Source organism: Adiantum capillus-veneris, chromosome 3 (genome assembly GCF_014529385.1).
Source record: "Adiantum capillus-veneris isolate H3 chromosome 3, ASM1452938v2, whole genome shotgun sequence".
NCBI classification, from domain to species: Eukaryota; Viridiplantae; Streptophyta; class Polypodiopsida; order Polypodiales; family Pteridaceae; genus Adiantum; species Adiantum capillus-veneris.
In genome coordinates, this window is record NC_140933.1 from 135,115,554 (window position 1) to 135,259,732 (window position 144,179).

The window sequence follows — 144,179 nt, forward strand, 5'->3', positions numbered from 1 at the left end:
AGTAAAGTTTGCATGGCAAGGAAAAAGGCTATATATGTAAGGTATTTTTTACAAGCAAAGTAGCGTGCAATTTCTGTTCTCTTGTTCTGCTGTCGAAGCTCTCTCTCTCTCTTTCTCGTTTTCTGTTGCACGTGCATCTCGCCATGAACCCTCTCCGGAATCACCCACCTTAGCTTTCCCTAACACAATCCATAGAGTATTGTAGACCTTAGCTCCTGAAGCCGATTTTATGTTGAAACTCTAGCTCCACCCAATCCCTAGAATAGCTCCACTTTTAATAGTGCAACTTGATGCACAAACTCATGAGTTGTAGAGTCCAACCCAAGGACACAAATTACATGTGTTTGCAAGGCACGTACGTGAGACGCTGGTTGTCCCTTTTTTGGAAATTCTGAGAACTACAGCGAGGAAAGTCTGCAATGTTCACAGCATACATCACCCCCTTTTGAATAGAGCCAAGAGTGCTAACATGAAAAACATGCGACACATTAGGCACCAATATAACCTCTGTCACTAGCCATGCTTGCATGCTTCGGCCCAATGCTATCCTCTCATTGAAGTCCTTGGTTGATTTTGACCTCCATCTAGCATGCTTTCCATCTCTAAATTTAGCACAAAACTAGGTTGTGGTCCATATTGCCTAGTAGGGTGGTTGTTTGACTATGTTGTCGCTTATCGCCTTGCAGTACAAATCCATTTCTCTACAACATCTCAACCTCCCATGAAGGTCGGCAGGTTCCCTTTTCCACAACCCACATGCCCTGGGCTGGCCTAGTGGGTCCAATAATCATCTCATCAATGTTCTAGGCATGAGTGTTACTCTCATTGCAAAACCATATGAACCCCTCCACAATTTCTCCTAGTTTGGCACCCACACCTAGATATTTTCTCCTTCGCCAAAAGCAAGGTGAAAGATGATATCTCTTTCTCATGCATCTTTTTTTTCGCTCCACCGAAGTAGACGATATGAATTGCAATCCAATTTACCTGCCTCATTTACCATAAATTGTCAAAATTGAGGCATATCATGGCCTTGATCAATAACCACCTTATTAAGCTTTTTCCAAAATTCTATCTTGGTGTGCTTGTTTTCCACAGTAGACTCACATATTGCCAATGTTAGCAGCTCTCTTACATATGGATCATAAACATGTGCCGACATAGTAGGCCAACCCTCTACAGGATGCACATGATCAAAGTGCACCAACATATCTTGCCAATTCCCTCCCAGGTGCATACGGTTCACTAAATCAACACTACTCCTTGACCCATTGTAGACATCTTAAATATATGAGGTTGTTGTCCAAGTGCAAGCTATCATAGAAATAGAGAACTATTAAGAAATGGATATTTTGATTTTGCTTTTGAAGTCAAGATAAACTATAAACCAACATATGTAATTCCTTTTGCTTGTTTACCTAACTCCAAGGTCCTTTGCACACTATGCACATGTTAGCAACTCTCTTACATATGGATCATAAACATGTGTCGACATAGTAGGCCAACCCTCTACACAATGCACATGATCAAAGTGCACCAACATATCTTGCCAATTCCCTCCCGGCTGCATACGGTTCACTAAATCGACACCACTCCCTGACCCCATTGTAGACATCTTAAATATATGAGGTTGTTGTCCAAGTCCAAGTTGTCCTGGAAATAGAACACTATCAAGAAATGGATATCTTTATTTTGCTTTTAAAGTTAAGATAAACTCTAAACCAATAGATGTTATTCCTTTTTCTCGTTTAGCTGACTCCAAGGTCCTTTGCACATGATGCACATGTTAGCAGCTCTCTTACATATGGATCATATACATGTGCCAACATAGTAGGCTGACCCTCTACACGATTCACATGATCAAAGTGCACCAACATATCTTGCCAATTCCCTCTCAAGCGCATACGGTTCACTAGATCAACACCACTCCCTGACCCCATTGTAGACATCTTAAATATATGAGGTTGTTGTCCAAGTCTAAGGTGTCGTCAAAATAGAACACTATTAAGAAATGGATATCTTGATTTTTCTTTTAAAGTCAAGATAAACTCTAAACCAATAGATGTAATTCCTTTTGCTCGTTTAGCTGACTCCAAGGTCCTTTGCACACGTTGTTTATCTGACAAGGGGGTTACAAAATCAAGAAAACTAGAGAACTCTCCATCAGTCATAGGTGAGTCATTTGTAGCAGCTTGAGATACAAGCTTATCCATTATGAGTTCTTCTATAGTTTTTCTCTCAAGCTATTTTTGGCAGTTATGAGATTATCAAAGGTAGCTCTATGCATCAGAGCATTAGATATTGACTTGTTTCTACCTTTGCTTTTTCCCTCTGCAGCAAGATGTTTATGAAAACCTGGATGCAATACACATCTAGGAACACTGGACTTTTCATAAGGAATACAATAATATATAACTGTTGGACAAGTGTTAATGCACTCAAGTATTTGACGATAGTGAAAGCATGCAAGCCTTCCATTATCTACATCCAAATGGGCTTTACTTGGAGCACGTGCTAGTTTTCCTCGCCAATGGGACTCATTAAATCCTTTCCTTCCTTGGTAGTATGGACATTGCACATTAGCACATCTCAAAAGCCCTCCACATTGGCTAAAATAAACAGTTCCCATAAATAAATCATTCCTACATGTTACATACTTTGCCCAAACATGTCCATCAAATCTTTGCTCCATCCCATACATAGCAAAGTTATCTTTTTGAGGAGGAAGTTCATACTCAACATATAGATCATAGAAGGTAGGAATTTCCAAACCCTAATCACATTCTGAACACATGAGAGTGCAATATATAGATTTATTTGCAAGGGAAGAGAACAAATAACTTCAAGTACACTTTTGGTGCATATTGTGCTATCTTCAACTATGATTGGAGATTCTTTTAATCCAACACATGTTGGTGAGGATTGTTCATTCCAATGGGTAAAAAAACTCATTTATATCATTGCATATAGGTTCAAGTTCCACTTGCTCACCAAGCAATGTCAGTGGACACAAAATAAGTTATCATTTTCCAACTGAAAATATTATTTCAAAAATTCTACAGTGATATTTTGATACTGATTATCAAACATTAGCAGAAGTTTCTGCTTGCACTCAGGATAAAAAATAGTGATATGACGACACATTGTACAAGTTGCACCACAATTGGCTAGGAGCAAAATAGAGATTACTTTTTGCAGAGGAGACAATCTCTCGGGAAAAGAAACTAATGGTGCTTTTTTATCTCAACCATGCTCTTCCAATGCCAAGTATGAAAATGACGAAACTTAGGGCATAAACGGTTTCGAGTCCCAAAAACTACATTTTTGTCATTTATTTATCTTTATCAACCTCCTCAACCTTTCTTGAACTCTGTAATTTCTAATATATGCAATATTCTTTACATATTTTAATTAATTTCATGTTTCCTATCCCATCTAGCAATTTCTATCATGGGAAAAGACCACTAACAAAGATATTATGTACTTTGTGACCCTTTCAACTAAGTTTAAGACTATTCAACTCTGAGTTGTTTTCCAATGCTTGTGAGGAGGATGCAGGTGCATGTGTAACAGTGGCGATGGGATCTGCAAAAAATGCAATGGCTCCCAAGAGATGTCTATCGAGAAGCTAAGCGGACCCCACGATATATTTTTCATTGTCATCAATGTAAATAGATCAGGGGCATTGCCCTAGAATATACCGCGTATGTGCGTGATGTTTTGAGCTACATATAGCTAACAAGTTAGAGGAGATGATGCTTGGCCCTTAACATGGGTTCATGGCCTTACCAAGCACCGTGTCATCTCGGAAGGTTTTATAGCACAAAACGATCACTTTGTTAAGTAGTAAAATCATTATTCATCTTCAACTAGGACAATGAACCAAGTAGTGATGCATCAGGGCAAAAGAAGATCGTGCAACAAATGTCCACTCTGTGTAGACATGAAGCAAGCTTAACTTCAATTGGGACATTACCATAAGTACTACCATATTGGCATCGAAGGGGAACCTGTAGTGAATGCGATGCTTAGTATGTTGTACATATGAATTCTGTATGTTTAATTGTGACATTTTCTCTCGATAATCTTTTTAGGCAGTGGCCAATGGATTTATCCAAAGCCCTCAAAGTTTGAATTCTCATGCTTAAGAGCGATGTCCAAGTGCAGAAACCTGATGCAATAGTAGGCTTTAGTCTTCCTATAGGATATACAAATCATGTTATGGCTAAGTTTGAATAAATGTTATCATACTCTTTTGGCTATACAATAATTGATTGTATCAGTATCAAAGGCCTATCCATCCTATTATCATCGTATTGCAAGGCCTGCCAGGACACGGCCCTAACCTATTCTGCATCGTCGTGGGACATTTAAGGTCAATGTCCAGGCTGGTTTAGGAATGAGCCATAAGATTGGCATGATTGGACCTCTAGGAGACATTGACACGATCATTATTGGGTCAATTGTGTATTCTTATTTTCAATTTTTATTATTTCCATTGAATCAATTATTTCTCTTGTGGTTTGAATGTAGCCCATCTTCATCTAGAGGAGGTCCTAGAAGACATGGTAGGAGTGCATCCACTCTAAGACCATTTTGTAGTGATCAAGTTAGCTTAGTTGCAGGAAGAGAGTAGCTAGATGATAGCGATAGTCTTGACATTGGTTTGGGATCTTTGCATGATGTAGACCAAGAGATTATTATATTTGAAGTAGCTATGCAGATAGTACCATTTAGAATGAGACCTAAATCACGTCAAAATGTACCAAGCGAAGATGATAGCATGTTGCACATGGGCACAGGAGAAGACATCCTTAGTGAAACAAGGCTTTTTAATTGCTTTGAATGTCGTGGTGTTCCACATTGTAGGTTTATACGACACGCTAGAGTACGTGGTTTGGGGTCAGATGTCAGTGGTTTGAAGTTTGCATTTTCTAGAGAAGGATATATCAAAGAGAAGGGTGCATCTATTGTGCCATTGTCTACATGTCAAAAGGTATAAACTTTGATCACAGATCATGGGTTTGTGTGGATAGCAAGGATAGCATGTATCCACCCACTATGCATCAACAATCACAATGGGAGCTAGATCACTATACTTGGTGGATGGACATGGATCAGAACTATGTTCTTGTTTGTGTGAGAGAGAGATACACAGTGCACAAAGGACATCAGATTTCTCCACAGCTCTTGACACATCAAACGGGGATGCGTAGAGGGAGATTGAACGTGATAGTAGACTTGACCATACATGTGAGTGCCTCGTCAATGATTTTTCTTTTGAATATAAATGCAACATGATCTTCCTTAAATTATATACATTTATCTTTAACATTTGGTTGCATTTTTTAAATAGCTTCGCTCCCCAGAGATAAAGGGAAGCAACACGAGACAAGTGTTGCACCTAACATAACAGGTGTGGGCATGAAGTAATAGATTAACCAATCTCAGTGTTGTTTCTATATTGTCTATGGTTTACTATTCTTATGATGGTTTCAATAATTTATATGTTGTTTATATATAGTCTATTGTGTGAGCATGTAGTGTATGATTTACTACTCTTACCCAAGGTTTACAAATCTCGGTGTTGTCATCCATTTGGTTATTGTGAGCATTTCATGACAGCTTCACTGACCAAAGATAAAGGGAAGCAACACGAGATTGACAGGGAGCCTGACATGACAAGTATGTCAAGAAAAAATATGGTTCCCTAAACTCACAAAGAGCTACTAATCTCATTGTGCTTTTTGTAAAGACCATGCTATAAACCTATAATTAACTTATTTCATCGTTGTTTCCAATGAATAGATGCTATTGGAATAGAGAGCTTGCATCGTTCAGTATGATTTGTTTTCCCTAGAGAGCAATCTTTTTTGTGGGCACCAAGAGATCATAGATGCTGAGGAATGGTAGGCTCGTTCCGTGGGTTGCCAATTTTGTCTTTATGGATTTAGCTTTTGGAGGTGTTCTACATTCTACACCCTCATAGCCTCCATGGGATGCTTGCATTAGGAGCACGTGAGAACAACCATCCATTTGACACATAGCATATTGGCAGATTCTAGATGGCTCCTTGTTTTGGGATCTACTGCAGGTATAAAGATCATTTATCCTATACCAATTGAATTTGTTCTTGTTTGGTTTTTTTTTTTTCAAAATTTGATTTCTATATTGTAGTTATACTCTTCATTGGATTGAGAGGAGGAGTAGAGCATCTAATTTGGTTTTTCATTCTCAAGTTATTGTTATTCATCATTCACCTTACAGTTTGTGGATGTTGGTGGAGATCATCAACAAGTTGACTTTTTTTTAATGTCTTGTGTGTAGAATAATTAAACTATGTTCTTTTATATGTTTATCATGTTTCTTTGTAGTGGGATAGTTTGATGCTATTCTTCATTCATAGGCGTGGTGTACCACCGCCACTCTACCTTGTTGAGAGCATGCCCTTTTTTGTGCCCTTGATTTATCGCTATATTATTTGGATATGGCTACAAATAATTTCTTCTCGTACTCTCTCTCTCTCTCTCTCTCTCTCTCTCTCTCTCTCTCTCTCTCTCTCTCTCTCTCTCTCTCTCTCGTGCGTAAAATAAATGCCTTCATCAATGATGATTGTGATTCATTGAAATTCATGCCACTCTTGGCTTGCATCAGGGCAACAAACAATTCCTTCTCTCTCTCTCTCTCTCTCTCTCTCTCTCTCTCTCTCTCTCTCTCTCTCTCTCTCTCTCTCTCTCTCTCTCTCTCTCTCTCCTTGTTTTGCCTAAATTTTTCTCGGTTTTTGTGTTCGCTCGATAAAGTTTGCTTGTTGCTTGGTAAGACTCTTACTCCTCATAGAGAGTAGTTTTCTACCTATGATGTTGTCACACATAGATGCATACATTTGGGCAATAACTCGGCAATAATTTTTCTTGTGATACTATTGGTAAAGGTGACATATATTTCAAGCTTGAAAATGGTTCTCCAGTTGTGCTCAAGAATGTGAGACACATGCCTACTCTCACCAAGAGCTTGATTTTTGGTAGCAGTGAAATGATTGTGGCTATCATACATGCCTTGGCAATGCCACTTGGAAGATTCAAAAGGATCTTTGGTGTTGTCTAGAGGAGATAACTAAGGTACCCTTTACCCTTTATATGTCTACAATCCAAGATAAGCAATACAAATCTAATAGTTCTTCTTGCAGTAGCCCCTTTGTTTTGACGAGATTTACAACTTTGTAGTAGGAAGATTTTGCAAATTCCTCACTGTTCTTTCACTTTTTTTCGCAAACCACTGTTTTTCTCAAACCGACTATATGTAGAAAATCTCAACAAAAGATTCATACATTTTGTTTCTTGCATTGGTCAATTGTAATGCACTTTTGGAATCACCACACATACTCAAAGTTGGGCACACAAATTGAACTTGAGGATGCAAATAAATCTTGTCAGAGCTCAAGGATTGAGGTTTAACAAATCACAGTCATGTCCATCCTATCCATCAAGTGAATATCTACATATGTGAAATAACAAATCATAGTCTATATCCCTAAGATTTTTCAAAGTAAGTAAAGCAATAACAGTCCTCCTTGGTAGATAAATACTTGTCCTCACTTGTTTAAAAAAGAAATAAATATATGTATATCAAAATATGTGTGGTAAGAAGGTGGATCCCAACACAATGAAAGTTGAATCAATTGAAGTAATAAGTAGGAATTTCCCATTGCACATCTTAATATCCTAAAAAGAGCACACAAGAAGGCAGGTGGAATCAACATAATAAAAACTATTAACAAAATAAAAAGATGTCTTTCATAGTGGGCTCCCTTAACAAAGATACTCAAGAGCATGATAACAATGTGAAATTATTCACTTGCACAATGTTCAAAGGGAAAAACTCAGACAAATGTTTCTCACATGATGCACTATGTAGATGTTAAAAGGTGAACCTGAGGTATATATACCACAAACTATTATTAAGCGTAGGGTGAGCCTTAACATCTAAATAGACTGTAAAAAGGCAAACCTCTTGTTAATTTGTAGAATTTTGATATGCACCCATGATATGAAGATGAGAGCAAAAAACCCCTCTAGCATCCATTTAGCACTTTCAAATCCATAATTTAAATAAGTAAATACTTATATGCAACATGCCATTATGGATGAAATTGTCTTGATGGTCTATGATAGCTTCAAGAACAAGGATTTTAGTGTCTTCACTTAGAAGCGGTGGCTCATCAATGGTAGGAATTGCAAGGAAAGGACTTTGAAAATATTGAAGAAGAATAATTGGAAATGTGTTGTGCTAATCGAAAGAATTAGCATTAATTTGTTGAATAACTTCAAAAGGTTCTTAATATCTTGGTGCTAACTTGACTACTAGGTTGGTCTCTACACTCTTAAAACATCTCTTTTCCATATGTAGCATTAAAAAATTGCCCTCTTTTAATTCCATGGGTTGTCTCTTTTTGTTGGTTTGCTTAACATAAGACTTGTGATTTGTGAATTTCTTGTTTTGATTCTTTTAAAACTTGGATTCCATTGTGTAGGCATGTCAAATATATGAGCTCTTGTGATTTCTGTACTATCGTATTTGAGTCATCATTGTTCGAGTGGAGAAGCACTCAATATAAAAAGGCACAGGGAACTCAGAATGAAGTACAACAATAATATGCTCCTTCTCTATCTTGTCTTGAATCTTTCAAGGTTGAAGAAAGGTGTGCCAAAAGATCTGGTTGCACACCTCATGTATGCGAAAAACCAAATGTTTCCCATCCCTATCCATGTACACATATTTTATATGATCTATATAATAATCATACCCCTTTAGCTGACCTCTAGTATAGCACTAAGGTATATGTGCCAGTGTCTTTGCAAGGGTATTTTGTGGTATCTATTGTGGCAATAGGTGTACACATCTTTGATGTGATCTATATAATAAACATACCCCTCTAACTGACCTCTAGTATAGCACTATAATATCTGTGCAAGGGTCTTTTGTGGTATCTATTGTGGCAATAGGTGTGGCATTGATGATTGAGGGCATTGATATAGGCCGTCTATGACTACATAGTGGGGATGTGCAATTGGTGGTGCAATCACCATAACCTCCATTGCTACCATTGCTAAAGTGATTGAATCACAACTCCTTATGCATGCATTGACTGGATATCAACAACTCCGAGCATTATGATTAAGTGTTTTGCAAAGGAGATGGTATCCTTGACTTTAGGTATGCTCAGGAGAGAGAGATTCAAACCATCGATTAAACTCTGCTAGTGTGCAAGGTGTCCCCATCTGTGTGTATGTAAGGAGAAAAAGTGCAAGATAGGAACATTCAAATTGTCTGAGAATTCTGCATGGACAACAAGTTAACCTTGAGTGAACATTACATGGCATAATAAGCATGAAAACACAACCATTTTTAGTCAATTTAATATTGATTGGAATCACAACCATTAACATGTACAATGGTGCTTGAACAATTTTATAAGATGCTTTCATTTTGACATGTCTAGTTACAATGGGAGCAAATTTGTTGAGATATAATGATTGGGTTTTAAGAAGCCTCCGTTTTGTCTTGACACCACTTTGCATCAATTCATACATCTATGATAATATTTCCACCTAGAGGGACATCCACACCCTCATCCAGATTTAGAAGGTCATTCATCTTAAATCCAACGGGCAGACAAAAGCTAGACCACCCCTTCATAAGCTCTCAATTTCCTCGTTAAGTCCCCATCCCTTATATGTATTTTAGTGCCAATAATGACCTAAAACATGCAAACAGCTCTCATGTGCAACAACATTGGCAGTACCATAGAGCATGCATGCCATATGTACTATAGGCAAGCAAAGAAGAGAATGAGGCATTTTATAGAAACCATTGTGCACTTAACTTGCAATCCACAACCTATTAATATTAAATCCCTCCTCTTTGTGTGTGAGAATAGTCTACCTCTAGAATTCCTAACAATTGATGTTTGTCGTCCTCTTAATATGAGAGAGAGAGAGAGAGAGAGAGGGGGGGGGGGGGGGGGGGGGGGGGGATGGATGGAAACAACTTGCATAAAGATTAAAGAATATCTAGTAGACTTACGATACACAATAAGAGACATAAAAAATATGTGATAGTTTAGGGCCGGGTGCCCCACAATGTTATTGATCATGTGGCTCGCCATATTTCTTCTAGGGGGCAAATGGAATGTCATCATGAGAGAGAGAGAGAGAGAGAGAGAGAGAGAGAGAGAGGGGGGGGGGGGGGGGGGGGGGGGGGGGGGGGGGGGGCTTTTGACAAATATGTTGTAGATTGTCAAAACGACCAACGCAGAAGAGTGTTCACAAGCTTGTAGCCAAGAGGGTTGTTGAAGAATTGAGATTTCATGAAGAGGTTGGTTACGTAGTTAAGTTTGAGGACAATAGAGCTTGGAATAAATGGAGAGAGAGAGAGAGAGAGAGAGAGAGAGAGAGAGAGAGAGAGAGAGAGAGAGAGAGAGAGAGAGAGAGAGAGAGAGAGAGAGAGAGAGAGAGAGAGAGAGAGTGAGAGAAGGGGGGGACTTGGAATAAGGTGTAGATTGTCAAAACAACCAACCCATAAGAGTGGCCAAGCTTGTAGCCAAGAGGGTTGTTGAAGAGTTTGGTTGCGAATTTCATGACGAGGTTGGTTTTGTAGTTAATTTTGAGGACAACAGCGCTTGGAATAAGTTTCGGATTGTAGGAAGGACCAACCTAGAAGAGTAGCCACAAGCTTGTAGCCAAGAGGGTTATAGAAGAATTTGGTTGCAGATTTTGTGCATTTGGACTCAACACAGGGTTTGTGGTTTGGGAAACATCTGATATCATCTTTGAACAAAAGCTTAGAAAGCCTTAACATAGCAAGTTAAACCCTAAGTTGGAAGCTACACAACATGCAATAGTCAATCCTCAAGCAGGTTATGTGTAGGAAATCAAATAGTAATGAGGTATAGGTTGAAGTGCTAGCAACAAGCTCAGGTTCTACCAAACAAAAAAATACAAATGATCTCCTGACTTCATTTGCAATTCAAATACCATAAAAAGGACACTTTTTTATTGTAATTTATTGTGATTTATGTTATTGTTTAAACAATATTCTCCTTCTCATTATGTTAAGTTCATATACCATGTCATTTATACATTTTTTAATTCTTGCAATGTGTGTCAGAGGAAGCATCTATATTCACAATAGAATACATTTATAATTGACAAGTATGTCTCTACTTCGACAAAATTGCAAGGTTTGTGTTTTGCATCCAAACCTCCATGCCTTTGTGTTTGCTTAGACAACACGGTAGGACACGACTTTCGTTCCTTATAATTTCTGGAGACCACACTGCTGACTCTCCACCATACTTATGTACGGCACTTTTGCACGATGTGCACTACATATTTAGAATTTTCACTATGTGCCTCATTGTAAGAAGAAATATTTTAATATTCACATTACTTTAGGTAACTTTGCACAAACATTGTCCTCAGCCTTGGACAATCGGACAACACCCATATACAGTAACCAGGTTGGTAGTGCACTTCAATTTTTATAGTTTGTTGATGCTTCTTTATTTTTAGAGTTTGTCAATGCTTAGTTTAGTTCGGTTTAATTGTATGTTTTCCTCACTAGTACATGCTCAATCTTGATCATTATATGTATATTTAAAAGAGCCACACACTTCTTTTCTCACAGTTCGGTAGTCCAACTTATGTATTGCAATACTCAATGCACTACACATGTTTACTTTATTCCTAGGTGGTTGACCTCAAGGTGTACGAGACTACATAAAAAAGCTAGGGAAGGAGCTACAACCATATTGAAACTAGATCACCATCCATACATTAGGTCATGGTTTGAAACTACTGCCCTATATAGAGATTGGACCACACAATGTGACATTCTTGCCCACAATCTAGAAATATGTTTTTCTTGTGCAGCGACATACTTCACACACGAAGATAAACAAAATTACCAGACAAATGAAATAGAAACTTATGTTGGCCTCACTTTAGTGTTATTGCTCTGCGCTTTTGAACGTGCACACGTCAAATGTTCATGGACGCCCTACACTTCTTGTAAAAAAAATAATTCCCATGCAACATATGTTGTTGTCCATGCCCCTGATTGCATACAATGACTTCTCTCTACACGACATCTTCATACACAATTGCTCGACATTATTGAATACTCAACTAGTGTGGCAAAATTGTGCATGCTATAGCACAAGGATTAATAGAGATGGAGGTCTTGGTAGATAAACCACTAACATCTTGGTTGACTAGTGCTCCTCTACACTTTGCAGCTCATGAACTTTCCACCTCAACCATTTTAGATGTCCTTGTTTTCAATATATTGCAAAGATGTAAATGCATGGCCAAAGAATGAACAAAAGAATAGGGTTGTGCTTTCTATCTGAAGATGTTAAAGGCAAAATGATTCGAGTTCATAGTGAAGTGCAACCCTTTGGCCTCTAGGATCAAGTACAAAACGAGAAAAATTTCTTAATTTTGCAAGCATTGGTTGATCCATCAAGGCAACACACATACACCACATCCAATACACGTGAGTTCGACTCCATAGAGCTATTCAAAGAAGATATGCTTCTCAACTGTGTTGCATCCTTCATGTACAATGGCTTACCAAGTCGAAACTCAGCCTTCAAAGGCATCACAATAGAATCTATTGTTTTTCCTTTTTTATTTTTATTTGAAATTCAACGACTACATCAGAATGAGGATCCATGCCCTGCTCTATTTGTATACATTACACGAGCCATATCTCTTGATAATGTACCAATTAAATCAGGCAATTTTAATTGCAAACAACACAAAAACTACCGTTTTGCAACAAGATATTCACAAGCATTAGAGAGCACACAAGAGTGCAAACGAGGAGAAAAATAGTTCGCTTCAACCTTCCATTAATAATAACTCGCATGTCATTTTGGCACATACGTTCTTTGAAGGACTTGATCGGCCTGGTTGATGCACAAGGTTTATCAAACATATTCTTTACATTCATGGTAGATGAAGTCGCCGCCACCAAGTGGACCGAGGTCCACATAATTGAGAATATAGCTCATACATTCAACTCTGACTTTCTTGGAAAGATTGCACAGTTTGAATGCATGTTGGTCTTTCGCAATCGATTAAGACATTCATGAATCACCACATCTTGTAGGGAAGTGAAATTTTAGGCGACGTTCATCACCACCTTGTGTGGTATGAGATCCAAAATACAAGATCCCTCCATGCGCATGTCATTCTATGGGTGGATGAAGATGACATCTAGAAAGCAACATCATAGATTTTTACTCATATCCTTGTCGCAATTGTCAACAATACACATGCGCAGACACTTTGTGAACTTGTATTCAAGAAGCAAATGCATGTGTGTCATGGTGCATGTTGCACACACAACAACAATGGCAAGTGCAAGTACAAATTTCCATATGATGTCCAACCAACAAACCCTCATCCAGTTGATCTAGACTACCATTCCTTGAACTAGATGTACGATTGGCCAAGTTATAAAGATCAAAATGTTGTTCCATACCACACAACCATTCTCCTCATTTGGCGGGATCATATGAATATCAAGCATGTCACAAACTCATCAATATCAAATAACAAATACACAATGAAATTTGAAACGATTGGAATATTAAACATATCTGTAGAAGCAATAGCGAAATTGGGCCTCAAAGGACTCGACAAGATTAAACTACAAGTGATAACTATTGCACTTCTAACAAAGCCAATTTTTGCATAGAAGCTGCTTTGAACTGCTTGCAAATTTCAATTATAACTTAAAGCAAAATTGTTTTCTACATATATTTATCACCTTTGGAGCTCAAAGAACATATCTTTTAGAAATCATACAATGTTATGATACACCGTGTCTATTTATGGTGTGTTGGACCAACCGTCCTTGATAACTTAACATTCTCCAAGTACCACAAAAATCACGATGTACAAAAATGCTCATCATTGAGTATGTAATCCACAAACTTTATGGACAATTATGCCAATGCAATCGAGAATCATAAAAGGCTCATCAAGTTTACAAAATACCACACAAGCGGCCTTCTTCTTGCATCATCCTATGCTTCCGAAGAGAATCCAAACTACCATCCCTTGATAACACAATGGGCTCTTAAGTCATGAAGTGTCAGACAAGAAATTTGTTATAAAGCAAAAAGGACTTGGCAATGTACATTACAGAGTATGTGCAAAAAAATATGCTAGGCATGGAGCATGTTGACCAACTTATCAATATGATTGTTCAAAAAATTGCATTAAGTAGTGAATATAAAGCAATCATCTCCTCAATAGACAATGACTCAACCACAAATCACCACTACCTGAAGTCATTTGCTATACTAAAGGATCTCACTACTATCAACAATTCAGCTCACAATGGAACAATTGAACATATAGTGGCTTGCACATTGTAATGGGGATACCAAGGAGTGGAAAAATACATTTAATAAGGTATTTGACATAATATGTCAAACGAGACAAGAATTTCATACTTACTGAATCGATCAGAACGACAAAAACAAGCCTTAGCAGCATATCATCCACATTTCTTTACCAGTTCAAGATACTAACCAAGAATCATTAGTATCCCATTCCCATTACGGGACTTATGAGAATACAAAGATAATTGTAATGAAAATGAAATATATATATTATGGTAGGTGACAAGCAGAGGGCTGAATATGCAAAAGGATACCAAGGTTATTGATATTGTATTATTAAAGAGCTCTTTATGAGTTGTGGTCACTTTATGTCCTGGTAAACAGTTTATTATCACTTTGAACATTCAAGAAATCTATAAGCCAATACGTGCAAGAGGAAAATGCTCTCTTGCACGGGGGGGAGATTGCACCCCGTGCTTTGTGTCCCTCATGTCTTCTTTCACCTCTCCTCTCTTTGTATCTGTGTAGCACTCCACTCTAGGAGGTGCATTTGCACATTCTCTCATGCTCTATCTCTCTCGGATTAGTCTCGCTTTGGATCATGTGTGTATAGGTATGAAGATCTATTGATTTATTGCTTGTAGAATGTTGTTTTATGCATTTTGCAGGCACAGCCTGCTTTTGTTTGTAGTAGTGATATTAAGGAATAGGCTACGCTCGAATGATCACATATTTTGAAGATCAACAGTTAAGTATTTTTTTCTTATGTTCGTGGATGTCATTAAATTGATTCAACTGGTAGAAATTTGTGCTAATTGCACAAGATCAGAGAGGCGTTAAAATTTGATTAGAGACCTTTTTTTTTTCTTTCTCTCATCATAGTGAGATAATTATCGTTATCATATTAATCACACAAGATAAACATCCAATGTTTGTTATAAGGATATTTATGGCATTTTTTTGGGATTAAGCTAATTAAGTGGAAATAATTGATGAAGAACATAAGATAGTATGTAAACTTAATTAGAGAGTGTAATAAGTCAATAGAACCTCCTTCGTAAAGGCTTGGCTATGCCTTGTGTTGCAAGAAGAAGAGAAGTATTAAGACCATAGGAGAGCAAATCGAGAGGGGAGTAGAGGAAGGAGAAGGCATAGAGAAGTTTAAATATCATAGGAATTGAGTTTGGAAGGAAGTAGAACAAGGAGAAGAAGGGTGAAATTCCTAGAAACTAAGAGATCTCATGGATCTATTTGACTAATCTTGAACTCCAAAACTTGTTACTCAATGGTGAGTCAAAATAACCAATCCCAAGAGGCCCTCAAGATTACTCCTCTTGTGAAAATGACGGAGGGAAAGTCTAGGGTCTGCAAAAGAGATGGAGCATGATGCTAAGTTGAAAAAAAAGGGGAGTTTCAATGCCATCGGAGTAGTGGACGCTTAATGCCAGTAGAAACGACCCTAAGAGATCTTTGTGGTAAGAGAAGAAAGTGTTTTTTTTTGTTATGTTCACCTCTAGCAGTGCAAACCAACTCCAAGAGATCAAGGGCTCGATGGAGCTGGTAGCAAACATGCATTTACATTGAATCAACCATCAAAATATTCAATTCTATCCGGACAATCTGAAACCTGTCATTAAGCTACGAATGGTATGTATTTCCAACACACATCATTGATTTTTCCTTTACTCTGAATGCCAAGGTCTGGTCCGAATCCAACTTGGGGCTATGACCACATGCAAAATATGATCATCTAGGTTTTTAGCTATCAAATGGAACCCTCTTTTAGTCTCCTAACTAAGTATGATGACTCCCGATTATTAGAATCTAAATAAAGGTAGGCAAGCAGTTCTCTATTGAAAATAAGTAAATTTCTCTCTGTAATGCCAAGGGCAAACCCAGGGGGGTCACAAACCTACAAGGGCCGACTGCTAGGTGTGGATAGGGGATTCTAAATCTGACGGCCAAGGGCCTATATAAAGGGTGGTAGGGCAAAGAATCCTCATGGAAATTCCATGGGCTTTACACTGGTATTAGAGCTCATAGTCTTTTTTGGGAAAATAGGTGCGTAGTCCTTCTGCTTGATGCATGAAATGCATGGGCATGCAAAGCCGTGGAGGATAGAGTCGAAGAGGAGGTCGAAGCAAGCCGTGTGCAGCAACTCCAAGGTGGGGAAGAAGGAGGGAGTCGACTGCAACAGGACCGAGGGAGATTAGGCTCGTTTGGATCACATGGCTAAGTAGAGCATTTTTCGTTTCATCACTGCGCTCTCTCTCAACTTGTGACGTCGACTACAATGTCCCCTTCGCCATTGAGCACTGTCACCATTGCTCTTCTGTATTTTTTGCTCTCAATTTCTCACTTGAAGGCCAAGGTGAGCATCTAGTTAGCTCAAGGTCAAAGTTTTATTTTTACTTAAGAGGGTTTTCCCGCCTCTTGCATTCCTTCGTGTTCGATAATTGTAGCGAGGGTGGTCATCAACAACCGGGAAAAGCTCTTTGAAGTCTTCAGCTCTAACAAGGCATTGAATTTATTGTATTCCTTGAAGCCTGGTAGGAACACAATGAATTTGACCAGTGTTCATAGCAAGTTTGGCAAATCGTCCAGGTAATTTTTTACAAAGGCTACAATTTTGTTATGGCATCAACACAATTTACAAGTCGCCTCCAACAAGTATAGCTATTAGCCATGAGAGTTTCTTTGCTAGTGTAAAGCCCAAGGAACTGCCAAACTCTACTTGATCGAAAGCAATGTTTGCTTGTCAAGTAATTCTTCAAGATTAGAAAAGTGCACAATTAAGTTTAACTTGGCTACCACCTTGTTTGAATCATCGTTATGCCTTTCCTATGGATAAGGCGTTCATTAGGGTGGTCCCAAGCAATTAAAGCAGAGTTTCAGGCAATTTGTCCTCTGAAACTCTCTTTCAGATAACCTGTACTTTTTTGGAATTCCAGGAAAACATACTGCCTTTGATAACGGGCTTGTCATTGGGAATTACCCCTTGGATACGATCATTCACAAAGTCGAACACTAGGTCCAACTCTTTCAGCTCTTCCTCCATCTAGAGAATAGGCTTCAGCATACATAAAATAAAGTTTGCAAATTTCAAGCATACCTTAGGTGGCTAATTGATATGCATTACAATTGGAAATTAAACAATCATGCATGCCACAAATTCATCCAGATTAATGGAGGTTGCCAAGTTGAATGACAACCTTGCTGTACTAACAATCAAACCCTGCCCAACAAGCATAGACACACCCCTTGGGCGGTAAGCAATGCTCAAACTTGCATTCAAATTCACGATAAGGTGAATTCACCAACAAAAGCAAAATGCAAATGATTGCATCATCAAAGTGAAATTGAAACTATAACTTGAAAATGAGTACCTGGTAGCTTGTCGGATGCACAAATACCTTCTATGTAGGGGAAAATAAGTTCCTAAAGTAACTTTAAGGGCCTCTACCCTCCTTTAGAGTTCCACCCATGGAATTTGAGTTCAAGGGCGCTTGGCCTGCCTCGTAGTGGTCCCTAAAGCAAGCCATGACACAATACCCATTACAACCCTTGCTGGGAGAGTTTGCTCGCATTACATGACCTTATTCGCTTGAATGGCCTACAAAAGAGCTCAAACAATTGCCTTATAGGCCATTAGAAACATAAAGCAAACAAAACTCATAACCCTTAAAAAAATCGCATGATAGCTGGCCATGTTGGACACAAGCACGTGTGTCTTTCTTGAATGGCAAAGAAACTCTCACGGCTCATACCCGTACTTGTTGGAGACGACGAGTAGATAATGTTGATGCCGAAACAAAACAGGCCGATAGAGAGTGTAGTGATGAAACAAAAAATGCTCTGCTCAACCATGCGATCCAAATGAGCATAATCTCCATGATTCTATTGCGATTGACTCCCTCCTTCTTCCCCACCTTGGAGTCCCTGCACATGGCCCGCTTTGATCTCCTCTTTGACTCTATCCTCCATGGCTTTGCATGCCCATGCAATTCATGCATCAAGGAGAAGGATCACACCCAAGGGGTGCGTGCGCTTGTCGGGCATGGTTTGATTGCTATTACTGCAAGGAAGTTATTTGAATCGATAACCTCCATTAATCTGCATGAATTTGCGAGCATGCATGATTGTTAAATTTTCAATTGTACATGCATATCAATTAGCCACCTAAGGTATGCTTGAAATTTGCAAACTTTATCTTATGTATATTGAAGCCTATTCTCTAGACGGAGGAAGAGCTGAAAGAGTTGGACCTAGTGTTCAACTTTCTGATTGATCGTATCCAAGGGGTAATTCCTAGTGACAAGCCAGTCATCAAAGGCAATATGTTTTCTTGGATGGAATTCCAAAAAAGTATAGGTTATTTGAAAGAGAGTTTCACATGGCAAATTTCCTGAAACTCTGCTTCAATTGCTTGGGACCACACCAGTGAAAGCCTTATCCATAGTAAAGGCATAACGGTGATTCAAACAAGGTGCTTGCCAAGTGAAACTTAATTGTGCACTTTTTCAATCTTGAAGAATTACTTTACCATGTCAACTTGACAAGAAAATGTTGCTTCGGTCAAGTAGAGTTTGGCAGTTTGATAACTTTGATAGCTAAGCTTCATGAGCTATCTCTTTTAATATTGGGAAATCTCATGATTCCCAATAAGCTGCATGATTCGGCAAGTCCATTCCTCTATGCCAGATCGACAGTGTTAATTCTCTTTTGCTTTTAGATTTGTGTGTCAACAAGAGAACTTGTTAACTATGAGCACTCAGGTTGCATTTTGTCTCACTTTTCAATGGGTATGTGAAGCAAGGCTTCACGTCATGGCATTATGATTTTCAGCTTCCACAGTTTGGAATATGCTATTAGCATACAAACTTGGGAAATCTTGGCAGCATGTCTACCTATTTTTTATTCAAGGTCGATATGAACCAATCCCCGAGGGCATACAAGGTACATCTGACAACTCTAATTTTCTCAGCATACATGGCTACAAGCAACATTCCAACAAAGACGAGTGCTCTCATATAGGCGACAAGGTTAGCCAATTTTAAGTTCCTCTTGTTTTTTATGTCTCGTCTCAAAATCAGACATGAACTTTTGCTTGTGCAAAGCCAATGTTTACAGTTATATCCACCCACAAGCACGTCTGATACTTGAAGGATGTTCTCTTTTTGGGCATCCTTAACTTAGACATATTCCACGTGTGGAGAATATAAGTCTTTGGGACTTACACTAGCGCTCGTTATTTTAATTATGTGTGGCAAAAGAGTCCCTAGGTGTTGGTCAAATCCGTTCACTAGACCATTTTGAGCACATTGTTAAGGTTACAAAGTTTGTGGCCAGAAATTGTCGGATACTTAGTAAGATTTGTTAAGGTTACAAGTATTATTAAACAACTTTAATAGATGGTTGTTTATACACATATAAAAGCTCCATTCTATTACCGAACTAATTTATTTGGTACCTAGATATGATGGATTTTCAACTCTGTTAGCATGTTTTCACGTGGAAATTATTTACCTCTTTCCCCGTACGCCATGAGCATAACATTAGCCATAAGCATTGGCAAGTACGGTCATGGATATGCATGTTCGGATCTGTTTTTTGTGAATGCATGCACACTAGGTTTTGTGGGGCCATAGTGTTCAGCAAAGGCTCATTTGGAGCGGCATGCACATTCATGACATTAGTAGCGTCTACAACCTCTCACACACTATGTGCAATATCTCTATGAGATTAATTGTAGATCTATCAATCACCAATAGAGGTCGTGGCTCGGTTTGGGTGCCTGTATACCAGTTCACTAAAGTTAACCAAAATGGTTTTTCTAAACACTATTGATTAATCATCAACACTGTTGCAAATAATTGTGATCCCTATTTACTAATCATTTTGGCGGACTGTTGTAAACAATGGGAAAACACATCTCAATATTGCCAGTCACCCACAGAGAATAGGCAGTTACAAGTGTTAATCTTGTGCTAAAGTGTATGCTAAGTGCGTACGTTAGCACCAAGTACTTCTATTGGAAAAATTATTTCTCTACTTGGAGTTTGCTTACCATGAGGCAAAGCATGTTGTGAGGCTAAGTTTAGACTCTTCATGTTTACATCAGGCTCTCAACCTCAATCAACAGTTACAATGGGGTTGTTTATTTATGCACATTGATAACAAGTCAAGGACTTATACTTTGCTGATGAGTTGCATTAGCCACTTACTTTCATGGAAAGTGAAAAGAGATACTTTTAGGGGTACATCTTTGTTGTGATAACTCCTTTAGCTCAGGTGAGTTCTAAATGGAGTCTACATGCTATGGTGGATATGGGTCGGTTACACAAGATGGTTGCAAAGGGACAACAATGTGGAAAATCAAGATGCTCTACTTGATTTCATTGAACCTCCTACTGTACCGTGCTCCGGTCAAAAGGACAGATGGATCCATGAAGGATGCCATTGCCAAAAACATTAGCGTTTTTTAATGATGTTATCACCATTTTTGTTTTCGCGGACGAAAACAATTCTCGAAGGGTGAGTAATGTAATGCCAAGGGAAAACCCGGGGGGGGTTCAGGGACCCAGGCCAAGGGCCGCCGACTGCTATGTGTGGACAGGGGATTCTAAATTTGACGGCCAAGGACCTATATAAAGGGTGGTAGGGCGGAGAATCTCATGGCAGTTCCTTGGGCTTTAAACTCCTTACTCTTTCCATGGGCCATTAGTCTAGTGATGTGTGGTTATAATTATTATATGTGATGTAATGTAATGGGATTTTCACATTGATATATTTGTGATTATCTTTAGCACTACAACATAAGGTATTGAAGTCGTTATCGTGTTTTGCTTCACGTCGCCTCGTTCTTTTGCTTGTGTATGACATCTCTACTATTATTTGTAATACTTATGAAGGACTAATAGTTGCTAAGGGGTACTTACTTCTATGCCAAAATTTGATATCAAAACCTTTGTATCCCAAGTCCTACTTTTAGCATAAACGAATAGATGGCCATTAATTATCATATGTTTGTTTCTCCTTAGCTAAGTTAACCTTTGTAGATTAGCTTTGTGCTTTGATTACCAATCTTACAACTCTTTACCAAGTATAATCTTATGTATCTGCAAAGTCATATTTAGAGATAGATTTTTGACAATTTTCAAAATTGACTACCGACATTAGTTTTTCAATTGGAGTTATTGATTGATCTTAGGTGATTGCTTTGACACAAGACCGATATCCAATGACTGTGCGAGTTTTGCAAACCATTTTGCAAATTTATATAGCAACTTTATTATCGACTTGCTTGTACTCAAATTTGCCTACTTTCATTATCTTTTACTAACAAACAACCCAAACTTTTCACCAAGTTTGTCATTGTAGACTTTCAAAGTGTTACTATAATTATGTAGTTAGATTCTAGGCTACATCTAACAAAAAATAAATCATCTTAAGTGCTTTGTTTTTTAAATATATATTCACAGGTTAAGGTAAACACATGACTTGTAGTAACTTGGAATAATCACAACAACTCGTTTTTTTTTTACTACTCAAAATTGCTTAAACAATGCATATTCCAAGAGAGTTAAACACGAGGAACTATACCAAGCCTCAAGGTATGATTTTTGCTATATATTCATGTAGTGATTGTTCTATTTCTCATCTTTTTTTTTTGACTTTCATTTTTTAATTACTGCACTAGTAGCAATGTTCCCTCTATGTATACTTTACTTATTAGATGATGGTTTATTTTTGTTTTCTTAGAAAATATTCTTATGCCTCCCAACACTCTTATATGACCTACTTACTAAATCGTCTACTGGCATGGATTGAAACACCAAAACCTCTAGATTTGCTACTTTGCTGATCATTCTAAGTATGTACATCTTACTAGCTCATTTTTAGTTTGATCACCAACAAGCAGGATAATTTGTGATAAGCTTCAACATTACCACTATAAGTCCTCTTTTACTATCAGTTTTTCGTTTACAAAGTCATTAAAAAAATTGAGGTGATACGAAACTAGCAACATTCTATAAGATTTTAGGATAGCTTCTTTGTTTGTTATATAGTCAAATATCCAGACTAACATGTAACTTATAGTCTTAAGTCCCTTCATCATGCTAAATCTCTTGCACAAGACCATGCCAAACTCCTAAATGCATCTACTACTTGTATTGGAAGAGAAGAATAGAGGTGCACATACTATACTTACATGGCTTGCTTATCAATTTGACCACTAGCTATTTCCTTAGAGAACATCCAGGTATGTAATTTCTTGATGCCTATTGATAATGTACATCTAACAAGAGCATATAGATTATCTACGTCATGTCAACTCTTATACGATAATCCTTGAGTTTAATATAAAAGTGCTACTTTCTTTACTTTCGTGTAAGTTACTCTCTTTGCAGATATACCTAAGAGGCTACACTCAAGCGATTTTGCAACAAGGTAGAATACCCCCATGAGAGTTTTAGAAGACATGGATCTTTTAATTACTTGAATTATTTTATGAGCTATGAAATCAACCAATTATAACATCGTGGCTTATGCTTTGCACTGAATGGATTTTTTTACCGAGGTGATCTATCATTAAGCTATACAACTACGCACATGAGCTAAGGTACCTTGGTATAATGGACTAAGTACTTTGCTACTCAAACATACTCCAATTTGGCATCAAATAGGTAGTAAATGTTATGTTCTTTATGCCTTGCTTAGTCCATTGGTCAGGAACACACAAATTCACCGATCTAGGCAGTGTGTAAAAGCTCATCTTGGTGTATATTTTTTGATTTAATAACCAAATAACAATGCAGTACCACCGATTAAGGTAGTAATAGTATATATTTGCCAATTTAGGCAGCACACCAACAAACACCAGACTCACTAGTTTAAACCGTATCAGTGTAGATTTATCGGTTTAGGTAGCACAAGTGTAGATTGGCCGATTTAGGAAGCACATCTCATTGGTGTCAATTTGCCGATTTAGACAACATCGATTACAAAATCGTGTTGTAGTGGCTGGCCACCACTGCCCCAAATGCAATTTTGTTACCTGGGTATATGATTGAAGTGATTTAGATTGATATAGAGTTGGATTTGGATTGGTTTATGATCATATGTTAATAATGTTTATTCAATTAAAATTGCAATTAATGAAATTTGATTATTAAACGATGATTGTGACCAACGATATCCTGATACTCTAATCAGGATATGACATATATTGCATATTCTCGTGGTATGGGACACTTGATGATAGGCATAAGCGAATTTGTTTGTTTAAGTTGATAATTTTTTCTTTTGATGCATGATATTTTTAACACCACGTAATTTTAATTAACCATTGTTTTGACATCTATGATTTACGAATTCTTCATTTAGCAAATGAGGGCAATTGCTTTCATAACAGAGAGGTATGTAATGAAAAATAAAATAAAATAAAATATAAATAAATAAATAAATAAATATATTGCAAGTGATAGGTGGAAAATGAGGGCAAAAGGCTACCAAATTTATGATACTGTATAATTAAAGAGCTCATTATTAGATGTGGTCACTTTATGTTGAGGTGGACAGTTTGTAACCACTTTGAGCATGTTCAAGAAATCTATAAGTAAATACGTGCAAGAGGAAAATGCTCACTCTTGCACGTGGGGAGATTGCACCCAATGCTGTGTGTCCTTCTTCTCTTTGTTCACCTCTCCTCTCTATGCCTATGCAACAGTCCGCTCTAGGAGGTGCACTTGCACATACACTCATGCTCTATCTCCTTGTTTATCTCTCTCGGATTAGTCTCGCTCTAGATCATGTGTGTATATGCATTGCCAATTATGCAGATCTATTGATTTATTGCTTGTAGAATATTGTTTTATGTATTTTGCACGCATGCCCGCTTACGTTTGTAGCAATAAATGCGCCTTTCTGCTTGGTGACCTTGCCCAATTACCCCAGTTTGTAATCATGCACAAGAATTGTGTTACACATGCCTTATCTAAAGCTCTGTCCATTGGCTACACACAACTTTCTATAGTATGCCATGCTTTGTAAGACATGTCACAAAACCTTGAGTTGTTTAATTTCTCGATCATCGTTTGTAAAAGGAAATCAGCCTCACATGAGATCGTCGTACCTTGGGGACATGTATTATAGATGAAGCGCATTATACATGACTACAAACAATTGCACTACAATAACTTATACTCATAGATCATATGTCCAACACTACAACACCCTCTCCTTAAATAAGTTGTATAGTCAAAGTTGATTTGGAAAGATTTAACTTATGCTCTTTTGCTCATAAGGTCGTAGCCTAGTTGGTCTGAGTGTTTGCATGGGTGAGTAAAGACCTAGTTTGATTCCCTACTAAGGAGAGACTTTGGCCGTTCATGTACTATATCATGTGCATTAAGTGAGGTTCACACTGCGTGGAACTTCTTGTTCTACACATGTGCGTTGCAGATGTGGAAAAATCCCATTGGCACTACAAACGATGGATCACGTTTGGACCTATCAGAAGAACGTGCTTCCCACCCACCCCCCTGATCGAAATATCAGTTGGTCCAAAAGTTTTTCAACATGGAACGTGACTGTGCATTGAGCACCAACCCCGCAACGTCACAACCAATGCTCTATCCAGGAACTCACTCCATATTTGTTGCTACAACGTTTGTAGCTTTTCTTATTAATTCCTAATACCAACAATGTGAATGAGATTCCATGGAAAAGGGAATGTAAGATTTTGCTAGGTTGTGCAGTTTGAATGCACCCTCAGTGCAATACTTTGCTATGAGCATGAATGATTGAGCAAGGATATCTCTTTTCAATATAGGTATGGGAAAGGAGTAATAATCATCTCAAGACTCGCCCATTTCGAGATAAAGGAGAAGTGTGCAACCTCATAGATCCCAAACATGAGCCTGCACAAGAAGTTTTGGACAAATTCTCACAATATTTCACACATTGTGATCCCCGGCCCCCAATCGTACCTAGCTAGGTATGCGGTGCCCCTCGAGCAGAAGCTCATGATGTTATGCATTGTATGGAAAACACTCAGAAAGACTCCATTTTCCTACATGAGAAAATTTCTAAATCTTGTGTCAATGTGTTCCCAATGTTGAAAACGCGGAGCATCGGATGCATTTGACAGGTCTTTCCAAAGTTGTTTTCGCCCTCTTGAAATGGGCTTAAAACGGCCAAAACGGCTGTCAAAAGTCGATTCCAAACTGGTTCAGCATTCGCATCTGGAAACTTGGAAAGAGAGAGCCGATCGCCCGCTCTTCTCCCTGGCGCTTGCCGCTGCTCAATCGAGAGAGCCCATCCGCTGATGAGTTCTCATCTGTCCGCCCAATTGCGACCGGCAGCAGCCCCTTGCTGGTGATGATGGTGGGCGACTCCAGGTTCAAGCCGAGGCTGCTGCTTGTGGTGGCGGCAGCCCTCTGGGTTGGCATCGTCGGCCTCCTTGGCCTTCACAATTCCTTTCCCACAGGCTGCATCATGACCTACATGTACCCCACCTACATCCCCCTCCCCCCTACTCCCAACACATCAGCCTCCAAATATGGGCTTTTCTTGTACCATGAAGGTTGGAAGAAGATTGACTACCACCTTAAGCTCCTTCAGCTCTCTGGCGTCCCTGTGCTCTTCATTCCAGGCAATGGTGGCAGCTTCAAACAGGCAGGTCTTTGCGTTTTGTATGTATGGATAAATCAGTAGTGCTGATGGATATGTTTTTGGTTGATTTGTCATTTTGATTGCTCTTGGATCCTTTTATTTACTTCCATTTACTAGCATACTCCTGCTCTGCAACAATGGAAATTTTTATGTTGTCCAAGGATGGTATCCTATCTCTTAATTATATCAAAACGTTCAGAGTGCCATCACAAACGAGTGACGTTCTTCAGCTTTCTAAAAACTCGATGACTTTGGTTGCTAGTGCAGATCTACTCTATATAGACCTTGTTTCTACCGTGCAGGTTAGAGCACACTTGAAGATTGCCAACAAACGCAAGTGATTATAAGAAAGTATGAGTCATTGCAAATGAGACACTTTCAATTCTTCATATCTTTAACAAAGTGGTGGAGAGTCAAAGTCGTAGCCACCCTGATCTCATAATCTCAGCTGAAGGGTGATATTCAGTTTCATTTCATGTCTGCATTTGTATCACAAGGAGCACTCCCATCTTTGCGGCATGTAAACTCTCTTGGGCATTCAGTAAAGAAATCCTGCCAAGGGTGCTTGACTTGAGGGTCAACACTCTTTGAAGAGGAACTCTCTCAGTTTCGTCTCGTCTACAAAGCTTTTTCTTCCTGTTCAGTTTCAAATACAAGATTGAATCATCGGACCGGCGTGTGGTTAGGATGGTGTTAAGAGCGTAGCTGTTTGCTTTTCTAGCCGAGCAAAAAAGTTCTACTTGTAGGTGAAGCTATGGAGCGAGGAATATGCAAGGTTTCTTGTCAATGAGTTACAGGTTCTGCTTTTGAAGCATCCTTGAGGCAACTTACTCCATATGTAGAATTTCAACAGTTTTTGAACTATATATGCTTCCCAAGGTATGCAACCACCTAATCTTCTTGTTGATAGTTAGAGAGCTTTGAGACATCATCCGAGGAATTCGGCAACTATTCCTTTGGCAGATGGCCGTGGGGCCTCTACTTGCTCCATTGATGCCCCCGTTGCTGCCACCCCTTCCACCAGTGCAATAGCAATCGTAATTGTGTGTACCTCGGGTCTATCCATGGGACATGTCGGATCTATGCTGGACCACCCTTGGTCATTTGTATGAGCAGCTTGTTATCAGCATGGAGAGCCTCTCCCAGCTCTCTCTCTCTCTCTCTCTCATTCTCAGATGTCATGTCTTTTTCTACTCAGTGATCTCTCTTCTCCACAGGTGCCTTGTTCTTGTATGTGGACTTAGAAGAAGCGTGCTGTTTTTCGTTGGTTTTTCTCTAGTTTGGGGCAGATTTGGGTTTGTGGAAGCCTTGGATCCTCGTGTACGACTTCCCCGTCCTTTGCCCTTGATAACCTCGACCCCTCTTCACAGAGGGGAACCCAATGGATGCTACAGGATGTGTAGCATTATTGGATTGCTTTGGTTATCTTTGATGGAGTCATGTTGCGGTGCCTTCTCACAATGGGAGCAAGCATGGGTTGTTCGAGAGGGGGAGCTATTCATTTCCAGCTCCTTCAGAGAGAAGTATTTGGACAACAGTAGGATCTTTTTCAATACTTTTGGAGCAGGTTTTTATCGCTGTGTTTTCTTCGAGGAGATGGATTGGCAGATTTGGTGTGCCTTTTGCAAATGCACGTCTTTTTTTGAATTGTCTACGGAGCTACCTATCCAATGGGTAGCAGGTTGATCATTCAGTTGCACTTTTGTGCGAGATTGTGGATTATGGATCACAGAGGGGGATCTTTCTCCTTCTTGAAGCAGAGGATGTTCTTTGATTTTCTCTTTCATCCAAGGATGGCAGTTACAATTCCGACTTCACTCTTGTTCATATGGTATGCAACAGATCAGGTGCATGTTCCAGTGCATGCATTGAAGTTGTCTTTGACAGGCAAAGGGGTTGTCACAAACTGCTACATGTCAAGCCACTGAAGACCCTAGCCAACCTGTAGATCCTGACAGAAGGGCTAAACCCTAGGAGAAGCAGAAGAAGAAGTCCTCACCAACTTACAGGTTCTTGGCAAGTGGCCCTATTATTAAAATGGGTTAGGATAAGAAACCCTAACCCCCAACCAACTTACAGAACTTTGGTCGAGGGGCCCAACTTAAAAGAGAGCAGGTCACACACACCCGCACTCAAATTGCGTAAAAGGTTGATGACGTGGAAACTGAACAGAATCCCGTTTTTTGTCCGTTTTTTGTGCTGGCTGCTGTCGACTTGGTAGCATTGTACAAACAGCCCTTGGGGCATGTACTTTTGGAGTGGAAGCTTTTAAAATTGCTGCTTTTCATGTAAACTGATTTTGGTAGACCAAGGGCCTTTATATATGTGCCAAGGGCTCATTGTCTGGTATCTTTATAGAGGAAGAGTAGAGTGAATCCCTCTGTGTTGTAACCTCTTGGAGCAATATAAAGAAATCAAAAGGGGTGCCACAATTTGTGGCTAGTGCAGCTGGGGGTGGAACTACGCCACTCCGTGTCTTGTGTGAAGTCTCTCTCTCAGCTTAGTTGTTTTGAAGTGCCTAAAAGTCTGTTCAGTCTTTTCTTTTCAGTTGGCACATGGTGCCGCCCCGTTACAGTGGTATCAGAGGTTCAATCGTTCGCATTCTGAAAGCATACTGGTCCTCCCAAGAGCAGACAAAGCAAGTGTGTCACAAGACAGGCACCACGTGCCAATAGAAAAGATCAGACTGAAACAGACTTTTAGCACTTCAATAACAACTGAATTAAGAGAGAGACGACACGCGACACAGAGTGGCGGAATTCCATCCCAGAGAGTATTGGCCCCAAACCTTGGTGCCCCTTTCGGTATTTCTTTATATTGCATCAACACAGTACAAGCCGGTACTCGAGACTCTGCACCTTCTCAGGAAGCATGCCAGAGAATGAGCCCTAGCCTCATATTTAAAGGCCCTTGGCCTAAAAAGCAATTATAGTGAAGAGCCTTCAAACTTAAAAGCATCTGGTCTAAAAGCAAAGCCAAAAAGCTGCCAGCGTAAATCACGGAAATCTGTACAGCTTGCCACGTCATCAGCCAGCACAATTTTCGAAAATCTCCCTATTGCCCTTAGGGTTAGGGTTTTTGCAGTTTTAGGGTTAGGGTTTCTAGAATTAGGGTTTGCAAGCTTTAGGGTTAGGGTTTCTAGAATTAGTGTTTCAATAGTTAGGGTTTTTGGCAGAAATTAGGGTTAGGGTTTTTGCTCTCGAATAGCCACGTCATCACTTTGTGACAATTTAGGCCCCTCGGCCACATTTGTAAGTTGGCTCCATTCCTTAGGCTTTGACACGTCAGCAGTTTGTTACAAAGTGTCACGAGAATATGACAACCAACCACTATATATATTTGTTGGTTTCTTTCCCTTGATTTTAATTTAAGTTTGTTACAAAGTGTCACGAGAATATGACAACCAACCACTATATATATTTGCTGGTTTCTTTCCCTTGATTTTTAATTTAATTTTTGGGACCCTCTTGTTAAAATCACAAATGCTCAGACATTGCATGGCCAGTGTGAAACGATCGACGACCGAGAGTTTCACGCATAGTTACCCGGAACAGGAAATCGGAACGCGGAACGGGGAATGGCAACCGGTATGAATGCCATTCCTTGTTACGAATACTCACGTCTGAAGCACGGAACGGGGATTTGGAACGGGAAGTTGGATTGGAAACAAGGAACGGAGACTTGAAAATTGCCATTCCTTGTAGCTATGGTTTCACGTGCAACTGGGAAGGGCAAGTCCCCACGAGATGGTTGGGCCAATCGGCACTAAAATCCGAGCAGTAAAAGGGTGTCCAGGCTCAGTTCAAAGTCATTTAGGCCCCTTGCTACACGTTATAAGTCGGTGGGTACTAGGAAATCAACTCAAAAGAGGCAAACTGGGCACATGGCAGTAGGAGAGCAACCTGCAAGCCTTTGCAAGAGTACATCGATCAATCAACTTAATGTAGATCTTTTCATAAAGTCATTCGGCAAAATAGTCAGCGTGTCTGTACCCCTAATATTTCATGGAGAAATTAGTGACTTCATTCCATCTCGGTAATTTGTGACTAAGGAGTGGAGTGGCTCCCGTCTTGGGCAGCATGCACTGCGCTAGGTTCAACCTGCTGATTCGACGTGCACTTAGATGCTAAAGCAAAAGCCTCAAGGTATAGCTCTAGTAATTGAGGAGAAGCTATTAAGTCCTTTTCCTCCATCCACTTTGCATCAAGAGGCGAATAGTTCGTGCTTTTGACCAAAAATCAATGGACCAGCTTACCCTTCACTTTCCTTTCCTTGTGCCCTAGGACTTGGTGGTCGTTGCTCTCGCTCCTTGTCCAATGACACATTTTTTTGAGTCTTTGGAACTCTGTGAATTATTATCAGTCGTTTCTGGATATTCTTTGTTTGGATACTTAGCCAGAATGTGCCCAACCTCTCCACAACCATAGCATTTACCCTCTTTAAAGTAGTCGACACACTGCTCTATTGTCAATCTCGGCCTTGTCGATTTCTTCTTGTGCTTCTTGCCCTTCATCTCCTTAGAAGAATCTTTTTCAGATGACTGGGACACTGGCGCGTTTGTTGCATAAAGTCAACTTAATCAAGGAGCTTGAGTGCATGGAGAAAGCGTTTGTATTATTTTCCATGAGCTTTTGAATGCTCTTGGACTTCTGTTTCAAACAGTATTGCTGGATCTCTTAAGATAATCCGCAACAATACCGTTCCATGTGCTCCAGAAAAGAGTTTTGGAAAGAACAAACTGCTATGTTAACCATACTCGAGAAAACAATTTCTTGAATTTCACCCACTTGGTCGGTGCTTTGCTATCTAGAGAAGAAGAGTCGATCACCATGTTTGAGCATTATCTTTTAGAAAAGATGCCATCTTGTGTACTTCAGAGGCTTTCAAGAAGTTGCCTCCAGAGAAAAGATGCCACCTTTCGTACTTTAGAGGCTTTCGAGAAGTTGCCTACAGAGAAAGCGGTGTCAAAGTGTTGTGTGAAAGAAAGAGCTCGATGGGAATCCTTGAAGTTTGAAAAGGTGTCAAACCTTACCGCTTGACCCCCATCCTCGAACTGTTTAGCCTTGTTCTTCTTCTTTTCCTGGTTTTCGTACCGAGTGGCTTGTAACACGTGATTCTTTTTCTGACCATAAATTGTATCAAAGGTGTGGGTATCACTGTATGGAACTGTCAAAGGTGGAAGAGGTTTCCTTCTTTGAGCTGCTTGCTTTTTGTGCTTTCTAGACTTTTTCTTTGATCAACTTTTTATGTTCCTTCTTCGCTTCTTCCGTCTCTTTCATCCTCAGTGGAACTAGAGGAAGAACTATCGGAACTATCAAAAGACAAAGAACTGGGATCGTCCTCAAAGCGAACATGCTTCTTTGATATGATAGCCTCCTCGAAAGAAGATTTCCCACCCAAATAGTTGGCATGATCTTCTGACTCGTTCCCCTTCCGAGAGTGCTTTTAGCTTTCATCAACAGGTCGATTTTCTGTTCAAGAGCTTCATTGAATTTTCTCGCGAGTATAGTTTCTGCTTTTTTGCATTCAGCTTTGCCTTGGTCTTCATTGTCGGCTTGATCGGAGTGTGGGCCGCCTTTTGCCATGTGCCCTAGACCTCATCAAGCGGATAATTCTTCAACTATTTCACGTAGTTCGGGTCTTTTGAGTATTTGATCAGGTGCTTGGCACAGGTGTCAAGCTGAAGCTGGCGCTTGTACTCGGCTCTGTCAAGATCCCCTACCGAAAACATGCCATTGTCCTCTCCCAATTCCTCGGAAGGAGGCTTGCTCTCGTTGGAATCTTTGTTGGTTCTCTCTATTTCTCCATTGGGAGTGGAGTGCTCTTCATTTCCCGCATGTTTGCTTTCCTCTGATGCGACTCTCCAGGTTCGGAACCGAACCGAACCATCACCGTGATGCAGAAGGGCAACCCAATCGTCCTCAAAGTTTAGTTGTCCGAACAAAACCTTGAATGATCTATCTAGTTGTTTTTATAGTTAGATACTTTTGAACTTTGTTTGAGAAAGTATTGTTTGAAACTTTGTTTGAAATTTGTTCGAAATGGATGGTATTTTTTTTAAACCTGTCTTGGTGACGATTTGAATTGTCTGACTCTGGTTTTAATACTAGTTTCAATGATTGGTGATTTTTTACTCCCGGTTGGAGTAGTGAGAAATTATGTTTGAGAATGCTTGTTCATATTGATGGCCCAGACCCTTGCGGTTATTTGCGGGGGGAGTATTGAATGATTGAAAAGTGTTGTTTTTACTCATGGCCCGAACCTAGATGGTTATTTACGGGGGGGGTATTAAGAAGTCTGAGCAGTCTTCACTCAGCACCTCCAAACGACACAGGCTGTGGTCTGGGGGGCGTTTGGTTGTAAAAGGCCTCTATATCTCATGGCTCGGACCTTTTTAGGTTATTTGCGGGAGGAGTGATGAGGGAGTCGTTGAACAGCTCATGGCCCGGACCGGGATGGTTATTTGTGAGGGGAGTGTTCATTGGTGACTTTATGTTTCTCTGTCTTATAACATGCATATGTGAGCATTTGTGTTGCATTGTGATGTGCCATCTGCTGAATGTTCTTGATTGGATGAGATTGCCTGGGTATGTAATTTTAGTGCATCAAAACACCCGTGGAAGATCAGTGTGGTGTGGGTGTGATGGCTAATTTTACTACGCCGGAATATCAAGAGTTCCGATCTGTACGAGAGGAGAAGCCAACTCCTTGATCAAAAGAGCCGAAAGGAGATGCCAACTCCTTAACCCCAAAAAAAAAGAGCAAATTGATTGTCCCTCGGAAATTTTTGAGCTAACTTGAGTTGTTTTGCAGATATGCTGGAATTGCGGACGATTACTTTCTTTGAAGGCGGGATATCACAAATTGCTGACGTGTCAAAGCTCTGAAGAATGGAGCCAACTTGCAGATCTCGGCCGAGGGGCCTAAACCCTAAGAAGAACAAGTAACAGAAGAAGAAGTCCTACCAACTTATGGGGACCCCGTCCGTCGATGGGGCCCTAGTGACATAAAGGAATTAAAATAAAGCAGGACCCACACACACACTTGCGCAAAAACAGATGACGTGGCAGTTGTACGGACGGTCCGCGTTTTGCGCTGACTGCTGATGTGGGAGTTGTACGGAATTCCGTGATCTACGATGGCAGCTTTTTGGCATTGCTTTTGGACCAGAAGCTTTTGAGTTTGGAGGCTTTTCATGTATACTGCTTTTCGTATGAGACCATGGGCTCATTCTCTGTCATGCTTCTAGGAGAAGGTGCGGAGTCTTGAGTATCGGCTTGACTGAGTTGATGCAATATAAAGAAATACCGAAAGGGGCGCCAAGGTTTGGGGCCAATACTCTCTGGGGTGGAATTCCGCCACTCTAGGTCGCGTGTGTTCAGTCTGTTCTTTTCTATTAGCACGTGGTGCCTGTATTGTGACAAAGTCCATCCCTATGCTTTCCCATGGCCTATCAGGGATCGACAATGGCTGCAACAATCCCGGTTGCTTTTTCTTGTCAAATTTGACTTTTTGGCGAACTAAGCATGATCTTACAAATGTGTCAACATCTTGACGCAAAGCTGGCCAATAGAAAAATGCCTCAACCCCTTTCACTGTCGCATCAATTCCACGATGCCCAGCATATTGTGGAGCATGATTTTCCATCAAAACTTTTGGCCGTAACTGTGCTGATCATAGATCCTCGCAAAATCTGAATCTTCAACATATCGTGTCTTCATTTCATCTAGTTCACAATGGTACAGAATTGACACTCTTGAAATTTGGGGCTTTTGGGACAACCCCGTATCCACCTCGTTCTTTTTCCCTTACACATGCACAATCTGAAAATGGAACATTGAGAGATGTTTGCCCATCGCACGTGTTTCTCAGACAACTTCATTTGTGTGAGAAAATATCGCAAGGTTTGATGGTTTGTTTGGACAACAAAATCAGCCCCTAGCAGATAGTGTTTCCAACTAGTGAGAGCATAAATTACTGCCAACAATTCTTTCTCATTAACTTGCAAGTTTCTTTCGGTCTTCAAAAGTATTCTGCTCTCATATGCGACTACTCGGCCATTCTGCATTAGAACTGCACCAAGGCTGTGGCCGTATGCATCACACTGAACCACAAAAGGTTTCGTAACATCTGGCAAAATGATTACCGGATTTGAAGTCAGCTTTTCTTTCAAGTGTTTGAAGGCAAAAATTCTCTTGGCTGTCCACTTGAAAGTAACTCCTTTCCCTTGCAGTGCATAGAGCGGAGAAGCAATCTCAACAAAATTTCGAATGAACCTCCTGTAGTAGGAACATAAGCCTAGAAAGCTTCGAATGTCATGTACGGACTTCAAGTCTGGCCATGACCTAATTGCTTCAACTTTGGCGGGATCCATGCGTACCCATCCTTGGAAACAATGTGCCCAAGGAAGTGAATCTCTTCCAAAAAGAATTCACTCTTCTTCTCATTAATGAGTAGCCTGTTCTTGCGCAACTCATTGAAAACTGCGGTCAAGTGATCCCTATGCTCCTCTTTAGACTTTGAGTAGACAATCATGTCATCAATAATTTCTATGTGGTCTAAAAATTCTGTCCATCATTCTATTAAACGTGGCATGTGCATTTGTGAGACCAAATGGCATGACAAGAAACTCATAGAGACCAAATGTTGTCCTGAACGCAGTCTTATGGACATCTTCTGGCCTAATGCGTATCTGGTGGTACCCACTCTTCAGGTCTATCCTTGTAAACAATGATGCTCCCTCAAGCCGATCAAGAATGTCAATGCCCAAGTATGGGGAACCTATTCTTGATGGTATTTTTATTCAAGGCCCGATACGATAGTCAATGCACATGCGCCATGAACCATCCTTCTTTTCCACTAGGAGTGTAGGCGAACAAAAAGGGGATTTACCGGGCTGAATCAGCCCCTTCTCTAAAAGCTCGTCGACTTGACTCATAATCTCTTTCTGTTGGGCTGCACTAACCCTGTACGATGGTCTATTCGGTGGACTAGAACCTGGCACAAGATCTATGGTATGATGTTTAGTCTCTCAGGAGGTAACTCCCTTGGCAAAGAGTCCAAAAAACAATCACTGAAACCACTCAAAAACGTCGACTTGTCTTTATCTAAGGTAGACAAAGTAGATACAACTTCAGGTACTTCTTTTGCAAAGATCAAGTACGCAGAAAGATGATTCTTTATTACAAATGAAATAGCAGAAGTAGAAACTGAACCCGGCCTGTTCAATCCGAAAAGGGCGGTAAACCTCAGACTAAAACCTTATTTGCTTTCACCCATTTAATTTGTCTCCCACTTTACCTGTAGTTTCAAGACACAACAAAGGGGAAAGGGATACAGGCTGCTAGACTGCACCTGTATGAGAAGACCGACACCAGATTGGCCCCTAACTTAGGCGCCCCTTTCGGTATTTCTTTATTGTTTAAAAGAGGGAATAAACGCTGTGGTTCCCTACAAGCTGCCCCGCACAAGCTTGGCTGAATTTCAACTGTTCCGGCCCGATTTCGGCAAGATAACTGTACTAGGACCCTTCACAGTCAGTATTCCAACGCATCGAATGACTTTCCCAACGCATACGGGCACTTTGCAAAACCTGGCGAGAATCTGCAGCACGCTGAATTCTCTGTTTTCAGCCCCGAAAATGCGCCAGATCACCTGTACAGCGGTCCCCTCGCGTCCTCGAATCTCTTGGGGGTATTAGGGTCCGTTTAGGGCCAAAACCCTAAACCTGCAAAAATACACAGCAGGCTGTAATTTACTGTTTCGGGCTCCGTTTCGCGTGCCGGTTGCATCCCTAGCAAGCCCTCGAGCTCTCGCACCTGTAGGGCTACTTGCCCTTTGAATCGGACGAGATTTCTGACGTGAAACCTCTCCGAATTCACCTGTACCTGCGGGGGATTAGCCGCTAGCTAATCCAGTACCTGTGCAAGAGGCTCTTGCCTCGGCAATCGCGCATGAACCCACACAACTGTACATTGGTCAATTGAAAAGCCCGCTAGAGGGGCATAACATACTGCCATAGAGGAGAGAGAGGGCAGTGCGTAGCGTGCAGGGCATCACTCCTGGCACCGCAGTGTACATAAGAGGGAAAGGAAGCACTCCATAGCTCTTAACCTGTGTGATAGAAGCTGCAAATGAGCCCTCCTCTCTTCAAATTCAGGGCCACTTCTTCCTTGAGGAGGCAAGTGCACAGAAATGTGCCACTTTGCGCATTTACAAGCATTTTCCCGTTTCGGGTTCGCCGCTTAAAAATCTCCCGACCGGTTGCCGAGTTGACTTCACGGCAGAGTAATAAAATGTTCCCCTTGTCATTCTGGAGGTAATGACGCGAACACATTTTCAGGTCCCAAAATAGCAGTTCCCTAAATTTTAGGAGATGCTGCCATTGTATCTTTCTAGGTCATCCGACCCTCTTTGTACACTGCAGCCACACCAAGAACTGAATGTAGCCTCTGTAGCAAAGGATTCCACTTTGGCTAGTCAATAACCCCACTTTGGCTAACCATAGTCCTTGTCCAACCTCAGTGCTCTCTTGCCCTCATGCATGGACTCCCTCTGAACAGTTCCACACTAGCTATGCAATGCAGGGCAGTTAGATTTCCTGAGGGGTGTTTCCAAAAAGTGAAAATGAATAAATAATAAGAAAGAAATCAACAAAAAGGATAGATAGTAGTCACACGCTGGTGACATACCCCCCTCTTGAAATCTCAAACGTCCTCGTTTGCATCTATGTCGTACATGCTCACAGTCAACACTGGTGTATTCAACACCTGTCGACACATGTACGACACATACATGCTGATTGTCAACCCTGGTGTATTCAACACCTCGTCGACACATGAATTGCTTGCGTGTGAACCCTGTCCCAATGACATAGTGGTAGCTTCGCACTTTGCCATTGCTTTAAGTCACTAACTTTCCAATGACAAAATGGTAGCTACACATTTTGCCACTGTCTTATAGTACAAGTTGGGCCCAGTAACACTTTCGAGCATACCCAAACCGACAATTTAAGAACGGAGTTACACATGTACCCTTTAATAGAAGCAATTACTGTATCCTTGACAAACTGACAAGAAATACTCACTTCTATAGCACTAACCAAACTTTTGGACATTCCATAAAAGCAATTGCCAAACTGACAATCTGTACAGCTCTAACATTCATGTAACATGTACTTGATTTGAGCTCACTTTAAATACCATGTACATCATTTGTTTCAGAAGCCATTGTCACACTGACAATCCGTGTAGCTTTGAAACTCAAGGGGTCAAGGTAGGTTGCAAATCGAAGGCTTCAAGGTAAAGTGATAACATTGTTGGTGACTCTTCAAATTCACCTTCTTCCATCCACTTAGCATCCATTGGTGGATAGTTTCTGAACTTTACCAAGTAACGCCTAGCAACCTTGCCTTTCACTTTTTTTTCTTTATGTGCCAAAATCTGTTCCGGGACGAAGATCTCGTCAAGTTCCTCGACTTCTGGCTGATCTTCAGCTGGCATATCCTCTGGCACATCACCCACATAGGGTTTGAGAAGACTCACATGAAAGTTTGAATCTTTCAACTCGCATTGTGAATCTTTCAACTATCAGGCAATTTCAGCCTATATGCAAACATCACTGATTATGTCGCACACTTGAAAAGGCGCATAGTAACGCATGCTGAGCTTTGGAAACAGTCTTTCCTTGCCCTTCATCTTCTTTAACCTTGCCTTTTCAAAGCGTAGAAGCACCCAATCACCAAGTGAAAATACCACTTCACGATGGTGATGATCAATTGCTTTCTTTTGCTTTGTCGGAGTCTTTTCTAAGGCCACTTTGACCTTCTTGTACATTTCATCCATGTCCTAAACATACTTGTCTGCTTCAAATATCTTGTCTTTTGTATGCAATATGGGAGGAACTTTTTTGCCACCTTCAACTATCTCAAAAGGTGCCTTGCCAGTTGATGAATGCAGTGTATTATTGTATGCATACTCCACCAATGGCAAATACTGCTCCCACTTTTCTTTATGCTCTGACACATAGCACTTCAGCAGATCTAGGACAATAGAATTTGCCTCTTCTGACTGCCCATCTGTTTGAGGATGAAATGACGAAGAGAATTTGAGCGTTGTGCACATATTCTCAAACAAGCCTCTCCAGAACAAACTTGTCATGCGTGGATCATGGTCGCTACCAATCGACTGTGGCATGCCATGATACTTGAAAATATTGCTCATAAACAAGTGTGCCATCTGGTCTGGCGTTATCTTCTTCCTGACAGGAATAAAATGAGTCTGCTTGCTGAATCTGCAAATGATGGTCCAAATACCATCGTTTCCTGTCTGCGTTCTCGGAAGATCAAAGATAAAATCCATAGCAATACTTTCCCATGGTTTATCTGGAATAGGTAGTGGTTGCAATAACCCTGGCGCCTTTTGCCTGTCAAACTTAACCTTCTGGCAAATTAGGCATTCTCGCACAAAGGCATCCACATCTCTTCTCAATGTAGGCCAATAAAAGAATGTCTCAACCGCTTTAACTGTAGCATCGATACCACGATGCCCTGCATACGGTGGGACATGACTCTCTTCCATAATTTTGCGTTGCAATGGCTTTGTGACACACAATCTGCCATGCATCATCATGAACCCATCTTTGCGAAGATAGTGTTCATGACGTTGTCCATCCATTAACTGCTCGAAGACCCTTGCAAAATCTTCATCATTTGCATACTGTCCCCTCATATCATCAAGTTCATGATGATAAGGAATTGACACAGCTGAAATTTGTGGCTTCCTTGACAAGGCATCAGCCACAACGTTCTTCTTGCCTTCCACATGCACAATCCGAAAGTGGAACATAGACAAGATATTTGCCCATCGCATATGCTTCTCAGATAACTTTGCCCGTGTCAAGAAGTATCGCAAGGTCTGATGGTCTGTTTGGACAACAAAGTCTGCACCTAGTAGGTAGTGTTTCCAACTTAAGAGCGCATGAATAACGGTCTGCAGTTCTTTTTCATAGACTTGCATAGTCTTTTCTGGCCCTTGCAAGATTCTACTCTCATAGGCTACTACCCTGCCATCTTGCATTAGCACTGCACCAATGCTACTACCGCAGGCGTCGCACTGGACCACAAATGACTTCTTAAGATCTGGCAACACAATGACTGGATCTGAAGTCATCTTTTCCTTTAAGAGATTAAAAGCTGAAATCTCTTTCTGTGTCCATATAAAGGTGACTGCCTTCTTTTGAAGAGCATGTAAAGGTGAAGCAATCTCAGCGAAATTTCGGATAAACCTTCTGTAATAGGAGCATAGTCCCAAGAAGCTTCGGACATCGTGCACCGTCTTCAAATCTGGCCATGACTTGATCGCTTCAACTTTAGCAGGATCCATTCTGACACCATCCTTTGAGACAATGTGTCCCAGAAAGTGAATCTCTTCCAGAAAAAATTCACTTTTCTTTGCATTGATGAGCAACCTATGACTGCGTAGCTCTTTGAACACAATGGCCAAGTGATGCCTATGCTCCTCTTCATTCTTTGAGTAGACTATCATGTCATCAAAGAATGTACCAACAAACTGCTGGTGTGGACGAAAAATTCTGTCCATCATCCTATTGAACATAGCAGAAGCATTTGTGAGACCAAAGGGCATCACTAAAAATTCGTAAAGGCCAAACGTTGTTCTAAAAGCAGTCTTGTGCACATCCTCTGATCTAATGCGGATCTGATGGTACCCACTCTTTACATCTATCCTGCTAAACATAGCTGTTCCTTCTAATTTGTCCAGAATATCATCAATTCTAGGTATAGGGAACCTATTCTTGATGGTATTCTTGTTCAGTGCACGGTAGTCGATGCACATACGCCATGAGCCATCCTTTTTTTGCACCAACAACACTGGAGAACAGAATGGGGATGAACTGGGCTGAATCAGCCCCTTTTCTAACAGCTCCTGTACTTGGCTCATTATCTCTTTCTGCTGAGCCGCACTAACCCTGTACGGAGGCTTATTTGGTGGGCTACTGCCTGGCACCAAATCTATCGCATGGTCCTCGGGTCTCTCTGGCGGTAATTGAGACGGTAATGAATCGGAAAAACAGTCACTATACTATTGTAAAAACATTGACCTTTCTTTATCTAGCACATATAAATTTGATTCATCACAATCTGACACTTCACGTGCAAAAACCAAGTACGCAGAAAGCTTCTTTTTCATTACAGAAGTAATAGCAGAAGCTGATACAGTGGCAATAGACTCCCCTTTAAGCTTTACATCCAAAATGTGAGTCTTTCCCTGCTCTGTACAGTGATCTTTTTGTTGTAGGCATCCATGATTCCCTGTACACAAAATAACCAAGGAATACCTAACAACACATCACATCCGTCCAGTGGCATGATGTAAAATTCTTCAGCATCTACATAGGATTGGATATGTAGGCACAACTTTCCGATGATGGGTGTCACGGCCTCTGCTGTATACCCCATCTCTTCAGGTCTGATTCCCAACTTTGAAGCCAATTATGGCCAGGACATGCCAAACCTGCCTCTGCTGTATACCCCATCTCTTCAGGTCTGATTCCCAACTTTGAAGCCAATTCTGGGGAAATGAAATTGGCTTTATCAAAGAGAATAAGCACTGTTTGATCCCTGACCTTTCCCCATGCTCTGCAAAGCTCACTTGCATCTGAATTTGGCTTGTCGCCCACCATATCTGGCACTAGACTAGCCATGGGCTTCTTTCCTTTCCTGTCCTCCTTGTCTTCAGAATAAGCTGGCCTTTTCTTTGTAGGACAATTGTAAGCAATGTGGCCAGGCTGCTCACAGATAAAGCATTTGTTCTCTGACCTCAGGACCTTCTTTCCCTCTTCCGACTTGCGAGGAAAACGTCTTTTCCATTTCTTTGCTGGTCCCTTTTCTGATTCAGCCGTAGCTTTGCCTTTCCCTGCGTTGGCTGGCTCCTGAGTCCCTTTTGGAACCTCATTGGGAACGTGCTTCGCTGAATTTTTCTTGGCTGATCCTTCCTTGACGCCAGTCTTAAATTCACAATCTTCTCCCTTGAGCAAACCATTGCCAGTGTTTGCTACCTCGATGAGCTGCGTCAAAGTAGTGACTTTGGTCTTCGTGCAGTACTTTCTCAATCCTTTAGGTAGGCCACAACATTATTTTTCATTCTGTTCTGTCAATGGCACAAAGTCATCAGATAACCATGCTGTTGCAAAAATTTGCTTGAAGTAAATCCATGTGGACGGAGCTTGCCCTTGGAGCAATAAAGTTGTCCACCATTGTTCCGCATTCCCTGTCAAGAAAGTGGCTGCCTTGCAGACCTTTGAAGCCTCTGTAAAGTTCCCCCTTGCATAGGCCTTGTTAAACTGCTAGAGGAATGAGAGAGCCTTCTTCTTGTCATCAAACCCTGTAAAGATCGTGAATGTCACACCTTTGCCACCTTCTTTGTACAGAGTTGGCCTCTCCAGTGGCGTTAAGTTGTCATATGGAAGTGACTGAAACATGGAAACACTGTTAGGGTTCATCTGTGTTCCTTGACCACTATTATGTTGACCTGGAAATGCCATATTTGGTGGTTGATTTGTAATTCCAGCCATACCAAAATTTGCCTGTGGCATCCCAAATTGGCCCTGAATGCTTTGAAACCCTGGTAGCATGCCCGTGACACCATACATGGGGTTAGTCATCATTGTTTGAGCACCCCCAAACACTGTTTCTGGCGTGTAAAATTGATTTCCAGGTGCATGATCAACCATGCTCTGGAATACCGATCCACCTCCAAAATAGCGAGGGTGTACTCAAGGTGGTGGGAAGACTTGTTGCATAGCCTGTAGGTTGCTTTCTTGCCCATTAGAACTAGCTAAAGGCTCCTGAAAAGTGGTTGGCTGAACTGGTATAGCTTGAAAGACTGGCATTTCAGCCACCTGTTCTTGCACCTTAGGCACAGGTTGTGGAGAGTGCATGTTATCCGTCAAGTGTACAGGTGTTTCCATTGACTCTGCAGTATGAATCACCTGTGCTTGAGCCTTAACAGGCTTTTGAATATGATTCAGTGCCCCAACTTGCTGAGACGGAAGAGGAGGTTGCAGAAAGGCTAAAAACCTCGGGTTCTGCATTACTTGTGTGAACATAGCCACAACAGTAGCCAACTGGGTCCTGATTATATCATCATCCGTCTGTGGTGTTCTTGAAGACTCACCCACTTCATGTGTCTGTTGACCCTGCGAGGAGGAAACCTCTTCAGTCACATCATCAGGTCTGTCAGCCATAATTGCAATTCCCTGTGTCTGGTCTATGATCCCCTGTGTCTTCAAGCCCAAACTGACCAAGGCTCACTTCTATGGGAAAAAGTGATTTAATCCCGGCGATGGAACCATGAAACCGGCCTGTTCAATCCGAAAAGGGCGGTAAACCTTAGACTAAAACCTTATTTGCTTTCACCCATTTAATTTGTTGCGCACTTTACCTGTACTTTCAAGACACAACAAAGGGGAAAGGGATACATGCTGCTACATTGCACCTGTATGAGAAGACCGACACCAGATTGGCCCCTAACTTAGGCGCCCCTTTCGGTATTTCTTTAAAGTTTAAAAGAGGGAATAAACGTTGTGGTTACCTACAAGCTGCCCCGCACAAGCTTGGCTGAATTTCAACTGTTCCGGCCCGATTTCGGCAGCATAACTGTACTAGGACCCTTCACAGTCAGTATTCCCACGCATTGAATGACTTTCCCGACGCATACAAGCACTTTGCAAAACTTGGCGAGAATCTGCAGCACGCTGAATTCTCTGTTTTCAGCCCCGAAAATGCACCAGATCACCTGTACAGTGGTCCCCTCACGTCCCCGAACCTCCTGGGGGTATTAGGGTCCGTTTAGGGCTAAAACCCTAAACCTGCAAAAATACACAGCAGGCTGTAATTTACTGTTTCGGGCTCCGTTTCGCGTGCCGGTTGCATCCCTAGCAAGCCCTCGAGCTCCCGCACGTGTAGGGCTACTTGCCCTTTGAATCGGACGAGATTTCTGACGTGAAACCTCTCCGAATTCACCTGTACCTGCGGGGGATTAGCCGCTATCTATTCCAGTACCTGTGCAAGAGGCTCTTGCCTCGGCAATCGTGCATGAACCCACACAACTGTACATTGGTCAATTGAAAAGCCCGCTAGAGGGGCATAACATACTGCCATAGAGGAGAGAGAGGGCAGTGCGTAGCGTGCAGGGCATCACTCCTGGCACCGCACTGTACATAAGAGGGAAAGGAAGCACTCCATAGCTCTTAACCTGTGTGATAGAAGCTGCAAATGAGCCCTCCTCTCTTCAAATTCAGCGCCACTTCTTCCTTGAGGAGGCAAGTGCACAGAAATGTGCCACTTGACGCATTTACAAGCATTTTCCCGTTTCGGGTTCGCCGCTTAAAAATCTCCCGACCGGTTACCCAGCTGCTGACTTCACGGCAGAGTAATAAAATGTTCCCCTTGTCATTCCGGAGGTAATGACGCGAACACATTTTCAGGTCCCAAAATAGCAGTTCCCTAAATTTTAGGAGATGCTGCCATTGTATCTTTCTAGGTCATCCGACCCTCTTTGTACACTGCAGCCACACCAAGAACTGAATGTAGCCTCTGTAGCAAAGGATTCCACTTTGGCTAGTCAATGACCCCACTTTGGCTAACCGTAGTCCTTGTCCAACCTTAGTGCTCTCTTGCCCTCATGCCTGGACTCCCTCTGAACAGTTCCACACTAGCTATGCAATGCAGGGCAGTTAGATTTCCTGAGGGGTGTTTCCAAAAAGTGAAAATGAATAAATAATAAGAAAGAAATCAACAAAAAGGATAGATAGTAGTCACACGCTAGTGACAGAAACAACTGGAACAGACTCGCCTTTAAGCTTTACATCAAGGACATGAGTCTTTCCCAAGAGTAATTCTTTTGTTGTACGTATCCACCATAGCATGCAACTTGTAACACCATGGGATACCCTATAACACATCACAACCCTCAAGTGGCATAATATGAAATTCTTCCTCATTTACATAACTCTGAATGTGCAGACGAAGCTTCCCCAAAATGGGAGTAACAGGCTCTGAATGACATGGGCTTGCCAAACCTGCTTCACCTGTCATACCCATCTCCTTTGCACGAATATCCAACTTTGATGCCAATTGTGGTGATAAAAAATTTGCACGGGCTCCTGGATCAAAGAAAACAAGCATTGTCTGGTCTCTAACTTTGCCCCAAGCTCTACACATTTCTATGGCATTTATGTTTGGCTGATCACCAACCAAATCTGGGACAAGTCCTGCACTCGGCTTTGGCTTCTTCCCTTTATGATCTGACTTGTCATCCTTATCTTGTGACTTCGTCTATATGCATTCATTTGCAAAATGTCCTTCCTCTTCACAAATGTAGCATTTCTTGGCCTCTCTAAGAGCTGTTTTTTCTTCACAAGTTTTGCGAGAAAAATACCTTTTTTGTGCTTGTCCTTGTCCCGAAGAAGATTTAGACTGCTTCTTGGACGTGTCAGCTTCTTCAGTGGAGGGCTTCTTTGTGGGATTCACAGAAACATTGCTCGTGGCTGAAAACTATTTACCTTGGGACCCTTTCTTGTGGCTATTAAATCATCGGAATCTCGCTTCGATAGATTGCTGTCCACTCTCGCATTCTCAATCAGCTGGAACATATTCATGACAATAGTCCTTGTGTAGTAGTCCCTGATTTTCTTGGGCAATCCGCAACAGTACTTCTCAATTTGTTTTGACAATGGCACAAACCTGTAAGAGGTGACTTGCAACAGTGCGGCCCAAAACTGTCTATTGTACTCTTCTAGATTCGCATAGTTTTAGCATTCAACTCGTGCCATTCTGTCATCACATCCACTTCATAAGTGTTTGTAAGCCATGCAGGCGCAAAAAGCTGTTTGAATTGGACCCACTTTGTAGGGGCTTGATCCTGATTCAACAATGCGGTCCACCATTGAAGTGCATTCTGTTTCAAGAAAGTGGCAGCCTTGCGTATCTTCGAAGTCTCTGTGAAGTTTCCTCCAGCATAAGCTACATTATACTGCTGTATGAGGGTCAAAGCCTTCAGCTCATCTTCGGTTCCTCGGAAAGTTTCAAACTTCACTTCGTGCACACCTTTCTTGTAATCCTTAGGCTAACTCAAAGGAGCCACATTATCATAAACAGGTGCCCGCAAAAGTGGTGCTCCACGATTGTCCTTTCCAACAGTCGCATCACCTGTTTTACTTGTCATATCTGCATTTTGTGCGTATGGTTGCGAAAAACCAGCCATACCAAATTGTGTTCCAGGCACTCTAAATTGACCATAGGCACCGTGAAAACCTGGTTGGACACCCATGTTTGCGTACATAGGGTTATCCATGCCTGTTTGCATTGTCCCGAACACATTCCTTGGCATATAACTTGTGGAAGGTTTAACCATAGCTTGAAACACTGAACCACCTCCAAAATAACCAGGATAAGTAATACGTAATGGAAGGGTTTGACGCATAGCCTGTTCATTACTCCCTTGACCATTCACAAACGGTTCCTGTCCAGCTAAAGAAAATTGTCTTGGATCATTGGACACGGCTGTTGATCAACCACATGGGCTTTCCCTCGAGCATCACGAGTCCTCTGTGCATTGGAAATCTCCTTTTCCTGCAATGGCTTAGTCATGCCCTGTGTAGGAGGCTAAAAACCTTGTGTCGGAGCCTGAAATTTCTGTGTAGGAGCTTGTAAGAACTCCTGCATCGTCGGGTTCCTAGCCAACTACTGAAACATGTCCATGCAGCAACGCAGTTGAGCTTTAAACAACCTGTCCTCTTCTTGAAGAGTTGAAGAAACTTTCTCTGTGCCATGTGAGGAAGATCCCTCTTCAAGTACTTGGTCTCTCTTCTCTGCTATAACGACAAGCTCTGTGATGCTTTCACCCACAACAATCCATGCTGCACTTTTTGAAGAAAAAGTGACTATTCCGTCGATGGAACCATATAACCGGCCTGTACACAGTAGAGGGCGGTACTATTTCAATTACTTGTTTACACAGAGCATTGGGAAGAAATGAGAACACTATTGCGTCCAACGACTAGAGTATCACTACGCACACGAGACTGACACCCTATAGGCCCCAAAAGTTGGCGCCCCTTTCGGTATTTCTTTATTCAATTATAAGTTGAGGATCCGAACACTTAGACCAAGCTTTCACAAAGCTGTCCAAACCTGGCGAGGGCTGAAAACGCAGGTTTCCGACCTGATTTCGGCAGCATAACGGCGCTAGAACCCCTGTAGGTCAAAAGCATTTGTCTAGGACGGATTCCTCGGCTATTTAGAAGCTTTCTGGTAAGTTGTAAGAGAATTTCAGCGTGCTGTAATTCTCCGTTTTTCTGCTGTCGGGTGCCCAAAACCTTGTACACGCATCCCAAGGCTATCACGGAACTCCCATGGTGTTCCCTTGCAGTCACTGATTGAGTAAAAATCAGCCTCCCTCTTCAAATCGGGCGCCTCCAATTGGGATGGAACTGACAAATTTGCCTGGAGCCGCCAAGTGTCGAGTTTGCCCCTTTTGAGTTAATTCCCTAGTTTCCACCAACTTATAAAGTTGTTTGTAAGTGACTTGCCAAGTGGCCCAGATTTCATTTGGTGCACACAGGCTTCCATACTCATTAGAATTCAGTGCTAATTGGCCCGACTAGTTCCAAACTGACCGACCTAGACTCCCGATGTGAGAAACCTGTTCGGCCATAGCTGTTTCACACTGGCCATGCAATGTCCACTTACACCTTTTCAAGGGTTCGGAGGAAAACAAGTAAAAATAAAATAAATAAAAATATGTATTACATATTTAGAGAAGGCAACATGAAAAATACACTTCGTGGTGACATTTTTCTCTCGGACAGGGTCATTGACTTATCGGACATTTATATAAGCTAGTGACCAAAGCCATAGAGAAAGAAGCCTCAAAGGACAAAATTACAGAAGAAGGAATCTTCTACACCACATTTGTCTGCTAAGTAGAAGGGAGAATATCACAAGCAAGAAAAGTGCTTAGGGTGTGGAGAGGCTGGATACATTTTGGCAAAGTGTGCGAAGGAGGAGAAGAACAAAGACAAACCAGAATCATCAAAGGTGGTTGAGGAGCGTGCAAAAAAAGGGAAAACAAGGCCGCACTTGTATTAGACTTTATGGGGACGCCTAAGAGCTAGTTTGATCCCAACACGGAGCGTTGTAGGACGTGGAACAAAGTGTAGGGCCAAGAAGTGCTCATCTTCTTTGATAGTAAAGCCAAGGCCAACTTTATTTCGACAGAGGTGGCGACTCGATTGGGGATAAAACCGAAAGACATGGGGCCATAGATGAATGCAATTCTGGAAGCACAAGGGCATGAAGTCGTCGTAATGCCTGGCATTGGGAAGTTGCGGCTACATTGTCAAGGTTACTTAGGGCATGAGGACTTTCAACATCATGCCTTTGGAATTTTGTGATATTCTCTTAGGAATGCCGTGGAATATGCGACTTTGGCCATTTATAAATTAATGAAATCAAGTCTTTTGTTTCACTCGATCTTTTTCAATAATTTAGATGACAGTAAGAAATCCAATTTGTCAGAGCTAGAGTCAGAGCGACAAAGTTTTTTGCAAGATCAAGCCGATTGTTTATGTGAGGGTTTGTCTGGCGAGTTATCTCTTGAAAGTCCAGAGGATCGCACCATAGACCTGATTCTTGGTAGTACTCCTCCTAAGAGACCCCCTTACAGAGTGAGCCGTGCTCAACAGGAAGAGAGTGAGCCAAGTATAAGACCTTTTGGAGAAGGGATTGATCCATCACAGTACATCACCTTTTTGTTCCCTGGTGATTGCTAGTTCAGAGAAAGACGGATCCTGGAGGATGTGCATGGATTACATCTCAACAAGATCACCATCAAGAATCCAAAACATAGGATCGATGATATACTGGACAAATTACAGGTTCTACTTGCTTTAGCGAAATCGATCTTAATAGTGGCTATCATCGGATTAGGTCCCAAGGTCGCTCCTTGAGATGTATACAAGATTGCGTTCAGGACGTCCTTTGGATTGTACAAGTATTCGGTGATGCCTTTCGGACTCACGAATTCTCTTGCAACGCTTCAACGGGATGATGGATCGGATCTTTTGAGAGTATCGACATTTTGTGGGAAGGTTCTTCGATGACATCATTTTTTTCTCATGATGCTAGACATAACACAGAGAGCATGTCCTGAAAGTATTTTGAAGTAGCACTTATCTGTAATAAATGGCAAGAAAAGTTTGTTCTTCTTTTCGAAGATGCACTTTTTGGGACACATTGTCTTTGTAGAGGATGCTAGCTGGATTCAACCAAGGTGGCTGAAGTATGAGATTGGCATACTCTTTGGAATGTGCATGATGTAAGGAGCTTTCTCGGATCATGTTATTACTACACACAGGTCACGGTTCATTCGACATTTGTGGAGATGGCTTTGCCGTTGCACACCCTGACTCAGAAAGGGTTTCCTTTCACGTGGGGGCCTTTGCAAATTGCAGCTTTTGAGAGATATAGCACAAGTTGACTACAGGGCCCGTGTTGAAGTTACCATATTCGTAGAAGTCTTCTGAGGTCTATTGTGATGCTTGTGGAAGTAGTCTTGGATCGGTCACAATGCAAGACGACCATGTCATAGCTGACGAAAGCAGGAGGTTGTTTGAACCAGAGAGGGTTGAATAGATTTATGAGAAGGAGCTCTTAGCAGGGATTCACGCTTTGACTCAGTGGAGGCATTACTTGCTCGGAGCAGATTTTACAGTGCACATGGATGGATCATCACAATTTGAGATACTTCTTGTCTCAAAACAAGCTTTCGAAGAAGCATATGAGATGGGCGAACTAGATGCTCACAGTTCTATTTCTAGATAGTCTATCTCAAGGGAAAGAGAATGTGGTGGCATATGCGTTGTCTCGCAAGCCACGCATATCTGCTATCACTTTAATACATCATCGTAATTTTGATGCTACAAATGCCGATTTTGGTGAGATCTTCAGCATCCTGTAGAGTGGGGAGACAATTTGAGGATATTCTCTCAAAGGAAGGTTTTTGACGCGAAAGACTGTAGTGTATTACTTACTTCTATTGGCCGCAACCCAAGAAGGATGTGAATGAATTTGTGCATACTTGTTATATGCTAGAAAGCGGAGTAAAACAGATACAAAATGATAGGACTCCTCAAACCTGTACCGATTCCAGATCGCCCTTCGGAGAGTATTGCAATGGACTTAGTATTTTTTTTTCCAAGATTCGGAGCTGGCATGATGGCATATGGACTGTAGTAGATAGATTCAACAAGTAAGCTCATTTCATACTAGTGAAGAAGACAATGAAGGCTATGGACTTTGTTTTTTATCTTTCCAAGATTCGGAGTGGGCATGACGGAATATAGACCATAGTAGATAGATTCAGGAAGTAGGCTGGCTCATTTCGTACCAATGAAGAAGACAATGAAGGCTGACCATTTGGCAAAGCTGTTTGTCTCACACATCTTTCGTTTACATGGGATACCTACATTTATTGTTTTGGATAGAATCTGTGGTTCACCAATTTGTTTTGTAGAGCAGTGTGTGAGAATGTGGTTACTATGCTCAAATTCTCATTGCCATTTCATGCATAGACTGATGGGAATTAGAGATTACCAATGCAGTGGTTTTGGATTTACTTAAATGTTATATCTTTGAGCATAAGCCCATGGGTGGAGTTTGCTTACAACAACACTATTCACACTTCGACGGGGAAGGCACCATTTGATTGTCGAGGGTGGCAAAAAGGTTCCTCTTCTTTTGTGCACCAAGAATTTTCCAGGCAGATCATATTGTTTAGGATTCAAGATCTGGAGATTGCTTGTGCGAAGGTTAAGGAGGCTTGTAAGGTGCAGCGGAAGTGAATGTTGAACTTTGCTCAAGATGAGTGCTCCGAATTGTGCTCAAGGTTCCTTTTACTTATGGAAGGAAGAGCCTTCCGTTCCTTTAGTGAGAGAGTGCAATGGACACAAACAAAGCGGTGAACACTGTGAATCAAAGTGCATGAGACTGAGAGATAGAGAGAGAAGAGAATACGACACTAGAGACGTTGTAAAACCCTCCTCCGAAGGCCCCGCTCTCTATGGCGAGAGCGGTCTACTATTGATTGCACCAATCTCTACAATGCTTGGACTTGCCGATGATGTCGACGACGACGAGGACGACGACGAGACTGGCTGAAATCTGGAAACTCTAATGGCTGAAATCTGCAAATCTTGTACCTGCTGCTGAATTCTGACTGTATGTCGGTGACGATGTGGATGACGACGCGCTGAAAACGCAGATGCTGAAGTCTGCGTTTTCCGGGCTGAAACTGTAAACCTTGCGGAAACTGACCGTGCGGCGAGGAACTGTTGCGGGAAGGTGAGATCTGCGAGGTTCGGGACTTGATCTGCGGTGTCTAAGGGCTGAAAACTGAAAACGCTGGTGGTTCTTGATGTTCCGTCGCGATGATCTGCAAAAACGCTGAGGTTGTGATGCAAACCAAAAACGCTAGGGCTGAAATTGTCTTCTGCTGTCGCCGGATGTCATGCAAATGCAAAACGCTAGGCTGATCTGCTGTGTCGTATTGACGCCGGGCTGATCTGGTATGCACAAATCGCCAAGGCTGGTCTTGTAGATGAAAAACGCTAGGGTTGTCCTGCTGATGTAGAAAACGCTAGGCCTCTTGGGTTCTGCTGAGAAGTTGCCTGTTGAGCGAGTGCTCCTGTTGCCTCTTCTGCCAAAAAGTGCTAGCGCTAGGTTTCTATTTATACAAACTTAGCAAAATTGCCCTACCTACTTTCCAACAAAAGTCACTTAAAAATAATAAGTGAAAAATGTCAAAAATAGGAAAAATAGGCCTATGCACTGTAAAAATGCTACTGATGGGATCTGATTGGAGTTTGATGGTCATGCTGTGTGCAACTAGAGGATATGCATCTAATCTAAGTGTCTGGATCTGTACGGTCTGCGAACAGACTCACAAAAGTGCTAGATCACTTCCTATTTTAGATTGACTAGATTGAACTGAACCCTGATCATGTTGTAGCTTGTCCACGGACACATAGGGTTGGATGTGTCACGTGACATCCCCTCCTCTTCAAAGTGAGGTATTGGTACCGAAGTATATGGCGTTGAGGGAGATCGCCAATAACATCCGCAATCCTCGAAAGGACTCTTCGTCGGCCCACGTTGAGGTGTGGGTCGTGCGATACTTGAACTTCATAAAGGTGTGCAACGCTTGCTTCTTTGGGTTGCGCCGAAAGCGACGCAAAGTCTTCTGAGTCTCCTTCAATGCTTCAACTTCGTCTAGAGTCATGCTTCTTTCTCCTTCAAGAATCTCCATGACTGAAAATTCCTGAAACCATTTCCTACACAAAACCATGAACTTCCCTTTTCCATGTAAAGTGACTGGAAAAAATCTTGTCTTCTACAAAGACTGTGCATGCAATGTAGATGAACAAAGACAGAGTGCCAAACCGTTCACCACACACACACAAACCATGGGATCGAATCTTGCTCTTTTGGTCTAAAGCAATCAACTGTGGCAATTCACAACGGAAATGCCCATGCTTGGTGCTCATACTTTCATGTACTCTTTCTACGACTGTGTCGTGCCAACGAAGAGACATGGATTGTGACTTCCTTGAATGCATACTTTTCAGCTTTTCATGAGAAATCTGCATACATGCGTGCTCATTCATGAGTGAAACGTGCTCAACGTTCAATATGTCATGCCTAGGAAAAGGGATCACATAAAGACGCTGACTAAAATACAAGAAACGATCACGAATGAAACACTCGTACAATGCGTGCGTACTAATCATGCGAACACATAATACTTCCTGTGAGGATTCTTTGGACCTAGGCTCGAGAGCCAAGATCGGTTCTTCCTGATTGATCGAATCTGCAACGAGGTTAGCTTCGCTAGCAAAAGCATCTACTAACTCAGCATCCTTGTGAACAATCACGTCCTCTTCATGCAAATCATCATGCTTGTGAGGAATCACATCTTGATCATGCAAATCATCATGCTTGTGAGAAATCACATCTTGATCATCATGCAAATTATCATGCTTGTCATTCAAATCATCATGCAAATCTTGTGTATCATGCTTTGGAGAAGAAGAGACTGAGAGAGTCTCCTTTTCCGGAATCTCTTGCATTTGTGCCTGCACTTGAGAAAAGAGTCACAACAACTCTTGCATGTGTCGCGCTTGCTCATGCTCACGCTCTATGGCTGCCTTTCTTTCTACTTCTCTTTCTGCGTTCTTTCTGTGTGTCTGCGATCCATTTCTGCCATTCTTTCTACTCTTCTTGCTTCGCGTTCTAACTTCCTTTCCATAAACATCTGCTTCAACTCCTCCATAGGAGTTAGTGCAATCCTTCGCGTAGATGGGGAAGGGGGAGGGTCGGAAAAACCTCTTGGTGGGGAAAATTCTTCTTTGCCTCTCTCATGCTCATCACCTCTAAGCGAAGTATCCATTCCGCTTTGAGTGATGACCATCCACTGAAGTCGTGGGGTCTTGTGGGTTCTTGTGGTCTTGTGTTCTTAAGTTCACGAGGAACTTGGGTTCTTGGGGGTCTTGGTTCTTGAGGGTCTTGAGGTTCTTCTTTCGCTTGCAATCTGTGTTCGAGAAGGATCTTCTCTTCACCCGAGTTCTGCTCTTTTCTGCGGGCGCACCCCTTGGCGGCCTTGCGCTCACACCAAGGTTGCTTTTTCCCACCTCACGTCGATTGGCCGGCCGCTAAGTGCACGGTCCGCTCTCAATGAGTGAAAAGAGGCACAAGGGGAGGCTGGACAAGCCCTTCTTTCTTGGGATTCCTGTCACTCTTCCAAAACACGATTAGGAATCGACACGCCCAAGTGAACTTGGGTTCGTGGGACCTCAACAAGCAAAAAAATTTCTGTGATTCTTGTGGTTCTTTCCTTGAGTGATACAGAACATTGCCAAAGCTCTGATACCAATGTAATGGTGCAGCGGAAGTGAATGTTGAACTTTGCTCAAGATGAGTGCTCCGAATTGTGCTCAAGGTTCCTTTTACTTACGGAAGGAAGAGCCTTCCGTTCCTTTAGTGAGAGAGTGCAATGGACACAAACAAAGTGGTGAACACTGTGAATGAAAGTGCATGAGACTGAGAGATAGAGAGAGAAGAGAATACGACACCAGAGACGTAAAACCCTCCTCCGAAAGCCCCGCTCTCTATGGCGAGAGCGGTCTACTATTGATTGCACCAATCTCTACAGTGCTTGGACTTGCCGACGATGTTGACGATGATGAGGACGACGACGAGACGGGCTGAAATCTGGAAACTCTAATGGCTGAAATCTGCAAATCTTGTACCTGCTGCTGAATTCTGACTGTATGTCGGCGACAATGTCGATGACGACGATGCGATGACGACGCGCTGAAAACGCAGATGCTGAAGTCTGCGTTTTCCTGGCTGAAACTGTAAACCTTGCGGAAACTGACCGTGCGGCGAGGAACTGCTGCGGGAAGGTGAGATCTGCGAGGTTCCGGACTTGATCTGCGGTGTCTAAGGGCTGAAACCTGAAAACGCTGGTGGTTCTTGATGTTCCGTCGCGATGATCTGCAAAAATGCTGAGGTTGTGATGCAAACCAAAAACGCTAGGGCTGAAATTGTCTTCTGTGTCGCCGGATGTTCTGCAAATGCAAAACACTAGGCTGATCTGCTGTGTCGTGTTGACGCGGGGCTGATCTGGTATGCACAAATCGCCAAGGCTGGTCTTGTAGATGAAAAACGCTAGGGTTGTCCTGCTGATGCAGAAAACTCTAGGCCTCTTGGGTTCTGCTGAGAAGTTACCTGTTGAGCGAGTGCTCCTGCTCCTGCTGCCTCTTCTGCCAGAAAGTGCTAGCGCTAGGTTTCTATTTCTACAAACTTAGCAAAATTGCCCTACCTACTTTCCAACAAAAGTCACTTAAAAATAATAAGTGAAAAATGTCAAAAATAGGGTAAACAGGCCTATGCACTGTAAAAATGCTTCTGATGGGATCTGATTGGACTCTGATGGTCATGCTGTGTGCAACCAGAGGATATGCATCTAATCTAAGTGTCTGGACATGCACGGTTTGCGAACAGACTCACAAAAGTGCTAGATCACTTCCTATTCTAGACTGATTAGACTGAACTGAACCCTGATCATGCTGTAGCTTGTCCACGGACACATAGGGTTGGATGTATCATGTGACAAGGCTTTGTAGAAGTCTCAAGAATGGCAAGGAGAAGAAAGCTAAGTATGTGATACTATGGGCCCTTCAAGATTTCTAAAAAGATCCTCAAACAACGACAAGCTATGGAGTTGCATGACAACAGAAGGACGAGGTGAAGAAAGAAGACTTCATTTTGGCCCTAAAAAGCCTTAAAAACATGAATTTTGACACTTTCGTGTGTTGCAGAGGCCTCTAAAAATGTCTTAAACGGATGAGAATTTGGATATGAGGTACAAGACAAAGTCGATCCTCTCGACAAGCCCTACGCATTGACACGAATGGATTTTGATTCCAACAATTATGAAAAATTAGGGTTTTTGCAGCATGTCAAAATTATATTTTGGGTGCTTTTGCAGATAATAGGTAGTAGGATGGAGGGGCATGGAATTACAAGCATGGGAGATGGAAAACCGACGAGAAGAACCACCTGTTTGAATTTTGACTAATGTTCAAGAATGTTGTTTGCAAATTGTGTGGAATAGGTTATATCCGTTTTGAACTTGTTTTTGTGCTGATTGAATTCGTTTGATTTTGGTTTCAATGCTGGTTGATTACCTCTGGATGATGTAGAGTTCGGTCTGGAGAGCACCCGATTGTATTTGGGACCTCTAAATGACGCAAGATGTGGTTTGGGGAGCGTTTAGTTGTAGATAGAAACCTCTAAAAGATGGAAATGTGTGAATGATGCTGGCTGCGGTCTGGGGAGTGTTTGTTTGTATATGGAACCCTTTGAACTACATAGACTTCGGTCTAAGGAGCGTATTTGGATGTCTTTAATTTTTTTGTTTGCACATGTGAATCTGTTCATCTGTAAAGAATTTTGTGAAGCATATGAATCTGGTGCATCAATAGTTTTAATTTCGATGAAATTTGCTTGGGTATGTGAGCCTAGTTCATCGAGACGCCTCTTGAAAGGACCAACGTGGTTTGGGTGTGATGGCTAATATTGCTACATTGGAATATCAAGAGCTCCGATGCGGATGAGGTGACTGGATGAAAATCTGATCGTGGAATTGTATGGTGTAATGCATGCTAGATGTTTGGCAAGAATGGAGTAAAGGCAGTGTCTGCTAAAGAATCAGATTGAGTTTTGCAGTTCTAACTGCAGACGACCACTCTTCTTCCAAGATGGGTATGTCACAAGTTGGTGGGGTGGCATGACCCCATGGGGGCTATGTCACAAGTTGGTGATGTGGCATGACCCTTAGGGGGTTAGAACATTAAAAAAACCTGGCAATGACAAAACCGACCGGATTGAAGCAACCCTAAAAAATGATGACGTGGCTAGCAGTACGGACGCCCGAAAAAAGCGCCGCGAAACGTGGAAGTGTACGGATGGGCCGGAAATCGTGGAAAAGCTTCTTGGGCGCCAGCTTTTGGCAAAGTGCCTTTGAGAGCACATTTTTTCATAGCAGATGCTTTCTCGAGGCCAGGGGCCTTCAAAATATGGGCCTTGGGGGTTCACTTTGGCATTTTCACGTGCGCGGAAGCAGAGGCAGAGCTCCCTGGCAGTTGTACCGTGTGAAGCACTATAAAAGAAATACCGAAAGGGGCGCTAGGGCTTTGGAGCTGATGCTAGTGGGACTCGTCTCTTCTCGCTCTGTCCAATCCACTTGAAGTGCTAAAAGTCTGTTCTTTTCAGTTGGCATGAATGAATCTTGAGTCTGGTTCCTGCCTTCCCAGAAGTGGCGTAATAAGTGCACACTGAGTAAAATCCAAAAACGCTTGTTTGACTACTAAGTGATCATATATACCACTGAACGAAATAACATTTGAAATAACCTTCAGTGTCTGAAAAATAATCGTGCTGGAGGCACCTTCATTCAAGGGTCCATTGTGTGCGGGAAGAAACATCAATGGGATCTATTGTGAAGGGATAATCTCACCCAAGAATATCATGCCATGTGTCTCACAGGTATGCAGAGATGAGCATTGCTGCAATATATCATCAAGCATCGACGTGTCACTGATGCATGGCACTCAGAGAAGGGTTATTACCGAATAGGTTGATGTCTTATAGAAGCCATGTCCACCCTTTTACTCATTCAAATTAAGCTCTGAACGCTATATACCGAGGGCTAGCGGATTACATTACAAGGATTGGTTCAAGTAACTAGGAATTATTCTTTTCAAATGGAACAGGAGCCCTAGCATTTTGACGGATTTAAATGTTGTGCTTGCAAATTTGTATGCATTGTAATTACTAGCATCATTAAGGTGGACTGTGCTGTATATCTTCACAATATAGAGAGTTGTGTGGGCAGGTACGTTCTTTAGCAGCGGAGTCAGACAGAGCTTTCAATGCTGGACCCTTAGAAGAAAGTTTTTATCAAAGTGGAGTCTTAACCAATGCAGAAGCAAACTTTGAAGCAAATAGGGTTGATAGAGTCAATGGTTTGGAAGGCAACGAGGAGATGCATTCATTGGGGAGACGTTATCATAACCATCTGGATTGGTTTTCTGTTGATCTAGATGGGGAACATTCTGCCATGGATGGAAGAATTTTGGAAGAGCATACAGAGTACGTTGTTCAGGCAATCCACAGGGTAACGCTCTTTTACTCAAAGAACTTGTCTGTTGGGTGATCACTTTTATAAACTCTTATGTTTCAGTTGAAGTTTTTGCTATTGAGTTTCAGTCCTTTGTTCAAGATTTTGGATAGATATAAAGAATCTTTGGAAGCGAGATCCAAGGACAGAGCCGATCTTGCCACTACAGTGCCAAAAAGCGTGATCCTTGTTGGACATTCCATGGGAGGATTTGTTGCTCGAGCAGCAGTAGTGCACTCAGGCTTGAGAAAGGGTGCAGTGCAAACAGTGGTCACACTTTCAAGTCCCCACTTGTAGGTTTTTTTCAGCAACTACAAAATAGACATTGTGAGAGCATTTAGAATGGGGAATTTGGGTAGCTTTTTAGTGCGTTCTCTTTGAATCTGGACTCTTTCATTTGCGTAAAGAGTGCTTTCAGCTGTTTGAGGCCCTTTATGTGTTGATGAAATGCCGGAGCTTTGTCTGGTCCAGACACCTCTATGTGTATTTTTGCTTCTAATTTCTGCTTTAGTATATTGTTATCATAATCATAACTTCGGATAACCAGATGCGTTTTCTATGCTTGTCAGGTCACCTCCAGTTGCAATGCAACCTTCTCTGGGGTATTATTTCTCTCGTGTCAACAGGGCTTGGAGAAGGGGTTATTCTTCTTCAAAGCGTCCAGGATGGAGAGGCTCAACATCGACTTTATCTCTTTCTCATGTTGTTGTTGTGTCCATACTTGGGGGATCTCGAGATTACCAGGTTCTACATGTGACCTAATGTTTAACATCTTTTATACCGATACTGGTTCTTGCAAGTTAATAAAGTACTGAAACCATACATGCATAAATACAAGTTTTATAAGCTGCAGCAACTGAAAATTACAAGGCTGAATGGTTTAGCAACCATTAGGATGATCGGTTGATTAATTTCCCAGTGTCAAAATGATTACACAGCTAAGAGCAGGCAATGTTGACCAAAGGACTATAAGTTTGCAAAGATCTCATAAGTACCAGAGCACATTTATCTGTTTAGGAGGTCATCTAACCAGGTTACTACATGTTCAGGCCTCACATCTGGTTTTTTAGCTTGTCCATGAACTCTAGAGATACCTTTCCTTGCGAGCCTCATAGAAGATTTTTTGAGATAGTTTAATGTAAATGTGCTGTTTAGAATTGGTGAAGTTCAGAATATTTGTAAATTTCACATTGTTTCTTTGGTTCGTGAGTATGCTGGCACTGTTATTGTCAAAAACTTGCGTTCTTCATGTAATGGATTCTTTGATTTGAGCTCAAGGCTGTTGTATTCAGCAATTTGAAGTTGTGGAAAAACAACTTCAAATTCCTGCAGGAACATATAGAATGTGGATTTTTTTTTTTTTTTTTCAATGTATGTTTGTTGGCAGGTGCGATCAAAAATGGCATCACTGGATGGCTTAGTACCTTCAACTCGTGGCTTGACTATTGAAACTCCTGGAATGTTGAATGTGTGGTTGGGAATGGAGCATCAAAGCATTCTTTGGTGCAATCAGTTAGTTGTTCAGGTGACACACTTCATTAGGAATTAAATGGCTCTTTAGTTAATGTAGTAGTTTTAGAGGCATTATCCCTCCTTGCATGTTTCTTACACAAACTTGTTTTAGCAGGTGTCTCACACATTGTTGCAGTTGATAGACAAAAAATCTGGCCAACCCTTCTCCAGCCCTTCCAAGAGGCTTGCAACTTTTGTAACAAGTCTTCGAAGTCCCCTTCCACAATTGTTTGGCTGGATGAGCAAGAATGAGCTCTCTGAAATGAATCAACTTGCACACAAGCCTGCTACAGGTATGTGTGAGATACCCATGTTTAAATTATGAGACCTCAATCTCATTTGAAGTGATATATTTTAGTTCTAGCAGTTTCTGTCACTGAGGAAGATTTCAGTCCACATTCGTGTTCAAAATCAATAAAGTGGTCTGATGAAAGCCATGAAAAGGACCTTTTTATCGAGACTTATACTGTAACAATCTTAGCAATGGATGGAAGAAGGCGTTGGCTAGACATCAAAAAACTGGTATGTTTGGACTTAAGCAGAATGAGCATGTAATCTGCTTCTTTCGCTTGACATGAATTTGCCTTCAGAGAAATGTTGAGGGCTCAGGGTGATTGTACTGTAGGGATCAGATGGAAGAGATCACTTTGTTCTTGTAACAAATTTGGTGCCTTGTTTGGGAATAAGGGTGCATCTTTGGCCTGAACGAGGAGCAAACGAAGGTTCTTCAGTTAATCAGAGGGTGGTAGAAGTGACGAAGAAGATGGTGCAGCTACCAGCAGGCCCAGCACCACGACAGGTAACTAAGTTTCTGTTATTGTTCAACTGGCTTTCTCGAATCAAGTTTCCACACTGCCCTTCCAGTAATGCTCATAATGTGCTTCTTTGGGTCTGTAGATCGAACCTGGGGGTCAAACTGAGCAAGCTCCTCCTTCTGGAATCCTTCGCCTCTCTTCTGAAGAATTACAAGGATTTCGATTTATGACAGTGACTGTTGCTCCACGACCAGTAATGTCCTTCTCCTTGTTTGTGTAGTGTAGATTTTCTCGAATTCATATATTTTTTACAGGTAGTGCACTATGGTGAAAACCACACTGCCTTGTGCCAGAGTGTGTGAGCATCTAGTGTCGTGGTATAGGATGTGGCCACCTATACCACAATCTCAAATGGAGCTTCTCCTGTGGAAGAGTGGATTGTGTTGATACATGCAAACTCCATGAGTAGAAGATACCTATCCCATTCTGATTGGTGATCTGAGCCATAAGACTTCAGCAACTCCAAGACTTCGTAATCTTTGACTGACCATGGAAAAATGAAGAGAACCCCTTAATTTTCAAAAAGGGATCGCCAAAGCAAACTGGTCATCCGTAGGTCTTTGTCTGAGGCAATCAATTAGGCATGCCATGGTATTTGAAAACGTGAGCCAAAACAACTTTGCCAACAGTCTGATTGCCTTCTTGGCTGTCACAAAATGAGTCTGCTTCAGGAACTGGGCTACAATGGTCTAGATCCCTTCATGCCCAATCTTTGTTGCGGGAAGATATAAAATGAAAGCCATAGCCATACTGCCCATGGCCATAGGCAATGGTTGTAGCAAGCCTGGTGCTTTATGAAGATCATGCCATGCAAGTCCGAACGAAAATCTCCACATCTGCCTTCGGCAGATGCAAGTAAGATTCAATTGCCTTGAGAGGTGGTTGATGACATTTTTTCAAATACCTTCTCTCTCAACTTTCAAGGGTGTCTGCCTCCCCCCTCCCTTGCCCTGCCCTGCCCTGCCGGTTTCCACCCTTGTTTCCTATTCTTGCCTGTTCCTAGTTCTTTGTTCCATGTGCCTTGCCATGGTTTTGATTATAGTCAGCCACCTTGTATATACTATATATAGCCCAAAAAGAGTTGGGGACAATAAGCAGCTCTGCTTAGCACAAATGGTGCCAGCAATGCTATTTAATGATATTACGTGACTATGGACTTTACAGCCACCTGTTCATTGAAAGCATAGATCCCAGGACCCATATCACCTCTAATGGCACTCCTAGCAATATAAACCTGTGAATGGCATTTACCGCAGAAATCCCTGCAGCAATATTCTCATCCACCTCTACCCCTGTGCAACATTTGAGAGTGCAAAGATGTGGTCCACTGTGGAGAAGTTAGGCGTGCTGCCTGATAGTGGCTTGTCCTGGTGTGAGAAGACACCATACATACCCAATTCAGCCTCAAATACTGCTTTATAAATCCTGGCCTACATGTGACTGATCATGATAGTCCAGTAGTGAGCTGTGTCTAGTCGATTCTGACTTATATGCAAGGGGATTATGGTACACATGGTCCTGCTGTCAGGGAATCCCTCTGCCAAAACCCTGCTAACAGTTAAAACAGGTGTGCAAAAGATGGTGCAAGGGCACATGCAGCATATTTGCTGTAGTCATATGTGATGGATTGATCGCCTATGCTGTAGATCTCAGACTGCATTTGTGAAGAACTAAGGGTTAAGGGAAAAGGCTTAGCAGGCTATGGTATAGGTGGCTGATTTGGTATGTGATATTGTTTCTCAACTTCTCACACCATACTGCTCACGATACGCACACACATGGCAATAAACAATGGGCAGACATATCCATCCACTCCTTTAAGCTAAGATACTTATTTTTTATTGGATGCTTTGTTATCACCCTCACAGACTCAATTGGTCGAGGTGAGCAGGCACCACAGGCTGTCCACAAGCATTATTCCACAATTGGTAAAGTTGTTTGCTACCTTGCAGATATTATCTGGGCGGCCTCCTCCTGCTGCCTCTATGGCTGTTGGACAATTTTACCGGCCAAATGAAGGAAGAGTCATTCTTTCTCCCTTGTGGATCACATCTACAATACTCAGACATAAGGTACATATACAATTACTTTCAGGTTCTTTGAGACTGGCAAGGTTTTAGTATTCTCACGGCACAAGCGTGTGTGCAGGATGTCCAACTTGTGGAGAATCATCCACTTCTGTTCAATTTAACGCTCTCTGTTAGCACAGGTGTATTACCATTGAACATGGAGATAAAAACTGCAAGCTGTGGAATAAGAAATTCAGTTTTTGCAAACGAGGAGCCTGGTGATCACGAGCATACTGGTAAGCTATACTTGAACTTTCAGTTGTTTTTATTAGGCATGAGGTATAGTGGTTATTGTCTGGGTTTTCCATGTAGTTATTATAGTGATCACCAATAAAATATACTTACTGTAAAAGCGGAAGTTGACATTGGATGCCGGTGGTTAATACATGTTGAAGGTCGGTTATGCAGTAAGAGTTGAGAACGTTCTTGTTATTATTAGTGAAATATTAGGCAGGAATTGCTACATGGTTCAAAGCCTAGTTGCAGTGAGTTTTTTAAGGCTATACTGCAGTAATAGAGAAAATTGTGTGTGTTTCATGGACAACAATTTCTTTAAAATTCCTACCTTTCAATTACCCAAGCTGAGGTACAGGGTGAATGAGTGAGAATCTTACACTATTAAAGGAAAGCTTTCGTATATATCTAGAAGTACGGAGCATTCTACCATCCTTTGTGGGGATGCATTCAAGTTTTTTGGAAGATGGCTTTAGAGGTTCTAGGTGTTGAGGAGAGAACCATGTAGGGAAACTGTATAGATAGGTGTTGGAGTTGTGTGAAGATTGCACTTACTAAACCATGCATTCAAAGCGTACCCTATTGACATTCTTACTGAAGAAGGACATGGCAGAGTCTAGACTATGTGACAATGATTTCTAATTGTAGTAGTAGTACTATAGTGCAAATTGTGAATTTCAGCCATTGTTTATGAACCAATGCAGGTCTGTGCAAACTCCGATGCTTTCCTCCTGTTGCACTTGTTTGGGATTCATTGACTGGAGTTGCTGTTATCCCCAATTTTTTTGCTGAAACCATAGCAGTCGACTCATCTCCTGCATTGTGGAGTACTCGCCGCGGATCTAGGGAGAGCACTGTCATTATATTGGTAATCTTAGGATTGCATAGGCATTTGCATTTAAAAATTGATAAAAATGGTAATATAGCAGCTTTTTACGTACTGTGCAGGTAGACCCCCATTGTGCTTACAATATCCGAATGAGTGTGTCACTTCCAGCAGCTGCAACGCGTTTTCTACTTATACATGGTTTGCAGGTTTGTGAGTGTAAAACCTCTTGCACTAAATCTTAATCAAATGAATAGGAGCTGCCATCATGTTGTGTGATTGCTTGTGTGTAGATGTATGCATTATACAAAGCTATTAATTTTCTATATTGAAGCCGTTATATTTTTCAACAAATGATGTGTTCTAAGCTCCAACAAAGACTAAGGTCACACAATTATTTTCCCACACAAGCTGAAACTTTCATCTCATTAATTTGGCAAAAGTACCCCCATGATTGTCACTTTTGAGTGTAGACGCACATTGTTTGGTTAGTGACCCACACACGGTCACGTGCGTGCGCGTGCACGTACACACACATTTTGACTTTTTGAAGAAAAGGCCAACTCTTAAGAAAACAGGCATCTTTCTCGGAGATGATCTCACCCTCTCGTAGATTGCTCATATGCAAGAAGTAATGCCGGAGATTAGAGCGGTAAGGGAAAAAGGCAAGATTGCCTTTTACCGAGATGGCAGAGCGGTAATATTGGAGCGACGCTCCACATGACGGTACGAGACCTATGGGACCACACTCAAAGTTGCCACCTGGAACTGTAATGGATCCATGCGCCTATGGGTGCTTTTGAGGATAGTTTTACTGGAAGGGACATCATCTTCTACTCTGAGACACATCAGGCCCTTGGGCAATCTATGCCTCACATCAGTAGATACAAATGGGAGATAGCTTGCAGACAGGAGACACGATCAGAGCACAGAGGGCGGGGATCAGGGGGAGTGGCAGTGTTATTTAGAGAGGAGTTGCAGCCATTGATACATATAGCCCACAGGGATGAGCAGGCTAGGTACATGTGGGTGAGATTGAGAGCAAAGACAGGGAGATATCTTTACATTGCTATTTGCTACTTTCCCTCGAGCACGTCAGTCTATGCATCACCCAGAGGCCAGTCCCCCTTTTCTATTTTGGATGATGACGTATGGTAGTTCTCTAGAGATGGTGACATTATCATTCTAGGGGACTTTAATGCTAGGACTGCCCATCACCAGACAATCTTCAGAGGAGATGCTGAGAGAATTGGATGTTGTAGAGACGGGCCTGTCCAGACTGTCACAGGATGTGGAACATACTGAGTATGGACGACACTTGATAGACATGGGAACTGCACATGGATTGGCCATCTTGAATGGCCTACAGAGATTTCCCGCTGCGGGAGGTTTTACATGCTTCCTCACAGACATGGAGTCAGCACAATGGATTATGTCATGGCGCAGCCGAGCGTCATCTCTAGTATCCAGGATCTTACGGTTGGACCCAGACCTGTTGGGGTGGCAGTGGATCATGCCCTTATGTCGATGACCATCTCTTTTCAGTTTAATGTAGCACACAGTCCATGGGCAACAACACCTATTCGCTACACCTTCATGCGGGAGATGGACTCTGTATATATAGATGGGATCTACAGACGGTTGTGCACTGAGGAGCCAGGGGGACCTCTGGAGGAGCTTACTACTATACTGACACATACATTACATGAGGCAGCAAAAGAGGCATACCCTCACACCTAGCCTGAGCATAAACGCCATTATGGGAGCATGTCTCAGAACACTTGGTATAATGAGGAATGCCGCCAGACTAGAGCTAGCCTCAGAGGGAAGTGCTTTTGAGGGACTTCACTCACAGACAGTCACAGAGAGAATTCCGACACCTGGTGCGGTGGAAGAAGAGGGCATTTTTGGCTCTACTAGAGCAAGATCTCTACCAGCTATTCTTGAGTCAGGACTCGCATGAGGCATGGCGGCTCTTTCATGAGCTGTCTCCCCCCTTGCCATTACCTCTACAGAGACTTGGGGTCAATACGCATCATCTTTGTACACAGTTTCTGGACAGCCGCCCCTTCCCTCCCCCCCCCCCCCCCCCCCCCCCCCCCCCCCCCCCCCCCGATCCATGCCCATACACGTGCTTTTTTCACCGTTGAGATGGTGAAGAAGGCCATTGATAGGATGAGGATTGGGAGAGCATATGATCATGATGGCCTGGTGGCTGAGCATTTCATGCATGCCAGAGATCTACTAGTAGAGCTTCTTAACTGTGCCATGTGTGAGGGCTTGCCCGATACTTGGAGCCTATCTACCATTGTACCTATCTTCAAGTCTTAAGACCCTATGGAGACTGGGAATTATTGCACTGGCACTGTTGTACGCACACTGGCACGGTTGTATGCATCCATTCTTGAGCAACAGCTCAATAGATGGGCAGAGAGGAAGAGGATGCGTGTAGCCGGGCAAGCATGGGTTCAGGAGAGGCTTTTCTACTCTTGACCATATCTTGACACTTAGAGCCATCATTGAGGAGGGCAGATCACACGGGAGACGGATCTATTGTAGCTTTGTGGACTTCCGCAAAGCATTTGACACAGTACCCAAAGCTAGATTGATACGCAGATTACAGGAGATGGGAGTACCCACAGAGCTCATTTGGGGGATCAAGGCATTATATAGGTCAGTAGTGGGGCATGTACGCACCTTAGAGGGTCTATCTACACCCGTTCACTCCACTATTGGGGTGAAGCAGGGCTGCCCGCTCTCTCCTACTCTATTCGGTATGTATGTGGATGAGGTTGCTGACTACATTGAGAGCGATGGTGATAGAGGTGCACAGCTTGCAAGGACATGGTTTCCACTATTGTTATATGCTGATGATATTGTGTTGATCTCCGACTCCCCGGAGGGGATGCAACATCATTTGGATGCTTTTCATAGGTTTGCCCACGAAAGTGGTTTGTCTGTCAACCTTGGTAAAACCAAGGTTATGGTGTTTAATACCGCCCCACAGTGGATTAGGAGATCAGCACCTACATTCACGTACGGATAGGAGACAGTGGAGTATATAGATGCTTACACTTACCTTGAAGTGGTTTTTAGCGGAGCAACATTTTCATTAAGGAGGGCAGCAGAATTAGATTGACTAGAGCCCATGCAGCATTGGGTAGATTGGAGAGGATGTGTTGGCAGGTTCAGCTTCAGGAGCCTCGGACGAAGCTCTGGCTCTTTGACACTTTGGTGGCTTTTGCATCACTCTATGGAGCTGAGATATGGGGACCTTCATTGGATCATCAGGGGAGGTCGGGTCGCACTCATGGATGCGGGGACATGGAGAAACCTCTGGTCTCTATGATCTCACGGCCTATTAGAGCCAAGGCTTCAGTACTGCCATTATCTGAGCAGAGCTAGCGGCCCCCCCACTGGTGGTGAGGCACTCACCAGATCAGTCTTCTTCATACACCGCATGTGGGAACTTCCCAGAGACAGATATGCCTGCCTTGCACTTGAGTCCTCTCCATAGTTAGCCATGCAGGGAGATACCGCATGCTGGTATGGCTAGATGACATCATGGTTTCAGGCGCATGGGTTCAACATAGACAAACTGCCACCCTTCTAGTACTCACTGAATGCACCATCTCTCACTCTTACACAGTCCGAGATCACCTCCAGGACATGACTCAGCTAGACACCAAGAAAACATGGATACAGCCAGCACATGAGCTAGGCACGAAGATGGCTTTCTACAGAGAGTACCTCTACTAGCTCATGGAGGACGGTTTTGTGACGAGACCCAGATACATGGACACCCACGTGTCTCATGGGATACGATGTGTGTCACAAGCGGGAGCGTAAAGAAGTATAGAATATACTTGGATAAATAGAATTTATCACTTATTATTGAAGCCAGAGGATAGATAGAGAGAGAGATAGAGAGTGAGAAGAACGACACAGTACTGGGACTAGAAGATGGGCTGGTCCCCCCCTCCTAATAGTATCTTTATTACTGAGGAGAAGTCTATACAAGCACTTGAACCGAACGTATTACCACGTTCGTTCTAGAATAAGACTTGATGGTTCCCGGAAGCCTTAGGTTCCGATTCCTAGGGCAAAACCCTATTCCAAGGAACTTCCGTTCCTTATTCCAAATCCTTGAGAACCAAGGTTCTTGTCTCTGGATCTCACCTTCCAGACTCAAGGCATGACATACCTGCAACTCTCTTTTCCAACTTTGTTTCCAGAGTCCTCTTCCCGCAGAACAACTTTGATTTCCCGGACACGAAGTCCTTACTTGGGAATCCCAACTTCCGGATCACAACTTGAGAGACTACCTCTCTCCGATCCGTGGATCTACTTCCTAAACTCGGGTACGAAACCCTTGGGTTGATCTGGCTCTAGTTCCTCAAAGCGCTTTTCTCCTGCAGAGGCTCATGCCTTCCTCTGCTCCTACTCCCTCACGAAGAGGAAGTACACCTGCAATCAAATACTCAGAGATCATAACATGAAAATCGTTACCTTCAAAGTCTCGACGCTCGAAACGCAACTGTCATGTGACACATCCCAACCCTATGTGTCCGTGGACAAGTTATACCACATCACGGTTCAGTCAGTTCAGTCAAGTTTAGATTAGCAGTGATCTGGCACTTTTGTGAGTCTATTCGTAGACCGTGCATGCCCAGTCACTTAGCATAGATGCATATCCTCCGGTTGCACACAGCATGATTATCGGAATTCCCATGAGAATCCATTAGCATCAGTTAGGGGAATTTTCCAGTGCATTTAGCCTATTTCCTATTTATTGGTATTTTCACTTATTATTTTTAAGTGACTTTCCAACAAAAGTAGGTAGGGCAATTTTGCTAAGTTAATATATAAGCAAACCCAAGTTAGCACTTTCTAGCAGAAGATGCAGCAAGAGCTTCCCGCTCAAGAGTCAACTTCTCAGCAGTACCCCCCCCCTCAGCACGAAGCCTCGCCATACCTCCCATCCCCTTGGCGTTTTTCACAGATCATCCCTCGCCTTTAAGTCCTCCCCCTTCTGGCGACGGTCCCACCTGCAGATCAGCTCAAGACCTAGCGTTTTGGCTTGCAAAAACACTACACAACCAGCCAGCGTTTTCTTCACAAAAACGCCAGCCCATTTTGCAGATTTCAGCGTTTTTGCTTTGCAGAGTCAGATCAGCCTCACATGCATCAGATACACCAGTGTTTTAGGATTGCAGATACAAATCAGTCTAGTGTTTTGGTGAAGGCCAGATTCAGCCAGCGTTTTGTGTTTTCAGCCCTAAGCCACTGCAGACCACAGTGTTTTCAGCCTCATGCATAGTAGCAGAACCACCCCAAGACGGTTGCAGATGCTCCCCCATTTTCAGCCATAAAAACGCAGCCATTTTCAGCCACCGAAATAGCCCCGAAATTCAGCGATTAGAAGATCTCAGATTTCAGCCATCAAGTCGTCGTCGTCACCACCGTCGTCGTCATTGGCATAGTCCAAGTTGCATCAGTCCATTGCATTCGCATTGTACACCTTTGTGCAATCAAAGTAGATCACTCTCGGCGACGAGAGTGGGGCCTTTGGAGGAGGGTTTTACAACCTCTCGGGTGTCGTATCTCGTCTCTCTCCTTCTCTCAGTCTCATTCACTTGCACGCACAATATCCACTCACTTTGTTCGTGATCATAGCACTCTCCATAAGACGGAAAGCTCTCTCTTTCCCTAAGAACTAAAAGGAACCTTGAGCAAATAAAGATCACTAATCTTGAGAAAAAACAACATTCATTCCGCTGCACCTTACATTGGTATCAGAGCTTTGGAAGTGTTCTGCATTACTTAAGGAAAGAACCACAAGAACCACAAGAATTTCTTTTGCTTGTTGCGATCGCATGAACCCAAGTTTACTTGGGCGTGGCGATTCCTAATCGTGTTTTGTCGAAGAGTGACAGGAATCCCAAGAAATAAGGGCTTGTCCAGCCTCCCCTTGTGTCTCTTTTCACTCATTGAGAGCGGACCGTGCACTTAGCGGACGGCCAATGGATGTGAGGTGGGAAAAAGCAACCTTGGTGTGAGCGCAAGGCCGCCAAGGGGTGCGTCCGCAGAAAGGAGTAGAACTCGGGTGAAGAGAAGATCCTTCTCCAACGCGATTTGCAAGCGAAAGAAACCCTCAAGAACCCAAGACCCTCAAGACTCAAGAACCTGAGGAACATCAAGAACCCAAGATTCTCACGAATCAAGGACCTCAAGAACCTCAAGACCCTCAAGAACCCAAGTTCCTCGCGAGCTGAAGACCCCAAGATCATAGTGCATGGTCGTCACCCGAAGCCGAATGGATACTTCGCATACAGGTGATGAGCATGAGAGAGGCGCCAAAGACTCGTCCCCACCCGGAGATGATTTCTTCAACTCTCCCCCTTCGCCATCTACGCCACCAAGTGCACCAGACCCTATGGAGGCAATGGTCAAGTAGATGATGGCCATGATGGACAGACAGGAAGACAAGCGCCTTGCTTTAGAACGTGAGCGCCTTGCTCAGGACTGTGAGCGCGACGACAGAATTGCAAGAATGGCCGCAGACCAAGCAGCCAAGGACCGTGAGCGTGACGACAGAATTGCAAGAATGGCCGCAGACCAAGCAACCAAGGACTGCGAGCGCGACGAAAGAAATGCAAGACTTGCCGCACAACAAGAAGAAAATCGACTTGCTCTCGAACGCGAGCGCGCTGAACGAAATGAACGAAAAGCAGAAAAGGAGGCCGAGCGTGAAGCTCAAAGGGAGCTTCGCAATCAAGAATTTATTGCCAAAATCCTAGCCTCGAAGACCGAACCACCCAAAGATCGTGGGAGTTCGTCAAGTGGTGCAAGCCACGACGCGGATTCCAACCATCCAGTTACAGAAAAGTTGACTTTCAGTAAGTATGACGGTAAGATGGATGCTACAATTATTCATTCTTGGTTGCATCAATTTAATGCTTATTTTGCGTCAACTAAGAAGACAGGAAATAGCAAAGTTTTGACGGTAGCTATGTACCTTGCCGGTGATGCCATCAATTGGTACCACTCATGGCAAGAGGCATAGCTAGCCGCGCACCTAGAGGCAGCCGACGATTTCACGCCTCTCTTTTAGTTGGGCTGATTTCCAAGACAAGCTCAAGGCGCGGTTTATGCCACCTCAGTACCTTCCACGATTGAAGACGATTGGCGCGCTCTCAAGCAAAATGGTATGCCGGTTATGTCTTTTTCTAATCGTGTTTTGCAGCTAGGCACTCAATTACGCATGTCGGATGAAGAGCGCAAAGAGGCTTTTCTCTTTGGATTGGACCAGTATATAAAGTACGATGTCGAGGTACTCGATCCAATCGTTCTCAACAAGGCGGTAGCGATTGCTCTCGCACAAGAGATGAAGCACAACAAGGGAAAGCCTAAGGAGAACAAGACTTCCACAAGTACCTCGCAAAATCCTCAGAACGGTAAGAATGATAACTTTTCTAACCAATCTTCCAACAGTATCTCAACAAAGAATTCTTCCAATGAATCTAAGGGTAAGGCTAACACAATTGCTAAACCTAAGCTTACTCCATATGAAAAAGTAGCACAAGGAATTGTAGGAGGATACATCACTTCGGAAGAACAAAGCACGTATTCGAAGGAAGGTCGTTGCTTTCATTGTCACATTAAGGGTCACATAAAAAGAACATGTCCTAAGCTTGAATCGAATGAATCTAAAGAACACACAGCACCCACTACATCTGTCAATGCAATGAATGATAACACGGGTGTGCCCAAAGTTTCTCAGGACCCTCCCATTGATGATTCTCTCATTAAATGTTATGGTCGTACGTCGGGGCACCGTTTTGTCATATTGTTTGACCTAGGTAGTATGCATGATGTGATCAGTCCCTCTCTTGTTGAGAGAGCCCGCCTCGAAGTTAGTCCGAGATCTCCTATCGAGGTCTCTGGCTTTCGTCCTGGTATGGATGCTCTCATCACGAAGGAGTGCCTTGATGTGTTGTTTGCAATTCAACAGACTGTCTTCACTAGAAGATTTGTTGTTTCTCCTCTCTCAGGATGTGATATGATTTTAGGCATGAAATGGTTTCGTGAAATAAACCCTCTCGTTGATTGGGAGGCTAGCACTTTAACTCTCAATGCCAAAAGTGATTCTCCTATTGTCTTTCATGGAGTGGACACTGCTCCTTCTCCATCTCTCATTGCTAATATGCAGGACAAGGTTGAAAGGATTCGAGATAAGGAGACTCTTTCAGTCTCTTTTTCTCCACAGCATGACACACAGAACTTGCATGATTATGAGAAGCATGATGATTTGAATGATAATGATTTGCATGATGATTTGGATGAAAAAGACAAGCATGATGAATTGCATGAAGATGATGTGATTGTTCACAAGGATGATGTGTTAGTGGATGCTTTTTTCTAGCGAAGCTAACCTCGTTGCAGAGTCGATCAATCATGAAGGATCGATCTTGGCTCTCGAGCCTAGGTCCCAAGAACCCCTTCAAGAAGAACCGATCTTGGCTCTCGAGCCTTGGTCCAAAGAACCATCACAGGAAGTATTGTGTGTTCGCATGATTGATATGCACGCATTGTTCGAGTGTTTCATTCGTGAAGGTTTCCTGTATTTTAGTCAGCATCGTTATGTGATCCCTTTTCCTAGGCATGACATATTGTATGTTGAGCACGTTTCTCTCATGGATGAGCACGAATGTATGCGGATTGTTCATGAAAAGCTGAAAAGTTTGTATGTAAGGGAGTCACATTCCATGTCTCTTCGTTGGCATGACACAGTTTCCGAAAGAGCACATGGTAGTATGAGCACCAAGCATAGGCATTTCCATTGTGATTTGCCACAATTGATTGATTTCGATCAAACAGACACGATTCGATCTCATTGTTTGTATCTGTTTGATGAACGGGTTGTCACTCCGTCTATTTGTTCATCTACATTGCATGCACAGTCTTTAGAGAAGACAAGATTTTTTTCCTTCACTTTACATGGAATGGGTATGTTCATGGTTTTGTGTTGGAGACGGTTTCAGGAATTTTCAGCCATGGAGATTCTTGAAGACGAAGGAAGACGAAGTTGAAGCATCAAAGGAGCCACAGAAGACTTTGAGTCGCTTTCGGCGCGTCCCAAAGAAGCAAGCGTTGCAGACCTTTATGAAGTTCAAGTACCGTACGACCCACACATCAGAGTGGGCTGGCGAAGAGTCCCTTCCAGGATTCCGGATGCTATTGGCGATCTCCCTCGACGCCATACAGTTCGGTACCAGTACCTCACTTTAAAAAGGAGGGGATGTCACGTGACACATCTCAACCCTATGTGTCCGTGGACAAGTTATACCACAGCAGGGTTCAGTCAGTTCAATCAAGTTTAGATTAGCAGTGATCTGGCACTTTTGTGAGTCTATTTGTAGACCGTGCATGCCCAGTCACTTAGCATAGATGCATATCCTCCGGTTGCACGCAGCATGATCATCGGAATTCCCATGAGAATCCATTAGCATCAGTTAGGGGAATTTTTCAGTGCATTTAGCCTATTTCCTATTTATTGGTATTTTCACTTATTATTTTTTAGTGACTTTCCAACAAAAGTAGGTAGGGCAATTTTGCTAAGTTAATATATAAGCAAACCCAAGTTAGCACTTTCTGGCAGAAGAGGCAGCAGGAGCTTCCCGCTCAACAGGAAACTTCTCTGGAGTACCCCCCCCCTCAGCACGTAGCCTCACCATACCTCCCATCCCCTTGGCGTTTTTCACAGATCATCCCTCGCCTTTAAGTCCTCCCCCTTCTGGCGATAGTCCCACCTGCAGATCAGCCCAAGACCTAGTGTTTTGGCTTGCAAAAACACTACACAACCAGCCAGCGTTTTCTTCAGAAAAACGCTAGCCTACTTTGCAGATTTCAGCGTTTTTGCTTTGCAGAGTCGGATCAGCCTCACATGCATCAGATACACCAGCGTTTTAGGATTGCAGATACAAATCAGCCTAGCGTTTTGGTGAAGGCCAGATTCAGCCAGCGTTTTGTGTTTTCAGCCCTAAGCCACTTCAGACCACAGTGTTTTCAGCCTCATGCACAGTAGCAGAACCACCCCAAGACGGTTGCAGATGCTCCCCCATTTTCAGCTATAAAAACGCAGCCAAAACAGTCATTTTCAGCCACCGAAACAGCCCCGAAATTCAACGATTAGAAGATCTCAGATTTCAGCCATCAAGTCGTCGTCATCACCACCGTCGTCGTCATCGGCATAGTCCAAGTTGCATCAGTCCATTGCATTCGCATTGTACACCTTTGTGCAATCAAAGTAGACCACTCTCGCCGACGAGAGTGGAGCCTTCGGAGGAGGGTTTTACAACCTCTCGGGTGTCGTATCTCTTCTCTCTCCTTCTCTCAGTCTCATTTACTTGCACGCACAATATCCACTCACTTTGTTCGTGATCAGAGCACTCTCCATAAGACGGAAAGCTCTCTCTTTCCCTAAGAACGAAAAGGAACCTTGAGCAAATAAAGATCACTAATCTTGAAAAGAAACAACATTCATTCCGCTACACCTTACAGCAACTCGGTTTTTGAAAAGCAATTCCCTGGAAGAGATCTCTACATAGAAATCCTCTCTTTCAATCCTTCACACAAAAGAGGTGTGTTCTCGGGTTCCTTCTCGTAAATCAGCCATGTCTACGACGTTTATGGGCTGAAAATAGAGAAAAACAGCAGCTTGTCGCGATGGAAACACGCTCCGTAGCCACTTCTTCGCGAGGGAACTCACGCACTGGGTCTTAGCGACATCGGGTACACTTGGGACAGTCATGGGCATCACCGGCAAACGTCTTCTTTGCGGGTGAACTCTGCAGCAGCATCTCCTTCTTGCAAAAATCGATCCTCCCCCCTGAGTGTGAGGGCATGTGATGCTTTTATATCTCCTGACCACGGCACGAGTAGTTGCTCGCGTAGAGATCGCGGCCGTTTTTTTTTTGTTTTTTGTTGCGCTGCTCTGCTTGAAAAAGAGAGAGAGAAAACGCTGACTGATCTGTTGCCTTATTTATCAGATGGCTGCCCACTTATTAAGTGGGCGGCCGACATATTTTAAAAATAGTCCGAATTTACGCAAAAACTCAATAAAACCTTATAAGTTAAAAACAATGCTTTCATAGCACTTCCGAGGCGTCTCTGGATGCAATCACATGCACAGTTGCAATGCAGACATAGACTTCCTCGGGAAAGCATTTGCTTTTCCGAAAAGCAATCCCGCTTTCTCAAAAAGCATTTGTTTTTCCTCAAAGTTTCCTCTGAACCCATCTTCATTCAAGTGATTGCTTTTCCTTGTGCACAATTCTAACCCAGTTCGTTACCCACCTTGTGACGCATCAAGAATACCCATCACCCAGTCCTTTCCTACCGAACTTACGGTACAATCTCCTTCACGATGCTCTATGTCACCTAGCCTATGATGCATCAGAGATGTCCGTTCCCGGATGGTTGGATACTTCTTCCCAATGCTCCCTGTCACCCATCCGATGTGATGCATCAGAAGTACTTGTTCTTGGTGGACTTACAGATATTCCCGTTCACAGTGCTGCCGTCATTACTTTGAATGACGCACTAGGAATACTCTGTACTCGGATGTCTCCAGTGAAAAACCCTCTCACTCAAAATTCCAATAATTCATTTAGAATTATTTTTCTTGGTGTTCGAAGCGAGAAAACCCTCACTTATAAATGCAATAATTCATTTAGAATTATTTTCCTGTCAGATAAAGCCAATTTAGCAACAATGTGCTATTGGCCAAATATACACGTCTTCACACAGATACAGTGGAGTACCGCTAGAGGCCAGGATATGCCCCTTGTGTGACATGGAGCCTGAGACAGGGTTGCACTACACATGCCGCTGCCCCGTCTACTACGAGATACGAGGGCGTTGCCATTGCTTGTTCAGAGAGGGTTTTAGACCACTCTCCAGAGTCATGGGGTACGAAGATCAGAGATGCCTGGGTTTGTTTTTGCTCGAGCTGCGTAGACACAGGGAGAGCCTGATGAGAGGAGAGACTAGCCAATCTCAGAGACGGATAACAAATTTCTTTAGAAGAGACACTGGACAACCGGAGGAGTTACTACCACAACAAAGCTCACGTTTGTCTTACACCAGAGGCAAATCCAGACCGCAGAGGACTACACAACATCGACGGAGGCTGCATTAGAAGATTCGAGTCACTTTGGCAAGGCATGCACGCCGCCCGGTCAGACTACTGACCATGGAGGATATTGATGAGATCCGCCAGCAACCGATATTGGATCTACTGTGATTTAGCTATTTAGCTATCCCACCCAGCTGCTTAGTTCACATCAAGCGGCTTAGGTTCCATAGTATATTTATTTTTTTATGTTATGTTGTTATTGCTATTATTTTTGTTACTCTGACTTTGTATCAGATCAACCACATTGTAACTTTCTGGTCTCATAGGTCACTTTGGCCTTTTGAAGACGTTAATATAACATTTCATTTCATTTCATTTCATCTCTCTCTCTCTCTCACACACACACACACACACACACACGGCCCCCTTCCCGCTCCCTCTCTCTATCGCGCGTTCTCTCTCTCTCTCTCTCTCTCTCTCTCTCTCTCTCTCTCTCTCTCTCTCTCTCTCTCTATCGCACGTTCTCTCCCTCTCTCTATCGCGATGAGTCTATCGCACGTTTTCTCTCTCTCTCTCTCTCTCTCTCTCTCTATCGTGACGAGTCTATCGTGTTGTTTCTCTCTCTCTCTCTCTCTCTCTCTCTCTCTCTCTCTCTATCGCTCTCTCTTTTTAACCTTTTAACCTTTCAACCCCTTAACCTTTAACTTTTTAAGCTTTTAATTTTTTAATGTACTAACTTTTTAACCCCGTTTTTAACTCTATCGTACTGCCTCTCTCTCTCTCTCTCTCTCTCTCCCCCGCCCCCGCCCCTTTTTAACTTTTGCGCCCCATAGGTCATTATGGCCATTTGAGGACGTTAGTATAACATTTCATTTCATTTCTACCCCCCCCCCCCCCCCCCCCCCCCCCCCCCCCCCCCCCCCCCCCCCTCCTTCACTTTTGTTTTCGAGGCACACACACACACACACACACACACACACAAAGTTGAACATATTGAGGGCACCGGGCCACACCGCCTCGGGCTTTGCCGCTTGTCGCGATCGCCATCAGTGTGCACACGTACGTCCAGTGCCGCGCCCGTTGCTAGAGTGGGTGCACACGCTCATCTAACCCCCTTGCGGATGGCGATCAAACATGAGGAAGACGAACGAAAAAGCAGACCCCTAGAGGATGCCATTCGAAAATGCAAAGAGGAAATGACGGAGACCATCACCAAGATGAACCGCAATCTTTGGGGCACAATAAACATTCTCGAAGGACGTGTGCTGATCCAAGAGAGCAAGATAAGCACGCTGGAAGACCGAGTGACGACCCAAGAGGAAGAGATCACGTCACTCAAGAAAGAACTCGCCGAAGCCCGATCAAGAAACACACTGGAAGAGGGCGAACTGCAACCCTCAGTAATTGAAGAAATCAACACGATCAAGGAACAAGTACGGGCCATCAAAGAGGGAGAAGAACAGCACAAAGAAATGACGACATCTTGGGTGGATGTTCTTACCAAAACCCAATAGAAGGCAGACGAAGCCGAGAAATGGATCAAGGTGGCCAAGAAAGGAAAAGACAAGGAGATAACGCCCACATCCACACCCAACAACATCATTAACCAGACACTAGAGGAGGAGCAGAGGAGAAGGGTGCGCGCTTTACATGTGAGAATTTGCGGTCTTACAGACAAAGGCAATGTGGACGAAGAAGTAAAAGAACTCACAGCCTTGATGGGGATTTATGAGCCGACACACACAAGGGCATGGAGAGTGGGCAACATAAAGAAAAGTGGAGGCAGTGGAGAAACCTCAAAAGAAAGAGCACTCATCCTCCGTTTTCCCTCCATGGAAGCAAAGAAGTCATTCTTGAAGAAAAGACCAACTCTTAAAGAGACTGGCATCTTTCTTGGGGACGATCTCACCCTCTCGCAGATCGCTCATATGCAGGAAGTAATGCCGGAGATTAGAGCGGCAAGGGGAAAAGGCAAGATCGCTTTTTACCGACACGGAAAAGTGGTAATACTTGAGCGACACTCCACATGACGGTGCGAGACTTATGGGACCACACTCAAAGTAGCTGCCTGGAACTGCAATGGATCTATGCGTCTTGATGTGGGAGCTTTTGAGGATAGCTTTATTGGAAGAGACATAATCTTCTACTCTGAGACACACCAGGCCCCTGGGCAATCCATGCCTCACATCAGTGGATATAGGTGGGAGACAGCCTACAGACAGGAGACATGCTCAGAGCATAGAGGGCGGGGCTCGGGAGGAGTGGCAGCGTTATTTAGAGAGGATCTGCAGCCACTGATACATATAGCCCGCAGGGACGAGTAGGCTAGGTACATGTGGGTGAGACTGAAAGCAGAGACAGGCAGATACCTCTATCTAGCTATTTGTTACTTTCCCCCGAGTACATCAGTGTATGCACCACCCATAGGACAGTCCCCTTTCTCTATTTTGGATGATGACATATGGGAGTTCTCTAGGGACGGTGACATTATCATCCTCGGGGACTTCAATGCTAGGACTGTCCATCACCAGGCAGTGTTTTATGATACTTCAGAGCAGATGCTAAGAGAGCTAGATGTTGCAGAGACAGGCCTTTCCAGACTATCACACGATATGGAATATACTGAGTATGGGCGACACCTGATAGACATGGGCACTGCACATGGATTGGCCATCTTGAACGGCCTACAGAGATTTCTTGCTGCGAGAGGCTTTACATGCTTCCCACACAGACATGGAGCCAGCACGGTGGACTATGTCATGGCACAACCGAATCTCATCTCTAGTATCAAGGATCTCACAGTTGGGCCCAGACCGGTCGGAGTGGCGGTGGATCATGCTCTGGTGTCAATGACCATCTCCTTCCATTTCAGTGCAGCACACAGGCCACGAGTAGCGGTCCCTACTCGCTACACATTCACAGGGGAGACGGACTCTGTATACATGGACGGAATCTACAGACGCCTATGCACCGAGGACCTGGGGGGACCTCTGGAGGAGCTAACTACTATACTGACATAGACATTACATGAGGCAGCAGTTGAAGCATACCCACACACCCAGCCTGAGCAGAGCCGCCGATTTGGGAGCATGCCTCAGAACAGCTGGTACGATGAGTGCCGCCAGACTAGAGCCAGACTTCAGAGGGAGGTGCTGTTGGGGGACGTCACTCACAGACAGTCACAGATGGACTTCCGACCCCTGGTGCGGCAGAAGAAGAGGGCTTTTTTGGCTAGACTCGAGCAGGATCTATATCAGCTATTCTTGAGTCAAGACTCGCTTGAGGCGTGGCGGCTCTTTCATGAGTAGTCCCCCCCCCCCGCTATTTCCTCCACAGAGACCTGGGGTCAGTACGCATCATCTTTGTACATAGTACCTGGATAGCCACCCCTCCCCAACCCCCCCGACCCATGCGCACATACATGTGTCTTTTTCATTGCTGAGATGGTGAAGAAAGCCATTGACAGGATGAAGAGTGGGAGAGCATATGATCATGAGGGCCTAGTAGCTGAGCATTTCATGCATGCCAAAGACCTACTAGCAGAGCTTCTAGCAGTTATGTTTAACCGTGCCATGTGTGAGGGCCTACCGGACACTTGGAGCCTATGTACAATCGTACCTATCTTCAAATAAGGAGACCCCATGGAGCCTGGGAACTATTGCACTATTATGATTGGACACACACTGGCACGGTTGTATGCATCCATTCTTGAGCAACAGCTGAGTAGATGGGCAGAGAGGGAAGGAATACGTGCAACTGGGCAGGCAGGATTCAGGAGAGGCTTCTCTACTCTTGACCATATCCTAACACTCAGGGCCATCATCGAGGAAGGCAGATCTCATGGGAGACGGATCTATTGTAGCTTTGTGGACTTCCGCAAAGCTTTCGACACGGTACCCAGAGCTAGATTGATGCGCAGATTACAGGAAATGGGAGTACCCACAGAGCTCATTTGGGGGATCATGGCATTATACAGATCAGTAGTAGTGCATGTACGCACCCCGGAGGGACTCTCAATACCGGTTCACTCCACTATTGGGGTGAAGCAGGGTTCCCCGCTCTCTCCTACTCTTTTCGGTATGTATGTGGATGAGGTTTCTGACTACATTGACAGGCACGGGGATAAAGGTGCACTGTTGGCAGGGACATGGATTCCACTTTTGTTATATGCGGACGATATTGTGTTGATCTCCGAATCCCCGGAGGGAATGCAACGTCAATTGGATGCTTTGCATACGTTTGCCCACGAAAGTGGTTTGTCTGTCAACCTTGGTAAAACCAAGGTTATGGTGTTTAATACCACCCCACAGTGGATCAGGAGGTCAGCACCCACACTCACATACGGCCAGGAGGCTGTGGAGTACACAGATGCTTACACTTACCTTCTAGTGGTTTTTAGCGGACCTACATTCTCACTCAGAAGAGCAGCTGAAACCAGACTTACTAGAGCCCACGCAGCATTGGGTAGATTGGAGAGGATGTGTTCGTAAGTTCAGTTTCAGGAGCCCCGGACGAATCTCTGGCTCTTTGACACCTTGGTGGCTTCAGCATTGCTCTATGGAACCGAGATATGGGGACCTTCACTGGATCACCACGGGAGGAGGGGTCGCTCAGACGGATGGGGGAACATGGAGAAACCTCTCGTCTCTATGATCTCGCGGCTCATTAGAGCCAAGGCATCAGTACCACGGGCCATTATTCGAACAGAGCTAGCGGCCCCCCCACTTGTGGTGGAGGCGCTCACCAGATCAGTCTCCTTCATAAACCGCACATGGGCACTTCCTCGAGACAGATATGCTCGCATAGCACTTGAAGCCTCTCGACAGTTAGCCATACAAGGAGATACAACATGCTGGTATGGGGAGATGACATCATGGTTTCAGGCACATGGGTTCAGCATAGACCGGCTGCCACCATTCCATTACTCATTGGATGCACCATCTCTCACCCTTACACAGTCAGAGATCACCAAGCTCATATGCCAAGACCTGACCCAGCTAGACACCAGAAGGACATGGATACAACCAACACAGGAATTGGGCACGAAGATGGCTTTTTACAAAGACCACCTTCTCCAGCTTACGGAAGATGGTTTTGTGGCGAGACCCAGATACATGGATACCCACTTGTCTCATGGGATACGATGTGCTATTGGCCAGTTACGCACATCTTCTCACCAGTTGCGGATTGAGACGGGGAGATACAGCGGAGTACCAGCAGAGGACAGGACATGCCCCTTGTGTAACATGGAACCTGAGACAGGCTTGTTAGGATAGCTGAATCACAAGAGATCTAGCACTGGTCGTTGGCGAATCTCATCAATTTCCTCCATGGTTAGTAGTCTGACCGGGCGTCGTGCATGTCTGGCCAGCGTGCTCCGAATTTTCTGTCGTAGGCTTGGTCGATGCTGTGTAGTTCTTCGCAATCGCGGGCGCCTGGATTTCCCCAGTTCAATCGCTCGGTCAATCAGTGTGCCTTTGGTATGAGACGAGGGGGAGCTCTGCTGTGCGAGTGGCTCCTGTAAATGTCCCGTGTCTGCTCTGAAGAAGTCTGTGATCCGTCTTTGAGACTCGCTAGCCTCGCCATTCATCAAGCTATCTCTGTGTTTGCGCAGCTCGAGCAAGAACAAACCCAGACATCTCTGATCTTCGTATCCCATGACTCTTGAGAGTGGTCCAAAACCTTCTCTGAACAAGCAATGGAAGCGGCCTCGTACCATTTTTTGCTTGGTCTTTTGCTTGGTTCACATCGATAAACTTAGGACCCCATAGTATATACCTTTGTTTTGTACTGTTGTTAGGTTATTTTGTTACTTTGACTTTGGATCAGATCCACCACTCTGTAGCTTTCGGGTCTCATAGGTCATTATGGCCTTTTGAAGACGCTAATATAACATTTCATTTCATTTCTCTCTCTCTCTCATTCTCTCTCTCTCTCTCTCTCTCTCTCTCTCTCTCTCTCTCTCTCGCCCCAAGAAATGGATCGAGGTGGCCAAGAAAGGAAAAGGCAAGGAGATAACGTCCACGTCCACATCCACTATCATTAATCAGACACTAGAGGAGGAGCAAAGAAGACGTTGCGTGCATTTTGAGAACCTCGTTTTTGGTAAATTTGTACATATGGACATGACGCCTGATGTCAAAATGGTGTGTGCACTTTCTTTTTGTGGGGCTTTTAACTTGATTTAGCAAGTACATGTACATGCACTGCAAGTCGCTAGTCTAGTGACAGCTATCAGGCTACTGTAAGTGCCCGTGAGTGAGTTTTTTGAAGGGAGACTTGTATATAACTTAAACTCATGTTCCAAAAAAACTTCAGCCAAAGTCCAGAATTTTGCAGGTTTGAGCTCGTTGTGCCTCCTTGATGGTTTCTGTTGCAGTTTTTGCCCCCGCCTTGCCTACTCTATGTGTAGTTGTGTCGGGACAGCTCCTTGTTCGCATCAATTTTGCATGTAGCGGCGTGTAGATTCAAATTTGGTTATATTCAGCTTTCTCGCCAGTCATTTTTCAAGATTTCTCTCAAGCTTTAAAGTGCTCCAATTGGAGTTGTGCTCTCCAGGTTACGACTAGTTCTCTGCAGGGTTATGGCTATGGTAGCCTAGTGGCAAATTGTGTGCAGACAGATTTGGAGGACATGTATGTATGAATTGTGGAATTGATGTTGAAATTGTGGGTTTGTGATGTCCAATGGTGAAAGGGGATTCCCTTGTCTTCATATGCATTGGTCGGCGTGTGCTGTAAATCCATGCTTTGGCAGGGTTTTGCTCCATGTATGTATGAATTGTGGAATTGATGTTGAAATTGTGGGTTTGTGATGTCCAATGGTGAAAGGGGATTCCCTTGTCTTCATATGCATTGGTCGGCGTGTGCTGTAAATCCATGCAGATTTGGAGGGCATGTATGTATGAATTGTGGAATTGATGTTGAAATTGTGGGTTTGTGATGTCCAATGGTGAAAGGGGGTTCCCTTGTCTTCATATGCATTGGTCGGCGTGTGCTGTAAATCCATGCTTTGGCAGGGTTTTGCTCCAATGTGACATAGTCTCTTGGGTGGGCGACGGCCAGTAAATTTCCAAGGGGACTACACTTGCTGGACTTGTGGTGTTTCAAAGGGATTTTCCAAGGCTTTTGGTGTCTTGTAGTTATCTTTCAACGCTCTTGGGTGACATTGCTATAGAGGTGTTTCGGTTTGCTTGTTTCCCAACAACGTGTGTGCGCTTTACATGTGAGAATTTGCGCGCAAGTCTAAAAGACAAAGGCAATGTGGACGAAGAGGTAAAAGAACTCATGGCCTTGATGGGGGTTCATGAGCTGACGCACACAAGAGCTTGGAGAGTGGGCAACATAAAGAAAAATGGAAGCAGTGGGGAAACCTCAAAAGAAAGGGCACTCATCCTCTATTTTCCCTCCATGGAAGCGAAGAAGTACTTCTTGAAGAAAAGGCCAACACTTAAAGAGACGGACATTTTTCTCGGGGATGATCTTACCCTCTCGCAAATCGCTCATATGCAGGAAGTAATGCCGGAGATTAGAGCGGCAAGGGGAAAAGGCAAGATTGTCTTTTACCGAGATGGAAGAGTAGTAATACTGGAGTGACGCTCCATATGACGGTGTGAGACTTATGGGACCACACTCAAGGTGGCGGCTTGGAACTATAATGGATCCATGCGTCTTGATGTGGGTGCTTTTGAGGATAGCTTTACTGGAAGAGACATCATCTTTTACTCTGAGACACACCAAGCCCTTGGGCAATCAATGCCTCACATTAGTGGATACAGATGGGAGACAGCTTACAGACAGGAGATTCGCTCAGAGCACAGAGGACGGGGCTCGGGGGGAGTGGCAGTGTTATTTAGAGAGGATTTGCAGCCATTGATACATATAGCCCGCAGGGATGAGCAGGCTAGGTACATGTGGGTGAGATTGAAAGCAGAGACAGGCAGATATCTCTACATTGCTATTTGCTACTTTCCCCCGAGTACGTCGGTCTATGCATCACCAAAGGACAGTCCCCCTTTTCTATTTTGGATGCTGACATATTGGAGTTCTCTAGAGATGGTGACATTATCATTCTAAGAGACTTCAATGCTAGGACTGTCCATCACCAGACAGTGTTTTATGATACTTCAGAGGAGATGCTGAGACGGGCATGTCCAGACTATCACACGATGTTGTAGAGACGGGCATGTCCAGACTAGATGTTGTAGAGACGGGCATGTCCAGACTATCACACGATGCGGAATATACTGAGCATGGGCGACACCTGATAGACATGGGCACCGCACATGGACTGGCCATCTTGAATGGCCTACAGAGGTTTCCTGCTTTGGGAGGCTTCACATGCTTCCCACACAGACATGGAGCCAGCACAGTGGACTATGTCATGGCACAACCGAGCCTCATCTCTAGTATCCAGGACCTCACGGTTGGACCCAGACCTGTTGGTGTGGCAGTGGATCATGCTCTTGTATCGCTGACCATTTCTTTTCAGTTTAATGTAGCACACAGGCTACGGGTAGTAGCCCCTACTCGCTACACTTTCACGCGGGAGACGGACTCTGTGTACATAGATGGGATCTACAGACGCCTGTGCACAGAGGAGCCAGGGCGACCTCTTGAGGAGCTTACTACTATACTGACACAGACACTACATGATGCAGCAGCAGAGGCATACCCACATACCTAGCCTGAGCAGAGACGTCGTTCGGGGAGCATGCCCCAGAACAGTTGGTATGATGAGGAATGCCGGGACACTAGAGCTAGACTTAAGAGGGAGGTGCTTTTGGGGGACATCACTCATAGGCAGTCACAGATTGAATTTCGACGCCTAGTGCGGCGGAAGAAGAGGGCATTTTTGGCTCGCCTAGAGCAGGATCTATACCAACTATTCTTGAGTCAGGACTCACGTGAGGCGTGGAGGCTCTTTCATGAGCACTCCCCCCCCCCCCTTTTGCCATCACTTCTACAGAGGCTTGGGGCCAGTATGCATCATCTTTGTACATAGTTCCTGAGCAGCCCCCCCTTCCTGACCCCCCCGATCCATGCCCACACACATGTGTTTTTTTCACCGCTGAGGTGGTGAGGAAGGCCATTGACAGGATGAGGACTGGGAGAGCATATGATCATGATGGCTTAGTGGCTGAGCATTTCATGCAGAGACTTATTAGCAGAGCTTCTAGCAGTTATGTTTAACCGTGCCATGTGTGAGGGCTTGCCTGATACCTGGAGCCTATCTACTATTGTATCTATCTTCAAATCGGGAGACCCTATGGAGCGTGGGAACTATCGCACTATCATGATTGGACACACATTGGCACGGTTGTACGCATCTATTCTTGAGCAGCAATTGAGTCCCGACCACTCCTTTGTACTTTGAGTTGCGGATTAATACAAAAAGAAATACTGAAAGGGGTGCCTGTCTTTGGGGCCAATATCTCTAGGCACGGAACGTCACCTCCATAGAGACATGGGGGGAATATGCCACATCTCTCTACACAGCATCAGGGCAACCACCTTTGTCGGACCCACTAGAGACATGCCCAGAGACATGTTCTTTCTTCACTGCCGAGAGGGTAAGGAAAGCCATTGACAGGATGAAGACAAGGAGAGCACATGATCATGATGGCTGGTAGTAGAGCACTTCATCCATGCCAGAGATATGCTTGCAGAGCTCCTTGCTATGATGTTTAATTGAGCCATATATGAAGGCTTTCCTGAGACTTGGAGTATGTCTACGATCGTGCCTATTTTCAAGTCAGGAGATCCCATGATTCTGGGGAATTATCGCACCATCATGGTTGGTCACACATTAGCTAGGTTGTATGCATCCGTTCTTGAGCAGGAGCTGAGTAGATGGGCAGAGCGAGAGGGCATACGAGCACCAGGGCAAGCAGGATTCAGGAGAGGTTTCTCCACTCTTGACCAGATTCTGACACTCAGAGCTATTATTGAGGAGGGTAGACACCATGGCAAGAGGATCTATTGTAGCTTTGTGGATTTTCGCAAAGCTTTTGACACAGAGTCGAGAGCCAGACTTATACGCAAACTACAGGACATGGGTGTGCCTACAGAGCTAATATGGGGTGTTCTGGCTTTATACATGACAATGATGGGGTGGGTACACACTACTGAGGGAATGTCTGACATGGTCCACTCTACTATTGGAGTGAAGGAGGGATGCCCCCTATCTCTGACTCTTTTTGGGATGTATGTGGATGAGTTTTCAGACTATGTAGAGCGTCAGGGAGACAGAGGGTCTCAGCTCGCAGGGACATGGATTCCATTGCTACTATATGCTGATGATATTGTGTTGATTTTTGACTCTCCAGAGGGGATGCACCGTCATTTAGATGCTTTGCATACATTTGCTCGTGATAGTGGATTGTCTGTCATCCTAGGGAAAACCAAGGTTATGGTGTTCAACACCACACCACAGTGGGTCAGGAGGTCAGCACCCACATTTACGTATGGCAAGGAGACTGTGGAGTACACAGATGCATATACTTATCTTGGGTAGTTTTCGGTGGATCGGTGTTTTCATTGAGAAGAGCATCAGAGACTAGATTGATGAGAGCATATGCAGCCTTGGAAGGACTGGAGAGGATGTGTTCGTAGGTTCAGTTTCAGGAACCACGAACAAAGCTCTGGCTTTTTGACACTTGTGACTTTAGCTATGCTCTACGGAGTTTAGGTATGGTGACCCTCAATAGACCATCATGGGAGATCTGGCAACACAGATGGAAGGAGATATATGGAGAGGCCTCTGGTCTCTATGATCGCTCGAATGATTCGGGCTTAAGGCCTCAGTGCCGTATGAGATTATCCAAGCCGAGTGAGCGCCCCCCCCCCCCCCCCCCCCCCCCGTGGTGGAGGCATTGACTAGATCAGTATCCTTTATACACGGTTTATGGGATCTTCCCAGGGACAGATACGCTCAGCTTGCCTTGGAGTCATCTTGACGACTAGTGCTACAAGGCGATGCAGCATGTTGGTATGGACAGATGACAGCTTGGTTTCAGTCACATGGTTTCAACATGGATAGATTGCCTCTGTTTCAATACTCCTTGGATGCACCCTCCCTGTCCCTCATAGGGACAGAGATCACCATACTCATACGCCAGGATCTGATTCAACTAGATAGCAAGAGCACATGGATACAACCATCACAGGAGTTGGGCACGAAGATGGCCTTCTACAGAGAGCATCTTCTCCAACTCATGGAGGACGGTTTTGTGACTAGGCCGGCATACATGGATACACACTTATCACATGGGATACGATGCGCTATTGGGCAGATACGCACATCCTCACATCAGCTCAAGATTGAGACTGGCTGATTTCGAGGGGTACCAGCAGGGGCCAGGATGTCACCTATGTAACTTAGAGCCAGAGATAGAGCTGCACTACACATGTCATTGCCAGGTGTACTATGAGATATGCTACCGCTTTCACTGCTTGTTCAGAGAAGGTTTCGGACCATTTTCTATAGTCATGAGATACGAGGATCAGACATGTCTCGAATTGTTCCTGCTAGAGCTGCGCAGACTGAGGGAGAGCTTGCTGAGGACATCAGGGGAGAGAGAGTCTCAGAGACGAATCATAGATTTCTTTAAACCAGCTAGGGGAGAGCCAGAGGAGTAGTCATCACAGCAGATCTTAGAGCCCACCCACACTAGAGGTACTTTGCTTGACCGAGCCGTTGAGCTAGGCAAATCCAAACGCCCGCGATCACGGAAGGTCTACTCTCACAAGACGGGCACCACGTGCAATAGAAAAGAACAGACTGAGCAGACTTTTAGCACTTGAATAACAACAGAATTGAAAGAGAGAGACGGCACGCGACGGAGTGGCGGAATTCCACTCCAAAGAGTATTGGCCCCAAACCTTGGCGCCCCTTTCGGTATTTCTTTATATTGCATCAACACAGTACAAGCCGGTACTCCAAACTCTGCACCTTCTCTAGGAAGCATGCCAGAGAATGAGCCCTAACCTCATATTTAAAGGCCCTTGGCCTGAAAAACATTGACAATGAAAAGCCTTCAAAACTCAAAAGCTTCTGGTCCAAAAAGCAAAGCCAAAAGCTGCCGGGGTAATTTATGGAAATTCGTACAGCCTGCCACGTCATGATGCCAGCGCAATTTTCGGAAATCTGCCACCTCATTCGCAGCTACGCAATTTTCAAAAATCTGTTGTTGCTTCTGCTTCTGCTAGGGTTTAGGCTCCTCGACTGGTAGCTCCGTGATTCAGTAGGTCGACACGTCGGCAGTTTGTTACATTTCCCCTTCTTGAAAGAGAGTAATCGTCTGCGATTACAGCATATCTGCGAAACAACTCAAGTTAGCTCAAAAAAAATTTCGAGGGTCATTCCAGGGGACATTCAATTTGCTCTTTTTGTTAAGGAGTTAGCTTCCCCTTTTCGGCTCTTTTGATGAAGGAGTTAGCTTCTCCTTTCAGCTCTTTTGATCAAGGAGTTAGCTTCTCCTTTTGTCCAGATCGGAACCCTTGATATTCCGGCGTAGTAAAATTAGCCATCACACCCAGACCGTACTGATCTTCCATGGGTGTCTTGATGCACTAAAATTACATACCCAGGCAATTTGATCCAATTAGGAATATTTAGTAGATGTCACATCACAACGCAACACAAATGCTTACATATGCATGTTACAAGACACAACAAACAGCGCCACTGAGCACTCCCCTGAGACAAATGGTCTGCGGTATGAAGCTACTCAACGACTACCTCGTCACTCCCCTGCAAATAACCTCGGGCCATGAGCTCAGAGGACCGTACAACCAATCGCTCCCCAGACCGTGGTCTGCCTCGCTTGGAGGTTCAAGCATACAACCAAACGCACTCCAGGCATTGGTCTGCGTCGTTCGGATGTTTTCTAGCATACAACAGAATGCTCCCCAGGCATCAGCCTGCGTCGTTCCGAGGTTCAAACAATACTCAAATAGTATTTCTCACTTCTCTACCCGGGAGTAAAAGTCACCAATCAATGAAACCAGTATTAAAACCAGAGTCAAACATTTCAATTCGGCACCAGAACAGGTTCAAACCAGACACCATCCATCTTAAACAAATTTCAAATAGGATCACCAAACAAGTTCTCAAACAGATTTCAAACTTAAAAAGCAATCTCGACATCTATCGAGCTCGAAAAGTCGATTGATTTTCCATCCTGAAACCTGCACCAAAAATTAGGGTTAGATTCCTTCCATGAGGTTGTAGCCGAGCATAGCACGATCTATCAACTCTTGGACAGAGTGTTTTCTTTGGCGGCGATGGTAGTCCCAAGATAGCAATCGCGCTGGATCTCCAAGGTCATCTGCTTGTCTACTGAGAGATGTTGAGAAATTTCAAGTTATAATTTGCTAGGGTTTCCATGGCAAGCATTTCAGGATAACCCACTCTGCTAGAAGTTGCACTCCGAAGGAAGATCAGAGAGTACTGGCCCCAAATTTTGGCGCCCCTTTCGGTATTTCTTTATATTGCATCAACACAGTACAAGCCGGTACTCCAAACTATGCACCTTCTCTAGGAAGCATGCCAGAGAATGAGCCCTAACCTCATATTTAAAGGCCCTTGGCTTGAAAAACACTTACAATGAAAAGCCTTCAAAACTCAAAAGCTTCTGGTCCAAAAAGCAAAGCCAAAAGCTGCCAGCGTGATTTACGGTAATCAGTACAGCTTGCAACGTCATCAGCCAGCGCAAAATGCGGAAATCCGTACAGCCTGCCACGTCATCATGCTAGTGCAATTTTTGGAAATTTGCCACGTCATTAGGAGCTATGCAATTTTCAGAAATCTGTTGCTGCTTCTGCTTCTTCTAGGGTTTAGCCCCCCCGGTCGGTAGCTCCGTTCTTCAGTAGGTCGACACGTCAGCAGTTTGTTACATCTCCCACCATCAACGAAGGCTGCAACAGAAGATACAGATCACTCTAGCTCGACATGCAAGACGCCCAACCAGAGTACTAACCATGGAGGAGGTTGATGAGATTCAACAGCGACCAATGAGAGATTTCATTTGAACCCACCAACCCTCCCCCCCCCCCCTCCCCCTATATCTCGTCTCAACTCCGAATCAGTTTCTGATTCATTTCCTTAGTATTTTACTGTTAATTCTTTGTAATTTTCGTACTCAGACTTGATATCAGATTCACCAATTGTAACTTTTTAGTCTCATAGGTCATTTTGGCCTTTCGAAGACGTTAATATAACATTTCATTTCATCTCTCTCTCTCTCTCTCTCTCTCTCTCTCTCTCTCTCTCTCTCTCTCTCTCTCTCTCTCTCTCTCTCTCTCTCTCTCTCTCTCTCTCTCTCTCTCTCTCTCGTCACGTTGCCTCCCTCCTCCCCCCCCCCCCCCCCCCCCCACCCCCGTCCCCCCTCCTCGCGTTGCCCTGTAGTCCTGCCCCCACATTCACGTACAGACAGGAGACAATGGAGTATATAGATGCTTACACTTACCTTGGAGTGGTTTTTAGCGGACCAACATTTTCATTAAGGAGGGAAGCAGAGACCAGATTGACTAGAGCCCATGCAGCATTGGGTAGACTGGAGAGGATGTGTTCGCAGGTTCAATTTCAGGAGCCTCGGACGAAGCTCTGGCTCTTTGACACTTTGGTGGCTTCTGCATCGCTCTATGGAGCTGAGCTATGGGGACCTTCATTGGATCATCACGGGAGGTCGGGTCGCACTGATGGATGGGGGACCATGGAGAAACCTCTGGTCTCTATGATCTCGCGGCCTATTAGAGCCAAGGCTTCAGTACCACGCGCCATTATCTGAGCAGAGCTAGCGGCCCCCCACTAGTGGTTGAGGCGCTCACCAGACCAGTCTCCTTTATACACTGCATGTGGGAACTTCCTAGAGACGGATATGCCCGCCTTGTACTTGAGTCCTCTCGACAGTTAGCCATGCAGGGAGTTACCGCATGTTGGTATAGGGAGATGGCATCATGGTTTCAGCATAGACAAACTGCCACCCTTCCAGTACTCACTCCAGCACCATCTCTCACTCTTACGTAGTCTGAGATCGCCGGGCTCATCCGCCAGGACCTGACTCAGCTAGACACCAGGAGGACATGGATACAGCCAGCACATGAGCTAGGCACGAAGATGGCTTTCTATAGAGAGTGCCTCCTCCAGCTATGGAGGACGGTTTTGTGAAGAGACCTAGCAGAGACTAGATTGACCAGAGCCCATTCGGCATTGGGTAGATTGGAGAGGATGTGTTCACAGGTTCAGTTTCAGGAGCCTCGGACGAAGCTCTAGCTCTTTTACTCTTTGGTGGCTTCTGCATTGCTCTCTCGAGTTGAGATTTGAGGGCCTTCATTGGATCATCACGGGAGGACAGGTCGCACTGATGGGTGGGGGGACATGGAGAAGCCCCCGGTCTCTATGATCTCGTGGCTCATTAGAGCCAAGGCTTGAGTACCACGTGCCATTTTAAGTAGAGCTGGCTGCCCCCCCACTAGTGGTTGAGGCGCTCACCAGATCTGTCTCCTTCATACACCGCATGTGGGAACTTCCCAGAGACAAATACGCCCGCCTTGCACTTCTGAGTCCTCTCGACAGTTAGCCATGCAGGGAGATACAACATGTTGGTATGGGGAGACGACATCATGGTTCCAAGCGCATGGGTTCAGTATAGACAGATTGCCCCCCTTCTAGTACTCATTGGATGCACCCTCCCTGACTCTTACACAATCCGAGATCACTTGGCTCATCCGCCAGGACTTGACTCAGCTAGACACCAGGAGGACATGGATACAGCCAGCACAGACGTTGGGCACGAAGATGGCTTTCTACAGAGAGCATCTTCTCCAGCTTACGACGGACGGTTTTGTGATGAGGCCCAGCTACATGGACACCCACTTGTCTCATGCGATACGGTGTGCTATTGGCCAAATACGCACATCTTTACACCAGCTGCGGATCGAGACTGGGAGATACAACGGAGTACCAGCAGAGGCCAGGACATGCCCCCTGTGTGACATGGAGCCTGAGACAGAGTTATACTACACATGCCACTGCCCCGTCTACTACGAGATACGAGGCCACTTCCACTACTTGTTCAGAGAGGGCTTTGGACCACTCTCCACAATTACGAGGTACGAGGATCAGAGATGCCTAGGTTTGTTTTTGCTCGTGCTGCGCAAACACAGAGAGAGCCTGATGAGAGGAGAGGCCAGCCAGTCTCAGAGACACCTCACAGACTTCTTTAGAGCAGATACTGGACACCCAACGGAGCTACTACCAGAGGAGATCTTGTCGCCTCACACCAGAGGCACACTGATCGATCGTGCGACTGAGTTGGGGAGATCCAGACGCCCACGACAGCGGAGGACAACACAGCACCGACGGAGGCTACATCCGAGGATTTGGATCACTTTGGTCCGACATGCACGACGCTCGGTCAGACTGCTGACCATGGAGGAGATTGATGAGATCTGCCAGCGACCAATGCTAGATCTCTTGTAACTTGTGATTTAGCTATCCGGGCTAGCTACTTAGTTCACGCCTACCAGCTTAGGATTTCATAGTATTTCATTTTGTCATATCATTTTGTTACTCTGACTTTATATCAGATTCACCACATTGTAATGCTATGGTCTCATAGGTCCTTTTGGCCTTTTGAAGATGTTAATATAACATTTCATTTCATTTCTCTCTCTCAGAGAGACAGATCACAAATTTCTTTAGAGTAGACACTGGAATCCTAGAGGAGCTACTACCACAACAAAGCCCGCACTCGCCTCGCGCCTGAGGCACGCCAATTGATCGAGCCAACATGCACGTCGTGTCACGAGGACGTGGCAATTGTTAACTATGTCACGAGGATGTGGCAACTGCTAACCTTAGTTGTTGGTTTCTTTCCAATGATTTTTGTTTTATTTTTGAGACCCTCTTTTTGAAGTTGCAAATGGTCGGACATTGTATAGCCAATGTGAACGGTAGTTTCACCCGCAGACGGGAAGTTGATCGGCACTGGAATTCGTATAGTAAGAGGATGTCTAGGCTCAATTCAAGATCATGTAGGTCCCCCGGTCGCACTTAGCAAGGTGGTGGATACTAGGAAGTGAACTCAATAAAGGCATAAAGCCAAGGTGGGGTCACCAAAGGAAAGTACCCGACAGTTGGGCCACATTGCATTTTTGGATGCGGTCTCAATGGAGATAGATGGTCAGAAGACCAGTGGGAGCCCAACGGAAGCATCTCCTAAAAATTAGGGACTGGCTATTTTGGACCATGAAATCTGTTGGGTCATTACCTCCAAAAGGACAAGGGGAACATTTTAGAACTCTAATGCAAAGTCAACTGGGCAATAGTTAGGAGATTTTTAAGCAGCAAGCACGAAACGGGAAATGGCATGTAAATGTGCCAAGTGGCACTCTTTGGTGGACTTTCCTCATGCAAGAAGAAGTGGCGCTGAATTTCTAGTTGGGAGGCTCATTTGCAAGCTCTTGCCACAGGTTAAGAGCTATTATGTGCAAGCTTTCCCTCTCATGTACAGTGTAGTGCAAGAAGTGACGTCCTGCACTCTCTACACTGCTGTCTCTCTCCCCTACGTGTAGTAATGTGATGCCCCACAAGAGGGCTCTTTATTTGACTCATGTACAGTTGTGTGGTTACATGCGTTTTTGCTGAGGCAAGAGCCTCTTTGAGCAGGAACAGGAGGAGCTAAATACGGTGAGGGTGATAACCTCACCATACAGGTGCGATTTCAGCGCTGGTTATGTGCTGTATTTGATTGTTTTTCAGCCATATGGATGCCAGAACCCTTGAGAATAGTGCCCCACTGCTAGAGGCCAGTTCAAGGACTGTTTAGGGCTGAAAATAGGGAAAAAACCAGTAAATACAACGAGCTGAATTTACTGTTTTTGGGCAGAAATCAGAGGGTTTATGCCAGTGGAAGTGAGTTCTAGTAGGAGAATTGGGTTCGAGCAAGTTTTGGGGTTGTTATGTTACCGAAATTTTGCCAAAACAGGTAGTATCTAGCTGGAAACAAGTAAAGAATTCCGGGGACTCTTCTTTGTAATCTACCCTCTTAAAGTATAAAGAAATACCAAAAGGGGCGCCAATTTTGGGGCCTACAGGTTGTCAGTGTCTGCTCGGAGCATTCTAGCTTCCGATCCGTGTGTGTGCATAAGTGTTAATTCCCGTCGCAAGTTACCTTTCTAAAGTGCTCTGTGTGTGTGTCTAAAGTAAAGAATTTCGGGTGAAAGCCAAAGCCTACTGCCCCACTGGCCGGTTTCAAGTTTCCGTTGCCAGGACATCAATCACTTTTTCCTCAAAGAGAGAGCCTCGATTGTTTTGGGTAAAGACACAAAGTACAGGAACCCAGGATTACACTATGGCTGACAAAGGGAAGGGCATTATCGAAGAGGGTTCCTCTTCGAAGGACAGACAGGAAATTCCTATGGTGTTCGAGATTCGCGGCTACGTCAGTCTGTACCTCCTGTTGATGTGAATGTCCCTCCGGTGCAGGGCTTTATGACTAGGCAACTCGAGGATGATGCGTTCAGGACTCAGTTAGTTGCCGCGGTGAATGTGTTTTTGCAACTGGTGCAGAACCTAAGGTTTATGGAGTTCTTGCAAGCGCCACCAGTGCTACAACAAAATAGGCAACCTACACTGCGAACAGAGCTTGTTGAGGCTCAAGCCCAAGTACTTCATGTGTCTCAGTAGGATAGGGAACACTCGCATGTTGTGGAGTCAGGGGCTCCAAGGACCAAAACAGGTTCCTCCCGTCCTTGAACAGGTGGTTAGAACGCCTATTCCACAGGTTATGCTAGTTCAGCCCGCCACCTTTCAGAGCCTGCATACTGTCTTAAATGGACAGGGAACTGGTTACCAGGCAATGCATCCAGTTTTTCCACCACCCACGATACATCCTGGGTATTTCGGGGGTGGATCTGTGTTCTAGAGTATGGCTGGTTATGCACTTGGAAGCCAGCTGTACATGCCAGGAACAATGTTTGGGGGTATGCAAGGCGTGATGCCAAACCCCATGTATGGTAGCATCGGCATGCAGCAAGGTTTTTAGAGCAACCATGGCCAGTTCGGGGTGCCGCAGCCAGATAGGGCACCTTTGATGCAAAATGTTAATGGCAAAGATGTGCCGATGATGCCTACTACAGTGCCCATGTTGCAGACTATTCCTTATGACAATTTGGGGGCACTGGAAATGCCGAAAGCTTACAAAGAAGGTGGTGCAGCTGTAAAGTTTAGCACCTTTAGTGTCTTCGAGGATAAAGCAAAGGCTCTCACTTTCCTCCAGCAGTTTGATAGAGCTTATGCAAGAGGGAATTTTACAGAGGCCTCTAAGGTCAGGAAAGCTGCCACTTTCTTGAAAGACAATGCGCTTACATGGTAGACGACATTGTTAATGCAAGGACAGGCACCCGCCACTTGGGTCTACTTCAAGCAAATGTTTGCATCTGCTTGGCTGTCAAATGAATTTGAAGCCGACGTCATGATAGATTGACACCAGCTTAATTTGGCTACATGCAAGAGCTTGCTGGAGTACAATCGAAGGTTTTGTAAAGCGTTACTCTCAGTGGCCTCCTACATATTTGTGCCATTGACAGAGCAGATAGAGAAGTACTCTTGTGAGCTGCCTAAAGGGCTTCGGGACTACTGTACCAAGAACAAAGTGGCTACCCTCACCCAGCTCATGGAAGATGCTAACACTGGTCTTGCCTCGTTGAAAGGAGAGGAAAGTGGGTTTATGAGCAATGAGAAAGTAGGGCAGTAAAAGAAAAATTCAGCGAAGAAGCCCTTTGTGAAAACGGCTCCTGAAGTGTCACAGGGGTCAAAAAAGGCCACCAAAGATAAGGATTCAGCTGGGACTTCTAGAGCACAGACAAAAAAAAAAAGGAAGCCTTTTGTGCGCAAGTCGCTTGAGGAAAAGAAGGTCCTAATGGCTGAAAATAAATGCTTTATATGTGAGCAGCCTGGTCACTTTGCTACCAATTGTCCACAAAGGAAAAGACTAGCTGACTCAGATGATAAAGAGGACCAGATGGGCAAGAATTCTAAACCCACGGTACGTTTGGTGCCAGATATGGTTGGTGGTAGGCCCAGTACAGATGCCAGCGAATTATGCAGAGCATGGGTTAAAGTTAGAGATCAGACGGCACTCATCTTCTTTGATCCAGGTGCCAAAGCAAGCTTTATCTCACCGGAGTTGGCTATGAAGCTGGGCATTAGAGCTGAAGAGATGGGGTACACAGCAGAGGCAAGGGTTGCATGTCCTGGCCACTCAGAGTGTGTTACTTCCATTATTGGAAAGCTGCATCTGCATATTCAGTCATATGTAGACACAAAAGAATATTATATCATGCCATTGGAAGGGTGCGATGCGCTACTTGGAATTCCGTGGATGTTCAGAGTACATGGCGTGCTGGGTGTCTTACGCAAGACGATCACCCTTCAGCATATGTTCCACTTCCAGATTATGGATGTGGAAGGCAAGAAGAATGTTGTGGCTGATGCGTTATCAAGGAAGCCACAAATTTCTGGTGTGTCAATTCCTTATCATCATGAGTTGGATGACATGAAGGAACAGTATGCTACTGATGAAGATTTTGCAAGGATCTTTGAATAGTTGCAAGAGGGGCAACATCATGAGCACTACCTCCTCAGAGATGGTTTTATGATGATGCTTGGCAGACTTTGTGTCACTAGGCCATTGCGACATAAGGTCATGGAAGATGTCCCGCCGTATGCAGGGCATCGTGGTATTGATGCGACAGTTAAAGCGGTAGAGACATTCTTCTATTGGCCTATCTTGAGGAGAGATGTGGATGCCTTTGTGCGAGCATGCATAATTTGCCAAAAGGTCAAGTTTGGTAGCTCCACTGGGTGTCCAGTGTCTGCTCTAAAGACATCTGTGATTTGAGAGAGAGAGAGAGAGAGAGAGAGAGAGAGAGAGAGAGAGAGAGAGGGATGGCCGAAGGCCGCCGGCCACACTAGTATGTATTATGATTACTTCAGTGCTCATTTTAGACAGTAGTCAGTAAGGTATCTTTTTTGTGATGTCATTGAGAGGTGGTTGCTTGCTTACTCTTTTTATATACGTTGCTCCAAAATTTAAGTGGTGGCTTTGTTGCATCAAGAAACAATATTCAAAATGCCATCTCACTTTGTGGTGCGCTGTCTAAAATCATGTCCTTTAGTTTGCATGAGTATGATTCTTTGAAATATATTATCCCTTTAAGCCATAGGTGATCCTGAGTTGTCATTCTTTCACATTGCAATCCTAAAATGGTATTTCAGAGACATCCATTTTCTCCTATGGATGTGCTTATGTGTATGCTTTATTGCAGATTGCAGGTTTTGCCATTGCTATCCTATTGTTTACACTGATGCAACAAGCACGGGCCTGGGAACTTGATTGTCCAGTGCCTTCAGTGCTGGCAAGCATGGAGTACAACCTTAAAGTTCCCTTCCCATTTGTGTGGTTGAGCATGATCCCCTTGATTGTATATACTTTTGTGGAGCTTGTGAGTTTGGAAACAACTTCTTCATTTGCAAGCTTTCTGCTGGTGTCTGTGGCCTGCTATGGCTTTGCCACTGGAGCTGTGGCACTTCTAGCAATGGTCACACAAATTATCCTGTATGCTGCTGCATCAATGCAGATTTTTGTAAAACTCAGGTAAGCTTCTTGTAACTGCCTCCTAGGGTCAATGGTTATGTTGCTAGCTGGTGGATAATGTTGTTCAAGCTTTTACAGTGCTTGGAACTCGCTGATCACAGGTGTAAGATTTGGATACAAAGGGCAAATGCTAAAATTCCTGTTTGGTTCTGGAATCAGATGAATGCTTTGTCCTCTACATGGGTAATTTACTGATTTGCATTTATAGCTTTACTGCTTATTTGAACATGTAAGCATACATGCATATGCACACTCATAAAGACAGAAATATGTGCATGCGCAGGCATGCATGTGTACACACGCACATGCACATGCACAAACACATATGCACTTTCTTTCCCCCCTGAATATGGCCTTATGTGTTTGTTACTTTAAAATCTCTCTCTCTCTCTCTCTCTCTCTCTGTGGCGTGGCTGCCCTGACCTGCTGCACGCTGCCTGCCTTGACCTGCTGCGTGCCTAGCTGCTGGCCCTGCTGACGCACTGCCTGCCCTGCTGCGCACTGCTGGTGCAACCCCGCCCCGCCCTCGTGCTGTCCATGCAACCCCGCCTCCCCCTCGCGCTGCCTCTGCAACCCCGCCTCGCCCTCATGCTGCCTCTACAGTGCCCCCCCCCCCCCCCCCCCCCCCCCCCCCCCCCCCTAGTCCCCCCCCCCTAGCGCTTTCTCTCTCTGTTGCCTCCTGCCCACACCCTCCCCCCCCCGCAAGTACAGCAGAAATTGGTGAATGGCAAAATTTGCAGAAATTGCATAAAGCGGGCTTTTGGTGTAATTTGCAGAAATTGCAGGAAATGTACGCCATGTATGCTTAATGTGGGAGAACATGTATGCATAATACAGAAGCACTTGTGCGTGTAGGTCTCCTTCTGCCGCAAAATTTCCTCTCGTTTTTGGCAACGACCAAACATGAGGAAGCAGAATGATAAGCCCGACCCCTTAGAAGATGCTATTCAAAAGTGCAAAGAGGAAATGGCCAAAACCATTAACAAGATCAACCGCCACCTATTAGGGACAATAAAAATGCTTGGAGATCGCGTTTTGGCCCAAGAAAGCAAGATCACTGCAATGGGAGATCGTGTGACGGCACAAGACGAAGAGATTGCGTCACTCAAGAAGGAGCTCGCTGAGGTACGATCATGAAACACGCTTGAAGAGGAAAAATTTCAACCCTCTGTAATAGAAGAACTCAACACAATCAAAGAGCAAGTGCGAGCAACATAAAGAAATGGCGAATTCTTAGGTGGACGTTATTAAACAGAAAGCAGATGAGGCTGAGAAATAGATTGAGGTTGCCAACATCCACACCCACCATTATCAACCTGACACTAGAGGAGGAGCAAAGAAGACGTGTACGCTATCTACATGTGAGAATTTGCAGCCTTAAAGACAAAGATAATGTAGACGAAGAGGTAAAAGAACTCATGGCTTTGATTGGGTTTCATGAGCCGATGCATTCAAGACCTTGGTGAGTGGGCAACAAGAAAAATGGGAGCAAGGGGGAAACCTCGAAAGAAATGGCACTTATCCTTCGTTTTCCCTCCTTGGAAGCGAAGGACTTTTTGAAGAAGAGACCAACTCTTAAGAAGATGGGTATCTTTCTCGGGGATTACCTTACCATCTCACAGGTCGCCCATATGCAGGAGGTAATGCCAGAGATTAGAGCGGCAAGAGAAAAAGGTAAGATTGCTTTTTACCGAGATGAAAGAGTGGTGATATTGGAGCCACGCTCCACATGACGATGTGAGGCCTATGGGACAACACTTAAAGTTGCTACCTAGAATTGTAATGGATCTATGCGTCTTGTTGTGGGTGCTTTTTAGGAGAGTTTTACTAGGAGAGACATTATCTTCTACTCTGAGACACATCAGGCCCTTGGGCAGTCTATGCCTCACATTAGTGGATACAAATGAGAGACAGCCTGTAGACAGGAGATACGATTAGAGCACAGAGGGCGTGGCTCAGGAGGAGTGGCAGTGTTATTGGGGGAGTAGCTGTAACCATTGATACATATAGCCCGCAGGAATGAGCAAGCTAGGTACATGTGGGTGAGATTGAGAGCAGAGACTGGCAGATTGCTATTTGCTACTATCCCCCGAGTACGTCAATATATGCACCACCCAAAGGACAGTCCCTCTTCTTTTGGATGATGACATATGGGAATTCTCTAGAGATGGTGACATTATCATTCTAGGGGATGACATTATCATTCTAGGGGACTTCAATGGTAGGACTGCCCATCATCAGACAATATTTTATGATACTTCAGAGGAGATGTTGAGAGAGCTGGATGTTGCAGAGACAGGCCTATCCAGACTATCATAGAATGGGGAGCATACTGAGTATGGACAGCACTTGATAGACATGGGGATTGCACATGGATTGGCCATCTTGAATGGCCTACAGAAATTTCCCGTTGCGGGAGGTTTCACATGCTTTCCACACAGACATGGAGCTAGCACAGTGGATTATGTCATCACAACCAAGCCTCATCTCTAGTATCCAGGATCTCATAGTTGGGCCCAGACCTGTTGGGGTGATTACGTGATGCACCAGCAGAGACATACCCACACACCCAGCCTGAGCAGAGACGTCGTTCTGGGAGCATGCCTCAGAACAATTGGTATGATGAGGAATGCCGCCAGACTAGAGCTAGACTTCAGAGGGAGGGGCTTTTGGGGGATGTCACTCACAGAGAGTCACAGACTGACTTCCGACACCTAGTACGGCAGAAGAAGAGGGCATTTTTGGCTCGACTAGAGCATGATCTATACCAGCTATTCTTGAGTCAGGACTCACGTGAGGCATGGTGGCTCTTTCATGACAACCCCCCCCCCCGCCCTCCTTGCCATTACCTCTAAAGAGACTTGGGGTCAGTACGCATCATCTTTGTACACAGTTTCTGGACAGCCGCCCCTTCTCGATCCATGCCCATGCACATGTGCTTTTTCACGGCTCAGATGGTGAAGAAGGCCATTGACAGGATGAGGACTGGGAGAGCATATGATCATGATGGCTTAGTGGTTGAACATTTCATACATTCCAGAGATCTACTAGCAGAGCTTCTAACAGTTATGTTTAACCATGCCATGTGTGAGGGCTTGCTTGATACTTGGAGCCTATCTATGATTGTACCTATCTTCAAGTCAGGAGACCCTATGGAGCCTGGGAATTATCGGACTATCATGATTGGACACACATTGGCACGGTTGTACGCATCCATTCTTGAGTAGCAGCAGAGTAGATGGGCAGAGAGGGAGGGAATGCGTGCAGCTGGGCAGGCAGGGTTCAGGAGAAGTTTTTCTACTCTTAACCATATCTTGACAATCAGGGCCATCATCGAGGAGGGCAGCTTTGTGGACTTCCGCAAAGCATTTGACACAGTACCTAGAGCTAGATTGATACGCAGACTACAGGAGATGGGAGTACCCACAAAGCTCATTTGGGGGATCATGGCATTGTACAGATCAGTAGTAGGGCATGTACGCACCTCAGAGGGTCTATCTACACCGGTTCACTCCACTATTGTGGTGAAGCAAGGCTGCCTGCTCTCTCCTACTCTATCTGGTATGTATGTGGATGAGGTTTCTGACTACATTGAGAGAGATTGGGATAGAGGTGCACCGCTGACAGGGACATGGATTCTGCTATTGTTATATGCTGATGATATTGTGTTGATCTCCGACTCTCCGGAGGGGATGCAACGTCACTTGAATGCTTTGCATAGGTTTGCCCATGAAGGTGGTTTGTCTGTTAACCTTGACAGTGGAGTATATAGATGCTTATACATACCTTGGAGTGGTTTTTAGTGGACCAGCTTTTTCATTGAGGAGAGCAGCAGAGACTAGTTCTCCAGCCTATGGAGGATGGTTTTGTGACGAGGCCCAGATACATGGACACCCACTTGTCTCATAGGATACGGTGTGCTATTGGCCAGATACACACATCTTCACTCCAGCTGCGGATCAAGATTGGGAGATACAACGGAGTGCTAGCAGAGGCCAGGACATGCCCCCTGTGTGACATGGAGCCTGAGACAGAGTTGCACTACACATGCCACTGTCCCGTCTATTACGAGATACGAGGCTGCTTCCATTGCTCGTTTAGAGAGGGCTTTGGACCACTCTCCAAAGTCATGAGGTACGAGGATCAGAGTTTCCTGGGTTTGTTTCTACTCGAGCTGTGCAGACACAGAGAGAGCGTGATGAGAGGAGAGGCCAGCTAGTCCCAGAGACACATCACAGACTTCTTTAGAGCAGACATTGGACACCTGGAGGAGCTACTACCATAGCAGAGCTTGTCGCCTCACACCATAGGCACACTGATCAACCGAGCGACTGAGCTGGGGAGATTTAGACGACCACGGCTGCGGAGGACTACACAACATCGACGGAGGGTACATCAGAGGATTCGGATCACCTTGGCCCAACATGCACGACGCCTGGTCAGACTGCTGACCATGGAGGAGATTGATGAGATCCGCCAGCGACCGATGCTGGATCTCTTGTGACTTGTGATTTAGTTATCCCAACTAGCTGCTTAGTTCACACCTACCAGTTTAGGATTCCACAATATTTTATTTTATTTTGTCATTTTGTCATTTTGTTACTCTGACTTTGTATTAGATCCACCCCATCGTAACGCTCTGGTCTCATAGGTCAATTTGGCCTTTTGAAGATGTTAATATAACATTTCATTTCATTTCTGTCTCTCTCTTTCACATATGGTCAGGAGATTGTAGAGTATACAGATGCATACACTTACCTTGGGGTTGTCTTCACTGGGCCGAGGTTTTCTTTGGGGAGAGCAGCAGAGACTAGACTGACTAGAGCTTTTGCGGCCTTGGGAGGCTTGGAGAGGATGTGTGTTCGCAGGTTCAGTTCCAGGAACTTCTTAGATCTCAATCTCTTAGATCTCCTAACATATACAGTTTCATTTTCTTATTAAGTCTCTGGCCAGTATACCATCAAACCCCACCCTCAAAGGATGTTTGGGTAGTGTGACTGTTGTCCGCTGGGGGTGAACTGAGCTCTGCCTAGTCTCCTCAACTCAACCAACTCACAAGTCGCTACCAGCATTTACCGAAGTAGTGCTGTTGATTGCTCCAAGAGATAGCACCAAAACTGAGGCCAAAGGAATAAATTGTGGGTATCCGGATCATTCTCAACTCTCAAATACTCCACCCTCAAGGAAGTAGGGTATCTGCACCTCCGGTCACGTACCACTTGCCGAAATCTCCAAGTCGCTACACGAAGTCCAGATGCACACAACTGAGGCTATTGAGATGTCAGCTGTCTGGTGATGAGGATCCATAGAAAATTGCAACAACCAGCATGTGTCATGAGTGAACTGCAGACTACATTTGAGAGTGAAACTTGCTTTTGATCTTCCTATGTTTGGAACATTTCCTGAGAAAGTAGCACCCTACTCTCAGAGTGAATCGGAAGATACATGCAACAGAAAAGTGCACACGTCAATACTGAGACTGTAGCTAATATGGTCAGATCAAGAGACCCTGCTCCCAAGCTCTGCAAGAGAAGAAGGGGCTTTAGAAAGCCACCGAAGAGATTGTCAATCCTATCTGCTATATGTGGAACCATAAGATCTGGAAATAGTGCGCGCAAAACTGACTCCCAAGCTGGCTTCACATCCTCCTCTGAAGACAGAACATCTGGACCATGGATAACTTCTATAACTCTCCAACAGTTTCGTTTGTGCAACTGGATCACCTAAGATAGGTGACTACGATAAGAAAAACAGACTCAAAGAGGAGAAAGTGTCAGAGTTGAAGAGCTTATGAGCATTGTTGCTGGAGGCCAAGCAAGATGAGCATTGTTGCTGGAGGCCAAGCAAGCCTCGCATCATCACTCCAAGTTTCGAACTCCATGGCATGTGGCATTCGCCATAATCCTCAATAATTCATTGCAGTCGCAAGACAAAAACACCATGCTAAATCTGGCCGTATCTGCATTTCAAGTTTTAGCACTGGAATGAAGATTGTATAGCATTCTCGTCCTAGCCCATCTGTTCCAAACCATATGCATTGTGTGTTATATTGACCAAAACTTTATCCTGGTGACCCATGCAGAAATTATAAAACCCAGAGCAGCACATCCTGTTCTTATATATCATCGTCTTATTTGGACTTTTAGGTCCCTTGAGATGGGCATAAGATGCACATCATACTTGTTCACTTTTGAATGTCTAAATTTATGTATTACATGTTTTGCACATAAATTTGCATACTTAATGTATTTTCCAGACAAATTCTTCTACTGAATGACAATTTTGTTTGCCTTCTTCAAGACCTAATAAGTTCAGGCTTGTTATGGCAGGTATTTGGCAGCATTAGAAATAGGCCATTATTGACGGTCATGCTGCTGTCTATATTGCTGGTCTTCTTCGTACATCCTGCACTGGGACTAATAGTCCTGGTGCTCTTGCATACATGCAACTGCTATATGGCTTTGTGCAGGTAACTTATAGTGAACTCTCAGAGCTAACTCTTTTGTTTTAAATTTTTTGTACAAGTTAACGAAGGGTTGTCATGACACATGTAACAGTTGTTTGGCGACTTGCTCTCGCAGCCAACAACAGAACAGTTTCGTGCCAAGCCCTGGGCAGGCTCTAGACAAGCAAATGGATCCAACAAAGGTGGATAACGAGCAGATTGCTAGTCCAAAGACCGTGATCACATTCAAAGACGCGCAGCTAGAGAGTTTCAATTACAGTCATGGCTTGCTTCTTCTTCATCTAATTGCAACTGCTATGCTGGTTCCTTCTCTTGTTGCGTGGGGTCAGGTTAGTTGTGTTGAAAACTTGCTGCATCACCTCAAACATTTGTTGCTGAGTTGAAGGGCGGTCATTCCATTCCTTTGTGTTTTGCATTTTCAATATAGAAATTTACCAAAAAACCCCTGAAATTTTGGAAGTTCTCAAAATACCCCTCATATTTCAAACGTTCCCTTGTATCAGTTTTGGGATGGAGTACCCCAATTTTTGCATAGTCTAGTCTTTTTGACAGTAGAGAACTCTCTTAAGTGTCTTAAGACAACTATTCACTGTTGAGCTCACAACTAGAGGCATTTGTTTCTAAAACTAATGAACGATTTCATCGACTATTCACCGTTGAGCTCACAACTAGAGGCATTTGTTTCTAAAACTAATGAACGATTTCATTGACTATTCACCGTTAGCTTACAAATAGAGGCATTTGTTTTTAAAAATAGTGAACGTTTTTATCTTGAGAGCCCAGAATATCATCTAAAACCCTAGTTCTATCATCTTGTGATGAAGAACCAAACGAGTTGCAAAAACAATTCGTCTTTGGAGATGTTTGCGAGGATAATGAGATTATTTTGGGAATTTTGCAAAACTTGAAGGGCAGTTTGGGGAATTATATCAAAATATGAGGGGTAGATTGGGACTTTTTGGAAATTCAGGGATATACTGGGAATTTCCACAAAATTCTAGGGGTTTGGTAATTTTCCCTTTTCAATATCAGCCTTGGAATCACAAGATAAGTACAGACACAATGAACTATAGATACTATGTCCTGCATCAAGAAACAGCTCCGCTCCCTTCTGTAGCGAGACTCCTATTGAATTGATAGTAGTTCATTCCTTTTAAGGGTGCAAAATCTTGGATCCTTGATTTCTGAAGTCATTCATCATTCTGCTCAAGCACAAGGTTGCTACTGCCGCCAATAGCCTACCGATTCAGTTTTGCATTAGGGAAAGTTCCTGTAGCACATCTATTTGAACCACAACTTTTAGTGAGATAAAGCTGTCCGAGTGTACGATTGTTGAGTTCTGTGTGTGTGCAACTTTTGCCTACTTGTTTCGCGTGCAAAGTCGCATTTACAATAGCTTTCTTCTAGTAGCTTCTCATGTCTTCGCCAATTCTCATAGCTAAAATAACAGAATGAGTTTGCTGGCTTCTGTTGTCCGCTTCTGAAGTCTTTATTTGAAGTGTAATTCTTGCAATATGAGAGCTCTTTTATATGAAGGCTCTCAAAGTGAGACATTTTGCTCCTTTGAAATAGCTATCATTGATGTAATGCATCTTTTTTTTTGAATAAAACAAGTGGTGATAAGACTCTTTATCAATGTTTCTCATTGAATTTTTTCCTTTCCTTGCAGAGGTTGGGAATGGACAAGAGTCTGCCATGGTTTCTTGATGCGTCTCTTTCTTTCGGCATTGTTCTTCATGGTTTCTTTGGGAGCAAATTAGATATCAACATCCCCTTGGTTCCACTACCTACTGCATCCAATAGCGATTCTGGGTTAAGTTTTGTATATGCTCTTGCTGGCCTGTATTCATATTTAGCTGGGTTGGCTTTAGCGCCCTACAGAGTATTCTATGCCTTGGCTTTCATTGGCGTGTTGACTGTAATACTTAGAATTTTGGAGAGAAGAGGTAGAACAAAGGGTGACTATTGTTCAAAACGTCGTCACTTTCATAGACATTGAGGTTTCTTAGGTACACCTGGGCTTTTGAAATTCAAGGAGGTTTTACCTGAGCCGAGCTATTGAGATTTGACTTCATGGGGGGAGTGCCAGTTAATTGTGCAATTGATGCACTTCCAAGTTCCCACTCCCAACGACTACATCCCTTGGATTGACAATTCTCTTTGAGGTCATCACTAGGCCCGCTCTTGTAAATAGTTGTTCAAAGGAGATGGAGCATCTTGATCTATTTTTCCATCTCTTTTCAGTATTCTTGTCAGGGGCCACGGTACCAATGCAGCGCTGCGCACTTACCCTCTCATGGTGTCATGGGAGCGGATCCCATATCCCCCGACAACGGCCCAGATGTTATCACCCCTTCGATAGGTCTACTAATGGCACATATTCATTTTACAATAGCTCTTGTAAAGGAATACATGATATGATTAGAGTGATTTTAGAAGTATCTGTTTGGTTGAGCCGTTCAAGGCTTTTGGCCTTTCCTGGTACAAGAGTTTGTGCCAGAAAATTGTGGACAGAATGTGATGATTGTATGACAACACAGCCCATTTTTTATTGTAATTCAATGCTAAGGTCAATTGGTTTTGAGTTCTTGGATCAGTTTGTAGTGACATAATCTGGAAGCATGCAGGCCTTGTCTCTCTCCCCTACCCCCTCCCCAAACCCACCCACACACACACACACACACACACACACACACACACACACACACACACACACACACAATATACATGCTTGCATACATACATACATGCATTTTGGAACTTGTAATTTTTTCTTTGACATTTTCTAAAACCTGAAATGAGATGTTAACTGTCATTTTGATATGGCTCTTGGATTAGTTGGGTTTTTTTGAGGTTAATTATGGCTCCTAGTCCTGTCCCTCTATAAACTGGTCATACACTTGCATAAAGTTTTTTTTGCTAATACATAATAAGGTAAAGGACTGAATGAACTATTCTCTCTATATCATGTCTTGGATACATACAAATAAATTCATGTAGGAATCTAGGTTTACAAATAAACAGAGAATAGGAAGGGGAGAACAAGTGGTGCTCACTCTTTGATGATAGAAAATGCAAGAATTGAATGTCCCTTTTTAATACAATTCCGAGATATGGTGAGCAGATCTTATGGCTTTGATGAAGGCACTTGGTTATGCTTGTGCTCTTACTTCACAGCACTACTTTGTGTGCTAGGAGCTAAGAAGGTTTTTCTAAGGCTTTATGTTGAGCCACACATATCTTGTTCTCGTTAGATTGGTACCCACTTGTTTTTCTTCACAAAAGGACCCAGGTTGATATTGTTTATGACATGTTATAATTTTCGTGCAAAGGGATTGTTTTGCTCAGAAAAATTAAAATCTTTAAATCAATTTGTTTTGTCGTAGCAACGTTGTTCAAAAAATAATTTGAGATTGATATAATGCTAGAATGAAAAAATAAAAAAAATTTCTAGGTCCATTAATTGTTTTAGGTTGAGGCACTTTCAAGGTAAGATAGCAACTAATTTAAACACCTCTAAACAAGGATAGGGCTCCATTTCAAAGCTTCAAAATTATTAGACTCACTACAGCTTTACTTGGTTTAAACTTTAGGAGTTTGGAGTATAACTTAAAAAGTGTTTGTTAAAGCAATGTCTAATGAAGTGGAACGAAAAGAGAGTCACATTCTCAAGGGTTCCAATTTTTCTTTAAAGTATAAGTTCATCTTCTTTTTATTATCAAAATCTACCAAGATGTCATTTCTTGTCTTCATCTTCATAAGAAGGCCATCATCCCCTTTGATGGGTATGTCATAAAATGGTTGAGAAAAAGAATTACTTGATTTTCTTGGTTGATCATTTAAAAGCCGATGTCCAATTTTTTGAAATTTTATTAAGAGTATCTCCTCCTTTTCATTAGATTTCAATGTTTTTGAACATTTTCTTCCAAAGACCCAAGTTGCAAAAAAAAAGGTTCCATGATGGTCTCAACCTAAAACAATTATAAAATCTAGTAGTTTTTTTAATATTTTCATATCCCTTTTTGAGAGAAGATGCTACGATTATAGAAGACAATATAAAGCGTTCTCTTTGCAAAAAAAACATACCTAACCCATAACCAATATCATCATAGCATCCTTTTGTAAAAAAACCAGTGGTACTAGTCTCAATAGAACAATGTATGTATGGCTCCACAAAAAGCCTTAGAAAAAATGCTATAAATACTATCCATCAAAGTAGTACGATGAAGTTAGAGCATCAAGCACTTCTTACAGATAGCCAAGTGCCTTCAATAAAGCCACATAGAGTGGCCCCTATCCTCTTTCTTTGCGAAGCAAAGGATACATACATGCTCTTTCTCTTGGTGGATGTGAACAATCAAGAGCATACTGTCCCTCTTTCCCAAAATTTTAGCTCTGCCTCTTTCTTCTCTTGGCTTCCCTCGATCCATAACAGATAGCCACAATGGCTACATTGGCTTAGACAAATCCTACATCAAGGACCTGCACTTGAAATCATGTACAACATTTGAGCAAGTCACTACAGAAGCTTTGTATCTACTTGACAATTGTAAGGCTTACAGAGAGGTGACAGAAGATATAAACAACTCTGCCTCTTCTAATTCCTATATTTTCATATCAACAAAGAGAAGCGAGCACCAATTGCCCCTTCTTATTCTTTGTTTATTTATAAGCCTTAATTTCTACATGAATTTATTTGTATGCAACACTAAGATGATACTGAATAGTTTAGTCAACCCTTTACCTTATTTTCAATGAGCACGTGCATGTGCAAATTTTGAACTAGTGAAACAAATGAAAGAAGAACAGGCTAAGTGTGTAAGAAACCCTCACTTTTAAATAGAGGCTGCAGGAAATACATTCATATATCCTCCTTCTCGCTATGCTAGGTGTTGGGGTATAGGCGCCCGTGCCTTGCGCGGCCGCCCAGAGTCTGGGCGCCCACTGACTTGTATACCTTATACATAGCATAAGTGTATAGGGGGCTGCTCACTCTTTGAGTCTCCCCACCCATATCTGTGTGTCATGTGTCTCCTTCTCTCTCTCACTCTCCGTCTATGGTGCTCTCCGATCCCCTTCAATTGGTTTCAGAGCGACAGGTGTGAGAGCGTAGATGGACGGCTTCACGATGAACTCGTCGGCTATGGCGGAGAGGTCACAGATCTGAGCAAAGAAATAGAGGAGGCTTGTGGACAACCATACAGAGGCTTGCAAGAGAGCTCTCAGGAGCTTCCTAGTGCTCACAGATCAGTCCACAGTTCCTCTACAGATCAGCCCACTGTGTACATCATTTTCCCTCTTCTCGGCAAGCTTTGCAACGGCTACATCGGCGACAGATTGGAGCTTGGAGCTTCCATAGACATGGAAGCATTGTGAGATTGATGCATTCAGCTCACGCATCGAGGTGGGAAGTGAGTTTGAGCCTTTCTATAAGCTAAAAGAAGCACAAAAGAAAGTTGTTCAATTTTTGATAGGTCGACAGTAGTCCATTGTTTTGCTTATAACTTGAGCTACACAGCTCCGATTCCAAAATATTTTGGTTCAAAACAGAGCTGGCTTCAAGCTCTACGACTTTGTAGAAGGAATCGTTTTCTGATTCGGAGTGCAGGTGGGTCTGAAATTAAAAACACAGAGACTGTTTTTCAGGACAGTTTTGGGCTCTGTTGTTTTCTTTGCTGCAGACAGCTTACCCGTGCACACTGCAGGTAGCAGGCACATAGAGGTGTTACAAGATCGGGTTTGACTCCCAGGTACAGGTTGAGTCTAGTACTCCCATAGGTGTTGCCAGTTGCAGTTTAGTGGTTCTTCTGCAGTGTTGTGGCTTGCATACATGGTCTTTGAGCGGGTAATGCTCTATGTATGCTTATGTGGTGAGCAGTAGATCTTGTGAGCAAGTGCAGAGGTTGGTTGTGGATGACATGTATGGTCACCTGTGGTACTCTTTGTGAGCATTTTTTGGACACAGGTTTGCAGAGCTTATGCATGTATGTTGAGTGTAGTTTGATGCGCATTGATTGCTCATTGTATTGAGCTTGCAGGACAATGGTTATTTTGTGTTGATAGCCATTGTGCGTCAAAACTATGGCGTAATTTTCCCAGGAGTTTTATGCGCATCATTTATGCGATCTAGGTAGAGATTGTGGGTTGCACTCAACATTTGCGTGTGGTGTTCTCTACAGGTGGGAGATTTGTGCGTGTGTATGCATCGATACTGCACAGTGTGGGCTTGGTGATTAGCTCACGGTTTGACAGGTGTACAGTTATCTTGACACACTCACAAGAGTGAATATTGTGATGTATGCTTGTGTGGCTACGAGCTAGGTAGCCGTATTCGAGTCATATTGACTTGTGATTTTGTGCAAGGTTTTGCACGGTTATTGGTGCAATTTTGCATTAGGTTTTGAGCCATATTTGCAGACTTTTGTTGATGCAATTCGAGCCAGTTTAGGGCTGATGTGGTTGACATTTTACTACTCATTGTTGGTTGCTCTTTTGCGAGCATTATGACTGATTTTTCATTTGACTTCCAGCGTTATGGTCTGACACAGTTTGATGGTGCAGATTTTGTTGCTTGGAAGGAGCATATGCTTGTTGCATTGGCAGATTTGGGGCAGGATAAACCCTTACATGGTTTATCGGCGAAGCCCAAGTCTATGCGTGATGATGATTGATAGGATCTTGATGAGTTAGTCATGTCTACGATTCGTTTGCATCTGGTTGAGTCTGTTTACTGGCAGGCTCGAGGGAGACTACAACTCATGCTTTATGGCAGAGTTTACATGCTATGTATGCGGCATCCATGTCTACAGGGGAGTCTAGTCCCACTTCTATGTCCATGGGAGAGATTGGTCCCACACGCAAGTCTCGACGGCATAGAGACTTGACATGTTGGCATTGTGGACATAGAGGGCACATTAGGCGTCGATGTTTCAGGCGTTTGAGACAACGGAGGCGACAGATGTGTGATGCAGATTTGGGCATGATAGATGCTAGTGAGATCAGTACGGTGGTTACTGAGTATGCTTGTGACGGCGATGTCACATTTACATCTAGCTTTTCTTCAGACAATCTTATGTCTACGGATTGCACATTGTCTTCACATTGGTTACTAGATTCAGATGCTACTTTCCATGTCACGTCGCATCGTGAGTGGTTTAGCACGTTTTCTAGTGGGAGACTTGATTGTGTGCACATGGCTGATGGTGTTGTGTATGACATTGAGGGTGCACGAGACGTATGTTTGTCCTTGCCCAGTGGTATGAGATTTACCCTGCGTCATGTGCGTTATGTGCCAGATCTGAGATGGGATTTGATCTCAGTCAGACAGTTACGGGATAGTGGATGTCGGGTATCGCTGATTGAGCAATTTTTTGCGTTGCATTTGGGTTCGCTAGTGATTGCGAGAGGTGCTATAGTTGGCACATGGTACCCATTGCACGTAGTACTGGTGCGAGATGGTCGAGTCTCAATCTTGTTATAGCCATACAGAGAGCGAGAGACCCAGACAATCTCTTTTGCTCATGGGTTGCAGGGTGCTTTGCATGGAGTGCAGAGTAGTGAGCTCGTTGTGCACACAGTTGGGGCACGACTTGAGCAGTCACATAGAGAGGTGACAGAGTCAGACATGCATGCTTTGCTAGTGACTGAGCAAAGCAGAGAGTCAGTTGTGCGAGATACTCCTATGCAGGATAGACAGGTAGAGCGGTCTTGCTCTAGTGAGTCACGACAAGAGGACGTTGTGCAAGAGTCTATGCATACGGAGTTAGAGCTTGAGAGCTCTAGTGAGTCACAGCAGATTGAGTGGTCATGTTTGCAGTGGATGATTGCAGAGGAGGCTGAGATGTCAGCGATTATGCAGTCATTCCTTTCTATGCTTGACAGTGAGCATGGAAATATAGTTGTGCAGCATATGTCTTCCAGCGGACACCTAGAGCAGCTGGTTTGCTCTGAGGTTGCACGACAGGTTGATGCGTCTTTTGCGGACAGTCAGTAGATGCATGTGGTTGACACGCCTTGTCAGTCAGAGATGCCTAATGCCAGGGATATATATGTTGATGCATGCTCCGTAGAGCTAGCAGGGTCCGCTAGCATTGCATCGGCATTCGGTGGTCTCATGTATGAGATGCTGATCTTGAGACCGGATATTGCAGCTGCAGTGGGAGCATTTGCAGTTGGGGTTGTCAGTTGTTTGTTGACTGATGATGGCATAGTGCACGAGGGAGATATGCAGGTATTGCGTACATACTTGCAGTACGTGTGCGGTACGTCTAGTGGTGTATGGACTTACATGGGAGCAGGACAACCGGATGTACACGATCACAACTAGCCAGTGGGAATCGGTTGAGAGCGATTTTCTCTCGCCTTTTGTAGTCTTTAGACTAGCTTCCCTTGCTTAAAGGCACAATCGCCTTTAAGTGGGAGGTTGTTGGGGTATAGACACCTGTGCCTTGCCCGGCCACCCAGAGTCTGGGCGCCCACTGACTTGTATACCTTATACATAGCATAAGTGTATAGGGGGCTGCTCACTCTTTGAGTCTCCCCACCCATATCTGTGTGTCGTGTGTCTCCTTCTCTCTCTCACTCTCCGTCTATGGTGCTCTCCGATCCCCTTCACTAGGTCCCAACATGTCCATGCTATTGCTAGTAATCTCTAGCCTCCAATGTGATCCATTGGCCCCTATTAGAGAAGTCATCTCCATAGCACACATGGAGCCATAGCCACCTCATGTTAAATAAAGGCCGTGATAATCAAGACTAGAGAAGAAGGTAGTCACACAGAGAATCAAAGTTTGGGAGTGAGTTAGCATACCCCATGAAGCAATAGCCCATGGATGAAAGAGGAGAGGTGCTAGTATTAAGTCGTCTCAAATATGTAGGGCGTTGATGTCATCCCATGTAGAGGGAAAAGAGAAGAAGACCCCATAAGGGATGACCATAGCTTGGCTCAGAAAGGAAGGCAGTCTTATGTCCCTGAGGAGGGTAGGAAATTAATGGCTATCCCAAAACCCAAGTCCAATTAAATGAAATCAACCACCAAGCTAAGAAGGGGTAGGTTCTTACTAAGTTTGGGCCCCTTGGATCAAGTAAACCCACAACAGGGATTTTTCACCAGTTGCTAGTTAGTCCCTCGTTTCCAGACACATGAGTATGATTCAAATAGGCCCATTCTTGACAAGCTCATTTACCAAAGTTTGACAGGTAGTTAGTATTACAAAACAACAAATTGTGTTTTAGAACACAACAAAACACTCATTAAAGAATAAAAGCTAGTGCACTTCCTAAGATCGCTCGCCTAAGACCTTACCGGTGTCTTCATGCCCCCATAACATTGCTTATGGAATAATATTTGTGTGGTTCATATTTTGAACTTAATGCAACACTGAAGCTTGTGCGCTGTGGACTCCAAAGAAGCCCAACTCCTTGCTTTTGATCATAATAGAAATATGGGATAAGTACACTCAACATCACATCAACAAATTAGCAATCTCCAACACCATTTAACTTAGTTAGTGATAGATCATGCTTTTCCACAATTACTCATAGATAGTTGCATATGTGGCAAGAATCACCAAGTGATTCACCAAGCTCCAAGGGGAAAGACTTATAATGTTACTTGGCCTATGCAAAGACAATGTAAAGCCCTCTTTCTTCTTTAGGGTCACAAAAATGATATCGTCTAGAGTGTAGTAGAAGTAAGGCATATGCAGACATGCCATGTCCTTCCTAAAAGGGGGCTCATGACTAGGAATCTTCTCAAATGCATTGAAAGGGCCAACACAGTGCTTGCCACTAGTTTGCAAGACAATATGCTATAATTTGTGTGCATTTGGTAGCAAAGCATCTAGAAGATTCTAAAGTTTTTTCCATTTTCCTGGTAGTTCCTCTCTTTAGATCTTCTTCTTACCCAAACTATCCAAAAGACATGAGTAACATCCCTCACATTTCTTGAGTATCAGCCTCATCTGGTATGTTGCATTGAAATGTACTCAATGGGTGCATCTTGAAACCACCTCTGTTGAGGCCTTCATGCCACTCCATAGACATTCCAAGGCCTTCTTGGTGTATCAGATATAGGAAAAATACTTGCAATCTTGGTCCCTAAGATGATTGCGATACCAATCACGGCTGAAATTTTTGGATGTCAATCACCTTCATGTCCAAGATTCTATTTTGGTATCAACCCTACTATTCTAGTATCAACCCTACTGGTCGATACCAAAATCAGACCTACTAGAGTAAATAGTGACCATATGATTAGCAAACAATGCCTCAGTAGTAGTAAGATGCACATAATGAGTTTTGAAATTGAGTATTATAGAGGACTAAATATTACAACATCCCCACAAACATCATTAGTGCCAAACAATCAGTGTAAAACTCTATCAAAATATGCTCTCTCTCTCTCTCTCTCTCTCTCTCTCTCTCTCACACACACACACACACACACACACACACACACACACACACACACACACACACACACACACACACACACACACACACACACACACAGTAGTACTTTTCTCTCTCTGTATATTACCTAAAACCACTATGCTCTAAATCACACCTAGGTCATTTTACACATAGTGACCCGCTCTATTAAAAACGCCCCCGAACTCCTTTTTTTGGATATAATTCCACTTAAGCTATAGTAAAAAAAATGCCCATTTTTCGGGGCTACATTGGAATAGAATGCACCGTGGGATGTTACCCCTAAAGGGTTATAATTACAACACCATAAATGTGGGTAGTTAAGCTGGCTGCGGCGGTAAGTGGCTTAAATCGCACTCTACACGCACTGTCTCTTCCTTGCCATGCTAATGGCGCGTAGATTACTATGTTCTACAAAACCGGGCCTCATTAGAGGTGGCTGCTTTTGTTTTCCTAGTAGAAATAGCACCTGACCTACTCTGTGCTTGGAATGATGATGGATACTGCCTGCTACACGCCATGAGTACTCGGGATCAACCTTCTTCTATTTAAAGAGGTGAGTGTGCATTCCGCCTCTCACTTAGCCTTGTGTATGTTTTATTTGCATAAAGAGAGGACTGTGTGTATTCGTTCTCTGTGGTGTCATTATGGAGCTTGCTGCGTAACCTACACAGGTCGGTTACTCTATATTTTCTTGGTATTATGGTTATCTCTCCTTGGTAAATATAGGTCTAAAGGTGATGTAAACAAGTTTGCTTACAGACATGTGTACCATGTGACTTAGCTTGGTAAAGCCCACTGTGTGGGTGGCTAAGTTAGACTGCATTTGACAATTGAAATTTTTTTGGTGTGGGAGATTATGGTTTATGGATCTCGTTACTGTTTTTGTTTATGTTTTCGGTCCTTTGAGCTTGGCTTAAACAATTTATTGCATAAGAAATGGGGCACCTAAGGTAGTGGGAATATGGGAAATTGGTTGGTTTGCTTTACAAAAATCCTCACAAAGCAGGATACTGCCTGGCTTATTGAGCATAACTCAAGAGCATCATGTATTGGTGAGTGATGTGACCTGGCGCAACACTTACTGTTCATTATTTTTCTTGTTTACCTCTTTGAAGTAGGTAGAGACTTATAAAAAGTTCTAGAAACTCTGGTTTTTTGCATATTTAATTACCAATGAAAAAGGTTTTTTGTTTTTCTCCCTAAACAACATCATTAGCGCTATCATCCCTGTTGGATTCTTTTGCATGGGTTATGATTTTTCTGTCGTTCACTTATTCTGACTGAATATCGATGATATGTTGAGGTGTAAGCATCATAAAAACTACAAAAGAATGTTGTAGCATTAAGAATGGTATTACTGATCTAACTATCAAGCTTAAAACATAAAGGGTTGGATTGGACACTCTCTACATAGGATACCGAAGGTTCGGATCTTTTATGCTGATGTGGGTATTAAGACACTTGAATTAGAAGGGGTGGTGGCCTTCTGATCAAAATGATATGTATAATAAATAAAAATTCATTGAGGTCCTAAAAAAATGGGGCTATACAGAAACCATATATATAAATATCTCCTTAAAGATTTAAAAAAAAATAAAATTTTTCGAGTATATTAGCGCTTTTTGGACATATGTTTTTAGTTAAAAAAGTTGTAAGTTGGACATGGATAACAAATGATATGGTCCTTTGACACCAGTAAAACACATCCAAGGATAACACTTGTTTGAATGGATGTAGGTGAGGACTCTATCTTTTCTTGGAATTTTTTTGGCTTAAAGCAAATGTTTGTACATGATTACACCTACACTTGCTTCTGGGGAAGTAGTTATGTTATCAGTATATACTGGAATGAGGCTTCATTCTCATAAACTCTGTACAAAGATAATTTTGAGACTGAGTTGTTTTGGTACTTATCATTGATTTTTCTCTAAATCCAATTGTCTTTTGAATGTTAAAGTTCAATTATGTTTTATTATTTCAGTAAAAACAGCTACACACACGTCCTATACATAAGTTTTTTCCATTCTCTTTGGATAAACCAAGATGCTGCTTTAGAAATTAGTTTTGAAGCTTAGTTCTAAGTTGGACCCACAATCTATAATCCCTTGATTGGTTGGCTGGTATTAGGTGCTCCCTCATAGACTAGTTTTTTGGTCACCTGCTCACGGCTATTATAGTCTCTGACTTTGCCGTTTTGAGGTTTGCATGCCCAATTCACAAGACTAATTATATTTATAAATTTTCTTTCAGGATCACAAACACTTTAGAATGACAGCTCGCATGAGAGTAAACTACGACCCAGAGAATCATACAAGGATTTTAGAGCAGATTAAGTTTTACCTAAGAGAACACACTCCAAAAAATGCCTTAGCAGCAGTTAGAACTCAACCTTTTTTTGGCAAGAAAGACCAAACATTGTGTGACTTACTACCATAAGTAATCATAGTCTTACTAACTTTTTTGTATATTGAAGACCCTTGCTCTTTCGCAAGGCCTGGAACTATCTTCTGAACCCCTCTCTGTGGCAACATCTCTTGTCCTGAGATGTATTGGTAGCCTGAATGCGCCTCAATTAATATATGATTCGGCTCTTACTATAAACAAAAAGTTGTTCTATTTTGCACATGTTATCTTTGATGATTGGGTCAAGATCTAGCTTGGACAAGGACTCCAAAGATGGTGTTAATTTGATCTCCTAGTACATAGCCCAGCTACCTATACTCTCTGTACAATATCAACAAGAACTTGCACTTTTCTCCTCTTTTGGGGCTGAATTATCTAAATTTTTGAAAAAATTATACAGCCTCGACCCCTCTTTTATCAGCACACCCGCTACTCCTACTATCCCTCAGACAGGTGGTATCTTTTGTAGAGATAGTGCGGCTCTTGAAGCTGTCAAGCAATTTCAGAGTAATCTTTGCTCTCTTAATGACTCTAACCTTTTAGAAATGGTACCAAAAATATCCAAGGTTTTCCCTTTCTTACATGTTAGACAAATTGAAATTGAATCTTTTGGGGTGGACCATCAGCTCTGGGTCCTACCTAACAAATCTATTTTAGTACCTATTCTTAATGAAACCTGGGTGTACCAGGCTAATCTTCCTGTCTCTACTGTTGAGGATTGTAGACTCAAAATTTTGAAAGGAGGACAGATCTTATACAAAGGGGAACTCATCAAAGCCCCCTCCAAGCTCAACCTTATCGACCATTCCAAATTTCCTTCCAATACAGCCCTCTACATTCGTACAAAGGGGAACATGGAGTTTGCCAAAAGTAATCTAGATTTCTACACAGAATCCATTCAGAATGTTTTTGGACCCTATGTTAAGTGTGCTTGCAAATTTCTTGACCCTAAAGCTTCTTGAGAATCCAACATCATGTGGTTTGATCATGCTATTTGGTTTATCCTCAACCATCTGGACCTTCTCTTCCCTGAAAAACCGGTGGACTTTCATCTCTCCCTTATTTGTCCTTGGTTAGAGGCCAAGCTAAACAAATTGTGATTGCTAAAATTGCTTTCAACATCTTTCGTGGGCTAATGCTGAATATCTCGAAGGAACTAAAGTCTGATGAACCTAGTATTTATCTAACCACTTATGCTAACTACAAAGGAGTGAAGATTATCATTGGTCTACTCAAGCCTTGTATTGAAGACGATGAATCCGCCTCACTAAAAAGACCCAGTTCTCTTGCTACCCCCAACTCATTTACTTCATTTCTGACACCTAGTTCTTCCTCTAGTTTTAATCGAGGGAAATCTCGTAGTTACACTACAGGAAGAGGCAGAAACACCCCAATCAGGCACCTTCTTGACTTAGAATCATTGATGAATATGCACGTTGCTATGGGCCCATGTGGAAGGAGGTATCTCAACAAAAAAACTCCTTGCAAAGATTATATTTACAAACACTTCCTTTTTCAGATGAGCTTCTCGATTGGATACACCCTAAGACACTTTTTGGTGAGTGTTTTGACTTATTGTTTGGAAACCACAAATTACTTGATAATGTATTTATTGGATGGAAGTATCAACAACCTATTATAAATTTGGTTTAATGTAATGATTTTCTTCGGCACAACTCCATTCTTGAATGTGTTTGTAATGAATATATTGCATTTTGCAAAGACTTTGATACGTTTGGTATGCATGTCTGCACTTGTGATCTTAGCATAATTGAAAATACCACAGCTCGAAAAATCATGGCTAAAGGGCTTATTCACGTTCCTAACTTTTCCAAAAACCCATATATCGCTTTATGAGCTTTACTTAGCTGCTTAACTGACCTTTTCAGTTCTCTTCGACTGGAGAAGACAATCCTATTGGACTTAGCAAAACTAGTGGAAATATGTTTTTTCCAAAAAATCTCACACATACCTAGTAAATTGCTTTCTACAGAAAGCTCTTGGATTACACCACAACTGGCTCTTGAATTTCAAAAAGTTGCAAAAAATTGGTTCGTAGTGGGATTGGATAAAAGCCATAGTTGTCTTACTCTTATTTGCAAAAACTTGGCTTGGAGAGCAGCTCATTCTCGTGTATCCGGGAGGGAATTCACAATAATTAACACATCCCTATATGAGGTCACCAATAATATTTCATGGGACTTAGGAAGTTTGGGTTATTCTCTTCAGGATACCAAACTCCCAATAATTTTTCCCACCTATAAATTTCATAAACATAAATTCAGATAAATTTGTGATGCATCGAATAGCATCTTTACTGATATGACCAAAGATATTACCTTGTATCTTGACCTTATACTAGAAGAATTTGAATCACTCTACGCTTCCAAGCAAAAAATCTACTTCAACTTTCTTCAAATACACTACAACCCTTTTTGGTTAGTAAAAAACTCCACAGAGGTTACTCTGAACCTCCCTAAACAGATTTTTCAACTTTTTACAACAGATATTACTCAATGCTATGAGAATATTCCCTTAGAAGGGGATCTAAGACTTAAGGATGTCCTGTCTCAAGTAATTAAACTAGATTTCATTAAAAGGGTTACTTATGCATTTCTTTTTCCAAAAACCCTAGATCGATTATAAAAAACACACTCATCCCATCCCTTACACTTCAATGAAGAGAGGCTATGTTTAAACATATCATGGGTACTTGATCACTGCACCATTCTCTCTGGAGGACACTGCTTTAACCAAAGCCTAGGCATTCCCATGGGCTTCTCTTGCTCCCCTCTTATGTGTAATATTTACTTAGCCTTCTTCGAATACAAATGGTTTCTTAAAACCATGGGTGACAAAAATAATAAACTTTTACTATTCAAACATACATACAAGTATATGGATGATATACTAAGCCTCAACAATAGGTCTTTCTAAGAGGAGATCAATCATATATATCCTGACTGCTTAAAAATTGAACCAACTTATGGACAAGGGTTTACTACATCCAATGCCTTTTTTTGCACTTCGGCACAATTTCTCAACTTTTCTGTCTCTCTTCATATACCTTGTGTTGGAGAGTATGACCAAAGATTTTCTTGGAAAAGAGACCTTCTAAACTTCCCATCTATTGAATTCATAAAAAAAGAACAGTAATAGACCCCACAAAGCTGCTCTTAACACGTGTATCAATCTGCCTTACCTAATTGTATACTCCTCCTCCAACTAGCTCCTTGCTTGAGAAGATATCAAGGTACTTATACACAAATATTGTCTTAACGGATTCAAAGAGATGACATAATTAATAAAGTTACACTTTCTTTCTCTCAAAATGACTGGCCTGGCTTACACTTTAACCACGTTAATCTCATCTCTTTAATAAGATAGTAGGCCAATTCACAATAGGCCTACTATCGACTCAATGTGTTTGATGGGCGGGAGAGGATGGGTACACACACACACACACACACACACACACACACACACACAATAGTATTTCTCTCTCTCTCTCTCTCTCTCTCTCTCTCTCTCTCTCTCTCTCTCTCTCTGTCTCTCTCTCTCTCTCTGTATATTACCTAAAACCACTATGCTCTAAATCACACCTGGGTCATTTTCACACATAGTGCCCTGCTATAATAAAAACACCCTTGAACTGCTTTCTTTTTTGATATAATTCCACTTATGCTGTAGTAAAAAATTGCCCATTTTTTTGGGCTACATTGAGATAGAATCCACCATGGGATGTTACCCCTAAAGGGTTATAATTACAAAGCCATAAACGTGGGCAATTAAACTGGCTGCGGTAAACGAGGCTTAACTCGTACTCTACAGTTGTGCCACACGCTAATGGCACGTAGCTTATTCTATTCTACAAAACCGGGCCTCATCAGAGACGGCTGATTTTGTTTCCCTAGTAGAAATAGCACTTGGACTACTTAGTGCTTGGAATGATGATGGATACTGCTTGCTACATGCCATGAGTCCTCGGTATCAACCGTATTCTAGTTAAAGAGGTGAGGGTGCATTCCATCTCTCACTTAGCCTTGTGTATGTTTTATTTGCATAAAGAGAGGACTGTGTGTATTGGTTCTCTGCTATGTCATTATGGAGCTTGTTGTGCAACCTACACAGGTCGGTTAAAGTATATTTTCTTGGTATTATGGTTATCTCTCCTTGATATATATAGGTCTAAAGGTGATGTAAACACCTTTGCTTACAGACATGTCCACCATGTGACTTAGCTTGGTAAGGCCCACTGTGTGGGTGGCTAAGTTAGATTGCGTTTGACAGTTGAAAAAAACCTGGTGTGGGAAATAATGGTTTAAGGATCTCGTTACTGTTTATGTTTATGTTTTTGATCCTGTGAGCTTGGCTTAAATAGTTTATTGCATAAGAAACGGGGCACCTAAGGTAGTGGGAATACGGGAAATTGGTTGATTGGTCGGTTTGCTTTACAATAATCCTCACAAAGGAGGATACCGCCTGGCTTATTTAGCATAACTCAAGAGCATCATGTATTGGTGAGGTGACCTGGCACGAACGTTTACTGTTCATTATTTTTCCTGTTTACCTCTTTGAAGTAGGTAGAGACTTATAAAAAGTTCTAGAAACTCTGGTTTTTTGCATATTTAATTATCAATGAAAAAGGTTTTTTGTTTTTCTCCCTAAACAATCTCATTAGGGCTATCATCCCTGTTGGATTCTTCTACATGGGTTATGATTTTTCTGTCTTTCACTTATTCTGACTCAATATCGATGATATGTTGAGGTGTAAGCATCATAAAAACTACAAAAGAATGTTGTAGCATTAAGAATGGTATTACTGATCTAACTATCAAACTTAAAACTGGGTTTTTTTTTTTGGAGGGTTTAGCAGTTCTTCTTTCCTCTTAGCCCTTAAAAAATGGAAGAACTGTTTTGCCAGACACAAATGGTACCTTGGATGCTATATTTTGATTGCATAGCTTCGGCTATCTCTGCTCTTGGGCAAACTAAATTCTATCGTAATGTTTTTACTAGTCTTAAATCATAAAAGATTGGATTCGACACTATTTGCATATGATATTGAAGGTTCGGATCTTTTATGGCGATGTGGGTATTAAGACACTTGGATCAGAAGGGGTGGTGGCCTTCTGATCAAAATGATATGTATAATAAATATCTATTAAGGTGCTAAAGAAATTGGGGCTATATAGAAACCATATGTATAACTATCTCCTTAAAAATTTAGAAAAACTTAAATTTTTTTGAGTACATTAGCGCTTTTTGGACATATGTTTTTAGTTAAAAAATTTGTAAGTTGGACATGGATAAAAAATGATATAGTCCTTTGACACTTGTAAAACACATCCAAGGCTAACGTATCTGTTGTCTTGTTTGAATGGATGCAGGTGAGGACTCTATCTTTTCTTGGAATTTTTTTGGGCTAAAGCAGATGTCTGTACATGATTACACCTACACTTGCTACTGAGGAAGACTTTATGTTATAAGTATATATTGGAATGAGGCTTCATTCTCTTAAACTTTGCACAAAGATAATTCTGCGATTGAGTTGTTTTTGTATTATCATTGATTTTTCTCTAAAGCCAGTTGTCTTTTGAATGCTAAGTTCAATTATGTTTTATTATTTGAGTACACACACACACACACACTCTCTTAAAGCTTGCATATACAACAAAGAGTAAGAAGCCAATGCTAATAGAGATCAAGAGGAAGGAGTAGATACTTTCTCTTTTATTAATGGGGCTAGAATGCTCATGGGCGTACAATAGAGAGAGCTTGAGAGTGCGAAAGCTTGAGAGCTAAAAGTTTCATGCAATATCTTATGAGAATGGAAAAAAGTTCCCAAATCCATAGGGCTTCATTAAATTATATAGAGATTTTCTAAAATTGTCCACACTAGCCCACTAGCCAAACACTTGGTCAAAAGTGAGGGCTAAGTACCACTTTGAACTCTTGTGGCACACCCCTAAGATAAGGCATTCTCTATTTAATGAATTGAAAGGCTTATGATGGGCCCATTGATGGGAAAAATTACAAAAGTAAATTTCCAACTCCCTCTCATAACATGAATTTTAGGAATTTGATCCCGTGTTCCCGACAAAACATTCCCCCCTTCATAGTTTGCTTCTAATACACCTCACACTAGGTAACTTGGCCCCTAGTGTTTGGCTTCAAAAGCCTCACGTAACGACCCTCACAAAAGGTTATGCAGACTTGACTATCCATAGTCTTAGAAAGAGCTCTTCCGGACCAAATCTCAAAAATGGCTAGGACTTCCAAAACAAGCCAAAATTGGCTCCACAGTGTCGTACAATGGCAGTATTCTCAACACAATGTACATCTAAAATGTGAAATTGTCATTGCAAAACCACAAGACACACGCTCAAATAGGTGAGAATGAGTATGCGAGAAAAAATACAAAACCAGCTCCTTACGGGGAGTAATATGTTCTCAACAGAGCACAAGCACTCTCAACTGCTAGTCATGCATAAACCGAATGCATCCAAACTCCCACTAGAACTGTAATGGCTATCATTGCCAAAGATGATCGTAGATCTACCGTGTCTGAGAACTTGTGACTGTGTGTGTACAACTATATTTGAGAGCTATCTTTGAGAAGCTATCAATGGCTATGCATAAGCAATCAAAGAAAATCAATCTCTAAGACCACAAATAACATATATCAATGCCAAAAACACATATGACAATCCAAATTAACTCTCAAAAATGCATTTAATTGTTGCTAATGGCAATATGTAACATGCGTCTCATTGTCGACGAAGTGTCTCTCTATCTCACTCTCTACAATGCCAGAGAGTATGTCAAAATCTGTAGTCGATGTTGTCGAAGTCGATGCAAATGATAGATGTCACTTCTCTATGGAAGAGGCACCTCACCCGTGCACGTCAATGTCGAAGGAGACGTCGTCAATGCTACAAGCCAGAAAAACGGGTTGCTGATACCAAGAATTGGAGTGTATGTGTGTGTTGTACTAGACACACAATCCCTCTCTCTTTCTATCAAATCCTCTTTCTTTTCTTCGTCCAAGAGTGTGTGTTTGAGGCCTTCAATGCTGAAGTTGATATGAAGCTATTTCTTTCTCTCTCGCTCTACAGTCTCTCTCTCCTCTTTTACTCAACTCAAATGCACAACCTGTTTTGACAAAATAGCCTTTGTGTTTTTTATTTTTGACATACTTGCACTCCAAACCAGCTAACATGCTCTTCTACAAAGTCATAGAGCTCAAAGAGATCTTTATTTTAATAAACAAAATCTTTTGAATCTGAGTTTTGTATCTCAAGTTATGAGCAAAAAAGTGACATGTTATCAATTTGTCTTAAACTGAGCAACCTGCTTCTCTTTCTTTGAGCTCACAAAAAGCTCAATCTCTCACCCCTTGTGGATCGTGGTGTTTAGCCCCTTGATGCCTTGATGTGTGAGCTTTATGTGCGAGCTCACAATGCCTCTATAGCTATGGAAGCTTTGAGCTTCGATCTGTTGTCAATGTGAAGCTCACCGGAAAGAGGGAACACCGTGAGAGGAGTAACGCTACAACCTTCGGCTCTGATACCATTTGAAGAGTGTGCAATGCATACGGAGTGAGAAGGTGAAGATGAGCAAACACAGAGTGTTGGTAGAGCTCTCAGTGAGGATTACCTCACTACTCTTATTGTTTTATATATAATTGAAAGAATAGATAAGGCTAGTACGGTCAGTTTTGTTAGGGAATAGGTGTAGCTAAGTAGATATTAGAGTGTTTTACTTAATGGAGAGAGATAATTTTCACACATGAGAGATTATAGTGGAGAGAGAGAGAGAGAGAGAGAGAGAGAGAGAGAGAGAGAGAGAGAGAGAGAGAGAGACGTGGTTCACCCAATGTGGGCTACATCCACGAGAAAGCAGCCACTTAATGGCTTTAGTGACTCAAACTAAAAGTAGGTTACAAATTGATTATACCCTTAATGGAGCTCCCACTCTCACCACCTCACCTTGCTTCATCAACTTTACAATGCATTTTGTGTGTAGATGAGGCCTCCTTTTATAGGCCAAAAGGGCTCCCCTCTCTCATGAGAGGCAATCGTGTGTAACCGCCCTTGTGTAAACAAATCCAAGTTGGACTCTCTCAGCGCCCATGTGTGGCCGTCCTTGAGAAGACAAGTCCGCTTAGATATCGGCCACCAACCATCGGCCATTGAGTTCCGACCACCGGTCATTAACTACCGGCCATCAACCAACCGACCAACTGATCGGCTATTTTTCGACCACTTTCCGGCCACTGTCTGGCCATAATATTCAAGCGAAAAGAGAATATTCCGGCCATACTATTCCGGCAAAAAACAATTAGAAGATCTAGTAATTTTTTTCAATATTTTTACTCCAAAAATAGATGAATATCACTTCCCTTTTTGAGAGAAGATGCTGCGATTATAGAAGGCAATTTGAAGCGTTTATTCGAAAAAAAAACATAACCACATCATAACTAATATCATCATGGCATCCTTTTTTCAACAAACCAGTGGTACTAGTCTCAATAGAACAATGTATGTATGGCTCAACAAAAAAGACTTAGAAAAAAGGTCACGAATACTATCCATCAAAGTAGTACTATGAAGTTAGAGCACTTAAGCCCTTCTTACATATAGCCAAGTGTCTTCAACAAAGCCACATAGAGTGGCCCCTATCCTCTTTCTTTGCGAAACAAAGGATACATACCTCCTCTTTCTCTTGGTGGATGTGGACAATCTTGAGAGCATAGTGCCCCTCCTCCTCAAAATTTTAGCTCTGCCTCTTTCCTCTCTTGGCTGCCCTCAATCCATAACAATTAGCCACAATTGCTACATTGGCTCATACAAATCCTACATCAAAAAGGACCTACACTTGAAATTATGTACAACATTTGAGCAAGTCGTTAGAGAAGCTTTGTATCTACTTGACAATTGTAAGGCTTACAGAGAGGTGACAGAAGATGCAAACAACTCGACTAGTAGTGCCTCTTCTAATTCTTATACTTTCTTATCAACAAAGAGAAGTGAGCACCGGTTGCCCCTTCTTATTCTTTGTTTATTTGTAAGCCCTGATTTCTACACGAATTTATTTGTATGAAACTCTAAGATGATACCGAATAGATTAGTCAACCCTTTACCTTATATTTACTAGCCACAGACCTTTATACAGGGGTGTATGACCCATTTTTAGAAGGACAAATGTAAGAACCATAATTAACCTAAAAAAGAAAACCAAGTATCAACACCTAGCAAAACAGTGTATTCTCAAAGGTTTAAAAGACTCAAATTTTAGTATGATGAACCAGGGTTAGAAAAAGACTTGGAACCAAGCTCGAGTCTAAAGGTCAAATTATGAATCAAAACAATTACTACTTGAGCCAATGAGGGTACTAGGCCATGCCAAGAGCCATATCATAATGACAGTTAACAACTCAGTTCACTTTTTAGAAACATCACAAAAGGTTCTAGGTTTGAGAATGCAAGTGGTAACTATATACGCTCTGGAACACTTTAAGCATCAACATATACCTATATAGATTTATGAGTCTAGAGCTCCCATGACCATAACAAGAACTCTAAGCAAACTCAAAGTCTACTAATACAATCAGAGCGTATAATTAAATCAACCAGTAGGACAATATTTGCTCTCAATTTCCACATCCTATGACTGCCAATCAATAGATAAAAATAAGTGTCTAGTAACTCAGTATGATCAAGGCAAAAGAAAAACCAATTTTTTGTATAAATTGGATTAAATCATGTACCTTGCACGGTTAAGGATGCGATGCTAGGATATCAATGGGGTGAAGAGACAAAACACTTGAATCACTTCATAGATTAAGCATGCAAAGATTCACTTTTTGTTGGTAGTATATTCTTAAGCTCTAGGAATAATGCAATCATAGAAAGCTATGCTCTGTGTTTACAGAAACCGTATAAAGGAGCTTAGAAAGCTTAAGATGTAAACAAGCCTCAGAGGATTGGTCTAGAACAATACATAACATCTTGTAATAGGGAAAGCCTAGGAGTGATAGTGGTTTTTCTGCCAAGCAAATAACGTGCAATCCTGGGACCCTCGAGGCTCGGTCTGAGCTCGAGATTGTTGTATATTGTTGATATTCTTAATACTATCCCCTCACAATTGTGAGTTTTGCACCAAAAAAAAAAAAGAAGATGTAACCTCTAGATGCTACATCTTCTTGAAACCTTGATTCATTTCTCTTTTGCATTAAAAAGTTGGAATCACCGAATCTATGGGTTAGTTACAATCCTTTTGAAACCTAACCATACCACCACTATGCATATGGCAACTGGTTGTATGTCTCCCTCCAGTTTACCTTGTCCCTGCTTATCTACGTCTTGAATGCCCATTGTTGTGTGGTTACCTTGCGGGTCCCCTTGCTCTGTTGTACTCGATGGTGTTGTACCCTACTCATATGTTCCCATGACTTTGTTTTTGAATGGCAAAGTTCTTGCAAGTTTTTGTAAGCTCACTTCCTTCTAATTTAATTCATGGTGCTTATGGTTTTGTTTTTTATTTTAAAAGAGACTTAAAATTCTAGTCTTCTACTCCTAAGGCAAAGTGCCAGAAGGACATACATTCATGTTTTTAAATCAACAAAGACTCAATATAGGCATCTCCTCGAGATTTGCCAAATACGAATCAACCTAAAATCGTGGCAACATACTCACATAGATATGAACGCCCTTGTCAAGCTTAGTTTCTAAAGCCAAACCTTAGATCTAGAATTTAATCCATTGAAGACGGACATTATCCATTGAAGACGAACATTTTTCATTGCATGAGTCATCACCTACATATTCCACACATTATGAGCCTTGTTAGTATGTCACTAGGTAATAATGAAAGGTATACTTAACTTCAAAATAAATATACTACTTACATAGTGCAAGGAAGTTCTAATAAGAAGAAAACGCTAAAGAGAAATTAAATAAAGAAAAACATAAATGTAGTAATGTGCATGCAACCATCTATATCTATCTATCTATACTATATATAATTGACCTTAAAATTTTCAAAGAAAGAGAGGGCATCCATGTGTCAATTTCTCCTTCATTTCAAAAATCTTAAGAAACATTTGGTTTGAAATGTAAAAGTGAAGGATAATTAGCAAGTCATTTGGTTTGAAATATAACTTTGATGGTAGAAAATGAAAAGACTTAGGTTTGAGTTCTCCGACTTAGGTTTGAGTTCTCAGTCTGGAAAAAAGTCACAATATATTATTTAAACTCTTTAACAAAGCCATGGAGTTTCACTCCAACTTTCAAGTTTGAAGAGTGATTACTTTTGTTTTTGTAAAGAGTGGCTTTACTTCGTATTTTGAAGGCTATAAAGAACATTGAACACTATATGGTATGGGTGTGGTTAAATGGGATCAAGGATGGAGGTGACAGATCATGACACACATGCATTGTAGACTATGCGATAGGTACCCAAATTTACAAATCAATTTGCACTTACAATGTAATGAATAGGAGTACTGTGACCTTCAGCGAAAGCATGTGAGCGTGGTGGTTAGAGCCTATGCCTTGAATAGGGTAGGCCATGGCTTTGACATGCAAGGTGCGAGACAATCTTGACTAGCTCAAATTTACTTGTTGTTGCTGATCTGAATTTACTTTTTTGCCTTAAATTTACTTGACAACCCAAATTCGACGGTCCAAATGATCCCAATGTCGATCCCATTGGGATGTGCCCGGGTTAGATTGTGTGGAGCATAAAGAACTCCCTTTTTCTTTCTAGTCTTGAAATTTATACTCGAGCTTCAACAAATGTAGAACTTTCAAAGATTTCAAGCATTGTATAATGTTGAGCTAAAATCTCGCACTTGACACCTTCATGTATAATTTTCCTTCTACCCCTGAGAATGTGCACTTTGCTTGTTGCAGCTTTGCACAAAGGATTAGAGTCGAATGATCTCGGAGTCGATTGGCACTACCTACACCTTATGTGGGACAACATCAACGTAGAGAGAGAGAGAGAGAGAAGGGGGGGGGGGGGGGAGTTCTCGTATAGGGACTGCCAAAAATATTTTTTCTGTTCGAAGAAATCTTCTACTTAAACAATTGCACAATAAAACAAGCTTTTGAATTTTAGGTTGAAATTTGAAGAATTGATAGTATTGACACTAAAACTTGCAAAATTTTGTCAATTTTCTTCATTGGCAAGTTTAAAATCTAGCAAAAAATTTACAATTTTAGTGGCAAAAATACACTAAACCTAACTTATTGCAAACATTGGGAATCTCAAATAGCCCCAAAATAGAAGAGCATTATAGATGTAGAAAAGTCGAATGCCTAGTACATCCACGATCACCCCGAGCATACCTATTGAAAATTTGCCACACCCTTGGAGAAACCTGATTAGTAATCATGGACCCATTTTTCAACTGGTATCTTACAAGATCTTGATGAAAAGTAAAAGAAATGTGTGTGTGTGTGTGTGTGTGGGGTTCGGGTTGGTTGGGTCTCAATCAAATGAAGGGTCAAACTTAAAAAGGGTGCGAGAAAAGGGGGCACGTGTCCGGCATGCCAATACAAGGAGGGGACGGGCAGAGCCGCCCAAGGGCCATTCCATGCAAGACGAGGAGGGTGAGCATATCAAGCCTAGAGAGCGAGAAGGGAGTAGGCGAGTCTGAGGTGACAGGTCCGCATGGGGGGAAGGATGAGCTGGTGTATTTTTTGGTATGTATCGAATGCTTGTGACACACCGAGGACGTGGCAAACTGGCTTAGCCCAAGAGTTGCGTAGTGCTCGCTCTTGGTCGGCATGGGTTCGAATCCTTTGAGAAGGAATTCTTACTTTGTTAGCGAAACTGGCTTGAAGGTGATAGAATCTCTAAAGATTCTATCTAATGAATGGAGGGTGGAGCCTTGTTAGTAATTACTCGTCCACGAGGTAACTACCTAGATGAATCTAAGCCTAAATACACCCTTACAAAGTAAGTGCAAAGTATAAAGTCAAGGAAGTTGCTTACCATCATCTCCATCATGTGTGCTATTAATTACAAATACGACGTTCCCTCTACTTTTGTCACAATGTTGCCCAATAGTAGGTGCGAAACTAGGTAGCAATATATGCTCCCACACACATGCACACCATACACACACATGAACATACATCGTCACAACCAATGTTAGAAAAAAACCGGGGTCTGGTGTATTTTAACCGGTAGAAATTATAAAATCTCGGTTAGATTCTGAGCTTGCCTTTAAGAAAACCGGCAAATTTACACAAGTTTTAGTGTAATTACCGGCAAAAGCTTCAAATTTTGTCCTAAAAATCGGGAGAATTTCAAGTTTCCCCTTATTTTGATCGGTTAGGAAAAATGTATTTTTCTAGCCCTGGGCCCGACTCACAGCTGTAGAGATGTAGGGTACTTAAGGGGCTCCCTCATGAGACCTTTAATATGCCTTCCTCTTAAATGAAAACCGGAGGGTCCCTTAGAAATGCAAAAAGCTCCCGGTACACCCCATTCCCTCGAAGGAGATCTGGTACAATCCTTCCTATTCTATTTCTAGCAACTTAGCCCTTTTTACCTCCTGTAGAATATCCAGATGGTGGTACTTATGATGTAGGTGGTGGTTGAGGCATTCCCTGCCTAAAATGTGGCATTCACTCCACGTTACCCTCAGTTTTGTGGATGAAGATTCCACAAAACTAGGAAGTGCAATAGGACACGAATGTTCAGTTTCAAAGGCCCTCTCTTAGAGGGTGTGTGGGGGGGCCCTCTTAGCCATAATGAAGCCTAACAATGAAAGAAGTATAGATATGAATGATTAACACAAAAATAGTATTGGAAACAAAATCAAGACCACGCCAATTCGTCGAAACTCAAATAACCAACTCCACAATCACTAATCTATATATCCGTTGTCTGACTAAAACATGTTCCTAGATGGATCTAGGATAACCCCGAATCGCATTTACAAAAAAAGTTTAGGGTTTAGATTGATAGCCATCATTCACAAGATATTTCATTGGGGATACTTGCAACAACAGGGATTGATCCTCAATACCATGAAATGAAACTTACTTGATTGATTGGAATAAGAGAGAAGAGAGAATGCAAAATTATGGCCTTATGTAAACTCAATTGGAAGGTGGTAGTGAATGTAATAAAGTAATATGAATCACATGCGGCCAAAGACAACAAGCATGTCAACTACAATAAGTAGCATGTGTTTATAATGTGTAGCATGAGTGAGAAGCATGTGTTAGGGAACTCTGTGTTGAAAATTGTATCTACGCTTATCCAGCATCAATGTCGTCATAGCAAAGGAGTCAATGCTGCCAAAATCCTTGGCATAATTACACTCTAAGGGTAAAACGGCTAGCGAAACACTTGCCATAGCTGCTATCTATAGTGATATATTTACCAACGATATAGCCCTCATATGATAGGGTGCTAATCAGAAATTCAAGCATTAGACTTTGGTAGCATATTTGGATGAAGGATTTGGCATCCATCTTTTCACAAAGCAAATTAGAGTGTGGCATGAGGAGGTGGCAAGCCTTGCACAGTCTCTAACCAATGGTGAGCAACCCTTTGGGCTTGGTAAATATCTAAGAACCATAGACAAATCATAAAAATTACTGGGTATTGCCTCTATCATCTATTATTTTACATACATGCAAAATTTTGAAGAAATTTATATATTCGTCAACCCAACCCTCCCCAACCCCACAAAAACCCACGTCATCTCCAACTGCTCCCCTCTATCACAAGAAGTTTTGGACAAATTCTCACGCTAATTCCCACATTGTGACTTACCTCAACATCACGGGCTTTTGTGAGGGAGGCACCGCATACCTAGCTAGGTACGATTGGGAGTAGGGGACTGCCCGCCCCGGTGGATGGACCGGCAGTCCCCTGCCCCCAATCCCGTATCTAGCTAGGTATGTGGTGCCTCTCGAGCAAAAGCTCACGATGTTATGCATTGAATGAAAAACATTGAAAAAGACTCCGTTTTCCTACAAGAGAATATTTCTAAATCTTCTTGTGTGTGAACCTCTCCCATACTCCCCGTCACCTTCACCCTCACCACTTACTGAGAGAGAGAGAGAGAGAGAGAGAGAGAGAGAGAGATTTGCCTCCATCCCCTTTGTCAGAGTTGTCTCCACTTGTGTGTGTGCGCGCGCGTGAGGGCACGAGAGAGCACGAGAGAGAGAGGGATGTACCCGCCGAGGACACAAACACGGAAGAAAGAGAAATCATCTTCAAAGAAACCCAAATTTCTTAGTCATGAAAATAATTACTTCTCGAATGCACAAACGAAAATCGTAGGCTTGTTAAACGAGAAAAAACCAACAGTAGTTAGTGCCAAAACCTTCAAAAAAAATAGTGAGATATTTGAATTACACATTTTCAATAAATAGAAATTAAATTAATTTAACCATCTAACCGCAATAGCTTTATAAATTGCAACTTGCAGCGGCGTTGACTTTCTGGTGTGGATAAATAACTTGATGCCACGTCGTTGACTTAACATTATCCACTATCAATTATACAGTCAGCATATTGATGGTGACATACACTTGTGATAAAGCTTCTCGAATCTCTCCTACTAAAAGTCTACATAAAAATGCCCAGCATTAGGGATACTAAAAAATGAGGGGAAAGTGGGTGTGCCAAGCAATTGAGTAAGAAGAGTACACACACCTCTTGGATGTCTCTCTGCTACCAAATTACCCCGGTGCTGCAGCCCATCAATGGTGATCAACACTTGGGAGCTCTCAATACGTCACTCGAACCCCTTGATATCGCAGAATCTCACCCACCAGCTCCCCCTTCCCCGACCCGACATACCTCCCTCGAAGCTCCCCTCCTGTGAAAAAGAGAAATGTAGGTACCTCCACCACTTCCATTTGCTTGAGCAGGCCCATCAGCTCCTCATTTTCGTCCCCATGTATGCGCGCAAACACCGCCGTCTCCCTCATCTTCTTCGCAAGCTTCACAAAGGTTGGGTACACTTTCACACAAGGCCCACAATGCTTGAGCCCCACATCCACAACTAGAAGCTTTCCATCCTCCTTATGCTGCTTGATGAGACCCTGTAGCTCTTCCTTGCTGTGCAATTGCAAAATGGGAGCGTCGGGGTCACCATAGTAGAGGACATCTCCTAGCAGTTCATCTGGCCCTATTCCTTCCTCTTCATGGACGATCTCTTTGTTCTTGTAGAAGATGAAATGGGGTACCTTATCAATGCCGGCCCGCTCGCAGAGCTCCTTCGTCTCGCCAGACTCATCGCCCATCACCAAGATAAACACGGCATCCTGACATGCGAGGCTAAGCTCCACCATAGATGGATAAATCTTCCTGCTATTGGGGCTGTGACTAGCAGCATATTCCACCACAACAAGCTTATTCTTGGCAGCTTCCAGGGCAGCATCAAATTCTTTCACGGTATGGACCTGAATGACTTTTGCATCCTGTTCGTAGATGTTGCGCTCCGCGGTGCCGCGCTGCGAGGCTGTGCGGGCCATGACAAGCGAGGGAGTGCTAAGAGAGAGCTTGCGCTGGAGGATCTGAGGGGTGAAGTGTAGGGAGGAGAAGTCAGGAGCTCGTAATGAAGCTTTCATGGCGATGGAGGAGGGCTCTCTGCAAACTGCTGCAGCTGTTGCAAGGCTGGTGGTGGTTATGGTGGCCATCGAGGTAGACTTCTGCATCGTCTTCTTCTTCGCGAGGGCTTGCAATTGGAGGCAGTTCGATAATGGGTGGGAGCCTTCCCTCCGAATAATCTGTGTTGTCGACCCCCTTGTGTGAGGAGAGAGCACACGAATGGTGAAATGCAGCTTAACGAGGAGAGGCCTCTCGCAACCACACCAGGATACAAAAATCGGATGCCCTTTTTGTGGTGATGGGGAGCCTCATATCCTCTCTTGTCACAAACGCTCTAAGAGGCAAAAGCCCCTACGCCTACTAATTAGAGATCCCTAATGTGACTCCTTTTAAAAATCTCACATATCTAGACAAGGGGAGTTGGGCCCGTGGCCTAGCGGTAAAGGTGAGGGGCTTTAAGCATGCCTGTTACAGTTCGACCTCTCCTACATGCGGGTGTGGGTGTGGACGCAATCCCCTAAAACTAGCAAACATGAAGCATCAGATTGCCAAAAAAAACTAAACATATATTGCATTTTTAACGTAGAAATGGCATTGCACCTTGTGTATACATAGGGCCAGTTCAAATGAGGTGGCGGCAATGCTGTGAACAAGGGCATCAAGGCTCCATGTTGAAATATGATTCATCGTAGTTGAGGCAGTCTTCCTCCGAGTCCTCCATTTTTCTTCCGACCGCCGTCGCCCCCCGGGGGGGGGGAGAGTTGATGGCCTCTCTCAGCCTCTTTTGTCCTCCAACGTCATTCAGACGAGGTGGCGGTAGATTTACATAGAGAGTTCTTTCACCGGCCTCATGCATAAAGAGATAAGAGGGTATAAATAATTCCTAAAACCTACCTAATTACAACCATACGGATTTTCAAAAACATTGGAAGTTATGAAGAACGAGGTGGTGGTTTTATTCAAATTGAAAAAATAAGTGGTGGGGCTTTTCAATAGCCTTTGATCGCTCATGATACTGATGGCTATTCCACACTCCTCTTCCACACATGCGTGCACTCTTCATCCATCCACAAATGATCTTCAAATAGGTTTTTCTTGACTTGCATATCTAAGGCTACGTTGAGACTTAGCCGGTGGAAGAAATAAGGCTTCCTAAATGTGCCGCCGCCTAGTGTGAACAATGTGGAAAAGGAAAAGTGAAAAAGTGAAGGGGGTTGAGAGAAGCCATCAACTCTTTCGCGCGAGGGGGGGGGGGGGGGGGGGGGGGGGGGGGGGGGGGGGGGGGGAAGAAAAATGGAGGGCCCGATGGAAGAGTGCCTCAACTCCAGCCAATCAAATTTTGCCATGGAGGATCGACGCCCCTTTGCATTTTTCTTTCGCCGCCTAATCTGAACCCACCCTAAACTAACATAATATGACGAAAAGGAGAGCTTTTTACACGTGTCGAAATCTGCAATATGAAAATTAAACTCCAAAACTGAGAGAAACCCCTGTGCACATGATAAAGAGGAAGAGAGAAAGAGAGAGAGAGAGAGAGGCCGCCTTCGGCCAGCCATACTAGTTTTCAATAAAAATCCTCTTATCATCATTCTTGACAAAAGTGTTTGCACCATTGGAGTGGCTCTCATGTGACTTTTCAAAAAAAAAAAAATCCTCGGAGCATAAACCTTCGTTTGATTCCCACTGGGTACTCTAGTTCCCACATATCAAGCAAAAGCCAACAAAGCCTTGAATGTGACTGTGCCAAAATATCTTAGAGAGCTCCTCAAACAATCCAATTTTGACATCCGTCACTAAATCTTCACTAGAGGTTTACTAAAATATCTTTCATTCACAAGGCATATTCTGCTTATCACTCAGCATTAAACTAATCCCCACATTTCCAAGACTAGAGTTTAGTGTCTTTGAAATAACGTGAAGGAACTACACTATTTTCGTAATTTTTTTAATTAAGAGAATGATATCATCTTGGTATCTATACACTATGGTAAACGCAAAGGTTTTATAGTCCACATGGTTCCATGTTCATAATGTAGCCATGATGGATTCAACCTACCCACCCAATCCACTGCGAGGTTGTCAACCCAACCCGCAAGCCGAGAGAACCCAACCCATAGGCCAAGAGAGAGGCTACAGAAGTGCACAACCCAGAGCTAGAGGGAAGAGGAGAAAAGGTGAGCCACAAGCCGATAAGTAAAGGTTTGCATTGTTGGAAAAGAGATGTACCAAGCTCCAACATCTTTTGATATGCAAGTAAGTTGTTCAACACTCATAACTTCATGCATGTGTTGCCATTACTTTTTATATCTATGCTTGAATCTGCTTTGCAAACTGTCCATTTTCAAATGATGGACCCGATATTTTGCCGCCTACCTGTTAGTCAATCACCATCAGCCCATCCCCTTTGGCTCGCCTTTGGGTGACCTTCTCCTCCTCCCTCCAAGATCACCTTGTCAAATGATGGCAACGACTACCTTCAATCCCACGAAAGAAAAAATTGGTCAAGTTTCTAGCTATGCCTATATTGTGGAGTTGGAGAGTTGTAATAGACCCTTGAGGTATCTTCGGGATTGATTTGACGTAGCTCAGAAAGATACCTCTCTCTCTCTCTCTCTCTCTCTCTCTCTCTCTCTCTCTAGTCACACACACACACCCTCTCTCTCAAGTGATTAGCAAATATTGTAAACTGGTGGGAAAAAAAACTATTTTTATTTTTTCAAGTTTTGTTTACTTGTATGTATGTTTGATGCATCTTTGGCGTGTTCTACTAGCATATCTCCTATTTGACTTGTCGGTCCTACTTGAAGTGCTACTCTAGGAATCCATAGATAGAATGTATGATGTTTAATGCACCCATGTCATTTTCTACTTTGTACAATGATTTTAAAGGCTAGCATAGCTCCAACAAACGACGAGCTATCAAATTTCACGCTCTGTGCATTCTGATCCTTGGCATAGCTTTGTTTCTTACAAAAAAGAGAGAAGCAATGTTGCTACTAGAAATGAATTTCTTGTAATGCAATCTTTCCCTGTGTTCAGGTTTGTAGTTACTCCCTTGCTCCTACAATGGGCGTTCGATCTTGGGATGGCATAGGTTCTTACAATGGGACGAGATTACATGCAATACCATTATTTGAGCATTTGAGTTTTCTTAATTGCAGTTGAATTTGCTTGGTTGTTTGACCATTTGAGCTTACTTGATTATGTTTGAACTTGCTTGATTGTTTAACCATCTGAGTTTAATTAATTGCATCATAGTTTACTCGATTGCATGGCATGTACGTGGGCTTCTGTGATGGGGGAAAAGCTACCTGCTATCCACTACTAGGAGCATGTGTTGCTAGACACACTTAAAAGTATCTCCTAAGTGATGCAGACAATGTCGCTATGGGCATTGCTATAGTATGTGTCGCTTAGGTGATGCCGATAGACATGCATAATCCATCGCCTAAGCAACACCCATAAACTACGAACAAAATTGATTTTTCTAAGCATTGCTTAAGTGATGCATTGAAATATTACGTCGCTTAAGCTATGGTAGATCATTTTTCCCCCCAGTAAAATGGAGGAGCTCCCCAACTATTTAAGCTCTCTCTCTCTCTCTCTCTCTCTCTCTCTCTTGTTGGAATTAGGGTTGAGGAAACACACACAACTTGGAGAAGACTGAAGGCATGCAACAAAGAGTATACTGCTTAGTGCACAATAGAAAGATAAGTTAGCCCTAGAATGATGGGCGTATATACAATGCACCGGGGAAAAAAGCCTCCTAGTGAGGGGAAAAAATGCCCCGACAATCCTAAGTGTGTTCATGCACATCACTACCACATATATGGTAACAAATCCCCCCTAGGAGTGATGCGGTGAACGAGACCTGGCACCTAGTGTATAGGGAAGTGCCATGCCCTGAGGACATGATCAATCCACAAAGAGAAGTAAGCCCAAAGCTGTGTGGAAAGCTTTAAACTTCTCACGATGCAATGCCTTTGTGAACAGATCTACAAGGTTGTCATGGGTCGGCACATAAGCCAAGCTGATCTCTCCTGTTGAGATTCTCTCTCTAACATGGTGATAATGCATCTCAATGTGCTTTGTGCGAGCAAAAAAAATTGGGTTCCTCGCAATTGCCAATGCACTCTAACTGTCAATGTAGATGATGTTGGAAGTGTCCTATCCAACACCCAAATCAGCCATAAGGCGTCTGAGCCATACCCACTCAATCATACATGTGAAGACTGCCCGATACTCAGACGGGCTCAATGGGAGTTCCAAGATGTAAAGAACAGGTCAATTAGTGTGCCTAGGTTGCAGATTCAGTAAGTGGTGGATGCTCGCGAGTCATAACAACTAGCCCAATTTGAGTCAAAAAAAGTATGCAAATCTGGCAGCAATGATCTGCCCTTGGGATAAAACAACCCAAGATGTAAAGTGCCACTCAAGTAGCGAAAGATCCACTTAACAGCCTGCCAATGTTTAGACCCTAGGCTATGCATACATCTGCTAAAATGTGAGACTGCAAAATGAATATTTGGCCTTGTGTTGCATACATAAATAAGGCATCCAATAGTAGTTTGATAAAAAGTGAAATCGGTAGGATCACCAACATTGTGAAGACTCAATTTCAAACCTATTTTCATTGGAGTAGGAATAGGTTTGCAGTCCTCAAGTCCAGACTTAAATAGTGATGTCTCTATGTAGCTTGTTTGACACAAGGCAATACCTCCATCACATTGCTTAAACTATATGCCCAAATAATGATGCAAAAGCCCCAAGTCTTTCATCTTTACAGTAGCATTTAAATCAGCCTTGAATTTAGCAATGTATGTCTCATTCGAACTAGTAATCGACAAATCATCTACATATAGAATGATGATGAGAAATACATCATCCTCACACTTGACATACAAAGTGCTTTGAGTTGGACTATTATGAAAGTCTTGTTGAACCAAACGAGGTCTGCTTTCTCATACCAAGCACAAGGAGATTGCTTCAACCCATACAAAGATTTCTTACATTTGCACACTTTATTTTCTTGTCCTTTCTTGACAGAACTGTGAGGCTACGTTACATATGTATGTCACCATTTAAGAAAGCAGTGACAATGCCTGATTGATGTACATCCCATCCAAAATGAGTTGCCAATGCACATAGAAAACGAACAGTAGTCATACAAAAGGTAGGAGCAAAAGTCTCTTCATAAAATGTGCCTTTCTGCTATGCATAACCTTTTGGAACAAGTTGAGCCTTGTAGCGATCAATCTGACCATCTGGCTTACGCTTCAACTTGTAAACCCACTTTGTACCACTGGCCTTTTTGTTAGGAGGCAAATCACATAAAGTCCACGTGTCATTTTCTATAAGTGCATCATATTTTCATTGCATGGCAGCCATCCAATTTTTTGAATTCTATTTTTCATCAAAAGAAAGAGGTTCTTCCTCATCACATAAACTAGAAACAGCCAAGCATAACAATCGTGCACATAAGATGCATAGCAAGAACCTGAACGAGTACGACTAGACATAGGTGCATCCAATTTACTATCACACAAAGTATGCACCAACCATTTTGGAATACCTCTAGCCTTCTCATTCTTAGCCCTTTCCACATCAAGTACATCATGTATATCTACATCAGTAATAAGCTGATCCGCAACATTTTCAGAAACCCCCATAGGTTGTACATTTTTCGCATTGGAATTTACATTCAGGTTTCCACCATTTAAAAAACGCAACACAGTGTCATAAATGTCCAGTGAGTTTACAACACTGTCTCTCATACATGATAACAAAGACTGAGTAGAATCTTCCACAAACACAACATCTCATGAAACTAAGATACGTTTTTTTTGCGGATGGTATAGCCTGTAACCTTTGATTTCAGTACTATACCGAACAAAAATGCATTTAATAGCCTTATCATCCATTTTTTTGCGCTACATTTGTGGCATCAAAGCATAAGTTAAACAACAAAAAATGCGCATGTGATCAATAGATGGCTTCTTATCTTGCCATGCTTCATAATGATTCATAGACTACAAGGCTTTGGTAGGACAATTGTTAAGTACATAAGTAACACACATGATATCCTCATGTGGTGATAAAGTTTAACTCTTGACCATACGTTGTGCCATTTTTGTAAGCGGCCTGTTTTTCCTTTCAATGACACCATTTGTGACCTAGGTGATGCAATGAAGATGGAAAGCTTCATGCATCACAAGCATAACATAAACTTTGAAGAAAGCTTTAACTATCCCAAGCCTCAGTCCCAAGACCTCAAACACCTTCGAAGGTGGAGAGAGCTAGCAGGGATTGAGGGTAGGGAAGAGGAAAGAAGAAACATTTCATAGGAGAAAGAATTAGTTCCTCACTTATTTGCTAGCATACATAATAGCATAGTAATGAAGATGGAGAAGATGGCAAGCTTAAGCATTGAAGCATGGATCTTGGTTGGATTTGCACTCCATAGCCAAGAGTGTTGGTGTAGGCTCTCAACCTCTACTTGCTTGGAGAAGGAGAGGGAGCTCTTGCACTTTGCACAATGACAGTGTGTGAGAGTGTGTGTGGGAGAGTATACCCCCTAAGAAACCCCCTAGCTTGCTTTGGTCGACCCCCCCTTGTAGCTCATGCTTGAAGCTCATTGGACCCCTCCAGGCCTAGCCAATCACAAGCAAGAGGCATTACAAGCAACAAGGGTAGCCTTGGGACAAGTGTCCCCCTTTCCCCTTTGAGAGAGAGGACTTGATAAATGCAAAGACAATTAATTAAATCTCCCAAATTATCATTGGACCCCTTGGGTGTCCAACCAATAGGCTTCAGGCACACCATGAGGGCAACATGAGGAGGAACTCGACAAGTGTTTCCTTTGCTTTCTTTGTACTATACATGCCTTGTGTGAGTGTGTGTGTGTTCTCTCTCATCCCCCCTCATGTAGGGCTCGCCCCCTCCTTGTAGGGATTGGCTTTGACCTTTTGCACACCTCAATCCACTCAACTTGGGCTTGGTTCCCACCACAAGCTTGGGCCGGGTTCCCACCTCAAGTACAACCCTAGCATCTCAAGCATGACAAGCACCTCAAGCATCCCAATCATCAAGCACCTCAAGCATCTCAATCATCAAGCACCTCATGCACCTTAGTCATCAAGCACAACAAGCACCTCAAGAACCTCAAGCTTGGGCCAGATTCCCACCTCAAGCACAACCCTAGCTTACCGAAGGTCAAAGGACTTTTACACTCATTATTGGAGGTCTTCAATGAAGCTAACCCTAAGGTCTTATGCTCCATTGGTTAGCCTTGCTCGTTAATAGACCATCTCTCATTTGAGCCCCTTTACCATTGCCCCGTGTTGAGATAGATCTATAAGCACATGTCTATATCTTAACCCTTGTTCTCGTTTATTATGCCACATTAAGTGATCAATTTAATATGAGAAAATCATTTGGGTTGGTTAGATATTAGATTTTATGACATTACCTCTCTCTTGAAATCATAGTCGTCCTCGACTATGAGGTAGAAGAGATAAAGCCTTAGTCATCAGTCAATCTTACTTGGCGGGTAAAGGATCCCTTTTTACCGTACGACATCTTTCCAAGATGGATGACTAATCCATTTGGTGCTTGGGAGACATAGCTGCCGCAAGCATGTCTGCTCTTTAGTTCATTCTCCCAAAGTAGAGTGAAAAATGCTACTCGGTGTTTGAGAGACTCGTCATCACAAACATGATTGTAAGCATGCATACTATTTAAATTTGTGCACAATTTTAAAAAAGAGAACTGGTCTTATAAGACAAAAACATGGGTCATTTAAAAGAAATTTGTACATTTGCTTACTCTAATGTAGCATTGTAAGCATTGACAAGGTTCATACTATCCTGAAGCTGTATTCCTTGCATCCATCTAGCATCTTCAAAAGGATAATTTTTGAACTTAATAAGAAGTTCTATTCTCATCAAATTGATGCAAATTGAAGAGCCCGTAGATGAAAAGGTTTAAGTGCCAATAATGGACTCTGAAGAGGGTAGTTTATCTATGCCAGTGGACGAGGGATGGCATGTACAACAACCAACACCAATTGTGGAACCTATCTAATATGCACAGCCAAAGGCTCCCCTAGTGTATTTTATTGAAATCAAGGACCTAAACATCAAATTATAAGGTAACAGCCATAGCCTGCTGACCCGAGCCGTGGGACTAAAAATTGTCATAATTATGGGGCCGATGACCATTGGCCCCACCTTGGGACTAAAAATTGTCATAATTGTGGGGTCGATGACTATTGGAAGAACGAATGTTCTCATCCTAAGAAAAATTCTAGTGCCACCAATAGTCTAATGCTTTGATTATAGCAAGAAGGGAGTATATTTTCTAGATGAATGTCCTAAAAGCCCAAATTATGAGGGAGTTGAAAGAGATTGAGTCTTACAATGGCTCGAAAGGTGCCAACCAAATAGACCTTTCTCTACCAATGGAAGGTTCTATGCCAACATATGTTTCTGCATACTTATTATCTGAAGAAGAAGATATTCTAATCAAAACCCTAGAGATGTGTTTGTTTGGGATTACAAAGACTTGAAAGGGGTGGATCTTGAGATATGTCGATACACATTTTTGATGCAAGATGATCTAAAGCCATCAAGAAAAAGACCTTATACTTATAATGAGACCTTTGCCAAGAAGATTAAAGAAGAAATTGAGAAACTCAAAGATCCACAAATTCATCTATGATATTGAATATACATATTGGGTTTCATCAATTGTGTTGTACCCAAGAAAAATGAAAAACTTGAGTTTGTGTGAATCTCAAAAAGGTGAATGCAACACCCATCTTCCAATCACAAAACATGTCTTGGAAAGGGTGGTGGGAAAAGAAACACATATCTTTTTGGATTGTTTGTCGAGGTATAACCAATTGGATATACACCCTAATGATCAACACAAAACAATTTTTGTAGCTAAAAGGGATGTTGCTAACAGAGTCATGGTGTTTGGGTTGACTAATACTCTAGCCACCTTCCAAAGATTAATGAATTATGCTTTTAAGTTTTAGCTTAACTTGAGGAGGGGATAATAGATTTTCTTATCTCCTATGCTAGTGGGAAGTTGAATACTATCAAGAAAAACTATACCACCACTGAAAGGGTCGGGGATGATAGATGATGTGAAAGGGTTAGGGATGTTATATGCTATGAAAAAATGTCGGCATTATCTTTTGTTCGACAAGTTTACATTCTTTACTTGGTGAGCCAAAGGTTGTTTTTTGGATCTTTGAGCCCACATGCCGCCACACATGGCGTAAAGAAAAAAGCAACATGTAATGTCTTTGAGAAAGAGCGACGTGTACAAAAAAAAAAGCAGCGCACATAATTCTTTTAGGCAGGTGGTGGCCTCTATAAAAAAAAAAGGAAGGTGGGTGTGCTTGAAGAGGACAATTGAGATGCCACAATTAGCGCTAAGGGAGAGCCATCATGATTGACGGAGGAGAGACGCCATCAGGGTGTGAGCAAGCTAGATCACAAGCAAAACAAATGTGTGAAAAACAAGGAAAGCAGTGAAGGCGAGAGAGGAGAGCCGCCAAATGGGACTGAAGTAGGAGAAGGGCACTGAATTTAGGGGGAGAGCATAGTCGCTACAACAAGAAGAAAGAGAGCCCGTCAAGGGTTAGGGAGAAGAAGGTGTTGCTAGTGTGGAAAAATTAAGTCACGGGACTGTTTTTCTGAAAAAGAGTGCTATAACAGCTCTATCTTACGCTATGCATGCCAATTGAGGATGTTGTGGAGGTCACCTATGTGCATAAATCTTGTTCGTGAGCAAGGAAATCCAGGCTAAGATGGTGCGCGCCATCTGCATGAGAATCATAGATCATGGGACGAAAATTTTAGAGAGTTTTTTGTTTCTGACGTGGTGATTTTGGAGAAGGCAGCCATTGCAGGTGGTGTGCATATCGTGTGGAAGGGCCACCAAGGGGGACATTCGCTAGGAGGAGGAGCGAGATGGTTTGATGCGTTACCATTATTGTAAAGCTAATGATCACTTGATCAAGCAGTTTCCTAAGTTGAAGGCCAAAGAGGCTAAGAAGAAAGAGGGTGGTTCCACTGCAAATGCTGGTTCCACTATAAATGCAGCTATTGTTGAGTCTTCTATGAAAGGAGACTGTGATGCTGTTGTTGATGCAGAATGGGCTTTTAGTGCAGAGAGTATGTATAATCTTGTTGTCCATGATGCATGCATGTCAGTTGCTACACATTCACACTTGTGGTATTTTGACAGTGGTGCTACAAAGCACATTACCTCACATCGTGATTTGTTCACCTCTCTTGAGTCTGTCCCTCATGGGAATTCAGTTACTTTTGTCAACAATGTCTTTTATTCGGTTCAGGCAGTTGGAAAGATTGTGCTTGCAAATGGCAGTTCTTTCACACTTGTTGATGCACTTTATGTACCTGGGATCAAGAAGAATATTTTGTCTATATCTGCACTTGCTAGACTTGGTCTTGTAGTCAAATTTGTGGATGACAGATGTATTGTACATGATCTCAGTTTCGATGATGAAATTGTTGCATCTGGCATTTTATGTCATGGGCTATATAAGCTCACTTTATATGACGAATGTGGGCAAAATTTTGCAAATGCAGTTGTGGATTCAAATGCTATTTTAGATGCAAAACTTTGGCATGCATGTTTTGGTCATTTGACTTTTGCCAGTTTGCTGCATTTGTAGAAATCTGATATGGTTGCTTCTTTGCCGTCTCTTGAAGCACCTCTTAAACATGTCTGTGAAGGCTGTATTTTGGGTAAGATGTAGCGTTCTAAGTTTCCAAAGGATGGTTCGGTTAGGGCCACATGCAGGTTGCAGCTTGTGCATTGTGATGTTTGTGGGCCCATGCAATCACCATCCTTGGGCAATTACCTTTACTTCGTGACTTATATTGATGATTACTCCAGGCATGCATGGGTGTATCCACTTGAGGCAAAGTCCAAAGTTTTTATGTGCTTCAAACAATTTTTGGCTATGGCTGAAAATGTCTCGAAATGTACTATGGGCACCTTCCGATCGAGGGAGGGAGTATATGTTTCATGTATTTAATGCATTTTTGGCTAGTCGTGGGATAAAACACCAATGTATAGTGCCTTATACGCCTCAGTAAAATGGTGTTGCTGAGAGGAAAAATAGGTCACTTACAAAAATGGCATGATGTATGGTCAAAAGTCAAGCTTTACTGCATTTGTTTTGGCTTGAGGCCATCATGTGTACCATTTATGTACTAAACAGGTGTCCTACAAAAGCTTTGAAGTCTACTACTCCATATGAAGCATGGCATGATAGAAAGCCTTCTATTGAGAACATGCGTGTTTTTGGATATTTGGTATATACTTTGGTGCCACGAACACACTGCAAAAAATTGGATCATAAGGCTATCAATGGTATACATTACCATGGGATCAATTAATAGAGCTAAGACATATGGTCATAAAACATGGTCAATTTACATGAGTTATAGTGCTAAAAGCAAAGGTTACAGGTTGTATCATCCACAAACAAAGTGTATTCTGGTTTCTTGGGATGTTGTGTTTGTGGAAGATGATTCTATTCAGCCCTTGCTGTCATCTACTAGAGACAGTAATGTAAGCTCGTAGGACATTTATGACACCTTGTTGACTCTTTTTAGTGGTGGAAGTTTGAATGTAAATTCCAATGAGGCAAATGTACAACCTATGGAGGTTTCTAAAAATGTTACAGATCAACCTATTATTAATGCAGATGTACATGATTACTTGATGAGGAAAGGGTTGAAAATGAGTAGGCTAGAGGTATGCCAAAATGGCTGGTGCATACATTGCATGACAGTAAATTGGATGCACCTTTGTCTAGTCGCGCTCATTCAGGCTCTTGCCATGCATCTTATGCATCAGATTGTTATGATTTGGTTGTGTCTAGCTTACATGATGTTGAGGAACCTCTATCTTTTGATGACGCACAAGATTCAAAAAATTGGATGGCTGCCATGCAATCAGAATATGATGCAGAAAACGACACATGAACTTTATGTGATTTGCCTCCTGGAAAAAAGGCCATTGGTACGAAGTGGGTTTACAAGTTGAAACACAAGCAAGATGGTGAGA

At 42.9% G+C, this 144,179-nt stretch overlaps 2 protein-coding genes and 2 pseudogenes across 5 annotated transcripts; 1 reads left to right on the forward strand and 3 right to left on the reverse strand.

Moving 5' to 3' along the window:
* The first annotated feature begins 25,604 nt into the window (after window positions 1–25,604).
* On the forward strand, window positions 25,605–105,234 carry LOC147461761 (phosphatidylinositol deacylase). 4 transcript variants are annotated; one of them, XM_086509217.1, is made up of 18 exons: window positions 25,605–26,095; window positions 56,629–56,910; window positions 57,016–57,206; window positions 57,483–57,657; window positions 58,301–58,438; window positions 58,541–58,718; window positions 58,784–58,947; window positions 59,051–59,224; window positions 59,323–59,433; window positions 61,193–61,312; window positions 61,389–61,545; window positions 62,248–62,411; window positions 62,492–62,578; window positions 95,844–96,172; window positions 96,274–96,355; window positions 102,502–102,641; window positions 102,730–102,967; window positions 104,308–105,234. In XM_086509217.1, the coding sequence occupies exons 1-18, from the start codon at window positions 25,799–25,801 to the stop codon at window positions 104,635–104,637; spliced, it is 3,357 nt and encodes a 1,118-aa protein (XP_086365343.1). In that variant the 5' UTR covers window positions 25,605–25,798; the 3' UTR covers window positions 104,638–105,234. The 4 variants fall into 4 exon arrangements, with proteins under 4 accessions (XP_086365343.1, XP_086365346.1, XP_086365344.1 ...); XM_086509220.1 differs by having other exon boundaries at window positions 102,754–102,967; XM_086509218.1 differs by having other exon boundaries at window positions 25,606–26,095; window positions 58,793–58,947.
* LOC147461762 (uncharacterized) lies at window positions 37,354–45,441 on the reverse strand (annotated as a pseudogene).
* A 6,937-nt stretch (window positions 105,235–112,171) lies between the features above and the next one.
* Window positions 112,172–112,770, reverse strand: LOC147461763 ((S)-8-oxocitronellyl enol synthase CYC2 pseudogene; annotated as a pseudogene).
* Window positions 112,771–130,868: 18,098 nt separating this feature from the next.
* Window positions 130,869–132,360, reverse strand: CDSP32 (chloroplastic drought-induced stress protein of 32 kD). The gene is made up of 2 exons (XM_086509222.1): window positions 131,166–132,360; window positions 130,869–131,078 (listed from the first exon to the last, which is right to left on the reverse strand). Exon 1 carries the CDS (start codon window positions 132,170–132,172, stop codon window positions 131,240–131,242), a length of 933 nt encoding a protein of 310 aa, XP_086365348.1. The 5' UTR covers window positions 132,173–132,360; the 3' UTR covers window positions 130,869–131,078; window positions 131,166–131,239.
* Between the last annotated feature and the right edge of the window lie 11,819 nt (window positions 132,361–144,179).

What these genes read in the sequence shown, in the direction of transcription:
- LOC147461761 (XM_086509217.1), top strand. Translation starts at nt 25,799, where the DNA reads ATGATGGTGGGCGACTCCAGGTTCAAGCCGAGGCTGCTGCTTGTGGTG. An exon ending in CTACAATACTCAGACATAAG is followed by an intron (nt 61,313 to 61,388) that starts GTACATATACAA and finishes GCGTGTGTGCAG; the next exon opens with GATGTCCAACTTGTGGAGAA. An exon ending in TGCTATATGGCTTTGTGCAG is followed by an intron (nt 102,642 to 102,729) that starts GTAACTTATAGT and finishes CACATGTAACAG; the next exon opens with TTGTTTGGCGACTTGCTCTC.
- CDSP32 (XM_086509222.1), bottom strand. Translation starts at nt 132,172, where the DNA reads ATGCAGAAGTCTACCTCGATGGCCACCATAACCACCACCAGCCTTGCA.